The sequence below is a fragment of the Erithacus rubecula genome (genome assembly GCF_903797595.1).
Source record: "Erithacus rubecula genome assembly, chromosome: 4".
Lineage (NCBI taxonomy): Eukaryota > Metazoa > Chordata > Aves > Passeriformes > Muscicapidae > Erithacus > Erithacus rubecula.
In genome coordinates this window covers 39,345,256-39,489,434 of record NC_136686.1, presented here as the reverse complement: position 1 = coordinate 39,489,434, position 144,179 = coordinate 39,345,256, and positions in this window count along the sequence as shown.

Below are 144,179 nucleotides of genomic sequence, written 5' to 3'. Positions count from 1 at the left end.
TCAGGTGTGCATCAGCCAGTCTTGATCCACTGTCAGAACTGCTTGTGCAATTCTCCTTAACCAGTTCAGCCACAGGGACATCAGTTTCAACAGGTGAAGTGCCAAAATCCTTGATCTTTTTGACCAAACAGGTTAGAATTGAAGTTACATTAGCACTTTATCTTGGTGGATCTGATTGGTCTAATGGAATGAGAAGATGGAGCTTGGGGTAAAATGAGCAATAGGTGTCTATAAAATTACACCCAGTCTTTGTGTCCCAGCAAGGTCATTGCTGAGATGAGACTGAATCTCACTAATACTTTCAGAAGAAGGGATCATCCTGGACTAAATTCTAAGGGTGCATTTTTGGGTTTGTAATTTCCAGGTTAAAGACTTCTTGATAAAAAACTTTGAGTATGTTTACTGATATATGTGTCTTTTTCACAGATAAAACAACTTTTCCAGATTCCTAGGCATTTCAGTTTTCATATATTTTTTCTCTACTTTGTCCTGAGAGGGAAAACTTTACTGATATGAATTGTATAAAGGTCTGAGGGAGAGAGAAAAAAGAAAATTATTCACACAATTTTATTATGGATGCCAACAATAGGAAAGTAGAAGTGGAGTTTTTTATGTGGTCTTATAGAGTCACAAGTTGTGATTTTCCCAGATAGTAAAATTAGCATCTATATTGCTAGGACAAAGCTCCAGATTATCTCTGTTAAGAAGACAAAGGGAGAAGTAAATAGGAGCTTTAAATATGGGTTTGCATATTTCCTTTCAGACTTGAGTCATCAAAAGAAAGGTAAATTTAATTTCATTTGGGAGGTTAGACCAATTACTGTGTGTCAGAAGAGAGTGCTAATGCCTGCCTTAGACTTGGGTTTCATTTGACTGGAAAGTCACTACACAATGATGTGAACAGAGTTTTAAGTCATTTAATGTCTTTTGTATGCTGAATAAGCAGAAGTTGGCAAAAAGACAGCTTCCCTCTTCATAGCAGCAGCAGAAATAAAAATATATTTATCACATCAATGGGGTTAATTTCTTAAAAGATTTAAACAAGGCAGTTCTGGTAAGGTACAGATAGCATTAATTCCCAAATTAAAGAAATAATCTTACTGGTAAATCCATGACATTTTTTTTTTAACTTGATAATTTTTAAACATTAGTTGGATGAAGTTTGTTTAAATTGAGTGCAAGTTTTATAGTATTATACATCAAATATATTGTAGCTTAAAATATATATTACTTATGAATATCACAGTGTGGTTCAATTTGGGTTTTGCCTTGCATTTGTGTAAGAAACAATTGAAATATCTTGTATTTTTATCTGTAACTTTATACTTAATACTCCAGTAAGGATCAAGCAGGCTACAAATAGTCTTTTATTCCAATGGTTTACAATATTATTTTTGCAGAGACAAATTTGTATTCCAATAATCATCATCATCATTAAATCATAAGCCTCTGACATGCAATATTGCTAATCTGCTGTATCCCTTAGTTTGCCACAGTTCATTGGCACTAATTATTGATATTGATGACTTTATTTTTTCTAGGCATTAAGTGAGCAATTAATCAAGAGAACAACAAAGACTAGAATAGAAAGATAGAACATCCAGGTCAGTAACTCATTTTGTGTCTCACACCTAAAAATGTTCTGGAGCACACAAAAGCCATGAGCTGATTTGATACATGGACATGCCAGCATGGGTTACAGTGGGAGTGTCAGTGTGCACAAGGGTGCTGTGAACCCAAACTCTCACCTTATTATGTATTCTAGTAATAAAAGACTTGATGGCAAAGACATAAGGAATTTAAAAAGAAAAAAAAATGACCTTTTAATCAATAATAGATTGTTTCCAAATACATTTTTATCTAATACATTTCCAAATACATTTACAGATTTTCAAACCAGTATGCAGAGACTAAGAAATACTCCACCCTCTAAAGTGCAGACAAGTACTAGGAGGGACTTTCAGAACTAACTTGGGCCCAGACTTCCCAGCATTTTTACATCAGACAATGCTCTTGAAATTAGTTCAGGCCCTTTTTAAAAGTAGGAGCCAAGATTGTGTGAGGTGTCCAGGCTCATGATAGGGTCAGTGGAGAGTATTAGCCTGACCACAGAAATCTCTCTTTCCATTGGCTGTAAAATGCTCCATATGCATTTTTAGTATCCAATTACTGGAGCAAACTGATGGGAAAAGGGTTTAGCACTGAAAATCCAGTTATGTATGCTCACCCCATACTTTTCAATTGCTAAATCCAAATCTAAGTCCACGTCTAAAAAAGTGCTGCTGGTTTTATAACTGAAAAGTTTGTGACTAAAAATGCTGTTCTTCTAATAAGACCACCAAGAATAAGAATTAAATTGGAATTCTTTCAACAGCTTCTTTGCACAAAAAAACAACCACACTTTGCCTTAGTTTACATAACTGGCAATCAGATGAAACAATCCTGAAATGAAGGAATCATATTTTGTTGATATTTGAGATAAAAGGATGAATACCTGGCATGGTATTTTGATCCTGATTATTATTAATCTGCCTTGCTGGTATACTGGACTAGCCAGTAGCCAAGTCACTTCACAAAATCATAAAATCCAACCCCTGATCTAATTTTTAGCCTATATTTTATGTTTTTGCCATTTTATATCTATAAACATTCATAAAACCCAAAGCCTAAAGTTATCAGTATTCCCCATTATGAGCTAAAGTAAAACTTTTAACAGCTCAGTGAGAGCATTAGTGAAATTTAGGCTTGAGCTCACTTTCTGCTTTTTCAGTTCTTTCTTTCATGGTTTTTGATCATCTTCTATTACTGTGACATCAGTTTGAGTTTTTAAAAAGTAAATGCAGACCACTAGGTAAGACAGGGGATGTCCTTTTTTGGCATTTTGCCACATTAACAATGCCTTTCTTAATGTAATTGCATATCCAGTTTACTGCATGTCATGATTTCTTCAATGTGCTTTTACTTTTCTAAATTCTCTGTGCTAAAGAACACAAGCAATGCTTGAGATGGGTTTTATTCCTTTTCAGGTCATGCCAGCATAGCAGTAGCCAGGCCAAGGATGGTGAATTGCAATTATTCTCTAATCAGATTTTCCCCACTAGTAAGTTGTCACTTAGGAATTTGGCTGCTTTATTGTTTTTTATCTTTTCAGAAGAAATTAGAGTTACTGAAAACATATCGCTTCCCAAAGGATGTGTTCTGCCCTTGGATGAATGTGAATGTGTGTAGCTATCAGTAGATTTTTTTTCTGCAAGAAGCTTTAAATTTTGCCTAATCATTTTAACAAAAGCAGAATGTCTTGTTTTGCTTTCTGTAGTATTATCAGGGCTGTGCAAAAAAAAAAAAAAAAAAAAATTCAAACAAAAAAAACCAAAACACCAAAAAAAAAAAAGAAGCCCAAACCCAAGAAACCCCAACACCAATTCTGAAAATCCTTATTTCATTTGAACCTAAAAGCATTACTTTCTCTAGCTCTGTGTCTGACTTGAGACCCTTTAGCTTGGATCATTTCAGAAAGCCTAATTCTCCTTGGAGAAAAAAAGAAAAAGGTGAGCTGTTCCACCTACTAAATGGATTGCTTTTGGAAAAACAAAAACCAAAACAAACAAACAAACAAAAACCTTAAGTAAATATGTACGAGTTAGGAGATTAAAAAACCCAGAGATTTTAGTATTCTTATTAATTTGATTCCAGGTTTCAGATAGCTCCCAAGGCCTGTGTGATGTAAAAACAGTGGTGGGGCAGTATTTCAAAAGCAGAATGTGACATTCTGTAGTCATGAGTATCATTTATATTTTTAGTTATGTATCTGTAACTCAACTGCTTGCTACTTTAATCTCTGTTGTTATTTCTTTTTTTTAACATACTCTGACTTTTATTTTTTTTTTTTAATTTTAGTTTCCTTGCTGTAAGGAATGACTACACTCATACCTTTTTTCCCTTCTTTGCCTTCTCTGTGTATTTATAATTAGGGAGCTCATTGAAGAGCCTGTCTTTCCTTATAAAAGTAATGGGTTAAATTCAGCTTTTGGAACTCTAGGGCAGCACCTCACAGGGACAGCACTGGTTATATCTGGACCACATGTGCTTTTCCACAGTTTGCTGTTCCCAGTGCCCACCATGTCCTCTGTAAAATGATCCCTGTTGTCTAAAAGTCCCTTTATAACCTGCTGAAACTAACCTAGCTCTTCCTGATTGACGTGGGGTGAAAATCAGGGATAGGTTTGACAAATACTCCATTTCTGCATTTGGAGAATAAGATAAATTATATGTGATTTCCAAATAATTATTACTATATTTTTAATTTCCAACTGTGTCTGGGTACATTATTAAATAGGTTCTATTATAGCCTTTTGTCTGTAAACTAAGAGTCTTTCACCTAATATGGATCCTTTTGATCATTTAAAGTCATACTTACAATCTGCTTGTGCTGCTTTCTGATAATCCAGAGAAACCATAAACATTTTCAGAAATTGCAATAAAATTATTCTTTCTAATGATAGTTTCCTAAAAAAAAGAGAGTGAAGACCATTTTATTCTAGGTATGTTTTCTTAATTCTGAAATAAGCAGTTAGACATCTGGCATGGTAAATAATACACTCAATGCTAGATAATTTTCAAGCAATCAAAATGTTTAGAGGATCATTTAATGTGATCTTGTCAAAATAACCACTTGTTTTATTGAGATTGTAAGTTTGGTGGAAATGAGTGTTACACTGTACTAGACTTCTGTAATACATTGCTTGATATCACATAGTGCTATCAGTCAAAAACTTAAATGATGAAAGATAAATGCAAGGTATAAGGAATGGATTAAAACATTATGTGCAATATGAATCTGTTCTTTGTCAGTCAGTCCTGAGGAAAGATCCTTCAGGAGCCACAGCTTAGTCTTAGGTGAGTAATTTCCTACTATGTGCTTACCTGGGTGTTTATTCATCTGTGCACTGTGAGCTCAGGCAAAATGTTATGGTGTAGTCCAGTGGATGCAAGCTAAAGCCAAGAAAAATCAATGGACACAATAGTTAGGAATAAAGACAAATAGTCACTGGAACCAGTTTCCTAAGTCCTCTGTGGACATCTCTTCAACCAGTGTTTTAAAATAAACACTTGCTATATTTCTAAAATAATGTAGCATTTCAGCTGAATCATGTAACTGGAACCATTAGTTCAAAGTCCAAAGAGCAGAAACAAAGACACATCCTATTAATCTTCTGGTCACAGTTTTTCCACCAGTGGTATTAGACTGCATTCTGTGCTTGTGTCAGTTTCCCAGTTTGTTTGAAACATCTACTATTTTTAAATAACACCTTCTATATATACCTTTTTATTTTCCGTAAAGCATTCTTTATTTTGTTTAATTTTAAAATATTTAGCCATTCTCAAGAGAAGGCATTGGAAAAGTAATATTTTCTGGAGTATAAATGTTTCTGGAATTATTAATTATCATAGATGCTGAAAAAAGTTGAGTACAGAAAATACATTGATGACAAAGACTGAGTGCTGGGTTCAACTTTGCTATGTATTGAATGTTGCCAATATTACTTTGTAAGGCAGCATTTCCCCCCCTGTTGGCACCTGGAAGCAAAATAGATTTTGTTGCACTTTGCTGCTTTTTATAGTAGAGGATGGCTGTTGATACTTGCTTTAAAAAGTAAATACTGCTGAAATTAATGGCAAGATTTCCAAGACCAAGAGAGACATGGAACAAAGGCTGCCACAAAATCATTTCTCTATGAAAATGCCCATTGAACCACTGACCACAATAATGAACAATATATTAGTAGATTCACATTGAGTTCACATTGAATTCGTGTCTGCTTAGAAATAAAAGTGACAGTCCTCAGGAAAGTCCATCAATTTCCTGCAAAAACATTTTAAATATAATAATGTTGAAAAATAATATTGTAGTCATTTATGAAATGTGCAAACTTTTGCTGATGGATTACACAATTCAAAAGCAGGAATTTGCTTTCTTTAGAAAATTCAAACCCAGAAATTATTTCAAACAATCAGAGACAAACCATAATAACAGAACATGAAAAACATGCTAAGGTTTCAAAAATCAAGACACAGATAGTCAAGTATATCTATTAATGATGGCTCCTTGTGAATATTCATTATTAAATAGTTTTAAATGTTTTTACAGTGTACTGTACTGTGCATAGAAATTTGTGTTTTCTAGAAGTAATTTAAAATGAGTAAAATAAAGCCCTGAAAAGCTGTTTACTGAGTAATGCCATGCTAATTTTAAAATTGGATATCTTAACAATGCCATTAGAGTATACACATGTAGTTAGGGCATTTGGCATATGGGCATTTGTGTTATCATGTGCAATTATGAATTGAATAGTCTTGGGAAATTGTGCTAATGTCTCAACCCTGCTCATGCACTGCGCAAACAGTGGTGTGCAATGGGCAACTTGGGGACACACTGTGGCTTCTTCTCATACAGTATATAGCAATCATTCACAATCCAGAGTTAAATTTGCATTACTTAGGGTTACTTGACTTGTCCAGACAGCACTTAAGTTATTGTACACATTTCTATACAGTAATCTTGTTATCATTCATGTTACCTGTCTTCAGCTTTGTACATAAGCCCCTCTTAAAAATAGTCTAATCAGTGGCAATATAAATATCAAGGCATTTATCAGCATTTGCTGAAAAATTAGCACCCACACTAACTCTGAAAATATAATAAATGAAGATATCTTTAGACCTACCTGAGAACCAAAATATTATCCTGCTCGACTAGATCACATAAAATTAGAGAAGGCTGGTGGCTGTCCAACAGTGGCTGAAGCACCAGGTTTAGACAGTGCAGTAGCTTCAAAAGAGCAGATCAAGGCTGACCTGTGGCTGTGGCACCAGGAGGCATCTGTGCACATGATGACTTGCCTAGGAATGAGCTGGCCTCTGAATGAACTGTCTCCTGCCTGAATACACAGGGCACGTAAGTGCTCTCTGCTTTCTTCTGCAACATTTGATGCCTATTACTGTTCAGCACAAAAAAAAGACATTTTTTGATGCATGCATAAGGCATTAGTCTAAATGATTATCAGCATATTTGCTTAATGCATCCCTTAACTTTTGACCAGGAAAAGAAGTGGTATCAGCACCTGTGGTTCATTGACCAAAGACTGGGAAGAACTGTACTTGGCTCTCAAGAGACCATATTGCATTTTTTATTGATTGCAGGAAAAGCAGTTCTCCTGAAAGTAATTTAATACCATACAATTGTTTCTACTCACTGCTCACTCTTTATCAATTTTGCTGTTAATTAGAAGATCACATTTTTTAAAAGATATAATATCACTTCCAGTTACAGTTATGAACTTCACCCAGGGGCTGTCATTTCCTGTGTTCATCTCAAACCAGGCATGGACAGTTAAGCTAATGTCATTTTCTATGCTCATAAGAGCAGAAAAAAAAAAAAAAATTCTGTTGGTGTAGCATGCTCCTCTTTTAAGTGTCCCATTCTTCAGTTTGGGGATCCCGAATGAAATACTTTAGTATATATGTCAAAAGAGGAGAGTGAATATTTGCTCCAGAAGAGTTGTCATTCAGGATGGCAGCACAGCACAGAACTCTGCCTGACATTGAACTGTTCTTTCTGAGATAATCCTCACATGCTGTAAGCAACCACCCTGAATGTAGAGTGTTTCCACAGTCTCTCATGAATTTCTAATTGGTAACTAATGATGGATTGTTACCTGCACATAATGAAGTTATTTTCCACAGGGTTATGGTCTGAACAGACATCTGGTAATGTGCATAAGTGAAAGAGAGTCATCAAAATTAGAGTGTTAGGTTATAGGACTCTTTGAGGTAAACAAATTTCTTTTCCTAAAGATAGTTTTGTTTGAATTAAATTTTGAACAAACAACAAAATCATTCCATTGGTAACAAGCGTTTTGGGACATGGCTCTTGTTTACACTATGTGTAAGCAATGCAAATTTTCTATAAAGGAAATGAATATTCTATTTCCATCCACTTTACATCAGCTTTATACTGCCAGACTGGTATAAAGGGAACTTTGGAAATTCTTGAAGAAATTTCTGAAGATCTTAAGGGAAAATACACTATATTCATATTATTTTTCATAAGATAGGAAGCCAAATTTAACAGGCATTATCTTTAATAATTTCTTCCTCAAGGTAAAATATAGGAAATACAACAGAAACAAATATCAAATCAAGATAAATTTGGAATCAAAATGTCACCCAAGCAGTTAGTCAAGAAAGTTGTTTTAAACCTCAACGTGAAAGTGTGTTTTTTTTTGTTTTAAATGGCTATCTAAAAAGAACAGGCAACTAAATGTAGAAGGTATGTGTCACATCTCTGGGGTGATGTGGTAATATGTTTGAATGATCACAGGTCATGCACCTGAAGGCATTTTATCTTAGTGTATGATTTCATTCTTCTATTTCTACTGGATTGAGGCATATAATTTCTTTTAGAAGGGCGTCACTAGTAAATTAAAATGTGTTAAAACACATTTCTCCTTTCTCTTCCAATGAAAATGAGAATAGAATAAGTTTACCCTCTAAAAAAACAATATAACTACTGAATCAGTCAAATATGGTTTATATGGTAAGCTAAACAAAAAAAACCCCAAAAAACCGGAATGTTTTTTGAAACTTGTTGGATTGTTTTAAAAGAAAATTTAAAGACATCTTTAGAAACCAAACATTTTATTTTATTTCAAATGTCATTGCTGCAAAGTTTAGGTGCATTAATATAACATCCCCATGCCCATTAGAATGTGTCTGTTGTTTCTTCCCTGAAAAATCTGTAAATCATCAAATATAGCACAATACCACAAATTCAGAATTAGGAAGTACAGTATGGGAGATAACATACTTTGAGGTGCAAGATAAAACCAAGATGCTTTCCACAGACGAAAATTTAAAAAATTTTTATCTTTTTTGAGGTATCTGTCAGGCAAAAGATAAATTCCAATTTTGGTTACTACATTGCACTTAGCTAACATGTACTAGGGGGTTTTTAAATTAATTATCTATCTTTCTCTTATTGGTATGTGCTATTTTAAACAATTATTTAATATTTTATGGGTTTTTATGCCCACCTGGGGTGACAGCATTTTATCAATATATGAAGTGTTTTATATGTGAGCTGTGAATTGGTTATTTTACAGTCCTTGAGGACAAAATGTGTACAAGTATAGGTTACACATAAGCTATTGTATGAAAATAAGGTAATACTTACCGTGGTTAAAAGAAATGTAGAACCTAGGATCCTGTAACAATTTGCATAGATTACTAGTAGGTCTTCTAGCACCAACATTTTTGAAGTATTTGCATGTTTAAAACACTTCCTCCTATTCCCATAACCTCCCATTATTTTGTTGCTGTAACTGTGCAATGCTGGATAAAACCCAACCCCAAACAACCAGCTTCTGAATTATGGAACTTAATTTTCAACTACAATCATGTCAGGTCATGTCAGATGGTGTAGAGATAACTCTTTTTCTGTTTTATGTTAGGTGTTAGGTTAATATATACATATATATGTGTATACATATATATATATATATATATATGAAGCATGTAGCTATATATCTATATTCTCCACAGTTTAATGAATTTGTAATCATCTTGTAGTACCCAGCAACATATGTGGATAGCCTGTGAATGCACAGTATCAAATAATTAGAGAAGTCCAGTGAAACTGAAAAACTTGGAAATTATCCCACCAAAACTAAGTGCTCCAGTTCTAGCCCGGTTTAAAATAAAACAAAAATCTCTTTGTATATATGATTCTTAATCAGAAAAGAGTGAAATGAGATATCTGAACATGAGATTAAAATTAATGCCTCACCTTGTATACCCATACACAGCTAACATGACCTAACATGTTAGAAAATAATTAATGTGGTTTGGTAAGTAATTTTGCAAGAGCACATATCTGGATTTTCAGATGCTCACTTTGTGCTTTACTTGGCTCAAACTACTCTACTTTAAAGTCTTGTGCCATGATGGAATGATAATTGGGTGTTGATGAAAAACATCTATCATCATTGTATTGTGATTTGAATTATATTTGTTCTAAAGTTGAGCAGTAAGATGTGAAATAAACCGTATGGGTTTGGTGATTGCACTTTAAAAGCTCCTTCCTTTCCAGTCCAACTGTGAATTATCCTTTAAATCAATAGAGTTTACTGAAACTCTAGGATTACCTGAAGAGTTTTGAAGAGTTTGTCAGTAAGAAAAAAGTATCCTGACTATTTTCTATTACATATATCTTTGTATTCCATATTCTCCCTAATATTTCTGAGCTCTTAACGTGGACAATTTTTCACCATTCCTGCTGGGATAAGCCAGGCTGATTTTTAAGTTTTGTTTAACAAGTCATTCAGTGGAATAATTTTCTAATCAGTCATTTAAATGATTCATGTGCAAAGAAATTAAAAATAACACTGCACTAAGTTTCATTTATCTTAGCTTTATTTACACCAGTTACTTTAGATCATTGGAAGGAAATTAATATTTGCCCATGGTTGAAGACAAGTATATAATTACAAAAATTACTTTATATGTGAAGCTGTTTTGATTGTTACTTCCATAATAATGAACCATTAGCAACACAAGTGGTTTGTTAATCACAAGGACAGAGCTGAGGTTTGTCAGAATTATTCTGATGACTCAAAAAGTCCAGAAAAAACATGAGTCTTACAAACAATGGCTACCAATAATGTAATTAATATTCCTTGCAGCTCTCAGGACATTGTATGCCTTCAGAAAGGAATACAGACAATGCTATAGCATACTCAATCCTTGAAGATGCATTTCAGCTGACTGGCCCTTCTGCTTTTTGTATCATCTGATGCTGAGACTACAAGGAAAACAGACTAGAAAATCATTAAAAAAATGTGTTCTCTGCTTAATATTTGTAGGTATCAAAGAAGGAAACTAATATGAAGGACTTTTTTTCACCCCAGTGCACAGAGACAGAACAGTGGCATTTTCTGTTACTGCTTTTTCACATCCAGCATGTCAAATCTTCTGAGGCTCTTAGTGCTAAATAGCAAGTGATCAATTTCTGACATTAGGGTGGGATTTCATAGTTCAATAAGGTCATATATGTATATATATATATGATTATTTCACACACACGTTTGTGTGTGTCAGAGGGCACACGAAGGTTCAGAGCTGAAGGAATTTGTTTCGCGGAGGAGTTAAGTGTGAAGAGGAGGGATTATCACCTTAGGCTTTTGTTCCTTTTGATTCTACACCGTAGAAACTAGGCTGCTGTGTGAGAATGAGTCAGAAGATTTATGACTAGTGAGCTTGGTTAATCAAGACCAAATGCAGGAGAGCTCAGTAATGCAGCAAATGAGCTGGAGAAGTGTGTTGCGACTGATACAACACAAATATATTTGAAGATATCAAGGGAGGAATGAACAGTAACAGTTACACAAGGGGAATCTTCCGCATTTCACTCTTTGCTGCAAAATATGTGGGATCTTCATTTCCCCTTTTTCTTGCCCTTGTCATCCATCTTCCCTTGTTCTCAGTAAAACACTTCTCTTTAACTTCCTTCTCTTTGATGAGAGCGTCCTTGTTTTTCCACTCTGGAAGTATGATCAACATGCCTGGGAATGCGTGGTGCAGACTGTTGGCTTCAGACCTTCACTTATTTTGGCTACAGAAACTACTGTTAATTGTTACATTCCTCTGCCTCTTTCCTCATGAACACAAACTGCTTTGAGAATTATGAAATTAATTAATAATGCCACAAGATTTCTGCCTAATTTTGTATTATTAAGGGTTTAGACTAATTTCAGCTTCGGCCAGAAGCTGGAGTTATATGTCTTTTAATTCAGAGCTTTTAGCTTTCAGCTTTTAAAAAGCAAGAATTACCTGCTTTTTTTTTTTGGGGGGGGGGGAACACACCTCAAACAACAATAAACAAACAAACAAAACCCCTACAAAAATCCCAAGCAACAAACCATCAAAAGAACCCCCACATTTCACCCTTGTAGAATGTTGTCAAGTTTTGCTTTCCTGGACAAGTAGATTAAAATGCTCAGCTTCTAGTTTGTGTGTTACTTCAGTTTTCTGCAATAGTCTCCATCCTTTGCTGCATGCACGAGGCTGTGCACAGTGCCATGTTCTCAGTCCTGTAGAAATTCATCAAATGTTGAATGTGCAGCAAAGTTCTGTCCACTGCCAACAAGAAGTGCCTAAGACCCTCAGAATGATTTAGGCTAACAGGCAGTTCTCAATTGCTTCAGACCAGCTCTTCAGAAGAGCTAATTTTTTTGCATAACTTTAACTAAAAACAAGATTTTGAACAGTCATGAGAAACAACAGACTCTGATTGACCAGACATTCAAAGATACCAGCCAAGAGCTAAACTTTTCATATAATGGTCATTTAATCTGAATCTAAGACTCAGAGATTTAAGACTCTAAGCATATGAGTATCTGCCTTGAGGTTTCTAAGTAAGAATATATCTAAGTAACAATATATGACTCTAATTTTCTTAAATAAGTCAATCTCCAAGTTTTTTTCTGGCTAGATAAGGAAATCTTTTTGTTAAGACTAAGGCTTAGCCTGAGTTTGAATACTAGGCTTTCTTCCATGTATTGGCATGAACTTGAAGTTTTAACTTGAAAATAATTTATTAACCATTCTCTAGAGGCATAAGTGTATAGTTCCTATGCCTAGGCATGCTAAACCCTGGCAATTCTGGTTTTATTTATCTGGACTGGGTTTTACTGTATTCCTTTAGGTCATATTATCCTGCTTGGATATTGCATGTAGTTTGTTTTTTCAAGTGATATATTAAACTGAGCTAGCAGAGACATGCTGTTATTTCCTTCATATGGAAGAGGAATGTAGGGAGACCCAACCAAACTCACCCACTGTGGTTTGCTGCAGTGACATTACAGATCAAGGTAGTGACCTCTAGAAGAGTTGGTTCTGTTTTAAACAGTAATCATTATGCCATTATTTTATATAATTTCAATGCTATAAATAGTAAGAGATTAATCACCTTATATTATTCCAAAGCATAATTAAAAAAGGATTTGAGGATAGAAATTCAGTCCAAAAAAAATGGTTCTGAAATACCATTCAGGTTTTTAATAAATTCTGCTGTTTTTGCAAAGTCTGAGCAAATGACATCTCTGTATTTTTCAAAATATAATAAACCAAATTAAGATATACACAAATTTTCCCCATATCGTCTCAACCAATCTTCATTTTCTCAAAAAATGAAAAAATAACATCAGAGTGAAAAGCTGAAAAAGCAAGAGGATGGGGGCAAGGGAAAGAAGACTGTTCAAGAAACATTTGTTTCTGTGTATTCAAGCCTGCATTAAGTGCTTGGTCTGTCTACCTATCTGTAAAAACAGTCAAAATGCCCCAAGGTATTAAACCCAATGTGTCAGCAAATACTAGGAGTCAGGTGTTTAGAGCTCTGGGTGTGTGGATGCCTGAGATTTTGCCAGGCACCAATGAATACTTTCATCAGTGCATGTTTCATAATGTGATAAAATATACTGTAAAAGAACAATGGTGGAAGCAACAAAATAAATAGACTCAGCTTCAATCTGATGTAATTCTTATTAGCAGCAAAGTGATCTCAAGGTGTGTTTCTTTTCACCCTGAATGCTTCAGTCTGCATAAGCTTTGGGCATGTATCTCATAGTTGGGTTTTGAGAATTTAATCAGAGGGTGGCCATAAGCAGTTTTCATATTTCCATTTTAAGTATGCAAGAAAATCTTTCCATCCAGCCAGCACTTCTGCTCATAGTTATTCATTATCTCCAGCCTCCAAATTAGTCTTTACTACCTCAGATTCTTTGGAGTTTATTGCTCTTGCTCTCCATACACATATTATTTGCAAGGGTTCTGAGATCATCTTTCTCAGCTTCCTCTCTCATCTGTAGAGACCAGCTGCCTGCAATCAACTGACAATGCCTGGGGCTACTGTGAGCACCGTGGAAGGAATGGGGGAGCTTTCAGAGCAAGTGTCAAGAAAACTTTCAACAGCTAATGTGTGAATGAAGTTTTAGAGAAGTTAGGTGTAAACCACTGTCATTGTAAAGGGATTTTTACCCTCTCTGAGATAAAAATCACTGTATGTTTCCCTTCATGTTGTAGTCTTTCCTTTGTGTCTCCTACTAACTGACATCATAAAAAGGAAATAAAAAAATACACCTATCTCAATAAACTATACATTTTCCCAAATATCAGGATAAAGGCTATTGAACAGAAAATGAAAATGGATATAACAGCTAAACAAAAGGTAGGCTGAAAGAGAGAATCATTGAGAAGCAACATTAATCAGATTATTTATATTAGACTATGTAAGGCCAACTGAACTTTTTAGGATTGCAGCATTGCAGGTTAAATGGTACTAGAGTATGAATCAGTATGTCCAGTCTGCTGAAAAGATTGATTCTAAAACTTTGCACAGATTTTTTTGTGAAACAATTTTTGTAGTGTAGGGAGCTTTTGTGCATGGACACTCTCTTGCTCATTTAAAAGTAAAATGTTGGTTCAGTTTATGTGTTCAAAGGGTAGTTGACACAGACATATCCTCACCTGCCAAATATGCTACATCAGTGTTCCTGCTGGAAAAGGTGTGGAATTGGCAACCAAGAGCAGTAAAACCTTAAACCACAGAAAGCAGATTGACCCATGATTGCCTCTCAAAGCCCTAACACATCTGAAGAATTGCAGTGGAAATAACTATAGCCCAGCACAGATAGCACACAGAGCTCAATTCCTGTGTGTGGTCTTTGGCCAAAATTGTGTCAGCTCGAGGCTGGAAGCAACTGTGAGTACCTTAGTGGGCAAGGGAAGAGCTAAGGATGCCACCTGTCTAGGCTACTGTAAGGTCTGTGACATGATCCCCAATAATATAGTTCTCTCTAAATTGGAGAGATATGGATTTGATGGACTCTTTGGTGGGTAAGGAATGGGCTGAATGGTCATGACTCAATATCCAGATGGAAATCAGTGCTGAGTCCCTGGGGGTCTTTACTGGGACCATTACTGTTCAATTAATCTTCATCACTGGAGCTCTTTGAAGACAGACTGCCTTTCACTTCCTGCTCAGGATGTTTTAGGGCTAGTACATCCCAAAGGCTGGATCAATACATAAATGTTGAGAAAGGTGTAAATATTCTATGTGTCTTTGTTACATGATGGTTAATTATTTAATGTTTTTATCCTTTTTTTTTTTTTTTTCCTTGGTGTCTGTAATTGTCCTTTGACAGTGATAACACAAGCAGGAAAAATAAAATAAAAATAATTAGCACAGCCAGTGCATATGCAATTTTCCTAAAGTTTATTTTAAGGGCTTTGCTAAAGTCCAAAAAAAACCCAGACTTAAATAATTCTGGGTTCCCATGGAAAACTCAATCTCTTCCCACTAGTGGGTGAAAAGTTTTGAGGACACAACTATTCAGAAATCAGAATCAGATAATAACATGATGCTTATGTAATACAATGTTTACATTTGGAGTCATTCACAGAATAAGGGGAAACCATTCACACTATCACATGTACTGTTTCTTTGATCCAACATTGCATTTACCTGTAGTATAGTGGGTAGATTTGCAGTCCTACATGATTTTGACATCCTGTACTTTCAAATGAAAGAGGACCATTGTGTCCTTTAGTTTTAGCTTCTGTATAACACAGAACAGAATCTCCCACCATATAATTTACTTCATATTGCAGATAATCTTTTTTGATGCCCACTATTTGAGAATATCATTGAAACCAGATTTTAGGGATTGATATGACAGACAGGATAATACCCCATACTGCACTGTATTTTACTGGTGATCTATCAACCTTGTTTTTAAATATGTTCAGTAATGAGTAAGGCTTCACAGTTACAACACTTTCTCTTAATGTGTTGTCATTGCTTTGTGTAAATACAAGCCAGGCTAGCATCTTCCTCAATTACAGACCATGCACATTCCATGTCATCATTCGTACATAATCCCGTGTGCTTCTTGTTATTTTTTTCCTAGTTCAATAATCTTTAGGGAGAAATATTTTCAACCACTTAAATATCTTAAAAATAATAATGATGAGTCATGCCTAAGTAAACTAACAGATGCTCCAGTATACCTTGGGGTGAGTACATCAGTCAGAATATTCATTATCACATAATATGCTACCACATTATTTTCATCTGCTCCTGTGGTGCATTCCCAGGAAACCTAGGCAACATTACATTCTACCAGAAGATCACTGGGTTCAAAGCCCATTCATCAAATCTTCACAATCCATTTTTGAAGAGATGAAACATACATAAACATTTCTAAAATAAGCAAAGCCAAACAGCATAGGCTGTGTATGAAATACACTTTAGCACAATTTTACAATAATTTTCTCTATTAGCACAAAAAGGATCTTACTATGGCAAATCCAGAGGATAATTTTTGAAAAATAACCTATGAAAAAATGTGAAGATATTCAGGATGAGTGTGTATTCAAAATATTTGAGATAATAATTCTTTCTGTGAAATTCAAGTAAAATATGGCACTAAATAAACTTCATGGTTTTACCTTCTTTTCCCTCATTGCAGTTCTCTTTCTATTTCTGAATCTCAAGACTAAAATACCTGTTTAATAGGTATTTATGTAGTTTCTGTGTGGTCAAGCATGAAGTTCAGCAAAGAGGAGTGCAAGGTCCTGCACTTGGGATGTGACAATCCTAGACACACCTACAGGGCTGTGTGAGAGCAGCCCTGTGGAGAAGGACCTGGGAATGATGAAAAACTCAGCATGAGCTGGCAGTGTGTGCTGGCAGCCCAGAAGGCAAACCAAATCCTGGGCTGCATCAAAAGGACCGTGGCCAGCAGGTGGAAGGTGCAATTCTCCCCCTCTCTTCTGCTCTCCTGGCACCCCACCTGTAGCTCTGCATCCAGCTCTGGTACCCCCAGCATTAGAAAACATGGAACTGTGGGGGTGATCCAGAGCAGGGCCCAGGTTGGTGACGGGGCTGGAGCAGCTCCCCTGCAGAAACAGGCTGAGAAAGTTGGGACTGCTCAGCCTGGAGAAGAGAAGGCTGCATGGAAACCTCAGCAACATTCCAGTGTCTGAAGGGCCTACATGGAAGCCAGACAGAGACTCCTCATTGGGAATTGCAGTGATAGGACAAGGAGAAATGGGTTCAAACTGCAACAGGGCAAATTTAGGCTAGATATGCAGAAGAAATATTTTACTGTGAGGGTGGTGAGGCACTGGGACAGTTGCCCAGAGGAATTGCAGATGCCCCATCTCTGGAAATGTTCCAAGACCAAGTTTTACACAGCCTTGAGCAGCCTAGGCTAGTGGAGGTGTCCCATAGAGGTCAGTGGGACTAAACATTCTTTAAGGCCCATTAATCTATGATTTTATGATTCTATGTACAAATAGGCTCTTGTACATACTCGGTGGCAAATTCTGCTTCCATACTGATATCTTTGAAGTTATGCTAGATTTATACAAATATGATCAAGAATCAGTAGTTATACATCACTCTATACTACGAATGGTAATATTCATTTGTATTCAAATTATTTTGCTGCAAAGGTCATGCAGGACTTTTTTGGTTATCAAAAAGGTGATAATATTTTTCATGGAAAGCTTTGTAGGTGCAAAAGTGGAAAGAGAAATAATGAGGAGGGAGATAAAATTATGATTACAGATAATTATGCATAATTTAAGTGGGTGTCCTTCGGCCAAAAGCTTTTCTTAGTATCCAAATGCAAGACAGTGTAGCTGGAAACCAAGAGTAAAGGTGAGCATAAGAGAACAGAAAACTCTATCTTGGAAAGCAATGAAGCATATAAGATTTGAACATTCAGATTAATAACTTTTAAAATTAATAACTTTTGGTATGAGAAAATTATGAATGAAAGACTATGGCAAAAAGAATCCATGTGAATCTTAGTTATTTAAGAGATAACCAAGAGACAAGATGGAAAAATACAAGCAATATTACTTCTATAAATAGAACTGTTATACTAGATTAGCACATCAGTGCTATCATCTACACTTGAAAAGAATGTAGATATATTAAAAATTTCAATCAATCCTGAACTTAAGAGTATAAAGCTTATAATATAAGCTAAAAGGAGCTCAGTTTCTGTGAATTTCTTTCTTCATAGAAGACAGCCCCTGTGCTCAGGTGATACTGAGGAAAACATTGATACTGAATGGGAAGAAAAATGTTAAAAATTCTAGTGAATGTATCTCAAATCAAGCAAACTGAACAATAAAGGAAGGTGCTTTCATAATAACAGTTAAATGCAGAAACACCTGCAGAAAGGCAGCATATGCAGGATCACTTAGAACTGTCAGAACCAGATTTTAGTTCTTTCTTAAGGAAAAGAAGTCAAACTCCTGGAAGAAAATCTATGAGTGAGGAAATCATAAATGGCAGATGAGTCATATGGTCACAACTGTTTCCTTGATGTTGACATTTTATTCTTCATTTTGGCGAGGTCTTCTCTATTTTCCATTCCTCTAGGAAAAAGAGAACATACTTTACAATATTTGCATACAATACATTTTGCATTGGACTCAGAAAATACATGGCAATGACTAGAATCAAACACAACATGCCTGATTATTTCAGGCATTTATATGCAAGAGCAAATTAGTCACTTTTAACTTCACTTTACAAGTGGCAGATGTATTTTTCAATTTCTTTGCTTGGCTAGATCTTGGTTTGTAGCTGCAGTAAAAGGAGAATTCACACTGTAAATGGACAGTTCAATACAGGTCAGGTTAAAATTCAAAAAAGGTACAAAAAGTCTTAATTGTATGACCAGGGCTGGTCATCCATATGCCAGGGTTCAAACTGCTTAGATCAAAAATACATTCCCTTTTCTGCAGACCAGACTGGACTAGGTTTTTTATCATTGTTTCATTGGTTTGTGTTTGATGGGTTTCCTCATCATGGGTTATGATTCATCTCTTTCAGGTTGGAATATGTGATCTAAATGTCTTAACTGCTTTTAAATCTTACAGCCTAGGAAAGCCTTTAGCAGTTATTTGTGTAGTTTTTCTTATAAAGTCCTCTCTTGTCTGTACTTATGTCATACTTGATCTTTCTGGTACAAGAAAAGAAAAATATAATACACTGCATGTAAAACCTCAGAAAATATAGGTAACGTAGAGAATTTCAAAGAATTTGTTTCACTTAATCTTTAGAACACAGACTGAAACTTACTAGCCATCCTGCTTTCACATTATGTTGTCCCCATACAGCATATGCATTATAAAATTTCTACAATGCAACAGTAAAATAAAATATTTTTACATTTGTCTCATTTGTTACTTAGACTTAGTTTCATATTTATATTAAATTTAGATGACAAATATGCTTTATTGTAATTTATTATAATTAATATCTGTTACTGTAATTTCTTCTACAGCATGAAATTACAATAACACATCTTAAATAAATAATCAAAAATATTCAAAAGAAGACACTTTAAGGGTCTAAACCACTTCCTATTCCAAGGCCAAAGGAACAGGATTCATCCTCTTACAAGTAGGAGTTTCTACACTGTGTTATGTTTGCTCATATTTACTGAACACTTTCCCCAATACCAAACACTTTATGTAAATAAGATTGGACAATGTGAGAAAAATAGAAGTGAAATATAAAATATAGTGAATAGAAGTCTTGGTGATGTTTCATATAATTTAAATAATAATAAAAAGCACTGATTAAAATATACATGGTGTTTCTTGAGTTTTTGGGGGGTCTACAGAAAGTATTATGTAGTTCCCACCTCAATGACACATAAAATACTGGTTAAAAATGTATTAATTGTATGCGTCTCTCTAAGCAAAATGTGGAACTATCCACTCAACAGATATTAAAATAAAATTAATTTATTTCCTTTTATTGCTGCAAGGGTGTAAGTATCTATATTGGATAGAGAGAATATTAATATATTTTCCAAACCACATATAAATATAAATCATGCCAGTTACATATTTTCCCATTGAGTTTATAACTTCTTTTAGTGCTGTAGGCACCTCTTTTAAGAAAGCAGATGTGTTACAACCGCACATGGCCATAAAGGGTCCTAGTTAAATGTGCTTCCTTGAGTGATTATTTTATTTTTAACAATTTTTGTAACCAAAACTTATCAAAAAGTAAAAAAAAAAAAAGTCAAATATTTTTCTTTCATATCATTTTAGAGCTACATAAAAGAAATATTTTATTTTAAAGTTGAAATATTTGCATAATTACAGCAAAAACATTATTTTTCAATCTTGGTGTTTTCTGAAATGTCCAAGTCATTAAAACCTGTCATGTGAGTGATTGCAGAACATGTAACAGCCAAGATGAGACTTACAGCACTATTCTATAACACTCAGGTACTTTATTTTGAATGCACTTTATTATTTTCAATTCTTTCCACAGCAGCAAGGAATGGAAGATATCAGCATGGGAGACTTTGTGTAGCATGAAATACTGGCAATATATTGATGAGTCCAAACGTTCAATTTGCTGTAGCCAGGGTGAATTTAATTTGGTGGACTACATTCAATTTATGCATTATTACATTGTTCCTTTCCTTATAGATAATAAAGCTGTCTTTATTTGTTTTTTAAGAAATACTTCAGATCCATAAAAACATAACAGTTTCTTCTGTTCTTTATTTGCATTGAGATCCCTTTACAGTTCCCTGGCTATAAATGTCACCTTTAGCCCACACTGCCAAAATTCTTTAATGGAATTTTGGAGGTAAGTGAGGATAGGCCCCACTTTGCTAAACACAGAGAAAGAACATAAAATGATGGTGAACCATTGACTTTGTTTCTCCACTTACTGACATGTACAGTCTAAATGAGCATGCAGACTATCAAAAGTGGTGGGATTTACAACCTAGGAAAAAAGAAGAATGTATAATGAGATAGAAATTAAAGGCAATTTGCACCTTTCCTACCCCTCACTCTAGTTTTTTTCCTCTTACCATCTTTTTTTTTTTAGCCTGCAGACTGCACCGTCAAATGCAAAGATTTATACATTTTTATTCTGATACCCACTTGCATATTAACCTTTTGATGGAGACCACACTTTTAAAGCTTTTTTTCCCTTCCTTCCTTCCTTCCTTCCCCCTCTTCTGAACAACACTGGCAGCAGCAGTATCACAGGACACGTCTTCCCTCACTGCCCTGTCTCAATGCCATTCAGGGATTACTTAATCTCCTAGTAGAGATGGGACCATATGAGGCTCTTACTCTAATCAGGAAGAGTTAATGGTTCCCTGCAGGACTATATAACTCTTCTTTACTTATATCAGACATAGTTTGATTCTAGTTATACCCTGGCATTGCAGCTTTGGACAAGACATTCATTATTGTCTTTTTGCTTATTGTTTGTTGAGCGGGATTATGCAAAAATGGAGTGTGGAGTGGAAAGGGGATTTGAAATGCACTTTTTAACTTGTACTTTACAGAAATTCTGAGAAATCACAGAGGACTATTCTGAATTAGCTTTCTTATTGAAATCTGCAGTTTGTTATACTGAGAAGGGGTTCTGAAGAGCAAATAAAGTCTGGGTGTAATGACTTAGTGTTTACAGAGTATAACTGCTACAAGACTGATTGCTTGATACATTACTTCTTTCATTGTGAGCCGCAAAACAGGTAGAGGCATGGCAGACTAATTTGGTTTATATATTCAGCTGTAAGGCTAGACACTGCATCATTCTTTTCATAAAGCAGGGGCTGGAGGCATGTGGGGCCTGTAGCCATGACGACAATAAAACAGCTCCAAGCCTGAGTGTAAGTAAGAAACTCAGCCTTGTCTCCAGCCCTTCCTGCTCAGGACTCTGGAGAGGGGGCTGGGTGCTCATGAATGATCTATTGAGCAGAGCTACAGTGCTGGAAAGCATGCCTACAACGAGCCTTTTAGCAGAATTTCCCACTGTTAGACTAGCACGAGCTAGTGGTGACATCAGCTTGAGCATGCAAAAAGTCTTGGCAGCTGCTCTGCTTCACCACATGGATTTATTGCTGTATAGTAAACACTGGCCATAAAAAGACAAACAGCTTGTCTGCATTAGAACTCCCATTGTTGCCAGCACTGATGGAGCTGCAGGAAGAGTGGTGAACACCTAGGACTCCAGCTGGAAGCAATATAGTTTGCAAATACCCAAAAGTTCCTGAAGATGAGACACAAAGTGCCTAAGCTGAAATTTTATTGGCATGAATGGGCAATATGAAAGCAATATAGGAACTTCTGATGTGTTACATGTTAAAAATGGATTATCTGCACACCTTCCATGAAATAAGCACTGGTGATAAAAGAAAATATCAATTTCAGATGGATCTGTTTTCAGATCATAGCTCTTTGATGCTGGTGGCATGTAGTGCATCTTGTTGCAGTCCATGAAGACCTTGCTAATCCCATGGTGCTAACAGGACCTGCTCTTTTCATATACTGCTTAGCATCAAAAAACAGTTGGAAATGCATGAAACAGTATAGGATTGACAAGTGACAGTAATTGACAAGTGAATGGGCAGAAACTCAGGGCAGCTAATACAACAATTTTACCCATCATACTTTATTTCAAATGAGAATTTCTACAAATCTTACATGAAATCACTCCAATTCTTTCTACTTTCCTTCTTCCACAAAGATGACAACCATCTTGATATTTTATACATCTGGTTTTCTGTCTGTCTCTTTTGAATCACAAGAGGTCTTACACCATTAAGTTTGCACTGTGCAAACTGGTCTTGCTGGTAAGTATGATTACACCAGAGCCTCTTTTCAAGACGGTCTCAAGGCTATAAAAATCAAATGAGCAAGGTTTATTATATTCCTGATGACAACTGAAGATTAATTTAGCAATGGAGTTAGTTAATGAGACCTGTGATCACCTTCATCTGGACTGGTGTCTGTAATGACTGGGAAGAATACTGAAAAGGAAGAACTGTAATTAGAGGCTCTCATTGCAGTGTTTTAACTCTGAGTCTGTTAATTAGTTTTGTTTTCATCTGATTTTGCAGCAACAGTCCTTTCTGATTTTAGATATGAGAAATTGCAACACTTTAATTTTGATTTTGCCAGTGTTGGAGTCGTCACTGGATAAACTGGATATTGAGCAAGAAACAATTTTGAGTAACTGTAGATGTCAGTGGCTCATCCTTCGTGTCTCCCTCATTTAGATGATGGGGTCCCAGCAGATTGCAAAGGTCAGGCCTGGTTTCCAGTAGGAATTCTTGGGCTCTCATGAAGATAGGAAATATAGTACAGTACATATATTTTACATATAGTAAAATTCAAAGCACTAAGAAAGCAATAATGGAAAAATATGTTATTTCTGTTCATTCACTGGTAGTATCTTAATTAAATTTAGATTAACATGCTAGCAAATACAGGAAAATATTATTCAGGAATTTATCTGGTTCATTAAGAAAGAATTTTAAATACATTGATGCTGGTTTTCTTACAAAATTTTGTAAGAAAAAAATTCCTTTGTATTAAATCAACATTTTGCATGTTTTTATTAGATGTCTTATGAAAGAATTTTTCAATACATGCAGAAGGAGGTGTGTGTGTGTGTGTGTGTGTGTGTGTGTACATTTCCATGTGTATCCATCTATTTATTACAGGTTGAGAATGTTACAATCTGTAAAAAGATTAATGTATTTTGGTACTCTTCACAGACTTCTAGAATAAAGAATAATGCAAAGAAAATTTAGTGATAGCACAGCAAAACTAGTACTCAATTTGCAGATTAAAAATTACTTTAATCATTATTTGCATATCATGAATGTGTTATAATATATGTATTTTACCAAAAATACTGAATTTGAAATTGATCCTTTTTTCTTTCTTAGCAGAAGATAAAATAAAAGGATATTTTTTCTACAGTGTCATCCTTCAGGGACTTTAGAATGGTTTGCAATCATTAATTTGGTTTCAGAACAATACTCTGATGTAATGTTTTTGGTGGGTAAAATGAGGATCAGAGTAAGTGTTTTGTCATAGTCACAAGACTTGATTTTCAATTTTTCTACTGACAAAAAAGAATATTTTTACCACAGGATAACTACAGGCAGGAGAAGCAGAGTAAACACCTGTAGGCTTCAAATGCAAAATTTGCCTCGGGCAAAGCAGAATATGTATAAACTTTCTTAGGTATCTGACAGTGGAAACTACAATGTCTTTACTTATGCTAAGACTTTTAAAAGCCATCAAGTGCCATGGACATTTTTGTAGTAGTCCTGTCTTCCTTCTAACTCAAGGCACCGAGGGCTTGTTTTCACATAAGTCTGGCAGAAGGAGGAAAATTTAGGTGTATGCCCAGAATGCCTTGCTTTCAAGCTGTATCCATTTTCATTTAGCTCTGCAGAAATTTATGACCTTACATACAAATACTGGTCTTTTTACTGGTCCATGACTATCAAGGGCAGTAAAGGAAAATAAAATATACACTGATCTTTGCAAAGTGCCAACTCAAATTATTATGTGGTTATTGTGCATTTAACAATGGAGCTCCCTGGTGATGTTGCCTAGAGTGAGAACTTTGATCAGATATGGATAGTTCCTATGAAATCTTTCTTTCAAAGGACTGGTCATAATGCAACACAGGATTTTGTAATTAATGGACACATGCTCCTCAGATATGCTCCACAAGTGGCATTTACTTGTGAATATTTATTTAGTCACTTTCAAAAGGCTTTGCAGTTTATTATTTGCCTTCCTTTATGTCCCCTTAAAGACTTTATGTAACTCACCATCCTTCTTGCTTCTTTTTATTACTCTGCTGTGTTCCTATTATTATTGCTGTTGTAAAATACTTTAGCTTTCTACATTGACTACCTTTATTCACATTCTTATTCAGTCACGATCTGGTTGTGGAGGGGTAGGTGAAAAAGTGATGAGAGTTTGGTTTACCCTTAGTCTTTATTATTGGAAAGCCACAAGGAAATAAAGCTTTGATGTACTTAGAGAGCTAATCCTGGTGATTATGTGGAGATATGTGCAGTGGGAACTAGAGGGATATACTTCTTTAATCTCTTGGTGTTGAATGCTTAATCCAGTGAAGATTCTTGGCAAGAAGATTTAAGAAAGAACAAGTTAATTAAACTATTCACAGGTATTGTTTTCTGGAAAGCAAATTTGATAGCTTTCTAATGAAGCATCTGAGATTTTTGTTTTTGTAAAAGGGCACTTAAATAATATAATTGAATCAGTGTATTATGAAACATTGTTTTTATGTTTTCAACACCCAAAGATCCAGATTCACGTTGCAGAAAGTGTACTTTGATATGGGTGGATGGTTTTAGCATATAAGGTGGTTATAGCAGTGCAGTGATTTCATTTCACTTTATTCAGTTTTAGCCCAAATTTGTTATTTTTAATGCAACTGAATATGATGAGCTATACAAACAGCATATAAGTAACTTCAGATTTGTCCAAGTAATTAACACTGAAACCTCAGTGCTGATCACTGGCAGTGTATCTGCATATTTTCATAAACAACTCTTCAGTTATTATCTCAGGGAGGTAAAATTGTGCCATGCATATCTTAGGAAAGAGCATCATCCTGATTATCTGTGTCTGATTTTTTTCAGAGAGATTGGTCTTAGGGTCAGCACATGCTAACCTGCTATGTACAGCAGCTGTGAATATTGCATGCTTTGATACCTGGGACAGAAATCACCCCCTGGGTGTGTGCACACACTGAGGATCCTGGGGTACCCACTTGGAGCAGACAATGCTAACACCAGCTTCTCCCTGGTATAAAACAGGCTTTGAGATCTCTATTATCAGTGTGGCTTTTCTTCACAGCAACACTTGTATATAAGATTAAATAATTTAGTCAAACTTCTTAACATTACATACCTTCCTTTAATACATGATGATCCACTTAGTTTGAACAAAGAGAATGTAAGAATATAGGTTTCTCCTTCTCAGTGACATTTTAAAAGTATTCAGTGTTTCATTAAAGATGCACCAAATATAAAAAGACATTTCTTACAAGTTGAATTTATTCAGCTTAGTCAGAAGTGGCAGCTGTTAGGAGTATATATGCTCTTTATCAAAAGGGGAGAACAAAATCTGTATCTGGTAAAGGGATAGTAGTGAAATTCTGTCTCAAACCCAGAATTAATATGTAGTTTTGCTCTTTGATAATTTACAGCGATGACATGTTGATTCTACACTGAATCAACTACTTGAATCAACACTGTATATTTTAAGTTGACAAATATGTTAGATGAAGTTCCTATACATGCACAGAACTGGATGAAGTGAACAAACATTATAGACCAGAAGAAGGCTCAGGCTTGCAGACACCATGTTTTGTTTTTTGTTTGGTTAGATTTTTTCATTTGATAGGGTTCTGTCGTAGGCAGGTCATACATTAAGACTTATAAATTGTGCCTAAGCAATTATCTACCCATATATATATTTTTTATCCATCTAATGAAGTATTTTGGGTTTTATTCTTCCAAAATTAAATTTATTATTTTAAAGAGGTCATAAATTACAGAAAAAGACATTACACAATCTTGTATATAGCTGTGCCAAACTCCTGTCTATCATCTTCCCTAGCATTTATGAGGGCGAGAAGCATGTATTTTTGATATAGTAGATCCTGGGCTTCTGTGTTGTTGAGGTGTTTATGAAAATGAACTGTTTACAGCCAGTCCAACTTTTAAGATTAACAATCATAAGAGTTCCTGAAGCTGTAGTAGCCGAAGAACATATATATGGACATATATATTTATAGCAAAAATATGAAGATGATAGATTTGTACAACATAATGTGAACATTTTAGTGTAAAATTAGCATTCTATTTAGCAATTTCAAGGAGTTATATTAATCATAAAAGACATTAATATAAAATTAAATATTATTTATCAATTGAGGGATATTATATTCCAGTTATATTCCTATTTAAACTTAAATCCAGGAACAGATTCACAGCTTTGGTGAATATAAAAAAACCCCTTTGTTCTGTTTCATTTCTTATTGTTATCAAGTCTTGTGCTTGAAGAACACAAGGAATAATTAACTGATGGAAGTCATTGTCACAGATTACTATTTAAGAGTTTCACTTGAACATGAGTTCAATGAGTTAGACAAACATTCAGGATGGATTTGCAAGCTTACAAAGAAGTTTGATTCAGATATTGACTGTAGTTCAGTCAGTCTCAAAACTGCTAATTGCCAGATGCTGATAGGAAGGGATCACAGTATAAGCAGAATGTGCCTCTTTATGTACTGATTCTCAAGCTCATTTGCTATCTGCTTCTGGAGGCAAGACATGCACCTAGGCTACTATTAAATGTTTAGTACAAAATAACCAACAAAACTTTTCCTTGGAAGAGAGACTTGAAAAAGAAGAAGAAACTACCAAAGCTATTTTGCTCTTCTCATTTTAACATAAAAAATATGAGATTATGAGAAGGCCATTCCTCTACTAACTATTAAAGAAGACTGAATAACTTATACTGAGACTGCAACCTGATCTAAATGATTCTCCATTTGTCTATTCAAATTGAAACTTAAATTCCACAAAGCAAAAACATAGCAAATTTCTTATGGTAAGTAGATGGTTATATAATAAAGATACGAATGAAGACTTTTAGGGAGTGTGTGAATGATCGAAGTGCAGGATAGCCTCCCATAATGACAAGGAGGACTGTGTTAAATAGACTCCTTCCAAGTAAATGAACCTCTATATCCTATTACAGATTTGCTTGCCTGTTCCAGTGAAATGCTTGGCAGTTTTGGCTGTCACAGTCCTGGCTGCCTGCTGCTGGGGCTGCACTCTGCTTCAGCCTCTCCCCTGTTATTTGGCTCTGAAGTGGAAGAGCAGTGTTTTGGGAGAGCTTAGCTCCACCTGCCTCCTCCTTCCTTCACAGACCAAATTCTTCCCAGGTGTTGTGCAGACAGAACTTCTTCAGCTTGTTTGTTTTGTCAAAGATTAAAACAAGAAACTGAGAAAAGTTGAATGATTAGGTATCAATCTAAAGCTATTTTTTCCCTCACTCAAGTCTAGGCAATAGACTTTCTCTTATGTTTTTATTTGTTTGCCTTTCAAAAATTCAATTTAATCCCATAACCTCATATGGAAATGAAAGTTCTAAATGCAGTATATTTTCTTCCTCAAAGTACTGATTGCTTTGGCTTGCATGTTGCACTTTGGGTTCATACCTTGGTCTGGTATCAATATTTTCAAAAGCTTATTTGTAGCAACTTAGACTTTGTTTTCTTTCCTGCAGCTAATATTCCCTGTGTGACCTTGGTGTGTCACTTAAGATCCAATTTTTGGCTTTGAAATTAGGGGTGACACCTTCTGTGATCCTTTTGTTTTCATTTTCTTCACTACACTACACAGAGAGGTTCCCTTGTGCATCCTCATCCTTAGTCACTCATCTTCCAGACAGAAAAGATTATTAATCTTGTCCAGGCTGGAAAGAAGGAAGTGAGAGACTGTGAGTGTAATGTCACTTCAAATGTTGGTAGATGCTCAGATAGAACTGTTATGTTTAGGCCATGGGAGTATGTAAAGAATACTTTAGTAGCAGATTAAAGGAAGGGCATTTTCTGTTTTCTGTCCTTGTAGGTTAAGCAGGTATCTTTATGAAAGGTAGAGTCAAAACCAATATTATTAAGCTATTAAAAACCATAATTTTTGACTGATGAAGTTCCTTCACTCAAATTTCAGGTTATGTTCATCAGAAGAATGACATAGCAATGAAGTAAAACCAAGAAATTGAAAATGTTTCCAAAGAACTTTGCTGTAATAGTCAGCTTTATCTGAATGGAAAGGATATTGCACACCTCTAATGCATCTTACAAATATGATTCATGGCACTGTCCTCCTCTAGTTTATACCAGTCCTGCACCTTTCAATCCAGTGGAAGTTACTCCATTTGAACAGGAATGTGATCTAATTCTAATGAGGAATGTGCTTACTAATTTTCTTGGAGAATAAAAATATATTTGGAGAAGGTCCTCAAAACTCAACTTGAAAATTTGGACAGGAGACTCTGCCAAGTAGTTTGCATTGTATGTAGTATAGAGGTCAGTTTCTGGATATTACAGAGGATGTTTTCTACCAAGTTTAAAGTCTCAATTTAAGAAAACACACTGCATCACTGAGGAAGGAAATGAATAATAAGAATACATTAAGAATACACCTGGCAAAAAAAAAAAAAAAAATCAACATTTTCTATCAATTCCCCCCTTTTTTTTTTCTAAAGAATAATAATAATAATAAAAAAAAAGTAAGGATATTTCCAGAATTTTTGCAGGAAAGCAGTACATAGAAATATTGGCCACTCACTGGCACTGCAGTAAATGTGCATGCTAATTTATATCAGACTCCCCTTCTCAAGAAGTCTTCAGATCAGGCCATGGTTTACCATGATTCTCTTCCCACATACATGATTAATTTTTCTTTTCTGGAGAATAGAAGGAAAAGACCGTGTGGATAAAGGTCTTCCCCTGACACAAATCATGTATTTGACTGGACCTGAGAACCAAGAAGGCTTCACAGTTTTTCTCATCTTAGGTCTTGTAGGTGTGTGTCTCACAGGCCATAGGATCAGCTGTTCCTGTTTGCTGCTCTTTGATTGAATTCCACTTTTATCTCTGACACATTTATTGCTGAGACTGGCAGTAAAATATAATTACCTTCACTCAGGTTGTGAAAGTGAGCTCTTCATCTGAATTACAACAAACTCTACAGCAAATTTCTAGCTTTGAAGTCTGTTGAATCCAAATGCATTCTTACTCTTTGAGTCATTTGTATTTGTGTTCCATCTATACCAACAGATTTTTTTAACATAGGTACAAAAAATACACCTTTAATGATATAAAAATTCTTCTTCTGCCTTGAAGGAACCCCCATTTTGAAAATAGATACAGAAGTTTACTTCCTTGCTTTGCTTTCTCCCTGTTTTTTCCATGCTATATTGAAAAGAGATTTCAGTTAATCCACCATTTACATGAAATGCTCACGTCTAAATGTCAGTGTGTGTCACATACAAAATATCTGTGTGAAATGATACCTTGATTTATGCTAAGACAAACCCATGGTTTCATGTTTTCTTAAATCTGTGAGTGTATTCCACTCTAAATTCTGGAGCCAAAATTTCAGGTAGAGATGTTGCTGTGGAGAATAAGGTCATGGAACAAAGCCAGAGAAGATCCTCTCGTTCTTTTCAGGGCTTTTAGTCTAGATGTCCTTTATAAGGTCCCTTCCAACTCAGATAATGCTATGATTCTATGAATGTACAAATCAGCCAAAATCAGGTTTTTTTGGGCTATCAGAGAATAACTCCCATTGAGGACTTTGCCATCTGGCAAAAATGTAGAATGTACTTATTTTTTTTTCTTGTTTGTTTTGTTTTGTTTGTTTTTTTTTTATTTACTGCTGATTTACAATAATTTTGCCATAGGACAAATGTAATTTTCTCCTTTACTACCTAAAGTATATAAAGGATGAGATTAGTAACTATAGTAACTATGTGATGACCAGAAACAGTCTCTTTCTCTTGCATTGCCATGTATACCTGTGTCAAAGGGTAGCTGCTAAAAGTTCAAAGTCAAAGTGTCCACTGGTTACAAGTGGCATTGCTCAGTAGTTGATCTGATACCATAGGATCTCCTTAGGAACCTCACAACTTCTGTGATTCTATGGTTCTAAACCTGGGCAATGTTGCCACCTGAAAAGCCAGTCCCACCTGCTCCTTTATGTGCACAGTAGAAACTGTTAACCTCAGTTCTGAGATTAGAGTGCTTACACAGCTTCCCAGTCACAATTCAGATTGAAGGAGGACAAGAAAGGGTCAGCATAGTCAGCTACAGGGACAAGACTTCCCTTCATGTCATCAGAATGGATTTAAGTTTGACTACACTGTCTTGGCTACAAGCACACTTGCTAGAGCACCTAGACTAAGGCTAGACTTAACACTTATGGTGGTTAGAGTCTACTGTACTGAGCTGCCTCCATTCACGGGATGAATGAACACCTCTCCAAGATCATGGTGCAGTTGTCAAATAACTGGTGTCCCTTTTCTTCCCTCTGCTATTTTGGTAGTAACCTCCAAGAAGTAAGTAATGAGTTTTCTTGGATTGCCATTTCTAAAATTCCATTCAGTAAAGTTAAACAAATGTGTCTCTGTAAACAGATGACTAAACCAAAACACATTTTCTAAAGATAATTTAGACTTGAAGTGTAACCAAGGAATAAAGAGCAGAGATTTCTCTCCATACTCCGGACTGGAGACAGACAGGGAAAAAAACTTGCCATCAGAGACCTATCACTCAATAAACCAGGAAAAGATCTGACTTCAGGCCTGACAAGTAGGGTATTACAAATGGAATTGTTCTGTACTGATGGCTGCAGTGAGGACTGGCAGACACTGACAGCAGTAAATGCCAGGCGTTCATATTATTACTTGTGGGATGAAACACTGACTGCTTAACAAAATTAGCAGGACTGTTCCAAAACTACTTCCAAGAGCTCAATATCTGACCATACACTGAATGCTGGGACCACACATGAACATGTTGCTCTGCTGTCTCAAAGTGACAAGACAAAATTACATTGGAATCATCACCCAACTAATAAATCTTACTGTCAGCCGGGTCTTGTTGGTGGCTATTTTTGGTTTTTGTTTGTTTTACTCCTAGCATGCTGTCTTGGATAACTGCATTAAGATGACAATATTATTTTTGTCTTTAAAAAGTGTTTTTGTTCTCCCATGTGACTGTGAACAGTGGGCATATGTGGAGACTGGAGGAAGGAATAAAGTATATTGGTTTTGTCACACTGGTCATTTATCATTGATGACTTAAGCATATTTGCTCCCTCTATACTATGTGTACATCCACTGCCTTGAAATCTCTTAAATATAGGAGGGAAGCTCTGTTTATGAAATGAGGAGAAGAAAAGAGAAACATTGTCAGGATCTTTGGCATTGTTTATTATCTCTGATAAACCACATTTGGTATTTTAGTTATGAGATTTTGTCCATCCGGCAAATTCACCATGAGTGCAGCTGCATCTGGAGAATATTGAAGAAATTTTGTTTATTATAAGAAATTTTTGTGGAGCTGGAATAAGCTGTAGTGGTGCAAAACATAACTCAGAGCAGCTTTGTCTAACTCTGCTAGAGGCTGGCAGTGATACAGCTGTTCTGGTGGAGAGCAAGCAAAGGCTGAAGTCACAGGAAATCCACAAGGCAGTTCAAGTCCTTGCCTGAGACACTGTAAATGACAAGTGTTTTGCAAAGACTGGTCCAGTAGACAGAGAAAACAGCTACACAATGGTAACATGATGTTGTGTTTCTTGATCTATTTTTCATATAAATTTTTCATAAGACAGAAAAAGAGCCTTCAGATTAACACACATTCGTAAGGTGTGTTTGTTTTAAATGAACCTTTCTCGAGAGAATTCTCCATACTGCCTCCTTAAAAAAAAAAAAAAAAAACAAACCCAAAAAAAACCAAAAAAAAAAAAAAAACCAAAAACTTGGAAAGAAAGGGAAACATCTCTGTGTGTCTCAGAGTAAACATTCCCTGCTGGGCTCCTGGCAGGCACTGAGCCCACCCCCTCAGAAAGAAATAAGATCCTGAAGCAAACTAGGTAAAGGGAAAAAAAAAAACCAAAACAGCAAAACTAAAAAGTCCAACCTAAAAAGCAGCTGTTAAAATATTTGGGCTTTTTCCCTCATCCTAGTGATACACATGTGATCATTTCAGTTGTTTGGCTCATGTCCTGGAAGGTTCAGACCCTCTGTGAGGGAATGTTAAAGAGAATAACATGGAGCATTCCCATCTTGTTCTTCTCACCACTGTCCTCTTCATCACTGCCTTCCTCTCCACATTCTTGGAGGACAGTCATAAGATTTATTGCATAATTTTTTGTGGCTGTTAACCAAGTGTGCAGTTACAGCTTGGTTTAATTAAGAAATCAGAGTGATTCTTTTATGTAAGTCACATCAGTTTTTGATTCTGAATCTCGTAAAGTTCTAACCTTTCTGAAAAGTCAGCATTGTATCTATGGGTTTAAAAAAATCACTTTCTTAAATGTTTCTGCGTGCCTGAAAATGCCATGGCTCCTTTACTAGGTAAATTGTCAGAAAAACCTTTGTTTGAATATAGCCTTTGGTGAAATCCATTGTTTTGCAGCAGTGTTTTCAAATAGGATTCATAAATACAGTCTGAGCTCTCAATTGTTTGAAGCATAGCCATGCTGGAAAAGGAACAATGAGTGATTTGACATTCCTTTCTTTGCCTGTCATCATTATTAATATGAATAGGAATTACATGAAAATCATGTATTTGCAGAGAACATCAGAGGACAAGGATATGCTGGCTCAGAATTGTGAATTTTTATAAAATTATCTGAATTACTGACTTTACTAAAGGGGAGGAGCCTTATAATGCTTATCAATTTATTTCTTTTTCTTGGTAATTGGACTGCCTTCAAGTCTGTATTATTAGCTACAGCTCTCAGAACACCACATCTCTGTGACCACAGCACAGCTGCTCAGTGCCTCACTCTCTTATTACTTTAGACTGTCAATCTCCAGGTTTACTCCAGGTCCAGCCACCCTTCTCCTTTTCTCTAAAGGGATCCTCATCCCTACATGGAATATTTTAAATCTATTTGTATTATTTTATAACGATTCCTGATCTTTCTTTGACTCAATATCAACAGAAATAATGCAAAATTTGACTAATATTCTTCAAAGAACATTTTTAGATATTAAATTAAAAAATCAGTTATTCCTAAGTAGTACAGCATTTCATCCCTGATCAAGGTTTTCATACCCTTGAATACACAAATTGTTCAAAGAATTCTTTAACCTATGGAGAAGGTTAAAATCTTCAAAAATCTGTCAAAATCTATATTTCTCAAGTAAAATAAGGAATATACAATGGGCAGGGGGCAAAGTCTTCATTGGTCAAGGACAGGAGATCCCTCTGCCAAAGAACAATGCTAAAGTGTGCAGGAACTGTATTTTTTCCAGGATTGGCCCAAAGCTCAGAAATTAATTCCTGCAGGGACTTAGGATCATCACAGGCTGCATTGCCTTCTAGTGTGCAAAACCTAAATCTTTGGGTCCCCTAACTTATAAAAGCATAGCAACACAAAATGCTTTATATTAAAAGAAAACAATAAAAATCCCAATAATGCCAGACACAAACATATAAAAACCCTACTGAAACAAAGTCTTTACTGTGGTCTGCTTTTCTTCTTTTGAGACTGGTGAAAGGTCAAATAGTGTGGCAAAAACTGGCAGTCACACAAATTACTTCTAATAAAAAAATAAAATTGGCCAATTGTCTGTCCCTTAATATGAGTGCCATGTCTGTCATGCTTGCTGTTAAATATCTCTCCTCTCCTGTCTTAGCTCCTACTAACTTTTGAAGAGGGCCCTGTCCTCTGTGATCCCTTAAACTATGTCTGGGATAATGCCCAAAGGCTGAGAATATGCAAGGAAGCATGTCAACACATATAAAATGGGCATTCATAGGCCAATGCCCCACCTCTATGTAATTTTTTGGTGTAGATGTAGTGTAGAGCAAGAGCCAATGTAGTCTATTAGAAAACAAGGTGCAGCAGAAATGAGAAAAAATGGCAGACTTGGATAAAAAGAGCAAGATCAGCAGAGTTAAAGCATATTACTGAGGTAGAAATTCAGATCTAGGTGTTTAATATCACACTGCAGGCAAAACAGCATTATCTGCATCACCTGGAGGTGGGATGCCAGCATAATGAAGCACTGCTTATTAAACCTTTTTGAAGGAGAGTTGGAAAGAATGCTATCCCTCTACATCTGTCCAGGGAAATACTCCAAAAAGTTACAGGCTGCATGAAGAGTCCTACTTTTCTCCCTAGCACAATGCAGAATCATACTTTTCTTCACCCTGGACACTCTATTCACTCCTCACTGCCTACACAGCCTTTCCATGTACACCTGCTTTTGAGGTTGTTCTAGCAGTAAGTGCCTGTGAGACCAGGATTGCAGAAGGCAGCAGCTCCTAAGACCAGGAATGTAGCAGGACTGTTATTGTTTCAAAAGCAAGTTTCTCAAAACTGTGAAGCTGGCCTTTTACTGGGTGTAGGATTTGCAATGATACCTTCCATTATTTTCTTGGGATCACTAGAACTGAATTATGGGGAACCAGCATTGTAGAAATGAAAAATGGTAGTGAATCACTAGGAAATATTCATAAAGCAGCATTATCTCCTGAGTTCTGGCAAAAATCTTGCCCTAACATAGCTGTTAGAGTAGTCTGGAAAGCAAGAACCACCTTCTATAATTGAAGTTCCATCAGCTTCGGAATTGAAGTACTCCTTCAATCTCTGATAGCCAAATGTCAATCCAAAAATTGCATTAACCAAACTCCCTATCATTGCATTTCTTCCTTCTGCAATGTTTGCATGCAAATGTAACATTTTTGCTGAACACGAATTTACTGAGCAAGATAAGGAGGCACAAATGTTTTTTTATTACTGGAATTGCAGGATGGGTATAGGTACCTTCTAGTCATGAGGCAGTGTTGATTTAAAGCAGCTGTGCTGTTCCATCCCTCCCACTTGAAGATCTGGTTTGTCCCTGCTCCTCAGCCTCAGCTGCATTTTGCAGAGGCAGCCACAAAGCTTTTCATCACTTCTAAACAATTATTTGTTATCTTTCTTTCCTTAACTGAACTTCTGTGTGAGTTGGGTCCATGTGATTTCATTATTTTGTAGTGAAACACGAAAATTTGTCCTTACAGGTGGCAACAATAAAATAACCTCATCATTGTTTCTTTTGTGTCAGAAAAACTAAACAGTTTTGACTGGGACGTTTTTTACACAATTTGTTAATGTCTGGTTGCAAACCAGTTGGTTTATAATTTTATTCTAGAATGTTTCCTTCCCTTCCCCCTCATTTTTGCTAAAGTAATCTGTATTTTCCAGCAGCAACAGGGAAACTGTGCCCTGAAGCAATCCTATAAACACTTGCAAAAAGCATAATTTTTCACAGTCATATATTCATAAGGCAGAAACTGGGTAGCTTCATGCAGCAATAGGGAAGGCTGCAGACAGGCTGTCTGGTGGATTGTGCACTAGGCTGGGCTCCAGGAATGCTTGAATCCCAGTGCTGGCTGAATCCACCAGCTTGCTGTGTGGTCTAGGGCCTGAGCAAGCCACAGCTCTGTCTCACAAGTTGCCCGTGTAAAAGGAGGATAATAATATTTGCCTGTTTCACAGGAGTCAACACCCCTGTGGTAATGTTTTTGCAGGACTCTGAAAAGCTAAAGAATTGCCAAAGTGTTAAAGCCTCTACCAAGCAAGGCATTTGTCCCTGCATTTAGAATTAAACTTACTTTAGTGAGCAAAACCATTTCAAACATTTGCAGAGCTTTACATTGTTGGATATTCAGTGATGCTTTCAATTTATATGAGTCAAATTAGAAATAATTTTTAAAAAGAGGACCAAAGCAGTGGTTTTGCACTTTCTGTGCACTTCAGTGGACTTGCTTATCCCTTTGTCATATGCTCTCTACTTTAGATTGTACACTCTAGATTCCCAGATCCACTAGTGATTTTAGACAAGTGAAATCTACTGAACTCATACTGTTTATGTTTGCTCATCTGACATTTATGCAGTAAATCTTTTTAGTAAAGCTAAACTAGCTGACATTACAAGATAGCAGAATAAAATCAGGATAATCTAGGATAAAATTGTTGTAGTCAAGGGCAATATTAATTCTGTCCTCTTGAGCTATCAAAGCACTAAACCTTCGAGAGGAGAGGAGAGGAGAGGAGAGGAGAGGAGAGGAGAGGAGAGGAGAGGAGAGGAGAGGAGAGGAGAGGAGAGGAGAGGAGAGGAGAGGAGAGGAGAGGAGAGGAGAGGAGAGGAGAGGAGAGGAGAGGAGAGGAGAGGAGAGGAGAGGAGAGGAGAGGAGAGGAGAGGAGAGGAGAGGAGAGGAGAGGAGAGGAGAGGAGAGGAGAGGAGAGGAGAGGAGAGGAGAGGAGAGGAGAGGAGAGGAGAGGAGAGGAGAGGAGAGGAGAGGAGAGGAGAGGAGAGGAGAGGAGAGGAGAGGAGAGGAGAGGAGAGGAGAGGAGAGGAGAGGAGAGGAGAGGAGAGGAGAGGAGAGGAGCTAATTTTAATTCTTTTAAATAGAAAATCCCCCTCCCCTCCTCTCCACGGTGCAGCTCCATGAGTGGATGAATCCATTTGTGAGTTGCCATTGAATTTCAAGAGCCATTTTGGTTAACATGACAAATGTTTCAAAAATCATGAAGCATTCTGTTTAAATGTTTCCGTTATGCCATTTTAAAGCACTTTCTGTGATTCAAGAGCAGTAATTAGTGCTAAGAAGAAATGCCCAACATCTTTAATATAAAAGCAGCATCTGCCTCTGTGAGTCCTTTCACTGTTTCAATCCAATGGAACCTTTATTCTTAGGACTTTTCTCTAGTGCAAATAATCTTAGTAATGCAAAAGAAAAATAAATTTAGCTTAATTCAGATTAAGCTTGGCCAGCCTGTCAGTTCAACTGCCTTACAGAACAGTCTGGTGAACACATTGCACTGGCTCTGGCATGCCATGGCAGTACACATTGGGAGCACAGGAGAGATGAATGACTGAAAAATAAGAGAAAGAGAAATATTGCCTTTTTTTAGGGATCAGTAAGTATGTACTTAGATTCATTTAGATACTTAAGATATTTAGAGTCTTAATAGGGCTACGACCAGCTATGTAGGCATTTTCCAAGTTGCAGGCTGAGTAGCAAGCAGGTCATAACTCCTTTAGCCTGGATAAAGGTGCAGTTATGTGTGTTGAGATCAGTCAGTTGAGGGAGCCCCTCTTCTGACTGCACACATACTGAGTCCAGTGTGAGGGAGGGGCAGAAACTCACTGTCCTGGGTGAGAAAGGATGAAAGCTCCATATTTTTTTCACAAATATCAGTCAGCTCTGATTCAGCATAACCTGAAGTCATCCTCTAAGAAGCACCTCAGTGGGGAAGAAGAAAAAAGTCTTTAATTGAACACATCCCAAAGAGAGGCCTAAGATTCAGAAAACTAAGGAATCACTAGTGTTTTTATATGAGGATGTAAATATCTTGTGACAATCAAGATTCTCAGTCATTCAGGCTGAAGAAGCGAGCTACTGAGGGCAAAAGAAAGTTTGAAACCTAATCTAAATGCTAATTGAAACTAGTTTGTTTGTTTCCTTTTTGCACACCTGTATCTTTTGATGCTTTGCTTTCTCTAGCATATTTCATCTTAGCAAATAGACACTTTTGTCTTTATGGTGGTTGAGTTCAGAATGGTTTCAAGGTAACTGCATAATGTCGAGATCTCCCATTTCTTGGAAAGAGCCAGTCCCTAAACTTCACTGTGTTTTACAGTGTTTTTTCTCCCTATTCCACCAACTCTATTTTGTTGTGAAACAGTGCAATACAGCACCAGGCTGTGCAGCAGCACCAGCCAAGAATGCTCTCTTTGCTTGCAATGATGTGCCATGCAATATGTCTGAACCCCAAAGATTCCTGAAAATTACTATCACAGCTCTTTCACTGCCATGTCCATGGGCAGGGGAGCTGCTTTTCCCAAAGCTCTGGTACACAATTGTTTATGTCATATTGCCTTAGAATCATAGAATCTTTTAGGTTGGCAAAGACACTTAAGGGTATCCAATCTATGGACACCCAGGGAGACATACTGCAATTACCATATTAGAGTATTATCTACAGGAAGGGAGTTAGAACACATAACTTTTGTTATTTGATATTTAATAATATTGCATACATATACAAGATTATATTTAATATAATGATATATTAATGTATATCATTTAACTGCAACTCATATAAGACATATTGAATTATTAGAATAATACAATCATGTGTTGGAAGAGACATTAAATATCATCTACTTCCAATGCTCCTGCCATGAGCAAGGATACTCTCCACTAGACCAGGTTGCTTAAAAGCCCATCCAACCTTGAAAACTTCCAAGTGCCAAGTGTAGACAATGTGAAGCTGAATTTTTGATCACAATTTTTTTACCTTTTATGACCAGTGGTGATGCTGAACAAGAGCACAGAGCTATAGAAAAGAGATTCTCATGAATATGTAAATATCCACCTTCTTCAGGGAAAGGATATTTTAAAATTTAAAACCTAATATCTTTATTTCTTTTTGAACATATCTTACAAAATAATATAAACTGTATTATATTCTTAAACTTCTGACATCACAAATCAGTTTCTCTATTTTTATGTCCAGATTTATTATATGTTATTGGTATAGCAAACATAAGGAAGCAATCCAAATTTGTCATCCTTAAATTATGGGAATGAGGACATCACTTTTTGAGCACCTTCCTAAAACATCCTTTAAAAATTCCAGAAGTCTCACTCTAATCTGCTTGACAGAATAGAACACACAGAGGTAGAAGAAGGGGATTAAATGAAAATTGTTTGAGAATAATGAGGGAGTGATGAATATGATTTCTAGGTACCATTTCCACCCATGATTTGTTAGTCCTGCAATTTTGTTTGAATTGCAAAATTTGCATTTTGCATTGAAATTTATTCAAAGTCTCACATTTTTACAAGGAGATACTGATTAGCTGAATGACTTGGTACCACAAATCTTACACTATGTCTGGCATAGGCTCTTTCACTAGCTTCTAGTTCTATAATTTTCTCATTGGTAAAAATTGTGTTGCTTTTCTTTGGACGAGATTGTGGAGCCTGGAGATGGAAAAATTATATCAGCTGCAAAACCACCCCATTTAGACCCATCTGTTTTTCCTGTTCACAGCGCAGAAATCTTAGACATTCTTTCCCATATGTTGTCCTTTTGCACTGTAATAGCTCCACAACAAGATTTGCTATTGCTTTCGTCAGAAAAAAAAAAAAAAAAATTCTAAAAGGTCCTTAAGATCAAGAAGTAGTTTCAAATATGTGGCCTGTATTTGACATTTCTGCATTTTTTCTAGATATATTTTCCCTGTTTATATTCTAAGAAATGGCTTGCCTCACTGCTATTTAGAGCAAGCAGAGATTTGCAGACTATTCTTGAAATAGACAGACAGGAAATTGGGCTAGATTTACAGTATGCTGAACTCTGTGAACCACCAAACCTGCAATAACATGAGCTAATTTCTGCTAACTCTGCTCCTGCCCTTTAATGTTCTAGCTGCACTTGGAGGACTGGAGTGGCAGAAAACCCATCATGTACACCTACACAATCATTATTGCTTTCTCTCTCTTAGACAATAATCTTGCAAGGAATAAATTCACAGGAATTTTTTTGTGCCATCAAATAGTCATGTTATATCCTACATACATTGTGTGCTCTCAGCTGAGGGCCTGTATAGAGCACTATGTCCTGCTGCTAAAGCACTTTCAAAATAATGCAGTAATTAGCAAGACAGCTGGACACATGCAGAAGGTTTACAAAGGTTTTACACCATTAAAAATAATTTAAAGGCTGTAATATGATTTTGACTTGGTTAGATTAGAACCTTTTTACTTTACCTAATTTTGTTACTCCCAAGTTGAAAAGAATACTTTGAATTGTTCTACCTGTTCTTTCCTGAGTAACTGAAGTAGGGCTTTTCAAAGGAGAGGAAGTGAAATACACTGAATCTTTGCCATCATATTTGACTGGCTACTGGGCTGGAAAAAGAACACCACCCCACTAATGCAGATTAGCCATGAGATACATCTGTCTTCTGTTTGTGCAATTCTTCTTATATGTAGTAGAACAATATTGCACTTATTTGCTCTTTATTCTTGAACCATCTTTGGAGCAAGGCAGATTTTGAGTTTCTTTTATTTTCTTCTACTTCCTTGTACTACAAGTACAGTCTGTCACTAAAACTCACTTTCTTCTCTGCAAACCACTAAAATCAATTGCCCTTCTGCTGTGGAAACAGGCTGCTTATTTAATGCTGCCTGACTTTATTGTTTTATAAAACTTTGATTTGCCCATCTTCAGTTCTCTGAGTGTCTGCAGGAAATGTAAGGATCAGCAGTATTGCAACTAGCCAGTAACAGTGGGCACAGGTAATGCCAGCAGGTCTGCAAGGAACTGCAAGCAAGAGCACTCACCTCTGATAATTACCATGGAGAAAGGAGGAGCCCTGACTTTACAATGATGAGAATCTTGTAAATTACTTTACAAGAGAGTTGCCTGTGTCTCATGAATGATGTTTTCTTCTGATAACTGAGAAATTATAATTATTTCTAAAGCAGGAGTTTATGTCAACAAACTCACTTTAAGTGAATAAATAATGGTAGTAATAAATAAATAAATTTCCCAATCACACTGTGATCTCACATTGTTTGTTACTTCCTTAGCTAAATTGGATACTATCGTTGTCTATAAAAAATAATTTCAATAGCAGTGATTCATTTAATGAAGAAATGAAAATTGAAATTGGGCTAAATTGCTTTTTCTGTATCAAAAAGAAAAGGATTTTCTGTATGCAAATTAAAAAATCAACATTGAGTAGCAATGTCATGACATAGAACATCAGTAAGAGAAAAATCAGTTGAAAATTTTATGAGTAGATTACAGATAAATCATGAGTTGAGGATTGTTTAAACAGATGGTTTGCAAGTTAGCTTCCAATAAGGCACATAGCATTCACAGAAAGTCTAATCAAATAAATTATTACATTATACCAAAGGTGGATTCACTGGTAGATCTATCTACTAAAGTTACTCAAGAATTTTTGCCATTAAAAGATGAAGCAATGTGTTGAAAGAAGACAAAATGATTAAAGTAACAGAGAGCTGATTTATTTCAATTTAAAAGGACAAAAAATCTGTCAGGACTGATAAAATATTTTCTTCTTTAGTGAGAAATTGAAAGCTGTGGCTTAGATTCTGCTCAGTATAAGTGCTCTGTGGGTGTTTATTTTTCTAATTATGATTCATTATCAATAAAGGAATGAGTAGAAAAACAAGTGAAAGACTTTCTGATTTAAGATACGGACAGGAATTACATGCTCTTTGAAAATCCTTCAGGAGAGGATTAGGACTAGAGTAGAAGATGACTGGAAATCCACCCATTTACCATGAGTGTTTGCTCAAAAACCCCTAAACCTCCCACCATTTTTAGGAATAGTTTAACATTTTTAAATTATTATTATTAGCTCAACAGATAAGAAAACCAAATTTTGGCCATATTATTTCAGAAATAGGAGCAATTGCACTGACAGGGTCAGCAAACATGTCCTGCATTTTGCACATGGCTTTGTTTTCTCTCATGTCCTGATGTCTTTCAGCAGTTATTCAGTTTTCATGAGAACCAGTGTCTCCTAGGTCTGTCACCCAGAGCGGTGCTCACAGCACACGGTTGCCTGTTACACACCAGGCTGACAGAGCTGCTGCAGTGCAGAAAGCCAGAGCTGCGCCTTGTCTTGCCCTGCCCTGCCTTGCCTTGCCTTGCTTTTCTTTGCCTTGCTTTGTTTTGCCTTGCCTTGCCTTGCCCTGCTTAGCTTTGTTTTGCCTTGCCTTGCCCCACCTTGCTTTGTTTTGCCTTGCCTTGCCTTGCCTTGCCCCGCCTTGCCTTGCCCTGCTTTGCCTTGCCCCGCCTTGCCTTGCCTTGCCCCACCTTGCCTTGCCTTGCCCCACCTTGCCTTGCCTTGCCCCGCCTTGCCTTGCCTTGCCCCACCTTGCCTTGCCTTGCCCGCCTTGCCTTGCCTTGCCCTGCCTTGCCTTGCCTCGCCTTGCCTCGCCTTGCCTTGCCTCGCCTTGCCTTGCCTTGCCTTGCCTTTTCCTTCTCTTCCTTCCTTTTATGTGTAGGTATGTATCAGAGCAGACTCAAGTGGAACTGTTCTGTCAAAGGAAGTGTGGAATTTTGTTCTTACTCAGTTAAGTATTTACCAAAGAAGTCAGTGAGCATTCTCACTGTCTGGGCAGGATGATGAGATGGTTATAATGGTTTCTGAAATTCCTGTTCAAGATGCCAATCTTAATGACCTGCCATAGTCTTTTATATTCTTAAAATTTTCCCTCTTTTCTCAAAGTCCTGAGAAAAATGCACAGTTTTAATTTTACAAGCAATTTTGCTAGATCTCATAGAAGTTTGTTTATTATGTTTATTTTTATGCTATATTTTTGTGTTTATTATTATGTTTATTATGTTATATTTATAATATGCTACTCTGTTATTTAAATACTGTTTTGTTCTCATTTCTGTATGGCTGCTGCACAATGAAATTTTAATTCCTTTGACAGTTTAGTCTTTATTATTGCAAACACAGCTGACTTTTTAAATTTTATCCCAGTTTGCCCTTTAAATGTATTTAACACATATTTTAATGTCATACAGAAATGTGCTTAGATTGCCTGTGGTTTTCCTCGTCTATCAATGAAATGCTATTTAAATATATTTAAATTAGTTTAAATGCACACACATGTTCCCTGGATGGGTAGTTTCAGAACTCTCTTGTTTAACAATACTGATATATTTTATAGCTACATGTTCTTAATTTTTGTTGCAAAAAGGTGTGCTTCTTAATTAAAATACGTGAAATACAGACATCATATATTTATGATAAATTCAGAAGAAACAAGTCAGGAAAAAATCTTTAATAGAACATCTCAGTGAACAGAGTTAAAAAAGTTTAATATTTAGAGTCCATTCTCAATAACAATTTAAATCTAGACTGTATAAGATGAGTCAGAATAACACAGAAAAAATCCTTGAGTCTGATCTCTGCATTAGTCAAGATCTGTGATTATGTTGGAGTTTTAACCCCTGATGTTACAGTTTTGCTATAGGGAATCTATTCTGCTATATGCTTGATACAATAGTGTTGGAAGCTCCTCTACTAATGGATGTGAGAAGAAAGGGCAAAGAAAACAATAATAGTAATACTACTAACAACAACAGACACAATAATCATAATAATAATAGCAGATAAAGATTCTTCTTGAGGAAGTCCTGATGCAATTGGAGAACATCAGTACAAGATATTCTTCCTGAATGTTTGCTGTCTTTACAGAGAGAGCAAGGTTCAGAACTCTTTTATTTCTCACTGGTGATGCATTATTTTCTTGCATGCTGTGTTTTGCAACCTTTGAAGCCAGAAGACAAATCTCTGAATCATGAATAATGTATACAGATTTTTATAATGTTTAAGAGCAACTTACCTCCACTGACAACTGGGCATGTTGCAGGTGGATGATAATTTTAAAGCCATAAAATTTACATAATTACCAGTTATAGGGCTGTAGTAGTAAATATTGCAGTTTTTGCTTCTGCAATTAGAAGTGTAAAAAACCCTGTTTAAAAAAAAAAAATCTGTGATTATCACAGTTAATTAATTTATGTGAAAGACAGAAAAATAACCAAAGCTGATTTGTGTCTCAGAGAATTTGCAAATCTATTCTATATGCACTGCAAAATTACAGTGGCAATGATACACAAAAGCTTGACAGATGCAACCACAATACGGTTCTTATTTTGAGGTAGAGCAATACACCTCAGACTGAAGGAGTGACATCAATGAGAATATAACAAATATTTACTGTGAGTAGTATTTTAACATCACTTCTTTGTCAGAAAATGAAAAGGCTGTAATTATTTGTGTATATGAGTGTGTGCTTAACCATTCTTTTGCTCTATTTAATATTTCCCCTTCATTATTTTGACTGTCCAAAGAGTAAAAATATCTATTAATAAGAACGCATTCAGCAATTATTTTTTTTCTAAGCCAAAACTCCATAACTTGAACAGTATCTTGTCTCCTCAGAGAAAGGTTTGGAAGTTTTCAAAGAAAGCACCTGTGTCCTAGAAAAGGTTCATTCATTAGTGCCAAGAGGAAAACAACCCTGCTTTCTCATACCCTGCAATCTTAGTAGGTATCTAGCTGCCAAAAAACAGCATGTAGAAGATATAATGAAATGTGGATGATCTAGGGCAAAAAAAGTTGTAATTAGGAGAAATTATGGTGTTTGCAAATTGCAAAGCTTAGGAAAGTTGTAGCTTCAACTACAACTCTGCCTGCTTTATTATTTAAACAGTATCCAGCCAAAATCCATTTTTTGACATATACCATCTGCAGGTAGGACAGGATAGCATAAGAAGAACCCTGTGAAAGGCTCCCTGTTGACTTTGATTTCTTTCTCTTCTCAGATCTTTGTCTCTGTGTAGCTCCAATTGAAGCAGGAAGTCCTTCTTTCATTGCCCTGACATAGAGAGAGCAGAGGAACTATATGAAGTTTAACTGTGCAGAGAGGAGAGTCAACTGAAGTTTACAATGTGTTTTATTTAATTTTAAACCAATCAATTATCTATTAGAAAACACTCTATATTCACAAACAAGATAGCAGTCTCTCAGGTTGAGTTTCTATTGTACCCAGGGCAGCTTACAGAATTTCAGAATTTTCACCACACTTTTAGAACACCTTTAATTTTCACAGTGGTTTTTAAAATCTCACAAACTTTACAAAAGATTTGCAACTTTTGCAACTAATCTCAAAGTTCTTTGGTGATAAATCCTGCAAGGTCAGTTCATCTGCTCCTCGAGGTGCTCAGTGCCTTGTCTGTTACAGTTGACTGATACTGTCCACCACAGTCCCATTGCTCTCACAAAGTCTGCTGCAGGCATCACTACCCAGGAACACCTACTCTGGGATGTCTGGAGAGTGAAAATTTTATATATAAGGAAGAAAGAATGATTTATAGTAAGTCATGCTCTAAAAGGCAGTAAATATACAAATACATATATTATATATATATATATATAATATAGGGGAATACAATCTGGGGAAACACACTAAGTAGGAAGGAATCAAAGGAAAATGATTAAAATAATATATGCATCAAATATTTACCCCTTACAGAGGTAAAATATTACATTTTATTTCATTACATTTTCAGAGTCCTAGGCTTTTTTGGATCTATAACTATTTCCAAATATCTAGAGGTTTTGAAATTTATCAAAATATTGTATTAAATATTAGTTAGGATAAGACTTCAATAAGGTCCACTAGGTAAAAAAATTAACATCACTTATTTTTATTACTTACATTAATCTCTAAGATTTACTACTGCTTTGTTCATTTCTAGTGTGAAATTGATAAGTCTGATTCAATTTGATAAAGGAGCAGGAGGATCAGAGATAATGAAAATGAAATAAAGGATACACGAGCCTCTTTTATTGTATTAAATAATAATTATTTCAACCACATTAAATTGAATATGTCATTAACCTTGCATGTTTTTTGGTACATCAATTAAAAGCTAAATGACATGCTTTATGGAAAAGAAAAGCAAAACAGAGATCAAAGGAAGAAAGGTATATGTTCAGTGAAAAACTAAGTGTAAATTTCTTGCCAGAAGACTGAGAGGAAAAAATCTGTCCTCACTCCCATTAAGAGAAAATGGAACTTCTTTAGCATAAACTGCCTTGCAAATCTTCATAATCTGTTGATCTCAGATTTTGAAGATGCCTATGTATTCTCATGCTGGTTTGATGAGAGGGATTGTTCTTATTCTTTGGTGAAAAGCTCATTTATGCAGTGATAAAAGTGTACTATTTTATTTCTGTCAGTAGGGGTTAAAACATGGCTAAGCAAATAGATTGCAATCTGTGGGACATGTCCTGGTTTCAGCTACCATAGAGTTAATTTCTGCTCTGTAGCTGTTACAGTGCTGTTCTTTTGGATTTGGAATGAGGATGGTGTTGGTAACTTATTGTAGCTCTGATTTTTTTGGTAAGTCATGTTCATCTTAATTCAACAAATTTTTTTTTGTTGTCTCATGTTCTTCCAGTGAGGAGGTACATGAAGGAAACTGGGAGAGAGCATAGCTGGGGCAGGTGACCTCAACTGGAAATTCCACATCATAGAATGCCATGCCCAGTATATAAACTGAGGAGTTACCTGGCTTTGGGAAGGGGGTTTTGGCATTGGTCAGTGGGTAGTGAGCAGTTGCATGGGGCATCACTTGGGTTTTTTTTTCATTTTTATTACAATTATATAATTATATTTTGCCATAATTACTGCACTGTTCTTAGCATACAAGTTTTACTTTGATTCCCTTCCCCATTCCACTGTGGTGGGGACTGGGAGGAGAGAGGGGGATTGAGTGAGTGGCTGTGTGGTGCTTAGTTTCCAATTGGATTTAAACCATATTCTTAATGAAGGACAGGAGCAAAGTTAAACAGGGTATTGTCAAACTACAAAACTTTATTTGTTTATTTATTTGTTTGTTTGTTTGTTTATGTGTTTCCTCCTGCTTGAAACTATATTTTCTTTTCTCTCTACAGATTTCTTCATTTTTGACAAGCATTGGGGTACTTTGAACCATTGTGTAACACAAACCAGAAGTGACTGAAGGGGATCATAACCATCAGCTCTGAGTTTACACAAACTTTACATTCATTCTTTTATGAAATCTGATGACTGAAACAAGAACAGCCTCCACCCCAAACACAGATACTTATCAAGAGGTGAGATAATTCATAATCCAAAATTTTATTGGTAGTTTGTAAGTACTTGGAAAAGAAACATCAGATATTTGAGTAAAGCCACAAGAGGAGCAGCAAAGATGAAAACAAAGATCCAGTGGGTGTATATGACAGAGAAAGGTCTGAACAGAGACCTTTGCAGTTGCTTTGTTTTGAGAGAAATTATAACATAAATAAAGAGTGAGAGTAAAACATTTAGAATATACCAAGAGCATACTGCTAGAAAGGATGGCTTTTTTCCAACTGTTAGCCCTTGGTGATAAATATACTCCTATTTGATTTTCATCTCTATTAAGAAGACATGACTTTTATGGGAAAAAAAATAGTTCCTTTTATAGTGTAAAACCTCTCAAGTGTCTAATTTGCTTGAAGAGCAAATAGGTTTACAACCTAACAGATGGTGAGATTTGAGGAGAATCTGCATACCAAAAATGTACCGATCTAAGTGGCCATATAGTAACATTGTACAAATACACCACTCCAAGGTGGTCTATTTGGTTTTCATGGTTTTCATGGATGGTTTGACTACAGCAACAACTAGTTACTTCAACTACTTCAACTAGTAATCTTAAATTGGTCTGAGTGGTTCATACAGGTATTTTTAATAAAGTTAAAAATTATTAAAGCTAAATTGATATAGAGTCTGATCTGATTGCTAGCCAGTATCAGCTGCACCCTTTGACTGTAGAAGACAATAGAGCAATGAACACAGACATAGCTGTCTAGGCTGAATCATATGAATGAGATACATGAATGAAGTCACTCAGTGACTTGTCTGGAAGGAATGCTGTTTCCTTCTACTGAAAATGAAGTCCCTTTCTGCTTAGATACTGAGGAAGTGTTACATATATGCTTAAGGTGATAAGGTGTAGTGTCTAAGGCACCCAGTGAACACATGTGCTGTGCAAGGGAATAGAGTCATCAGCCTGACCAATATGGCTTTGGAAAAGACACAGGATCCTTGTGGTACTACATTACAACCTTCTGAGTTAATCGATTAGAGCTTTTCTTTGTTTACATGTATATATGTACGTATTTATAAACGAGCACAGGCAAGAGGAACCTTCTTAATATTCCCTCTCCTTTCCTTTGCACCATGCTGCAGCAGTGAAGCTGAAGTGAAAGTATGAGGTTATTTAATGTTTTTGTAGAATGAAAATACTTCACCTGTCCTGCTTCTCTTCTTAGCCTGCCTCTTTCCATTCTCTGATGGGCCATGTTTATGGAATGTACTCATGAGAGTGTGCATTTAACTGCAATACTTTTGTTCTAGGATTGCACCAAGTAAGGAATAAAGCTTTATGAGTCCACAATATTAAATCTCAAATTATGAACTAAAGTTGAAAGTACAATGCAGGGCAATTTGGAAGAGAAGGAAGGGGAGAAGAGGGACTGTCTTTAAGGTCAGCTCTAACCCAAACCATTCTGTGATTCCATGAAAGCAAACATGAAGACATGCAGAAGAGAAGCTTCTTTCCTTCCTTTCTGCATGGGTGGTGGCTCTGCACTGAATTATGTGTTGGTGCCACATCCTTATGCCAAGATGCATGATACAGGTATGCTCATGTCAATAACAGAAGAGCAGAGATACACCCTGACACACCTATAATTCTGTTCCCTTTTCCAGTTTTGGTATTTTTCAATGGTAGAGGAGCAAGTGAGAAGCTGGGGCACCATTTACCACTGAGGAGTGTGTGACTGGCAACTGTACAGGAGTTGTGCAGAGATTGAAGGTGGGGTGGTGATGGAAGATCAGGCCCTGCTAGCTTGATCTTTTTTCCTCCCTGGTAACACTTGTGACAAAAGGACTGATTGGCATACTTAGCTGGTATGTGGGAATTCTGTCTTTACATTTAATATGAAAGTTAAAAAGCAAATCCCCAAGCCAATGCTCCTCCTCAGTATTCTGAGTGCTGGTATTCTGAGCTCATTTGCTTTTTGTCCATGCTCTCCTATTCTGCATCATGTACTGCATTTGCTAGCTGTTTAAAACACACAGGGGAGATAACAAACATTCTTTAAAATCCATGCTCTGGATTTGACCTCTGTTTCAGGTGGATCTGAGTGCTGATCTCCCACCCTCTAGGTGGTTATTCTAACCACTGCACTCTGTGGTATAGGACTAGCAGCAGTATTGTGAATCTATTTCCTTCATTCTTATCAAATATCTTGCCCAAACCAAGATATTTCTGCAGTGCTGAAGAATAATTTCAAAATTAAACCATTGCTTTGAAAATTACTATTTTCCACCACTTCAGTATAATTTCTAGTCCCTCAAAACCCTTCTCATTTCTTCTTTTGTTTCACAAATAGATAATTTTGTAAAGACATTTCACTCAGCTGTACTAATGCGGGATCTAATGCTAGCCCATTTTTGGAGTCAAAATGAGTTAAGCTATTGCTTTGATAAATCTAATAAAGATCTAATAAAGTTAGAATTTGCACAGCACATTTTTGCTGAAATCAAGCACTCCATGCTGATTCTCCAATGTCTGAATAAAAAAATTCCAGCCACAAAGATTATCACAAAGCACTGATCTCATTTATGGAACTTTGACACCAGGTAGTTTGCTTTGGGACAAACAAGATCAATGTCTTAACCTGGACTGAACTTAGCTTATTCTTTTCTAGAGGAAGATAAAATATATATCACAGATATCCTTCTCTGTAGAAATATATTTGGAGATTGCTTTTCCTATTGCTAGGATCAGGAAATGTAATTTTTTCTTTGTTTGTTTATTTGTTTGTTTGCTTTTGTTGTTTGTTTTTTTTGTTTTGTTTTCCCAAAGCTATTAGGTTCTAAAAATATATTTATTTTGGTAAAATAAAGCAAAGATTTAAATGAAGTTTTAAATTTATTTGGCTTTTTTATTTGAAATCTTAAGTATCAACAAGGTTGGAAAACTGCTTTATGTGCCTTGCTGAGTTAATCTGAACCAAAATTGATTTGTGAAGAGATCGATGATTTTGAATTATATTAACATAAATCATCATGGAGCATATTTAAATTCAAAACCTAGGGAACATAACCACTGCTGCCTAATTTTCACTACTTCTTAAATCTAACACTCAAAAGTAAAAGCACAAAAATAGAAGTCAGAGAAAACTAAAAGGAAAAAAGGAGAAAAATGATGCAGTTAAGCATACAGACCAAAACCAATCACTTTGTTGATTTTTTTTGAGCAAACAAAGGTGTCTGTAACTTATCTCCTTAAAATAAAACATCACTCTCTGACTGATATGGATGAAAAAAGGAATTCCAGACAATTACCAATGTTGTACTAAACCTTTTTCCCTATTTCAAAGTACACCTCATGAAATAGAATTGTATCATCAGAATGGGGGATAATAATTATCAAGTTTTTCCATTTGCCATGGACAGGGACACATTCCACCAGACCAGGTTGGTCAAAGTCTCATCCAACCTGGTCTTGAACATTCCTGGGGTGAAGCATCCATGGGCAACTTGTTCTGGTCCATCATTGTCTTCACCATAAAACATTTCTTCCTTAAATCCAATCTAACCCTACCATCTTTCAGCTGAAAATTATTATCCCTTGTCTTGTCCCTATAGTCTTGGTAAAAAGTCTCTCAAAAGTATTGACTTAACATAGTTGTTAATATGGACTTCAGCCCAAATAAATCAGATTAAACTGCAACACATTTGAAATAATGTATTAGGAAGCTGCAAAGAACAGTTGTAAGAATAGTTTCTCCTTCTTGTAGAACACATATATCCCAACTCAGAAGTATTTCTGTATCAGCCTAGACTTCTTAGTCCTCTGAGCAGCAGAAAACAATCCCAGGATGCAGATTTCACAAATGATGTATTTTTTAGGTAAATTTGATCTTTAGAAGGATCAGTAATTTATGCCTTTATCAAGGCATAAATCACTAGTGGTAAGTTTCATTTACCACAACAATAACAAAAGTTGTGACTATACTTCAAGTCTTTCTAATTTTTTCCTCCAAGATGCTTTCTACTGTGACAAGAATCATTCAGCTGGTGTTGTTTCATTTGAAAAGGACTTGTCATACACCACAGATGAAAGTTCAACTTTTGTACCATGGACCTGCCATTTATATAAAATCAGTATCTAGATGCTGTCAGTTGCTTTTCTCTGTTATTAGCTGAGACTTAACCAGTTGCTTAAAGGTGAATAAAATACTGATATATGGGAGCTTTGTGCTGGTACATGCAGTAGTGTAAATCTAACTGTATTTAATATCAGGTAGAAAGTCTCCAAATTCAAGTCACTGAGGTCTTTTCTGTATTCTGTGCTAAAAATGAAAAAAGGAATAGCTGAGATAAGGCCTAAAGTCAGAGAAGCAGGATACATTTCTTCCAGAAAGGCAAGATATTGTAATTCAGCTCGCCTTGACAAAGCCATTCAGTGGCATTCCCCTTCATTGAGACAGGAAAACATCAAAAATTACCCAATTGAATTTAAAATTATATTCAATGTAGCTATTTGTGCAGCCAAAGTAAACTAGTGAAATGATGTTCAAAATGGAAGGGTAACTGGAAATATTTAACTCCTTGAGAGAATCTATATCACAAATTTCAAGCAATTCTCTGAACTCACTCTAGTTGCTGAAGAGCACACTGCATGCTGAGTGTTACTGCATTGATCAGTGCTTAAAATCCTGACCTTAGCAAGGTTTAGATTAGCTTAGTAGAAACAGAAGTCAATACAAATGTCTTTGTCTCCACTTGAAAGCCCATATATATTCAAAAGGAAAATAATAGTACTGATTCTACTCGATATTAGATTAATTTTCTTGTCTAAACGAAAAGTATTAGGACTCTGCATCACTGAGATGAAAAAGAAGATGAATTAGAGATGAGCTGCATGTTGGTAAGCTTCTGGAGTGTGAATTTCCAGGATCAGTAGAAGTGAAATGGATGTGACAGGAGGACAGGTGCAAAAAGTATCTCCAATTGCAGGAACAAGCCTGCATGTTCAGGTACACGACAACGAGATAAAAACTGACTAAATATACCAATTAAATGTTTTGGAAACGCAAATTTCCTTTGTATAATACATACATACATACATACATATATATATACACACACACACTAGAAATATCAATACAGATGTAGAATAAAATGTAAGGAAGACCAATTTTACAATGCCTTTTTCAACCATGAACATTAAAATGTGTTAAGACATGGGTTATGCATGCACATCACAGTAAAACAAAGTGTCAGCAGCTATATGGACATATTATAAGCACACAACCACTTGGAAGCTTTGTAATAAAAATTAACTTCATGTTTTTGAAGGGTTTGCTTAATTCCCATAATGGTGTCCTGGTTTCAGCCAAGGACAGGGTTATTTTTTTGCAGTAACCATAAGGGGTTGGAGCCTGGAACCATGTGAGAGTGTCTATCCTACACTGTGTTATTCTACACCATAACTACTTAAGAGGAGGAATTTCAGAAGTATTGTAGGATGGAGATTTTAAAAGTATCAGGCTTTCAAGGACCACAGCAGAGGTCACTGCAGACAAATGAATAAGTGCTGTTGGAATCTGGAGCTGAGTTTGAATTTACAGGAGGTGAGTATTGTAATATACACAGGATATGGCTGGTCTCACTTTGTTGAGTATCAGAATGGTTCAGCACAACTGTTCCTTAAACTGGCATAAGCATTCTTATTACAGCCTAACACTACTTCTTTGGTAATTAAAAATATTTTCATTATAAAAGAAAACTAGACTGATGAACTGATCTGGCAAAAGAAGGGAAAGGAATGATGTAAATGAAGGAAAAGAAATAAAAGGAAGAGAAGGAGACAGAGGGGTGGAAAGAAGGTTCAAAAAAAGAAATAAATAAGAAAAAAAAAAAAGGAAAGAGAAAAGCAAGGGAAAGGAAAAAAGAGAAATGCAAGATTGCTGAAAAGATTAATTTTCAGCAGGTTTCCAGGTTCAGTTCAGCACTCCCACAGCTGTGCCAGCACACTTCAAGGAGCAATTCAAGGGCAGAAATAACTAACTGGAGTGTGAAAAGAGGAGTGTGCTAACACCATACTGCTGCTGAGAGATGCAAATGAGATCCAGTGTCAGGCTCAGCAATTTCCAACAAGGAGCAGTGCTGCCTTGCTTTACTTGGGCCTGCAGAGTGACCCCAGCAAACAACTGGCACTGACAGCTTCCCTGGCAGCTGGCTGATCATTTTGAAAACATTGCTGCACTTGAACAGAGGCACTTAAAGAAGGAGATGAGCTCTGAAGTACTTCTGAAGATCCACGTCTCTGTGATTTTGGTGTGCCCAAGCATAGAGGTGACAACTTTCAGTGCTGCACACAGAGCTGCAGAGCTGCACTGCTCTGAGCAGACCAGTGTCACAGCACAGCAAGGCTCCTGGCACCAGCTGGAGCTAGAAATATTTCAGCACACTGTTCATGGTTTGTTTACTGATAAAACACCTCTGTATGCAATGCAATATGCAATGATATAGGCAAATCTTGAATTTATAAATTCACACCATTCCCCCAATAAATCAGCTATCACTGCAAAAATGCAGCTTTGCTGATGCAGAGATGTCTGTGTTGGGGCTTTTCTCAGCAAAGCTTTTGGCCAGGAGTGGGCACATCTCTGCTTGCTTTGCATCTTAGCCAAAGCAGCAGCAGTCTAAGCACACAGCTTAGGCACAGTTATATTGTAGTGTAATTGATTTTCACTTGTATTGAAGGTCCTAAAAATGCATTTCCCCAACTGATTTTGGGCAGTGCTTAGCCCAGGGTTGTGAGAAAAATATGTTATTTGGGATTTACATTGCCAGAAATGTTAACTGTCCTCAAGTAAACTCACTGGAGACGGAACAAGTCTGGATTTCACCAGGGGAGAAGAGGGAAGAGGCACTTGAGAAAAGTTGCTGTTAGAGATGAAGAATATTTCATCAGTATACCTTTTATCAGTATAACAGCACAGGAATTATAACATTCTAACAGTGGGAAACAAGACATCAGATAATTTACCAGTATTGCAACAGCAGCACACATTTTACATGCAAACTGGGTTTAAGCCACTCAAATGCTTGCATTTAAATACGTGTGGGTACACAAAATGTGATTTTTCTTCAGTTTCTAGATGAGCAGGAAGAGATCATGAGTGGTAATTATGATCTTTTAAGTACTTTTTTCTAATTGAATCTGTGAAACTATGTACATATGCATATGTGCTTGTGTGAAGAGGTGTGGTATATTCCAGTAGGCACCCAAAGGAAACCAGGGGGCTTTTGCTGGGACTTTTTGCTGTGCTAGTGACCAGGGAGCCACAGCCACAGCATGCATGACAGGTCAAAATGAGGCTGCTCTTTCCCAAATGTATCTGGTGCAAAGCAAAACCAGACTAAATCCCTCAAAAAACATGGCCACTGAGGTGAGCATGTCTGCCACAGCATGAGTAGAGGCAGCTTCCCTGGAATAAACTTTGCTTTCTTAAAATTTTCTTTTTCTATCCTGACTCTAGGTTTGCCTCCAGGCATCTTTTGGCTTCCTGATGGAGAGACATTAAAAAAGCCTTGGAATCTGCTGAGGTTTCTGCTGGCTCTCCAGATGTGTCTCCTCAGGAGGCCTTTTGTCTGCACAGGTACTGCATTGTTGAGCTTCTGAGCCTCTTTGCTCTTCCTCAACACTCAGAAAAATCTCCTTCCCATGCCAAAGACTTGCATAGCTTGTCAGCCAAAGCTACATCATCAAATGGTTCCCCCTCCAAGTAGCTTTTCTTACAGCACAGGACTGTGTATGGAGTGGTGGGTCCAATGTTAGGACTTCATTTTTTTTTTTTTTTTTTTTTTTTTTTTTGTTCAGTTTAGTATGGTAACATGAGCATTGTTCAGATGTCTATTAAGGTATTGCAGAATCCTGCTGCCATGTGGTGCCACATTTATTTAGAAACACATTCATTTAAGCTCTTTGGAATGTTTGTCTGTTTTTAAATACCTTCAGAGAAATCAATCAATCAATTAATTTTTTATCCAATATATAAATTTAATGTGTTGGTCCTTACCTTTGTAGCCCAATTTTGATTTTGATTTTTGATTTTATGTCTATAAGATAAAATTAAGAAAAAAAATTAATACATATATCTTCAACTTTGTATTTATCCATAAATTTCCAAAACATTTGACATAGCACATGGCAGGAAGAAGCCACAATTTTTTTATTGCTCAGGACATAAAGGAGTGCAGGAGTTAAACTTAGGTACTCAGCTCAGAATCTGCAATATTCCTGTCATTCTCAAAAACACAGAAATACCTTACAGACTTCCACAGTCTCTTTCAGTTCTTCAAATAGTTTCTACCATGAGGTTTTTCTTAATATCTGATCTGTCACATAAACCTCTCTACTGTATTTTTTATCTGTGAATTCTGTTACTCTTTGCTGATTCTTTCATTCCTTCTTCCAGTTCAGAACTGAGTAATGGATGTAATATTTCTTCCCAGCTCTCTACAGCCTTTCACTCAGAAGAAAGACAAGCCTATAGGCAACTGCAATCATAGTTATGTGATTAAAGAATTTGCCCAAGGGGAAGAAAATAGGACTCAGCTTCTTGCATTATCACCAGTCCTGCAGTGCTGATGGTGAGCTATGCAGGCCTACAGCCAAAGAGGGTTTAGGGTCTCATTAAAAGCTTCTTGTTCTACTCAGCTACAAGTCTAACCTCTCTCCTGCATTCCCCCTTTCATGCTGGCAAGTTTGCTGAGAGAATGCCTTTGAAGTTGAGGTACATAGTGGAAATGAGCAGGGGAACCAAGCTTGCTGCAGTTGATGAGACTTAAAATTTTGAGACAGAAGCCAAGCTGTTGTCAGTCATGTCAACAGTGATTTTCTCTTAAGGCTTTGCAGACCTAAAATTCAGGCATCTGAGGAAATGCAGGAATGAGAAATGAGGTGCTGATAGAGTCTGGGCACCTCCAAAGATTAAGCAGGAGCTTTCAAGAACTCAGTTTTAGGTTCTTAAATTCCAAGTCTCACTTAAGAATATCATCGCCTTTCTTGACCCAGGCCTTGTGATAGCTGTGTTTATGTGGCTGCCTGTTTGGAAAGGGATTTGTGAATATCTACACTCCCAAGTATCTGTTAAGTGAGATAATAGCACTTGAATATTTCATGTGGTCTGAAGCTGAATATTATCACAGAAGCTGAGGAAAGCTGGGATATTCCTTTTTTTCTGAAATGCATGTTGAAATGAAAAAAATGCTTCAGACTTCATTCATAATAGTTTTATTTCATTATTTGATTAAACAGTGTAAACTGTAGACTTACCATACAAGCAGAGGAAATAAGGCTAAAGTACAGAATCCATAGCTCTGTGGACATAAGGTTCTCAGTTGGAAAAACAGGTTGTATGTAGAGGTTAGAATTTCGGGAACAGACATCATTTGAAGAAAATTGTTTCAAGATTGTATTTCTAGATGTAGTCTCTTTAATGTTGCCATGACTCATTCTGCAAACATTTGGCATGCATTTTGCATTACATATGCTGAAATATATGACTTTTAAAAATGAGGAGCTCAGGTATTGCAAAAGGATAAGTTCCAATAAAACACTGAGGAACATGAGTTTTTATGAAAAAAAAAGGTATTTTTTTTTATTGCTAATCTGTAAAACTGAGTTCAAAATTTTTTAACATGCCTTTATTAAATGTCTGGCTCTTCCATCCTGGAAATACTACAATCTCCATCATGCTGACCTCTTCACAATCCTGTGTGTGGTCCTAACTAAAAACCCATCAGAAAAAAAACCCCAAACAGCTGGGGAGAAAGAGCAACTCATGCAGTTTCCATTCTCAGAAACTGGTTAGACTGTTACCTAGAAAAGACAGTACTCAGATCTCATTAAATATTTTTATATGTTATACAAAAATAGTATTTCCTGAAATTCTCTAAAATATTTCTTGAAGGATGTACATATATCCTCTTAAATATAATAAAAAAGGGTTTTTATACACCAAACTATTTGTGTTCCTAAACTGCTGTTTACAACTTTTATGAACCTTCAAGTGACTTTTTGGCTTTTAGACAGATTTTCTGTAGTTTGTTCTAAAAAAAAAAAAAAAAATCTAGTTTTGTAGGTAGAAATGTCTTAAAAATACTGTGACATTCTAGGAAGGAGCAAATAAGCAAAAGTTACCAGTGGACTTCAATTATTTAACCATTGTTTTGCATCAAACTCTCTGTTGGTTTTATAATTTAGTTTTTGTTGCCTATTGATGGGGTGATGATAATGATTTCTTTTTATGGGAATACTCAACTGGTTAAAATGCAAGCAAGGATAAGACTGGTTCAAGTCTCCATCTCATTAGAAATTTTGGTTTAGTCCTTTTACTTCTAAAGGATCACCAAAAAAAGAGCCAGCATGGCCAAGCAGAAGAGGAAATAAAGAAAATTGAAGTTACAGAAAAATGTGTAGGATATTTTCCACAATTATTGTAAAAGAAAACTAGACCTTATAAGTCTCTCTTTTAAAATATACCAGAGAAATAAATAGAGAACATCCACTTTGTAGCTGTATTTTCACAAATGCTTATTTCTAGGTACATTATCATATTCTCTTTAAAACCTTAGAGTGCAAAGTCATTCAAAGGTCTCAAATTCTGATAAAATAGTAGATAATGCAGACACATTATAGTCCACTATAATGCAAAAAGAAAAATTATTCCTATCAGTATAATAAAGAAGCACAAAGTTGAATTATTTAAGAGCAAGATCTGAAAATCATGGTGGATCATAAGTCTCTGAAATACATCAACTCAATTGTGATTCAGAAAAGCAAGCAAATTATTGAAAAACAGTGAGATAATATGGGAAATTACTGTATTGCTAAACATTTTGATCTGAAATCTTCAAGCTGAGATTAGATGTGAGTAGCTAATATTTTTAGAAATGCTTTTGTTTATTAAATAATAAATTCAATAATAAATCCAAGTTTTAGAACAAGGTAATGTTTTCAAAACTGCAGTTACACACATTGAAGTAAAAAAATGAAACAAAAAGGAAAGCAAAAGATTTTGGCAGGTTTCTCAGACTGTAGGTTGATAAAAGCTGTAAATGAGCCTGGTGCAGTGCTGAATGAGGAGTGCTTTGTGCTGGCTGTTCTGGACTAGACACTCCCTCCCCTTCTCTGGGCACCCCTGAGCCCCTGTACAGCAGAGGGCAGGATTAAATAGCATCTTCTGCAATGGTGGTTCAACTCAGGTTATTTTAAATTTAAGCCCAACTTAGGCATTTCTTCAGATACTTTCTGTACTTTGTTTTTTGCTTTTAAATTGGTACCATTTTAAGAAGAAGTCTAATTTCTCTTTTAGGAGCAGCACTCTGCATAGAAAATATTAAATTTCTTAATCTTACAGGGTGTTTTTGCACACTACAAGATTAGCAAAAGGGTAGGGGTAAGGCTCCTGTAGACAGTAATTCTGAGTAGGAACTGCTGTCACAAAAAATTCTCTAAAATTCTCTCTGGTGTCTCTAATAGCAAGTGAGAATTTTAATAACATTTACCATATGTGGCCCTGTCTGACAAGACAGTTTTTTGTAGGCTCTGCTGCCTGTCTGAGGTATTGCCTGGTGATTGTCTGCTGGAGAGTTTTCATCCACTGAAATCCTACTTGATCTCCCTAGAATCACACTTAATGGGAAAGACACTGAGCAACAAATCAAAAAGTGATTTCTACATCCAGAGAGGATGTACAGGTGAGTAGATTCATTATGGGTATAACGGTTCAAAGACAAGCTCATAAATTTGTCCAAAATGTCATTGTTCCAAAGGTAACAGAAAAGGAAATGCCAGAACAAACATAATCCTATTCTTATTTCCTTTTGCAGTGTACCCCTGGAAACAAAACAAAAAGAAAGTAAAGAACAATAACTTAAATTTTCTTTTGCCATTTCTTTGCTATATATCCTTAGTAAGAACCAGAGCAGCAAGAGCAAAACTATAAGATTCACCCAGACCTGGGCTCTCCACATGTTATATTCTTATGCTACAACAAATACAATAAAAGGAAAGGAAAATAATTCCTTCTGTTCTTTGACCAAAGCATGACACAGGCCTTCCATTTATGAAGCACTGGGCAAGCCACCCTGTGTGTCATTCCTTTGAAAGGTCATAGGTAATATTCTCCTGCAGATAAATACTGGACATCTTCAAGAACATCTTTCATAGCTTCAAAGTCTGACTAGAAAAATTATGAGATGATTCATCTTCACAGGGATTGCATAGCTTCAACAAAAGTCCTGACTTGGATTGACTGTAATCCTCAAAATTAACAAAATAGGGGTTTTTTTAGCCTTATACCATTTTCCTATTTCCATATTATTTTTTGCTATCCAGTTACACCCTTTCTTTTTTCAGCAAAAAATCCAGGCGGCATTCTGTTGCTTAGCCTGGGCTGAAACACGCTTGCATGTTGCCAGGGCTTTGGAAAGAGCCACACAGTTAGAATGTTGAGTATTTAATAACCCAAAGAAATAAATCCCAAATCATCAATGAGGAGATTTTTTAGGGTTTCTTAGTTTTTTACCTACTCACTCCAGTAGCATGCTATTGCAGCATGACTGCTGAAAACCTCTGGGAAGCAGAGATTTGTAAAATGACACTGAGAATATAGAGCTCCTAGCAGGTATGAAACCCTCTAAGGATAAGTCAAGAGCTTCTTATAGGAGAGAGCCAAGCAACACAATAGGAAGGCATTACCCTTTTCTATTTCAAGGCAGAGGAAAACACTCTTTAACCCAATGATAGAATGAACAAAGAGTGTTTAGATTTAAACAACTGATAATCCTGTTGAGCACTCTTTTTCTGGAGGAGGGTGTGGTAACTTGGTGAAAGCATAATTCAATTGCTATAAGTAATGGAAAATAACTTCTATAAATATGTTTTTTTATTATTTGAGTAAAGTAATTGTTGTGACTAGGGTAAAGTTAAATTTTCATTTATTTCTCTTTTTTTTCCTGTTTAATATTGTTTATTCAGTCACTGTCACAGCTCCACAACTATTTGCTTCATGGTGAAAAATTTTGCCATTTGAAAAAGGAAACTACTTAACATGACGCCAAAATAAGGAAAAGAGAGGATATTCCCACGTAAATTACTGAGCTTAATTTTAGCTGATTAAAATCTTACACGTCTGACTGGCCCCACAGCAGATTTTTTTTTTTCCAAAACATGTTTTTGGAAACAGTGAAACACTGTATTTTGTTGGCAAATAGTTATGAGAATTCAAGCCTTTAATCAAGCTATGCTAAATGCTTCAGTTTATAAATTGTTTATGAGTTAACCAGGACTTTCCACACAAATCTGTTTCACTTCAATAATAGTCTGGAACTTTTCTACACAGTATCCTGTCCAGTACAGTCTTCTACTGTTCAGATCTGGCTACTGTTACAGTCCAGTCAAAATTAGTCTCCCTTACAGAAAAGCTTAAATAATATTACTGAATAATCCAGTGCAGCCAATACATAATAATAATAATAATAATAAAAATAATAATAATAATAATAGTAGTCTCTAAAGCTCTAAAGATCTTCCTTCTTGCTCCTGTTACATACCCTAAGGAAGAAAGGCAGGCACTGACTCACATCTCCCTACCATCCAGCCTGCCTTGGCAAGTCTGGTGGATGCCCTGGTGCAGCTGTTTCCTTCTGCCACCCCAGAGTGAGAAGCTCTAGTTCTGCTCTGAGCCTTGCACAGCTGCAGTTCAGCCATGCCCCTGAGCCCCACCACCATCCAGGGGGATTAATCAGCTGCACTAATGACAGGTCAATCTGTGAGGTCAAAGCGTTTTGTCATGTTGTTAAGTGCGTGGGGTGCACGCTCAGATACTAAATGCCAGCAGAGAGAAAGCACATTGGGTCACCCTCCTGGCAGAAAAGTGGTGAAACAACTAGTGGCAAACCTGTTTGATGAACATTCCTGCCCTCTCGTGGTAAAACTGTGCTAAATTTACTTATTACACTAAGCCACCCTTGCTTGTCAAGCACCAAAAAAACCCCAACCCCCCCCCCCCCAAAGAAAGAAAAAAAACCACAACAAACTAGTAGAAGAAAATTATGAAGTATTTATTCCATCATATTTATTCACATATCTTTCAGTGTCTGAATTTTGGGAGTTCTTTGTATTCCTTCAGCTTTTTCCTGCACCAGATGAGATTCTCAGATATGCTTTAATCTCTAGTTAAAAAAGTTCTTTTATCCAGTTTAGCCAGATATATTTCACGTGGACATAAAAGTGGAGATTATTCCAGTTTTATTGCTATTCAGAGCTCTTATGGTTTTGAGGTTTTTTTTATATTTAAACAATATAGGAAGCCTATCACTAGTGAAAAGAAAGTAAAATCAGGGGAGAAATGTGTTAGGGTTGTAATCATACCATTTTCAAGTTTCTTCCCTTATTGCTTCAAGTAGCAACATAAACTTCATTATGCTGAAACACGATGCACAGTTGTCCTTTATTTCCAAAATAATTTGGTGTCTGTCTGAAAACCAAGGTTACAAGGAATTATTGTGCTTAATAATGTTTTGAAAAAGGCTATTTAGATAGAGAAAATATTGTCTTTTTTGACAGCTCCAAAAATGGATTCTGAAAAAAACCCACTCTTTTTTTATTTGTGAATCTAGATAGTGCCACATCTGCTCTTCAGATGTAGAGCTTACATTGTGTTAGCTCACCTGCAGTCTTGACAAAGGCTGAATCATACCAGTGCTCCATCCCTACTGGCTTGTGTTGTGTGATGCTGTAAAGTAAAATTCAGGTTTAGACAGGGCATAGGAAAACCAAAAATATCAGCTAGATGAATTTACTTGCTATGAAGGTTCTTCTTTCATCTCTTCATAATAAAGGGTTATTTGGAAAAACTTTGCACCTGTATATATTCAAGGGGATATGCAGAAATACAAGAATTAACAAATCAAATGGTAGCACCAGATATAAAGAAAAAAAATACAAAAGTGGATAAGAAGAGCCAACTAGCAACATGTCTATCTTCATTTCACAAAAATCTTTTATTACCTTTTTTCTTTTCTTTTTATGAAAAAGGTAGCAGACTATATAAAACAGAATAATGAGAGCTTTCCTGTTGCAGCCAAGAAAGAAAGGTCTTCAGCTGCCTCGTTGAAAAGGATTGTAAACTTTTCCAAGAAAAAAAAAAAGGTTACAAAAATACTCTGTTTAGCAGAGAATATATGAAAAGAAACACATCAAAGAAAATGAATGCAGAGACAGATGTCATACACATTGCAATGAAGAAGGCAATTTCTTCCAGATTTGTTGCTGTGACTAGTCATACATCTGTAACATGCAAATTTGGCTTCTTTTTTGGAGTGGGATATATTTATACATTTATATCCAAATGCTGATTCATTAATGAAAAATCCAGGGCCAAGGTTTTCAAAACGGACCAATGATTTTGAGATCCCAAGTCCAAGCACTTCAAATGAATTTTATGTTCATTCACTTAAAATTTCCAGGTGGGGACACTGGAAATGAGTGCATGCAAAAGGTATGAGACACTTGACCTATGCACTGGGTTTATGGAAGACAACTCATATCAGCATTACTGATCCTTGAAGTATAAAAATTACTTTGTGAAACATCAATCCCTATGAGACTAATTATTGATGGAAATAATACTTTCTAAATAATACTTTACTGAAATAATATTTTCTTTAACAAGAGCTTAAGTTTCAAGAAGCTTATTTTGATTTGCTATTTCCTGTAACTGGCTTTCATTTAGGATTTTCAGAGTTTGTTTACTACTCAGTATACTAATGTGGGTAATTGTTTTAAAGAAAGACAAAGATTTAAACAGCCTATTACAGGCATAATTTCCTTAAAAGTCATTAAGGTAGTGTGGTGTTCTTAATTTGTTTTATGGTATTGTGCTTTAAAGTATTGCCTGCATCAAACAAATTAAACCTATTAAAAATTGATATTATTACAGTAATGTTATTAATTAATTTAGGTAGTAAATATGTCCTAAAATGATAGATAGAAATCCTTAAATGCTTCTCAGTGCTGGAAATAACATCTGCCATATATTGGTGTAATCTACATTCCTTACTCTTGGGCTGCATCACGATCCACTGCAGGAAAGAATGAACGAGACCTTTGCACTACTGCTTATGAAAATATCTCCCAAAGCAAATTGATTCTGGAAAAAAGGGTTGAAATGAACTGTTTTCCCCTCCTCCCTGTAATGCAAATAGGAGAATCAAGATATTAGTAGATTTCAGATATATTGTACATGTCTCTTGTTTACCTGTAAATAGTATGACAAAAATTTAATGCAAAGTCCTTTTTAGTTGTGGAAAGTATTTTGAGAGGCTGTGGGTTATTTTCTGAGTTAGTTATGGAGTGCCACAAAGTCCCCATAGAAGTTCAGAACATTATTCAGCCCACCTGACTTAAGATGCTAAGTTAAGATGTGCATCAGAAGCCTGCTCACACAAATTTCCCTTAATCTTTGATGGAAAGTAACAGATGCCTCCAGATAGTGATTCAGATGGTGGGCTGAGTTGCCTTTTTTATCTACCCCCCCGACTGAAGGTGAAACCTTTTCTTGTTCTTCACCCACCAGTTTTTCCACTTATTATCATGGTTCCTCTAATACAGATGTTTACTGAGTTTCATTTTATTTAACCTTTCAGACTGTAAATGTATTTTTCGTAGTTGCCAGACCTTTCAAGAGCTGACCATGGATGTGGGGGTTCCTTGGATCACAAGTTGAAAATCATTTCCATATAGGCAGTAGTTACCACAGCAGCAGGGCTTCAACAATGCTAAGCAATTAGCTGTGTATGGGGTGAATCTTGGCTTTTATAAGACTCTATACCCCACAGAATGAAAATATATTTCCAGGCATTTAATGCTTCTATTGAAGAAGAAGATGTAAAATGACAATTTGTTCCCTCCCACAGAATAAGGAAAGATTAACTTGAATTACTTAAAATAAATATATTTATCTTAAAACAGAAGTCATTGAAATGAATCAAGGCTGTCTAATATTTCAGGAATTACAGTCTAACTGCCAGGTCTCAAGAACCAGCAGTGTGCCAAAAATAGACTCTATATAGACACAACAAGGCAAAGAAGACATCACAATTAAGTGGCAAATGTTTGAGCCTTAGGGTCTAAATACTCATTAGAGCAAACAGGCTTGTTAGCTTGCAAATGTGGGAAATGCACACGTTTTGTTCCAGGTGGTGGCTCCTGTGAAGCTCCAGGAGAGCAAGGGAGTATTGCAGTTTCCCCAGCTGCAGTGCTGCTCTGCATTCTCTTGGTAGTGGGGAGGCTGGGAGGAAGGTTTTGTCACAGAAGCTAACAGAAAGTTCAGGGACTTTGATCAAAATTAATACCAAACAAAAATATTTTAGCCATTGGACTATTAAGTGTTCAAGGTGATTCTCTGAAGTTTCTTATCCTGTATTCAAAAGTTCTTGAATAACCTTTTTACAAAATTTTGTATGCTCTAAGGGGAAAACCTCCAAAATTTTAATGAAGGAAACCACTTTACAACAAAATTTTTAGCCAGCTAGCATTGCACGACTCTAGCCCTGCACCTCCCAGCTGCTGCAATCAGAAATTGATGGTTACACTTGCACACGTGAGAAGAGGGCGTGTGTGGGTATTGATGTTAGCCAGCACAGGAGTATAAGAGTCTTCTACAAACACTTAGAAATAATGCTTTAATTTTATTACCTTTGCCTGCATAACTTCCAGCCAATAAAACAGGCTTTTAATAGCTAAGTCTTTCTCTTCAGTTCCTCAGTTAAAACCATACTGACGTCATGGAGACTTATTCTTTGTGGGGAGCTATAGAATACTGCATACTTGGGAGTGGTTTATTAGATTTTATGTAACAAATTCTGCTCAGCTCTGTCACAATGACGTTTGCACTGCTGCACAGATTGCTTTTGTGCCATTTTTTGACCAGAGAACATTGGCCAATATTAAGATTCATACACTGCAGATGCACTTTATTGTACAGACTATTATTTTCAATTTCATTCTAACTTATGCCGTGTCCTCTGTGATCTGCATTTTGATGGGTAGATCAACAAAAATTGAACAACCAAACTAATACATGTTTCTTGTGTCTGTATTTTGCCTGTATCTCTTAGTCTTATTCACAGGGTGCACTTTATCAATAAAATTGAATGGGCACCACACTGCTTGCACAATGGAACTTAACTTTGGAGGCCTCAGGATGGCTGAGACTTTACTGGTCATTGTGATTTCTAGAGCAAAAATATGGGTTTAAGTATAGGTCTAATTGCCTATTCTCTAGATATATATTTTTTTCAGAATAGTTTATAAATTGTTTAGATTTTTTGCTTTTAATAACTTCATTTCCTTTTTGGTTAAAACAATTTTAGTTTAAAACAATAGGTGCTGTTCATGGTCTATGTGAGTAAAACTTGGATGAAGGAACTACTTTCATTAATCTGAATCTGCATTTAGTCAGTATCTTCCTACAAAGTACCACAGTCTCCCCTCCTGATGACTTTTGGCTGTAACAACTATACTAATGTTTTGACTGGGAGTCCAGCCCCTAGCAGAGAAAACAAAGAATCCCAGTTGGGCTTTTATGTGCCTTTACAGGAACACAGCCAAATCAAAATATTTGGTTTTCAGGCCTCTGGTCTTTAAGGAAAATGAAATAAAACAAAAGCAGTTTTCTATGGAATGTACATAGTTTTTGCTAAGCAGAGAAAATTGGTTGGTTCAAAATCCCAATTTTACATTGAAACACTTGCAATATGAATTTTTTAAACAGCTATAAAATATTGTTATAAATATGAATTAACAGAATTTAATCTTTCAGGTTATCTCCGTATGCTTGCACACACACACACAAACACACAGACAGTATGGAAGGACAGTTCCATAGCAGGACTGCAGTATTCATTTTACTTGTTATTTAAAGAAGCAGGAATGAAACAGTGAAGCTATGTTTTCTAATATATAAGCCTCAAACAAATAAAAAAAGTTATTCTCCTGCAAGGTATATTGAGAGCAACATCATTAACATGATAATCCACTGAGAAACTACTTCTTTGGCTTTAATGCAGACACCTGTAAAAGATAACGGAGCTTAGATAAATTTTTAGAGTATTAATTCACCAAATAAATGGGGGTTTTCCAATTGCATAATTTTAAAAGGAAAGACAAGTGTGAGATGGTTATAATATTCCCTATACTGCTTAATGAGACGGAGAATTAGCTTGACTTTGGATGTATCATATCTGGTAGGTGAATGGATTATTAACTTTAATGCAGTAAATGCAATGTTAGTCTCACATTTAATCATGTAAAATCCGAGATAATGGTTGGGAAACTCATGAAATAAAAATCTGTACTTTACAAGTCCATAATAGAAATAGCAGCCTGTGTGTAGTGGATAACGTGGATGGTGAGTAACAGAAGAAGCAACAGATGAGAGGAGAGTGAAGAAATAAAGATGCAATTAAGTAACCATTTCTAATGATATAATCCAGAAAGCAGCTTAAGCAAAGCCATAGGCCACGTGGTTTCTAGTCTTGTCACTGGCTAAGGTTTAAAAACTAAGTGTTTATATTGTGCTGAGTGCAGGGATCATGGCACCAGCCACTGGGTAGGGCACATGTATGCTTGCCTCTACCTGATCCATCAGGCTTGCACAGAGGAGACATCAGTTAGGCCTTTGATTAAAGTAATAGACATAATAAGGGTTTTGCTTTCCAGGCTGAAATAATGTCTCAAGTGCAGCATAGATACAGTCAGATAAACTCCACTCCCACCATGCCATACAGTGCTCCTAAAACTGCACAGGAGATCCATTAGCTGACATGGGCATTGGTCTGGATGGGTCAGCTGTGGGGCTTTTTGGGTGAGAGATCCCTGAGCTTCATCTACACACCTCAGGATCAGATCTCATGCATTTTTCTGTGGAGTCCTTTCAGAATATATGCAGTTTTTGGGGGTGGAAAAAGATGATACTATGGCAGCTTTGCAGAAAAACAGTGAAAATATTTGTCAGTGTGGTAAAAATAATACTGGATTATAATAGTACTTTGTAGTGATCCTCAACAAGCTGAAGAAAAAAAACCCTGCTCTTCTGAGAAGACAATAAGAGAGATTATAAGTATGCAGATCATGTGTTTATTTTCAAATATCCTAGAACAGTAGTCCTGAAAGTCTTCAGGAATCAAAGGTATTGACTTCTACTCATTTTCATGTGGAGACATCTTTAACATCATAAAAAACAGCAGGAGCTGTATGCTGCAGTGAGGGATGGGACTCCTCCTTTCCAGGCAGATGTTTGCTGTTCTCTGCTTTTATATTAATAAATAAAACCTTTCAGAAATTAGTGAAGTAATGGAAAGTCTCAAGATAATGAAGTAACAGCCTACAGATGCATGTACCTGTGATAGACAGAAAACAGGGAGTGAAATAAAGCCAGGTTAGCTCATTACATTTTATGTACTTGGGATCAACAGAGATGATTCAGTGATTCCTTAGATTGCTTTTGTGCTAAGTTAAGGATGGTTTGTTTTGTAAATACTTGCTAAATATCAGATATTTTGTTCTGTGAAAAGGATTTCAAAACAATATTTTTTCTTTGTAAAAGGATGTTTGAAAAATTTAGAGAAACGTGGGTTTTGAGTAGAGTGTTTTGATTAAAATTTCTTTTTATCAGTCTGAAAATGTCAATGCAAATGGTCAACTTCAATTAAGTTTGACACATTTAGGTTTCTAAGCACTATAGGAACTTATGCAGTTACATGCTGAAGTGAGTGGTTTATTTTCATCTAGGTATTTCAAATATCACTCTGTTCTTTTGATGACTTTTTTTTTTCCTAGGCATAATTACAGCTGCATACTGTACATTTCCAAATATGCTAGAGAAGGTTGAATCAACCTAAAAGTTGAATAAATTTTAAGGAGAAGAGTCTAGGGTGAGGTTTTAGCTGAAATGGAAGAGACTGATTCAGGAAGAAAAAGGCTAACCCCAAATCTTTACTGGAAGGTCATATTAATTATAAAGCAAAATATTTTCAAATTTTTTGTGGGTTGTTTGTTTGGGTTTTTTCCCCATTTTAAAATTAAATAAGAGGGTGAGGGGTTTGGTTTGGTTTGGTTTTTGCTATTCTGAGTGTAAAAAACATTCTCAAGAATTTCCCAAGTGGCCAAAATTCATGGGCACATTGCAAGCTACCGTAATAGTTTCCTCTCTGCAAGGGAACATACCAAGCAACAACAGAAATGCAGAAATTTGATGGATCAAATAAATGACACCAGAAAAATCTTAAGAATCTCATGAAAAATATTTTGAAGTATCATTTGAAATAAGAATCAGAGTATCATGACTGTAGGGATCACTCCTAAACAAGGTCATCTATAGCTGACTTATATACTTCTTTTCTGTAGATGCCTCTGATGAGAAAGTCATAGCATTTTATTACCTCTCTCCAAGGTTACAAAGTTCTCATTTGTAGCAATTTTTCTTGTTGACATCTGCCCCTGTTCTACCATGTCAGAAGAAAAACTATTGTGATTACAGAATATTAGAACAAAAGACCATAAAGCATAGCTCTGTTTTGAACCCTTCCTTCCTCCAAATAACACTGTTTTATTCAGCAAATCTCCTTCCTCCATGCATTCTGTAATAGTTGTCTGTGCCAGTAATATAAATAAGCTTTCTCTCCTGCAGAGCCAGCACAGCTAGGAAATACCAAGCTGCAAATTTTGTTTCATCTTGTATGTCATCAACAGACCTATTTAATAGCTTTCATCTGCACACACCTCTGCAATTCTGCTGGGGGAAATAGGTTGATGGTGCCATCCACAGACAGCTTGATGTGGAAGTTAGTGCTGCACAGATGTAGCTAGGACCTCCTTTGCTTTCACAACATTGATAACAAGCACTGATAAGTGATGCAAAAACCACCCTAAAAAAAATCTTGCTGGCTTCTAGGGAATGCAGAGAAAGCAGTCAGGGAAAAAAACAAACAGAACAAAACCAAAAATAAACCAAACATGGACACCCCATTTTATTTCTAAGCTAAGCACATCTGATACAGAAATTCTTGAGAGGTAATGATGGGGTATCCACAATACCAGTAGCACAGCTATTTTTCAGGACAGGACCATTCATATTAAAAAATTAAAAGCTACAGACTAAAGTATTGATTAGTATATATTAGCCTTTTTTTTTTTTTTTTTTTTTTTTTTTTTTTACCACTTGGGAAACACATTTTGTACAAAATTAGAAAATCTAAATTCATATTTATGGAAGATTTGACAACTATATCCAATATGTTAAATGTGACAAAAAATTATAGTTACCTTAATATTATAATAAGAACAGTTTTTTTTCAAAGGCCTTGAAACATTTCATAAGACATCTAAGTGAGAGGCTTGTTTTAGGGTGAATTTTGCTTGAAAATGAGCTATATCATGATTTGTGTGTTCATGGGGGTAACCCGTCTAGAGCCATATAGTAGAGGAAACCAGTTCTTCTAAAATCCTTATGAAAATGTGTTCATTAATTGTCTTAGACACTGTGATCTGGCACTGTCTTACATCTATGCATGTTATAAAATGTGGCCAGAGGATTTGACTTGTCTGAACCTGCCTGTATATGTAGCCTGATCACAAGCTGTGTAGAGTCTGCTCTGCTGCTAATCAATAATTCAAATCTACAAAGACAAATATTTGTTAGAATTCTTAATTGTTACAATTATAGACATTTATATATTAAATGTTAGTAACTTCATTCAGGAAGCAAGTAAATTTTTCTGATAATGAGCACACATGGGTTTGTAAGTAAATTTTAAAGTTAAATTGAAAATATTTTTGTGCATATATAATGAAAGAAAATCTTGATTTTTATTATTGTAGATTTTAATATAATTCAATTTATCAATATGTTCTCACTGTTGCTCAATATTTCAATCTATAGGATGGTTCCTCTATGACTTTTTCATGTATGATACCAGTTCTGCAAGTCAGACTGAATTCATCACGTTATGTATAAACTCAGATCAGATTTGCAGATGTCAGAATTCCCAAAGTATTTCACATAATATGTAATATTCTGCTGCTTTGGTGGAAGCAATATTAAGGTCTTCAATAGATAAAAAAATCTCACTTCCAAATAATTATTATTTTCATTAATTATGTATATCCAGCTATATTCTAGCTCTTGATCGAAAAGTATGATATAAATAGGCTGAAGTTAAAAATTTAGTTGAAATACACTTTTCAATGTTCTTTTACTTATCTCTTTTCCCCTGCCTTCTCTGAAAGAAAGATCTTGTCTGATCTTTCCTTGCCTGCTTTGATTTGTATTACTGTGATCTTTTTATATACTCTGACCTTTTTATTAAGACTTCCTTCAGACTGGATAGCCAGCATGATGTATTATCACTTGTTTCATGTGATATAAGCATTTGTCTCATACCCAGCAAAAGCTGACTTGATGTTTGCACAGGCAGAATTTACAATACCTGCTTCTAAATTCAAAAGTGTTAATTTGGTCTCTCACCAGGTGAGGTAGAACAGTTAAAGTAACTGTACTGGAAGAGCAGAGGTACCAGTGTCCTTGTCTCTCTCTCTGATATCCAAGCCTGGGGAAATCTTCCCTGAAGTCCCAGCTTCTTAAATTCTTTACAGAATTTTCAGAGATTTTAGAGGCTTCCTATGATCCTAGAACCAAGCAAAATACATGAAAACTATGGGTTTTAATTCCGCAGTTTTAAAGAATTTGGTGATCTGAGTCATTATTTTGGGACATTGGTTGGTAGTGATTAATAGAATCCTTCTAGCAACAGTTACAACAGAGATAGAAGTCCAGCAGTACACTCAGGTTTAAAATGAGTCTATATTGAAATAGACATGAAGAAGAACTGGGGCATGAGCGGACAGAAACAACAGCTCTTCCAGACAAAACCAAATGAGTATAAATTAGAAATGTTGCTTAATGTTAGGTATGCCTTCAGCTCCTCAATGTATTTCCAGTGTTGAAACCTGTAACTGCCATCAAAATTCTAGCAGTTCTTAGACACAAATATATCCCACCTTACTGGCAATTATAATCCATACTGCTCAGTTAAGAAAGTGAGTTCATTATATTCCTATGTTTGCTAAAAGTAAGAGATATCTGCAGAAAGAACACATGAAGAAAAGTTGTTGAAGTCAGAGCAGGCCAGTTGAGGCATCCGTTCTGCAGAGCCCTGCATAGCACAGAGTCCTGAGCTCATTGGTTGCCCAAAGTGAAGTCAAAACTGAAGGTCAAAATCCCCCATTTACTGTAGGAAAGTAATGAGAGAGAATATCTAGGATGTAAAACAGTCCTGATACTCAGGGATGATCCCATGAAGCAGAATGTTTTCCAGATGGTGAGGAAGAGACCTAAACAGCTGAGTCGTCATCTCTCATTGATTACAGAAGTCATTAACTTGCAACTTTATGTGTCAGGATAAACAACATGGGATAAACCCAGAATCTCATAGTTGGGTATAGATCATACTCTCACAACATGACTTTTATGTAAACAATCTGCACTTGTAAATATATTTCTATATATCAATTTTATATATCAAAACATTTAAAAGTTACACAGTTGAACATCTCAGTTATGAAATGCAAGTATATAGTAAATATGTGTGTTCAGGATGTGTCTACTTAGAAAAAAAATTGAAGACAGAAGTATCCTATCTCACTTAGCATCTGGCAGTTCAAATATCCATTGGAAAAGACTGTTCTACAAGAATTATTTATTTATATGCATTCTTGCAATATCTCAATCTTCAGTCTGAATCTAGCAAAAGATATTTTTTGCCATTCAAAGACATGTTAAAAATCAGGTTTCCTAGATAAATGATTGTTATAATGTAGTAAAAATGGTGATTTAAAATTATTAAATCAATGTCTTCTCAAAAGGACTTGAATGTGGAATAGCATATCACAGGCAACCAAAAAGAACATCACAGTTAAAATAATTTCTCAAGCCACAAAGTGGAAACAAATGGGGAAATGCTTTTGTTGTCTCTGAATAAAACTGAAGGCAAAGTAAAAGAGTTTGGCAGAGATATTTTATATGATAATGTGAACATGTGTGAGAAACTTCAAGTTCTGAGTTACTAATAATTAGTTTTTATTAAATTGCTTAAACTTCCTTACAATGAAGTTGATTCAAACTTTCTGCATTAAGCCTATTGCTGAGTACAGTCACAATAAAATAGTCATTGAATATTCTACTGTTAGCTTTTGCCTAGTCCTCCTCTTCTCCTAAAAGGAAGCCTGTCTGGAAAAAACTATCAGTGAAATGGTAGGCTATAAAGAGTAACATTAGTAAATTCCATGTAAAGAAAATATTTTAACAGTGAGTGACTGCCAAGAAATTCAGAAAGTGATTCTTAGCAGATGTATTTTTAATTCCTGATTTTGCAAATATATCCAGATGTGATTAAAATAAGTCTATTTATATGAAAAAATAAGCATGTAAACTTATTTTTGTGAGCTAAAGACATTTTTTTGTAAATATTTATATATGCTTGGAAGAACCCAATCCTGCACACAGACTGATTATGAAAAGCAGAACGTTTTAAAACAGCAGTCTAAAATTTACTCTATTGTATCAGTGAGTCTGTGTGAAGTAAAATGTTCCTTACCCAGGAATGCATTGAAGCAGAACCTGAACCTTACCTTTATTATATCTTTATTAGATACACTCACCAGAATGCTCACTAGGAGACCATAGCACCTACATCCCACTGGCCCAGCTGGTTCCTGAGAGAGCTTCTGTTCCTTTCTTCTCCATCTACAGACATTATTCTTGCAGTCCTAAACCACTCTTGTCTTTACTGCACAACATAGTTTCTACTTTTATAAAATCAAGCTTGGGAGCAGCCAGCTCAGTGAAGATAATCTCTCAAACCTGTCTAAGGTGTATCTTTTCTGTTCCTACTAAAATGCTGTTAAAGTACAGTAATTTGCAGTAGTTTGATATATATTTCAAAGCCATAACTTGTGGCCAACATTGTCTCACAATTCAAGATATAATAGACAATCCAGACTTTAGTAGAATGGATTTTTATTACAAATCTTGCTCCTGTGATTTTTTAGGGCTTTTTCCATTTTGGTACTAAATCTATTTTATTCTGTTTGTTATTTTCACAGCACGAGGGGCTGAAGTACCTAGTGAAAACAAAACAATGTTGTGTGTTCATGCAGTCAGGGAAGTTTTGTTTCATACAGACCTGCTACTCTGATGGCCACCTCAATCTAAGTGTAGGCATTTTTCTAAATACTTTAAGAAATAGTACTGCAAGAAACTATAGTGAAAAAATATTGTAGCTAAGGTATTCCAATGCTCTTTCCATGTTGTGTTTTTATGCCAAGAAATTTCCCAAACTTTTAGCTGCCATGGTTATTTCCCACTGTCCCTGACAGAAGATACTATGCACCTAAGATTCCAGAGGCTTTTTGCACCTCTATTTTAAAGACTATAGCATTGTTGAGGTTTTGTTGCAGTCTGATTTTGGTGTGAAACACAAATGGCTGGAAAGTTTTGAGGAAAGTTTGTGTAGAGAAGGACTGAAATGATTCTGCTACATGGGAACAACATCTGTGTTACATGCCGTGTCCATGTTACTATTCTGTGATTCAAACAAGAAGTTTGCTTCCCAGCAGCTGTTGCACCTGCTGTCCCACACTGACACCTAGCTGACTGAGATGCCTGGCTGGGGAGTTTTCCTCCTTTTCTGGCAGACAGGTATTGGAAGGTTACACCTGACCAGAAAAGAAATAACAGAAATAAGTATATCCTATTATAACTAGTTTCATTAAGGAAAAAAAAAATCAGATTAATGCTTTTTCTCATTGGCATGTAATTCTGCCTTAAAAATAGCAAATCCTAGAATCCCTGGGAAGTAGCCTCCATCAGAGCAGCCATTTCTGTGCAGTCCAATAAAAGACAGAAGAGGGGAGCTGGTAATTACTGTTACTCATCACTGCAGAGCTATGGCTTCTGATTCCCACTGCTCTGATAGTCAGAAATATTGTCCTAATTTTTATCCTTATTTTACTCCTGACAATTTTGCATGTTCATTCTTCATTCAAGAATGACCTTTATATTTTAAAGACAATTACATTGCTTATTCATAGAGGAAGTAATCTGTCATAGTTTTCAGTCAACACTCCCCAGAATTCAAGCCTTCCAAACATGCCAAGTTTTCCACTTGATATCTTTCAGGAAATAAAGCTTGTGTTGATGCCAGAGATGCACACAGAGTAGACTCCTCCATGACTGCTGTCCCACATGGCTGAATTCAGTAGCACATTACACTGGTGTGTAGAGCAAGTGGCTGAGAGCAGCAGTGAGCAGCTGAGAGCTTTGCTCAGAAGCTATAGTAGGATCCATGCACGTGGCTGTGCTGCTTCTGGATGCAAGATAGCTTGCGTGAAACTTGCTTGTGTATCTTTCTGCCAAATTTTCTTGTGCTTCAAGTTTCAGAACTACTTTGTGTGAACAGATGAAGACACCTCTTCAGTATCCTCGAATTGTTTTTCATTTCTTGAGTACAGTGAAGGCATATCTTCCCTTGCCCTTATTCTATTAAGCCAAGTGGAAAAAAATGCAACTGTCCAGTTACAGGATAATTAAATTTGTCTTTTCTCTCAGGTAGAAAGTGTCCCCCATACTGTGAAAGCACTGTATTTTTCTGCTTTGTGAGTACATTAGTCCTTCTTGCTTGATGTTGATACCTAAAGCAGTATAAGCAGTGCTCCCATTACTTTTTATTTTAGACATATTGATTAAAGAAGAGATTACTAAATGTCTCTAGATCCTGTAATATTATATATACAGTCTTGTGGATATTGCAGTCTTCCAAGAAAAAGCCATCATAGCAAGCTCATGGCATCATTCCACAAACAAAGGGATTTCTGTTTGGTTTTGTCTTAATGATGCATTTATCTTTAAGGGCTTTCTTTGCCTTTTCACTCTCTGATATTCCAAAGGCAGTATAAACTGTATCTTAACAAGAAAATACATGGATTTATATAACAAAAAAAAAAAAAATTGAAATAATGAATTATATAGATTTTCTATATTCCTGAGATATATGAGGAGAATTATTCTATACATACAATTCAAAATGCTCCATCTATTTTCAGAATGAAGTTAAACATAATGACTTGCAATTCTATAATGGGTTTCAGTTAACTGCAATTGTGCCAGCAGATTAAGTGGCACTCAGTGCTGTTGTTGCACATGAAAAAAAAAAAAAACAAAGATGTAATCAAAGCATCCTTATAAAGATCAACACTGCTCTTCATTGATACCCATTGTTAGGCTGCAAATGATTATTAGACACACTAGTGCTTTCAGAGGTTAAATAATTGAGGGAGTATTAAATCTGGGTCATAGCTAAATTAGTTTTTGGTTAGTGGCTTGCTTTGTGTTGAGGTCTTCTGACTGTAAGCCTAGATATGGATTAACAGGGACCACAAGTCCTTGGCCAAAGAAGAGAAGCTTCTCCTTCCTTCTCCTTCCCCCAAGGCAAAAGAGTGATTAGCTGGAAGCCTTAAGTATCTTCACAACTGCTCATGGGCAGCTGAGGACTTCCACCCCCTTTGCTGCACAGCAGAACAAGTTAAAGTTCCCATCTTTTATGTCAGTTTATGGTCACAGATGTGCTGCTTCAGCTGTCTGTCTCAGTTGGATCACTCACCTCCATGCTTTGCCTCTGCTATCCAAAAAGAAGAACAGTGCAGGGCTGCAATACTTTTAAGTCAGTTTTTTCAAATCTCTCAACTAGGGTCATGATTCTAAAATCAACAACACAATTTTAAACAGGCAAAAAAAGTAATGTTCTAATCTATTTTTATTAATTTAGGGCTAATGTATATTCCATCAGTCTGAGTAGTATCTATGTTTCCATGAATAAATGTGTAATATCTTCAGTTGAATAAATGTTTCCATCTGCTGCCAGTTCTTAACCAATAATTATTTTTTCAACATATATTCATGTATTTTATTTTTAACATTTTCTTGATAAGGCACTACATTCTCTCACAGCTCCATATATAAAACTTAATTTTTAAACATTTAATCCTATTCCAAAATGTTATTTGACTTTTCAAGATTGTTTAAATTATTATCTGCTCCACTCAATTTACTTCACAGATACAGCGAAAAGGAACTCACACTAAAATGTCGAAATAACATGGTTTTGATTTTTTCATTATCATTCTGGATTGGCAGCTATCCATTATAAAGTAGAAATTAATCTTATGTTCTCTTTTGTTATGCAATACTATTGTTATTAGTCCAATTAAACTGAAAAGAGCTCTATAAGAAACCAGAAAACTGCAACTCGATGTGAAACAATACAGAAAACAATTTTCACTTTTTTACCCATTGGTGAGAGCACTCAGGTGGGAGTGAGAGACCTGACATACACAGGTCTCTCAGGAAACATTTCTGTTGTGATCTAACCCCAGGCAGCAACTAAGCACCACACAACCACTTGGTCACTCTCCTCCTTAACCCCCCAGTGAGGAGGAGAATCAAAAAAATACAGTAAATCTTGTGGGTTAAGAACAGTTCAATAATTCTTGAAACAAAATAAAATACAAAAACAATAATAAAGGTAATAGAAATAATAGTTGTAATGAAAATGAGGAAGAGAATAAAACACAAAAGATACAGTGGATGGGTGCACAATCCAGCTGCTCACCACTGGCCATGCCCAGCCTGGCTTTCAGCAGTGATCACCCCTCCCCACCAATTCCTCTCATTTTATATCCTGATCTTGATGTTCTGTGGTATGGAATATCCCTTCTGCCAATCCTGTCTTGTTCATGCTCCCTTGTGGCTTCTTGTGCACAGTCTCACTGGCAGAGCATGGCAAATGAAAAAATCCTTACTTAGGGTAAATGTTACTTAGAAACAACTAAAACATCAATGGTTTATCAACATTATTCTCATAAGAGATCCTAAACACAGAATTGTACCAGTTACTAAAATAAAAATTAATTCTGTCCTGGGAGAGATGGGAACAAGTGCCCTGGAGATTTTTGCCAAGTCTTTCCCATGCCCAGTTTTGCAAGACACCATTGAGTTTTGTGCATTCCTGGGCAAGTTAATATGCAGGATATGTACTACTCATGTAGGTGTGCAGTTCCAGAGATAGGACCAAGAATTCATCCCACTGTTGGTTAGATCATGGTGTCAGAGGAAGGAGGTCTTTGGGCTGAGATTATACCCAGGCAGATAAACACTTCAAATCCATCTCTAATCTAAACCCAGGATAATTGGATAAAATTATGATGAAAAAATTCAGTTTTGTTCTGTAACCTCCTTCCTGACACCTTAACAGCATGTCTATGAAAATTGCCTCCAGGAGTACCTCCTGTAAGAGCCAGAGGACAAAATTCTGTAGAGCATTTCCATGGTCTGAGTTTTCCCTCATTAAGGATTCAGGATTGTATAAAGAAAAAAACCTGATATGTTGATATATAAAATTAGCTCTGGACACCTTAGCAGCACTCATGATTTCCTGTCTTTCCTGAGAGCGGATCCTAAGGCCAGAGAAGCAGCTCTGATTTGTCCAATTTGACTAAACTTTGTGAATTACCCAGAAGATGTAAAATGCTTAATGTGATCATCTGGAAGGGACATTACTGCAGGCATGGACATTGGAGCCTGCAATTAATGGCACCATTGGTGAACAATCGCTTTTCCCCATTCAACTCTGAGTCTCAGACAAAATTAAAAACAAGGCTAGGTTATAGTACTAAAAAACCCAGACGCCAAATGACAGTACATGGCTAACTTCATCCCACCAAGACAATATTTTTATGGAAAGACTGTGGCTGAAGTCATAATGCCCTTTTGGGAACAGTTCTTATCATAAAATCCTGTTGAACTGTGCCTGGCACTGTTTTAAATATGCTGTAACAATACTAAACAGCTAAACCATGACAGCAGGTGTGCTGGTAATTAAGCAATATATCATGTCATTTCTTAGGGCTGTGCTTTGTTTTTTTTATTAGTTTAGTCTGTGAAAACATTGATTTCGTTTTCAGTGTGTGGTTATGTTATAGTTAGCTGTATGTAGCTTTTTGAGATTTTATATATACATTTATATGTAAGTAGTCAATTTTATCAAAATAACCTCTGTGTCATAAGGGTTTTATTTTTCTCATTTGAGTTACTGCATTAGGTCATCTAATCTGACCTCACATGTATCAGAAAGTTCCATTTTACCTGTATTGAACTCCATTAACTACCACTTAACCAAAGTAACTCTTTTCAAAAGGCATTTAGTCTTGATCTGAATATGTGTAAAAATTGTACTTGTCTTCGTATTTTGGTTCAGTAGAAAAATTGTTTTCTGTTAAGAAATAATGCTTTGTTTCTCATTTAAATGTCTTGATTCAGTTTCAACACAGCACTTGTTCTTATACATCGTCCACCATATTAGAAGTTATTTTGGCAATGCATAGTTTCTTTTGATTTATTAATTATGCATGACAGCGAAAAGATTACTTTCTTTAATAATCATATATATATATGAATAGGTGCCTGTGTTTCTAAATATTCCTTTAATAAATATAAATACAATATCTCTTATGGAATGCATTGAGTGTTTTAATGTTGGTCTAAGCAATATTGTGTTGAAGAGATATTGTGCTTTCCTATATGGAAAACATATATCATGGATCATATATAATATGTTTGTAATTTTCTTTTTCTCATTTATCCCCTATTTATTCCTCCTTACCTGTGTTCTTTATTGTCTGTGATTTCATGTTTGAGTCAATTTCATTAATAAAGATGTTGAATTCAATTTGTAGGACAAAGTTAGTGCCAGAAATACCTACAATGAAGCCTTCATATAAAGCTGATGTACTACTGACAATTTCTCTCTGCCAGTTGTTCATTCATTTATGCATGACTGTGATTGTATAGTGTACTCTTTTACAGAGTGTCACACTAGAGGCATACAAAATCTTCCGCCACTTCTCAACTATGTTTATTAGCCATTGTTATTGAAAAAATTATATCTCATCAAAGAATGAAAGCAATTTTCTTTGATAATATCTCTCCTCTTTAAAATTCTATTTATAAGCATTATTAAAATATTTGTTGAGCAGTTATATATAATGTAAAAGGTTGTGTCGATTTTCCTATCATCTCTCCATGGATTCATGAAAAAGCAGATATAACCTGTGGTAAATCTGAACTCACCCCACTGGCAACTCTGTTGTAATTTTAATAGATTTACAATCTTTGGAATTGCCAAGTATTTTTAGGTAATTAAAAATTATCAATGAGTTAAATATTTCTTCAGACAACTGTTTGGGCTTCAAGTAGAAGTACAAGTTATCCGAACTTGATATATAGAGAGTACACACCATTTTCCTGATGATGTCTTAAAATTAAGAAAGTCCATCATTATGTGGTAAGAATATATCATCTTTCTTTTCCAGGTTTAGAAATATATATACATGCATACAATGGATTTTTAAAAACCCTTCCTTAATGGCTAGACTTACATTTTTTTCTCCAGAGCATTATTTCCCTTCATAGACTCATTCAATTTCTAAAGTATAGTACTAGATTTTGTTTGTGTTTTGTGCTTTTGGTGATCACAAGCATGTTTACTGAAAATCATCCTCTATAATTATCAATTATAGTAGAAGAAACTAATTATTTAATAGATGCTTCTCAAACTCCTCCAGCTTTATTTCTTCTCACGCAGAGAGTTTCTGATTCTAAATTGCAAACTACCTGCAAAATGATTTTTATTTTCAGTTTTAGCAGTTAGCTTTGTTGTATAAACAGAAGACAAGTAGTAAATAAAAAGAGCAGAGGTGGAGGAGCAGCCAAGCCAGTCTGTCTCTGGAGGGGCATAAAGGGATGGAGGAGCAGGCTCAGTGTCCCCTGGTCACTGAGTCTGATGGGACCCTGCCACTTTGATGGGTTGTTGGCATCTCAGTCTTTAAGGAGCTTGCCTGGAATAGAAAAAGAGCAGTTTTCTTTCTCACACAGTGAAACTCTTCTAGGATCTTACTCCATGTAAATACATTCACTTGATAGCAAAACATCTTGGCTCTTGCAAATACATCTTGCATATACAAACCTCTCTGTGTTCCTTAGTGGTTAGATTAGTACCTACAGCAAGAAATAATTTCACCTGAGATTTTGTATCTCTTCTGCAAGTCCATTTTATTTCTGTCTATTATGAACTATAATTTTAACTTTAGTTTATATGGTTCCTCAGCCAAACAATTGGATTTTATAGTACACCAGGAATCTGACTACTGAAATGCAAGCTGAAATTTCAACAAAATTCTGTGATTTAAAAAGGGAATATTACTTCTATTCTAATTTTTCACCTGAGATGATTCCTTACTCAAAAAATATTTTCAAACACAGAAAAAAAAACAACTTTAAAATGAAATTATTAGAGACAAAATAGAATACTGCATGCCTCATTTCTGAGTAGTGTGATAGGAAAATGGAAAAATGAGATTTATTTTCTTCACCTTTAATGAGACAAGTAATAGTAGGACAAATGGCAAAATATGAGTAATATTTTCCCAGACCCCACTTCCTTCTGATGAATTATGCTCTATTTTCCTTTAGCAGGCATTGAGTAACTTTTATGTGGAAAATTCAAAGAACTGACAGTAAGGCCTAAGTTATAGCTCAACAAATCATGATGTTTTAAGAAAACTAGCCCTTAAGCACCATTTATTCTGGTGCTAAAGAATTGAGTTAATAATTTAAAAATCAAAATGTGACATTTAAAAACATAAAAAAACCATTGAAAATATTTTTTCTTGTACATTCATTCTCATCAACATCATTATTATCAGCTCCTAGGGAAAAAAAAGAAGTGTGGAAAAAAATGGGTCAGTGAATTTAAAATAACCTCTTGGTTTATAGGCTAACAGGTTAAAAATATGTTGATGGAACTACCACAGCAATGTTATGCAATTGTTAAAAATTTAATTTTTGAGTATTTTTACAGAAATGGTCAAATTTTTCAAAAGGTCTCAATTGCCTTTCCATATTGAATTGGCTATCATTAACACTTATATCTTCTTAACCCAACCTCAGTATAATTTCTATATGGTAACTATTTTTTCTTCCTTACACAGGTAATGTGGATTCCAAAACTGATTTTCCCCTGATCCTGTGAATAGTTATAGCAATACAATATGGAATTACATCAGCAGAGGAAAATGAATGATAGTATTTCCATCTGGACACAAACCTTCTGTATTTCAGCACTTTCCTGCATTAAGACATGCAATATTCTGAACTTGGGTGTTCTTTACCATGTGTGAGACAAGAGCCTCAGACTTTGCTGGTGGCCTGAGACCTACTTTTGTGTAAAACTTGCAGAAATTACCATCAGTGTTTTCAGACACAAAGTTGCTCTCTGGAAAATTTCTAACAGCTGAATGGGCTTCAGCTGCTTCTCACACAATCCACTGGTTCTAACTTTCATTTGAAGTGTCCAAGACATAAGCTTAACAAAATAGAATGTTCCTTTCTTTGACAATGCCATGCTTTGACAGTGAGGCCTAGAGAATAGGAATAAAGAAGTTTACGTAAGATGAACACTGACAATCTGTTTTATTCACCCTTTTTTTTTTTTTTAACTCCCAGATCTCAAGAGAAGAAGTTCACAAATGGCAAAAAAAGACACAATTCCCATTAGATCAATGGTTCAGTGAGTTTCATGGTGTTCATGTCACTGCTACGGTACAGACCACAGACAGCAAGGGCAGAAATTCAGCTTTCCCTGCAGTCTATCTAAATCTGCTTGAATACCTGAACTGTGTATAGAAAATATTAATTTTTATGAAATAGAAGTAGGTATCCTTTTGCTATTCCCCCCCACAATAAGCATTAAATTTAAAGAATAGAAGAGAGAATTCTTCAAGCAAGCTACAATGAACACATTGGGAATTTTTCATGTAAGCTGTCAGTTTCAAATGCTTTAATGTTGTCCACTAGCAGACGGCTGAAATCCCAGTCAGAACTGAATTCCTGAACACATGATGTTGATTATGAAGCATATATATTTGGCCAGATGATTTTAAGCAAGTATAGTCTTGATTTTTTTTGTTTGTTTGTTTTTGTTTTTTGTTTTAAATGAATTACACACGGGATTAAATTCTTTTCAGTTTAATTTTTTTTTTTAAGTCAAAGAGCTCTAGAAGAATTAAGCCATGGGCTTCAAAGGATCACTGCTCAATTTTCATTCAGAACAGAGATCCCAAAAATAAGTAATTCATTTATTAGACCAAGAGAAAATTTCTTTCCATTGCTTTTTGGTTGCCTTTACTAACTAGAAAAGGAAAATTCACAGAGTAGCCTTAAAATCCTATCACCAAGTAAGAATCACCAAGAAAAATACACTGAGGAAAATATCTGCTCTCTTTTCCTTCCTCTCCTGTGTGACTGATTACAGTTTTAATCTTGCTGCCTGGCTGCCACATAGGTTTCAAGTAGCTCTTACAGGGCTGCAATCCAGATTCCTATTTGTGCTGTTGCTATGCTTATCTAATGTAAGGACCAACTTTTTTACACTCCTCCTGCTGTTTCTATTTACCCTGTAATAGGTTAAATGCATCTAAACTCACATGGACCAGACCTACACTGACTTGAAAATTGTGTAAAGCTACAGGAGATATCTATATGTTGCAATTTGTAGTATTTCACTTACTTGCAAGGACTTCTTTGGTTAATAACATGGGATGTCACCTAAAAAATCTGACCAAGAAAACCAATTTTATGGTAGGCTATGAATGATGCCCAGTTCAGACTATGAGCAGTGATTTTCTAAATTGTACTATGTTCCCAAGGGTAATCTAAATTTCCTTTTCTATTTTTATTTTTTTGGTTGGTTTTGTTGTTTACTTTGTTATGTTGGCTCCAAAGTTAAATGCTGTGTCTACATACTCATTTCTACAAAATGGCAGGCTTTGGTACAACTTCCCTTCAGGGATCAATTCACCTGGGGAATATACTTTCTGGAAAAGGGAAAACTCACCCATTTCAGAGCGCAGGGAAATTAAACACAAGAAGCAAATTAGAAGAGCATGGATCAATAATGACACAGGACTTTTGCCTGCCTATAAATATGTGCTAAAGTAATTGAGCTTCACTTCACAATTCTTATGTTTATTTGGATCAATTTTATTTCATAGCTTTTATTCCTTACCTTTTTTGGTACAGAATATAACTCTTTTGTGTTTTCCTCTCATAGTTGGACAGAATTTGTGACATTTCTTCAGAAGCACCACTGGAAAGGCAAGTAATGTATAAGTGTACACAGAAGAGGCTCAGTCAGCCAGGGTACACAACTGTGGACTACAATCTGAATTTTTTTTGTACTGGAATCCATTTTTCAAATTGTTTCATTAGTAGAAGAGAGTCTTTGGCATAAACAATTCTGACTTTTAGATAAGTCTCTATAAAACTAGGTTTATTGACAAAGTAATATCCATCTGAAACTTTCTGGCTGCTAAAAATGATTTATCAGTCAGATCCCCATGTTTTCTTGTTTTCCATTATGTGCTCTCACAATTGCTGTTGATTTTGTTGAGAGAAGTTGAAGTTCCTCTAGGCCTTGCAATATGTTCTATTACCTCTTTGTAACTTTCATTATCTATTAAGAACAACTGTTATAAAAAGGCAAGCATGTAGAAATTATTAGCAAATAGGAATCTCAAGGCATATGTTGCCAATTTAATAATGGCAATACAATATATTAGAGCTCATTTGGGAGCTGTCACAAACAGCTTCACCAGCCCCAAAATAATTCCTAGCAACCTCTACATTTTTCTTACAGAGATATTATTTTGTGACTCAACAAGCATTCAATGTATCAATTATTTCGTGACTCAACAAGGATTCAATATATTAAGATATATTGCTGTAATTAGGGAGGCTATTAAAAAGTAATGGCAGGATAATTTCATACAAGGATAATTTTACCTGGGGGACTGATCATTACTTGATTACATTATGCTGTTGTCTATTCCTTGTGTAACTTATTTACAGCTGATAGTGAAAACAAAGAGCCAATGAATAATTATCTCCCATGAATAGGGGCAGCATAGGGACAATGTCACCCAGAATTATTAACAGCTGTGATGGACAGACAGACATACTTGACTTTCCCAGTACACACAACACTTCTCCTTCCTCTATACTGACCTCTCCATCCTTTCATCTGCTGTACTGGATGGGTGATTAACAAACACCCAGCTGTTCAAAACTTCATCTAGGATTAAATTTACACACAGATAGGACAGTCACAATTCCAGTGGCAACCAGCATATTTTTATTGCAGTTGGAAGGAAGTGAAGAAACTAGGAATGTGGGACAGAATGGTAGCCACCTCTGGATGAAGTTAGTCTGCATCAGCCACTGGGAACTGTAAGGAATAGGAATATCTCTTTTTGGAATATTCATGCTAATGAAAATGGCATTGTCCAGATTTGCTATTTGAACACATTGTCTCCATTTTCTTGGGATCTGATCTTCAAATCAAGATTTTTGTCAATATTTCTAGAGATGATAAATCATACTGAGCCACTTCCAGAAGTAATCAGACAGTTACTTCACAGCAACCCTTCAAATCTGATTTTAATACATAACATAATGAGAGGTGGCCATCTTTCCTAATTTCTTCAATTAGGTTTATTCATTTAGATGTTTGAGAAAATGAAACTGTATGAAGAGTTTAAAACTATGCTAATTAAACTACTAAACTGATACAATCATATAGGTGAACATTTAATAGCTCAAAAGTGTTTATTTTTTTAAACCTCTGCAATGGAGATTGCTCTGAGCTGTAGAGGGTAGGTTGTTCCTGTTTAATTTTATGGATTGCACTGGCTAAGGCTCGATTTATTTGCTGAACTTAATATTGTAAAAAACTTTCACTGCATGTTTGATAACATGGAGTGTCATTTCACTGGCTTGTGTTAATTGCTGTCTAGATTTCAGAAAAAATCTTTCAGCATGGATATGGTTTCCTCATGGGCTATGTATAAAAAACCAGAGGATCCTATTGAATGTAGTTAAGTGGAATTCTAATCATTGCCTTCAGAACTGCTGCCTGTTAATAACAATGGACTCTGCAGCCTTGGTTTTCTTTTTACTTTTGAAATTAACTGTGAAACTGCAGTACTAAACTCCTCCATATCCCAGGAGCTGCAATGGGAGAGGCATCTGCTGTCTAAATTTGCCTTTGGTTTTCTATTTCCCTCCTGCTGCCCTTGTATGTGCAGAGATGATCTAGGGTTGGTTTAGCTATTCCTTGTGAAAATAAACTTGGAAATGTTAAAAAACTATTAAATGGCATGGAGTGAAATAGGTACTTTTAGAGCATAAATTCTCTGGCTCTTTAGGCAAACATTATGGATTGAGATGAATTGCCCTATTAATTGTCCTCTCTAGAGTCTTACTTCTCTTCATGGGATGGGATGGGATGGGATGGGATGGGATGGGATGGGATGGGATGGGATGGGATGGGATGGGATGGGATGGAATTGTAGATCATAATGACTAAATTAAATTTAAAGATATAATCATGGCTCCAATCCAATGTATTTTTTAATACATTTTAACTTCTAAACACCCACACCAGACTCTTTCTTCTTAGTATATGCACACTGTATCTTTCTTTCATCCTCACTGGAATGCTCACATCTCTTGGGATAATCTATTTGTGTTTCTGTATGCTTAAATTCAGACAGTATTTCACCTTAAGTGAAAACCCAACACTGTTGCAAGCTCTCATTAGGACTTTGACTTGATGGGTCTGGAAACAAGACAAAGTTGCAAATGTATGTATTTTAATATTATGGCCTCATTTTATTTTTGTGCCTTGAAATAAATCAAGGACATTGGACATTCTGTCTTACAGAAAAACTATAAGCTATTTCAAATTACTCTTTAGTGAAAAACTTATCACTGAAGAGCTATCTGACTAAGAAGCACTGTCAAGAAATCTGTGGAAAGGAAAATTTCATTATATTATAATCTGGGGAAAAGAGTAATACCTTTTTTGCAGATGATGTGCAAATTTTTTCTCTGACAGATGGTATGCACATTCAGTCTATAATTACATGGTCACTTAGATGCAACACAAGTTTCTGATCCCACCTGTTCCCTCTTTATTCCTTTTCCCTTGTACTAGGTTTTGTGCTGGCTAAGGACGGAACTGTATCTAGATGAAAACTAACTCTAAAAAATACATTTTCTTTTCAGATGGATCAGTACACTAGCTTATTGTTCAGAGGTCTGAGCTGGCTAAAAGAGGACAGAACAATGAGTGTTGAGAGCAAGGCCATAGTGACATTTCCAAGCTGTTTTCCAGCTGTTTGTCCCTGGGCCTGTACTATGCCTGGAGTTATTTCTCACAGATTCAGGACTTGTGTCTCTTGTTGAACTTCATAAAATTCCTGATACTCAATTCTCCAACCTGTCCAGGTCCCTCTGAATGACAGCACACCCATCTGGTGCAGCAATCTCTCTTTCCAGTTTTGTATCATCTGCAAGCTGCCTGAGGGTCTACACTGTCCCACCATCCTCATAGTTAATGAACAGGTTATAATATTGGCCACCTGTAGCAACCTCTAGGATGCCTCACTAGTGCCTTGTCTGCATCTGGACTTAGTGCTACTGATCTGTTCTGTTTGGGACCAGCTGCTCAGGTGTGTCCAATCCACCCCACTGTCCACTCACCTAACCCATATCAGCATCTACAAGAGAAGTTCAAGCCTTCCATCTACATGTGGTATAACTGGATGCCCTGCAATTCCCTTCAGCCTGCAAAGAGGTTATTAATATTATTAACACATTTAACTTTATAAAAATTTTAAAAAATTATTTTTATTTTTAAAAATTTACCTCCAAGTGAGACCATGCCTAGCTGGTAATATAGATTCCAGAAGCAGCAGGTTTTTAATGGTCCTTTTTGCTTTTCTTTCACTGCAGTGCACATGGCATCTGATTCATTTCCTGTTGGTAACATTGAAGGGATCTCTGCTGGCTGAGAGGGTTCAAGGCTGCTCTTTGGTGCTGCATTGCCTGCAAATATTCAGCTATATCCACAGGCTCCACTGTTTCTGGAAACCGAGTAAAATATTAAAGCAAAGAAATACAAACAATCCTTGTCTTGTATTATCCCTTGCCAATCTATCTTAGGGCAGAAAAAGTATTTTTAGAAGAATGTATCAAACAAAATAATTTGTGAACTTTTTTTTTCTTTTTACCCTTTAGAGAATGCAGACTGCATTACAAACAGCAAGAGATTTTATAAGCTTCAGCTTTGCTCATGGTAGAAGAATACAAAATGTTGACAGTTAGAAAGTGGCTCTTGTTATCAAAGCTGTTCCTGCTTACTGGATTTATAAATGACTGAATCCAGATGGATTTTTATCTTGGCTTTCATCCTGATTCTATTTCATTTGGACATCACAAAAGTAACAGCAAGCTAAAGAGACTTACATGGTTACCAGAGGAAAAGGTTGTATTTTACTGTATTGACTAAAAATAGATATTATTGTCTGAACTGTATACATCAGTGAGTCTTATCCCTATGTTTCAGAAAAAAACCATAACTGTCAGTAATAGTAACAAGACTTGTCCTTGGCTGCAATGTGATTTTTTATTTCCTTTCTCCAAATAGCTCTTCTCAAAGTAATGTAGGCAACTTGTTTTCTAATTTTCATTAAATGATGTTTTGTATATAATATTATAGAATAGCACCAGTCTGTATTTAATGTTACAGAAAATGTAATTATCACTGTCCTGAATTTTCAGTCTAAAGTTCTAGAAAAAATGTTGACCTGGATAATCTTCTCCAGCAGAACTCTCCTTAGCAAGAGATCTCACCAACAAACCAACAATAATCACTTTTAGAACTGAAAACATTTGGACAGTTCATCAGGGCAGGCTAAACAAAAAAGTATGCTAAGAGCAAATCTTCTAACCTGGATAAGATACAGACAAATGAGCCCTTTGTTTAAAAGGAATCTCTGAATCTGTATTTGCAGAGGAATAATGAGCCATTATTTTCCTATAGTTGTTGACATTAATAAAATTTTTGTCTAGAAGGAGGGGATAGACAAGTGACAGTAAATGTTGTTCACAGATATTTATTATGTATTAATTGAGCTATGTGTGGGCTAAGTTATTCATGCTTGCATAACCATAAAGTGATCATTAGGAACATAATCCCATTATCTCCACTACATATTACGTTTTGTTTCATTTGAATCTGGTTTGCATGTTTACAACTCCAGTGTAAGCACTTTAATTTCAATTCCATTATCCTTATTTTCAGATGAAAGATGTGTGGTGACTTTCATTTGAAATATTATGGTCTCAGCTTTATCTTTTTTCAGTCACAGATCCTAGGAATAAAAACCAAAGAATCTTTTAGGTTGGAAAAGACCTCTTTAGTCATCGAGTTCTACCTTTGACTGATCACCACCCTGCCAATTAAACCATAGCACTAAGTGTCACATCCAGCTGTTTCTTGACTTCCTTGAGGAACTGTGGCTGCACCACTTCTGAGCTGTCCATTCCAATGGTTTCCTTGCAGGAGCACAGACACATTTTGGCATTTAACAGGGAGTGTCACATTTGAATTAAACTTTATAATTTTAAGTTTGGCACCATAAGAACCAGGCATGCCAAAAAACTGTACCCCCAAGTCAGATGACCAGAGGCACTTGGCATTCCAACTTCCTGATAAGTATCCACAGGCTTCAAAAACAGTTTAAATTAGGAAAGATAGATTTTCTAGAAACAAAAGAAATTAAACTATTTTCTTAGTGAGTTTTCATTTGTAAAAATATCTTAATTTATTCTCATATGCTTTTAGATTTCATTATTCTTGTGCAGATTATACTGATGTTTACAAATGCCATTCAGATGAATAACTATTAGCACAAAAAGAATAGTCATGGGATGTTGGTGTTATTTATTATGAATTAAAATAGAAATTAAATTGGTTATTTGTTAATTCACATTTGCTCCCCTGGTGCACATCATACCAAACAGCAACTGTTTCTCACACAGTTTTTCTACTTGGGAAAAATCTATGGCAGAAAATACCTAGTCTTTTCTAAAAAAGTCCTGTCACAAATTATCTAGCACTTCTACCGAGCACAGCTGACACTTCTATAGTTTGATAAACCTTTAATCATATTTATGAATTATTTTTATGTCATCAATGATACTCTCATTATGTCATCTCAGCAATGAAATATTTGTGCATTTTAAAATTACACAAAAATAACTTGGCAAGTGAAAAATTAAAATACTCCAAAATCTTTAGATCTGAGGCAATGAAATATATAGAACTAACTGTTCTGCATAAAGTCATGAGACATGCAAGATCAGCATGCAGAGATCTTTTATCAAGTACCTGGTCATTTATAAAGCACCTTTCTTTTGTGTGCAATCATAGGTCTTTCACTGAGCAGTCATTTCTCCTTCCGAAAATGACTTGAAGCTTAAGAGCACACTCACTCCCCTAAACTCATCAGAGATATTTACAATGCTGGTGATGCTTTTCACTCCAAGAAATCTCCCTGTACAGGAATTCCTGGTAACATAGCCAGGCTTTCCACCTTCTCTGTTTCCGAGTGAGGATGGATTTTTAGTGTGTGGGTACGGACATTGATTTACATGGATACTGATTCATATGGTATTTATTTTTATAGACATCCCACAATCACACTCATGGCAGCCTACAGTCATGACAGTATGCACTCCCAGGAAAAAAATCTAAAAATTGTCAAAAGTAATTTTTCTTCCTATCATGTGAAAATAAAAAGTAATTGTACAAAATTTCTTGCAATTTATATTAATTATGAATTACTACTTTTGTTCCTTCAGGAATTCAGTAACTTACATGAAAACTGGATATCCCACCATTAACTAAGAAATGCACTGAAAGAACTTTAAAAAATATTGATTGTCTGATGTTGTGCTTAGGGAAGCCCAACTGGAAGAAAGGTTGTCAGCACAGTAACTACTGAACTAAAGCATGTCTATGGAATCTACTGGACAGTCTCACCTAGAGCTCAGAAAATATTAATATTAAATTATTTTCTATAGAAAGATCCATAATACAAAATTTTTTCTTGGAAGATTTACATCTAAAAGACATTCAACCTTTTTCCCAAAACCAAGTTCACTGGGCTGTACTGGAAATAGATATCAGAAATATTTATGTCTGTGTACAAAAATTTCCCAACCCCCATCTTGTGAACCAAAATAAACTTTCCAGCAAAAACAAACAAAAGAAGACACCTTTTTCTGGGTGCCAAGTTGCATCACTTGCTTCTCTGGATATAGGGAATTATTTAAACAACCACACAGGTCTTCCAGAATTTTTTTATCTTCTCCATTGGCTAATATACCTTGGGGACTGATTTCTTCTGTTGAAGCTACGTGATGAATTTTGGCAATGCAGTGTTTTTCCTGTGATTCTCTCCATACAAGCACATTCCAGCCACAAAGATTTTTGTACAAAGATTGCTGTTGGCACTGTTGCTCAAAGCAGGGAAGAGGGGAGACTGCCACTCTCCATAAATTACACCATGAAAAAAGACTTTCAGCCCAGCTATAAACAGGCAATTACAGGAGGTTATGCATTGCCATCCTCAGGCAACCAGTGACACTAGGAGAATGAGTCTGTAATGAGTAACACATACTGAAAAGTGTTTTGGTTTTTATAAAATATTTTAACCATAAATTGTCTTCTGATTAAAAAAAAAAAGTGTACAGAATTTAATGTTGAGCAAGTATGTGCATGACGCTTGTTATTATCAAGTGTTCTTATCAGGAGAAAAGTTCTTTAACTGAGTAGCAAGATATCATTGTTCCTATTTAGCAAAATATTCAGCATAAAAAAAATACATGGGATCCTGCCTTTCCCAGAAGGTAGGGATAAACTCTTTTAGTTTAGAGTTCTCAACACATTGAGAGTCTTCTCCTTCACTTTGCTCCTCAATGTTTATTCTCACATAGGCACTCTGCCACAAATACGTAAATCATAAACTCCCCCTTATACAGTCTTGCATTCATTATTCCTGGAAAAATGTATAATTCTTCTCTCTTTCCCCCCCCAAATTCTTCATTAAAAGGACATTTCTGAGGGATGTTCACTGGCACAGGAATTTGAAGCTCAATCTTCATTTTTTTCTTTTGAGATATATGGTGCAGCATAGACAACCTTACTTAAATTCTCTTAAAGAGGGTACTTGCATGTCCCACCATCAAGGATAAATAAGACACTGGCTATCCAGAGATCCCAGAGATCAAAATCAATCTTAAAATGGATGGGATGTAACTTGAGTGTTAAATGAATATAGCCCTGGGTATGCTATACAGGAAGATTGTTAAACCTTTATCTTTCCTTACTTTTATTACTAAGTTCTATTAAGAAGTTACTTCTGAAGCCAAAGACAGGAATGGATGGCTGATCCTTTCCTTGTTTTTATAAACATAGACTCATAGAATCACTGAATGGCTTGGGTTGGAGGAAACCTTAAAGATCACTGAGTTCCAATCCTGCTGTGGACAGAGATGTCATTCCCTAGGTCAGGTTACTCCAGGCCCCATCTAACATGGGGCTGCCAGAGGAATCCACAGCTTCCCTAGTCAGCCTGTTCCAGGGCTTCATCACCCACTGAGTAAAAATTTCCTTTCTGAACATCTAATCTGAATCTATCTTCTTTCAGTTTAAAACCATTTGCCCTTTGTCCTGTCATTATCTGCCCACATGAAAAGTACCTTTCACTTCTTAAAAAGAGAGGGAGAGAGAGATGAAGTGATTATCATAGTTCTGTGCTTTAATTACAGAGCAACCTTTGCCTGATGATGCTACTATCCTAATTAAGTACCATTATGCTACCCTTGGGACCTTTCTGATTAAGCCCCAATTATGTGGAGTATTTATGACGATGGTAAAAGCCATCCCATTTTCTAACTGTTGCAGCACATGGTAATGATGTAAACATCTCTCCTGGGACCAAAGGATGCAAACAGTTAGATGGTGCTTTTAGAGACCCAGCAATAATTTCCAAAGCTGGAAAGATTTCTGAAACATCAAGAAACATTCTAAATTGTATTTAGGGTAATCTAAGGCTTTTTAAAAATACTGGAAGAGTGGATATGCAGTCAATAATGGATTTTGAAAACCTAAATCCCATATTTTCATTCACCTTTCTTAGACTTCAGTGGCAGATATCATTGTTCTTCAAACACCTTCTTCAATGCTGGAGTTTAGTCATGCACAATATATTTCTCTTATCAGTATATTTGTCAGATTTTTGCCTAGTCTTTTGACTCTGTCTTATATGACTGATCTGTTGCCTCAGAGTTCTTACTCTGAACAACATATATAACAATTCTTAGAGAAAGGCACATGAAGGCATAAATGTTGCATAATGCTGACTGGATCAGGGAAGAAATGTCTCTATTCTGATTAAAGAAGATGCATTTAGCCAACAGACACATACTGATTCTTCTAAACTTCATTTGAGTATAAGCAGCCACTAGTTTGAAACAATAAAAAGACCTTTAAAAGTTTCCTTCTTCAGAAAGTAGAACAATGGGACAATAACAGAAATTTTGGACAGATGTGAGTTCTCCTTTTTTGTGTCTTTGTCTATTTAAAAGGTTCAAGGTAGAACACTTGCCATGGTGATCTTCTTCACTGCCTTGGACTTTGACAAATGTAAAAATAAGCTTGTCAAGATAATATTAAAACCCATTGCCCATGGATATAAACATGCAATAAATTTTAAACCTGAAGAAAAATTAGAGTGTAATATTGTCAAAGGAGCAGCTAGATAATTTCCCCTTTGTTCAGTTCCCAAATGTAAAATTGAGTTGTTTTCTAAAGCAAAGGAGTAATATAAATTAAAATATGATGAAGGTCAGAAAGGCTAAATGACCATAATTGCAAAAGAACCATTTGCATGGAAAAAAGAAATGGGATCAATCCTTAATCTTTAAAATAGTGAGGGCAGGCATTAACATATTCTGAAAATCTAGCCAAACTGTAAAATAGGTTCTTTAAACTGCCCTGAATGAACTTGCTTTATACTTTATGAATTAAGTTTTTCAGTAGCCCAACACTTATAGAGAAACTAAAAGGCATTCCACATATTTGCCTAAATTATTCCTTTGATAGTGAGGCGTTTTTTTTCTCCAAATCACACCTGTTCATAATAAATAAATGTTCTTCATTGTCAGAATATGGGTTGTTCAGCAAGTTGTGTGGACCTGTGAGATGAATGCCTTACTCTACTGTTTATGGTATCCCTCTTTGCTTTACACAGATATGTGCATCTTAAGTGATACATATGTGTACATTAACATGATGTTGAAAATGTCGTCTCCTGATTCCCTCTATCTGCTGGAAGACCAATGTAGTACTATGATAATGCACAAGAGGATGAAGTTAAAGCTAAGATTTTTTAAAAATATAAACAAATGCCTTACCTTAGGAGGTAGTGGTTTTATTTCTAACTTGCTCTTCTTGACAGTGCCTCTCTGTTTCAATCACACATAGCAATTTAATTATGCAGGCCTTCAAAATAGCACTAATACCTCTAAGCATGGAGGCAAAAAATGTCAAATACTGGATTCAAGTTGGAAAGAAGCTATTTAGTCATTGAGAAATGCATCTTGAAATCAAACAAGGAATCAATAGCTATTTTTTTGGCTGAAACAGAAATGACAAACTATGAAAAAAATTTTCATGAAGTGTAAATAAACTTCAAACTCAGCACCGTCAGGAAAGTCTTTAGCATGGTGAAAACCTAGCTCAGTCTTCCAATGACTTAGCAGAGGAACCAGAAAATCACAAACTGGGGCTCAGCTCCAAAGTAGGGTGAGCAGTGGGACTGCATCATGAGAGAAGCACAGGCATGGTCCCCTCTGCCCACAGGGAGACTGAACAACATAGCCAGACACACAACTGGCTTTGAAGCTATTACATGGGGTTACCAAACACTGAAATATATCTTATGTATCTTATGTGTATGCCAAGTATAAAACATTCCATTTTCCCACTGTGTTTTCAGTCCTTTTTCTGCCCTTCACAAAGAGATCTGGAGATGCTGGCTGGCTTCAGGCTGAATGCAAGCCAGCACTGGCAGCCCCCTCCCATCCCTTCTCCTCTTATCCTAGGAACAGCTTGCAAATTAGACTGAGAACTATACTAGCAAGTATGTGCATTTTTTCCTGTGTCTACCTTTTCTGGGTCCTGAGATGCAATCAGCAAAATTAAAGCAAGTGTTTGAAAAGGCTAAGAAACACCAGTCTGCCCTACAAGTTGATTTGTTGCATCTTTTCCACCACAGTATGTGAAAATATGTCCTTTTTAAAAAAAGAAAAGTAATTATTTTTGTCATCAGTTTGGTACTGGCATCTGCCACCCCAACAGCTGTCACTCTTATCTAATTGGCCATCTTGGAACAGGAGAGGAAGTTCTATTAAAGAAAACTTGCAGAGCGATATTATGAAGTGAGTCCAATATTCCATTTAATTAGCCCAAAGTGATAGTTTTAAAAACATTTTGCATCTGTCTATTAGGGGCAAAAAAACTAGTTTCATAAGCAATCAGTTTCAGGATGAGTAATTCTGGCATAAAAACTGAAGTTCTACTGATGACTCAAAGAAATCATTCTCTTTGAAAACAATCCTGTTCATAATGAAAATAAGTTTATTTGGATTTTTCCTCCTTCATATTTATGGGTATAATCAGGAAAATAAGATATTAATTGGATGAGAAATTAAATATTGTATGATTTGTTGCTTAGTCCTATTAGGTCCAGAAGTTGAAGTTGCTTGTCATGTCGGCCAAGAGAAATGCAGATCTTACTAGCAAGTGTGCTACAGTTGTTTTTAAAAGCTGGAGTTAGTGATTTTAATTTCCTGCCTCCTTGCTCTTTGTGCCTGTGAACTACTTTCCTAATATATTTTATGGCACAGTGTTAAACTCTGTGTGGCTGTGGATTCAGGCAGTTAGGACAGAAACAGTGAAATAAAATCAGGCTGTTTGAATGGACACAGGATGAATATGAAATTTAGGTGAAAAGGGACAGGTTTGAATGTGTCCTATTAAGAAATGGCAATATCTCTGGTTAGCACAAGGTTGTGCTGTGACTAAGAGATAATTAATCACATAATTTAGGGCCTTTACTTTTGCATATACAAATCTACACCTGGTAATAACTGCATACAAGTACCTTTACACTTGCACATAAGTACTTTTATTTGATGATAGCGTGATAGATCAGGGTAAATATTTATTCAAATAAGTGCACCTCAAAATCAAACAACTTGAAGCTTTGTCACTTGAAATTTTTATTGAACTGGGTAATATTGCAATGCAGACACAAAAATGGTGCCTCATAGTTAGGATCACATTGAAGCCTCTTACAGAAAAAATGTTGGCATGTAGGAGCTCCAGTATTTTAACCCAGAATGGCAAACTTCAAGTGGCTGTATAAGTGTGAAAAAATTCTTTTTTCCAGCAGTAGCTTAGGGAAGGAAAATTACCCTCAGTATGAAACCCTGCATATGACAGCCAAGCAAAGTGAAGAGCATTCAGGGACTTTACCAGCCACCAGAATCTGAAAGTCTATTCAACTAACTGTGAGACTGATCCCTGACTTGCATTGGGCTCAGGCCAAGTAACATTCTTCCAGTCAAAACTGGGCAGGATTCAGCACTCATGAGGTCTCAGGTAACATTCTCAAAAGGAAATTTTGCCACCCCCACTTTGGAAACTCTGGCTTGCATTACATAGCTTTTATTATTTGAAATGCTCTTTGAGCTCACGATATTCCTAGACATGTTTCATATATTAAGATAAAAGCATGGAGAGAAAATTCAGAACATTTGAAAATTGATTTGCAGAAATAAGAGAAACAAAAAGAAGAAATGGCAGAAGCTATTGCAGCTTCCCTGTCTGGGGTGATCTGTAGCTTTTTCCAGGCTAGCTGATGCTGTATAGTCTGGTTAGTTTTGTCCAGAACTTAGGTTGAAACCTCTTATTCTTGATTCCATAATTTTCACTTCTGATGCTTCATCAGGTTGTGTACCTCAAAACCATTCAAAAATTACACCTAAATAAATGCTGCTTTCTCCTAAAATATGTACTTTGTAACCCTGTTATTTCATCCACAAGGTTTAGCAGTCAGCTTCAAGGGTAGATTTATAGATTTGGCTTTAATATTTTCCAAAACATTTTGAATACTGCTCTTTTAGAACTAATTTCTCTGCCAATGACAGGTCACAGGAGAGACCTAGTTGCCAGAGAAGGCCTGGATTAAATGAAGGGCACTGACCAAAGGTAAAATTTTTGCTCTGAACTCACCTCTCCTCTTAGTTTTTCAACATTTGTTGCTGGTTACATGCAAAAAATATTTTGTTTTTCCAGGGTCTTGCTTTTAGGTTATGATGTTGATTGGTTGATTGATTGATGTGTATTTTAGGAGAAAGAGATTGCTTCATACTGGTGAGACAGGAGCAGACTTTCATATATGCATACTGTGTGTACTTTGGTACTACTGATAATGTTGCAACCTCCCAAGGAATTAACCTATGTTTATTTACAACAGTGTAAAAGAGTTCTATTTGTGTTGTTGGATTTTCACAGCGTATTTTGCTGTGGTTTAGGTAGGATTAGTACTGTTACTGTTAATATTGCTATTTTAGTGGTTCTTGTCATTGTTATTATAGGATTGTTCTCCTTTTTATTTCTAAATTAAGTACTCTTTGGAGGAAAAGTGTGAATTTTTTGTTCTTTATTTGTATTAATTGAAGTCCTGAATACCATTTCTTTGAAGTTTGAAGGAAAAGTCAGGCCACCTTTCTATCTATAGTTTAGGTCAGAAGAGTTGTATTTGAAATTTTTTTAAAAACCACATTTTTTTTTGGTGTTAACACAGGGACATGATCACTAAACATGAAGTAGAACTCAATTTGCATATTTATTAATATGCACTATGTTGCATGAGCCTGAGTGAGGCTGTTCTGTAATCTTTTAAGGGCAATACTTCCAGATTTCCTTCAGCACAAACTGTCTCTTACTGTAGTGATGAAAATACACAAATCTATTTCTGTACAGAGGCATTTTCTTTCATAAACTACATAATCATATGAAGAATTACTTGGGGAAAAAAAGGGAAAGGAAGAATATGTATTTCTACATGGAGTACAAAATTTACGTAAGTTATCTTGCTAACAAAGGCAAAGAAAATAATACAGATTTGAAGAGAAAAAAGAGAAGTAGTAATGTAGCCCTATGTTTACTGCCAACTGTACTGACCGTGGAAGTTCATGTTACAGAGTCTGTTCTGCAGATCTTCAATCTTTAGACAAGCACAGAGTTCCACACCCAAGGTGCTGTAGTCTTTTGAGCCATAAAAATATTACCCTTTTAAAAAATGCAGAAGGGAAACTGAGCACAAATTATATTATTTTTCTTTTTCTGCTTTTAAATAAGATGCTTTTACAAGATGATGAGTGCCTCAAATATTTAGCAAGGGAAATATCAATGTACTTTTCCACTAAGCCGGAATAAACAGGTTTATAAACTTATATCATGTACCAGGCTGGAATTCTTCTGTCTCAAGGATGTTGCAACTTGCATACTTAGACTTCATTTCACTGGCAAATTCCTTTTTTAATATCAAGTAAATTTGGAGTCACCACCCAAAATCCTGCCTGGGGAAAATGAATTAAAATTATCTGAATCAGTTTGTGCAATTCCAATAGTCAATAACAAAGGGGAATTAAATGTTTTCTTGGGACTATGTTTCTTTCTGCTTATAGTTTCCCTGACAGTCAAGAGAAGAAATTCAAATAACCTTATGAGGTACCATCCACATTCTGGAATGCTTTTTCATTTCACATAGCAAAACATGACAACAGAAGCTTTTAAGTGACGACATTACTTTGAGGTTCAAGTCACAGAGTTTCCTCTTTTTTCCATTCTCTGTCTTGCTGTCTTACTAAAAATTAAGGCAAAAAAATGTTGAAAAACTATTTTAATTGATTTAGCCATATCAACTTCTTCTTTAAAGGAACCTTGGACTGGGTGGAAGGCCTGTTTGTATGATTTCAATTTTTTTATCCTTGAATAAATTGAAAGATAAATTACATGACAACATGATCTAAGTAAACCAAGTAGGTAGATGTGAATTCTACCTAAATTACCACAGACACAGAACAATGGGAAACTTCATGAGAAACACAAACCTTGTGTCTATCCAGTGTCTGTGTTATCTGTATCACATATGACTCATGCCAGAATCAGATCACAGCATGATTGTTTCACGCTAAAGTTTTGTGAAAGATACTTAATCTGTGTGAAGGCAGAAGCTGTAAAGCAGGAAGTAATTCACCACATTAAGAAAATATTCCTGTACTCCACCCCATGATATTAAATTCTTACCAAAGTTCAAAACACCTTACAAAAGTTAATGACATAGCTAATAGTTATATTCAATTATTTCCCCCAAAACACAAATATTCTCCTCTTTCAATGTCTCAGTATGACTAGGACTGTGTCACTGACCCAATGAAAATTTTCTTATCAGAAGGCTTTGAAACTTGCTCAGAAAAAAAAAAGAAAAAAGACTTAAGCAAGAAAGTTTTGTAACAGAAAGAGTTTTGTAACAAGCCCTAATGTTTTACAAGGTCAAGTTCTATCACACTGATAATGAAAACACTCTTGTAGAGCATGTGTTCCCAAAAACCAACTGAAAACCTGTCTAGTCTATGGAATATGGATCTAGTGCATATTATAATTGAAGCAACCATCTGCATCTTTGCTCAGCTGTGTTTTCCTCTTTGTTTTTCATGTATTGGTTAATAAAAATCATGTATCAATAAACTAAAGCTGATATTCAAAAGATTCAGCACTCCAGTTCACAATGTAAAGGAGGAATGCTTACCCTCTATGTCCTGGTTAATTCAGATCAGCCTATGCAACAGAAATACTGGCATGACTTGGACCTCATCTAAATACCCATTAATAGTCCTCAAAGATGTACACAGGTTTTTCAGGAGAAATAGGACAAATAATTCCTAGTCAACCATAAGAAAAAGGGTGTTACCTCTCTCTTGTCTAAAGTGAGTTTTACAGAACTCATTCAAATGCTGTATAACTCCTCTAGCACTTTGCTTTCTCTTGATCCACCTTCTCAGTTTCATTTAAGTTAGAGGCGGTAGTGAATCAAATTGGAACAAATTAGGACTGACAAACATGTATTTTTTTTTTCCAACAGTAACTGAAATGAAACTCAGTAAGAGTAACAAAAAGTCTCCTAGCACCAAATTAAAAAGTTAGCTACATCTCTGGAAAAAAGAGAATCTCACAGACCTACACTTAGGAATGGCTTGTGTTCTGACATTACTACTAACTGTCCAATGTGTTTCTGGATCACACTTAAAAATAGAAAAATTCAGAATCAAAACTAAATTATTTTCTGATGATGATTAAAAGTAGGCTTAAATATCTCTAGCAGTTTCCCAACCAGTAAAAATATTAAGAAATAATTTGATTAGATTTGAATAAATTCTGAGAAGTCTAGAAGAATTGCCTTGATGCACATATCTACTGTCCCTCTAAACAGAAAAGATGAATGAAAAATAAAATATCTGTCCATATACTATCCACATGAAAAGTCAGGTTTTTTTGCTCTGAGAAGTTTCCCTGCTTATGACACCATTATCCAGGCTGTCTGAATAAATTCAGCAAAGCATTATTTCTGCTGTTATTCAGCAAGGAGGTGCAGAGTTGCCTTTTATTAATCATGTGATTGTTTTAGAAAAACACTTTTAGAAATCTGTTGGTGTTTACCATCTGAAGGTCAAGCACAACAAAAGTTTGGTACCATAAAGGACAGTAGGGCTCTCTGTGGTTGAGCTTTTGCTAAAATGTCTGCATTGTTTAACTGTGAGTACAGAACACACACACAAAAAAATCAGTCTAGTGATTTTTATTGTTTTAAAAACAGCTAGAGAAGAAATATAAATAAAAACAGAGCAACCAGCTTTTCACTAATTACATGATTTGAGAAATCTTCAAGTCCATTAGTTCATTGTCTCTTCTGCCATATAACACCTGTGGAAGATAATTACAGGCAGGACCACAAAGGAAGACTTCCAAACAAAGGAATACTTTATTTTCATTGGTTTGCTGAAGGAAGATCATGTCAGAACAAGCATTTGTCTGATGGATCTACAATGCTGTACTGAACATGAGAAATGTGTGCTTTTAGTCTGCATATTTTAGCTGTCTGTTTGGGATGAAAAGAAGTTTATGTAATCCCAGTTTGCTCTATTGCCTAGGAAGAAAACCCAGGGTGCCTAGGTTAGTCTTGCAGTTAAACTGCAAACAGTACACCAAGATCAAGGACCCATTGATTAAACAAGCAATATACAAAATATGATTTCAAGAACCACGTGCTTAAAGTCTTAAAATGTTCCTTTCCAGTCTCTTACTGCAGTACTCTAAGATACCGTTCTACTAATTAGAGATGAAAACCATCTAAAGATGATGGAAATTTATTCTGCTTGTTCACCTGAAAACTGATATTTTAAACTTTAAATTTAGCAATTTTTCACATTTCCATTTCTTCTGTATTGAATATCAATTTTTTTTTTTAAAACTAAAAAGATTTGGGTGTCAAGGTTTAGCACTGAAGAATCTGTGTTTTTCTATCATATTTCATAATCTACTTCATCAAAATCCCATCGTTGTATTCCACCTTACTGTCAAAATTAGGAATCATAAGGTTACTCCTTATCTGAAATTTAGTCATGATTATTGGAAACAAGAAAAATTCAAAACTGGAAAATGTGTAATAACAGACCCATACAAAATTGATATATCATGTTGAAATGTACATGCTACTAGCATTTGTATCTCCACAAAATAAAAATATGACAGATTTGTATTTTATTCAAAGGATTTTGTGTTTAGTATTCAAAATGAGTTGTTTTTTACAAAGTAAAATATTTCACTTTGCGTCTTAATTAGCTTTCCCTAAAAATTAGCATTTTAGCATTTTAAATCTTTGAAATTATGCACATTTTCTTATGTTTCATATCTCAGAGTTAAATTCTGCTTAGCAAACTTTACTTTTATATGCTGTGGAAATGCAAGAAAAGGAGGGAAATTCTAAATGCTTTCTTTGCTATTTGTTGACAATAAAATATTAATTTTAATGCCATTAAAATCATGATTGTCTGTCAAAGGTGTATTTCTCAGTGACAACGGGAATTAGTCAAGTGATTAGTACTTTGTGCTTCTGCCCCTGTTGTTCTTTTCCTAAAATGTTGTTCTCATCCCAGGTGGTTATTACTTGTTAGGTGCATGAAATACTCTTTTATTCCATAAACTTTCAACACACAGTTTGAGACCTGAAGGAACCCGTGATTAATCATTGGATCATTCCATTACTGACAGTAAGTTATAAACTACATAAAAGGCACTCACCTCCATTGTTTGTGAGACCCAGATTCCTCTAGGGAAGCAGCACATTTCACAATAAGACAACCATCATATACAGCAAAAATACTACTCCCTATTCAAATGCAAAATTCACTCAATTGCATCATACTACCTTACATAACAGTTCTGCTTGCTAGCAAGAAGAAAGAAAGATAAGGGAAATAAAAGATATAGAAACCTTTCTGATCAAGTTCATTCATTAAAACTCTAATTCTTCTTTTGGACTAACTTACACAGTTTCCACTGACTCTATTGAAAGTGAAATATCCTAGTTAGAGGATTGGTTGGGATTTAGCCCAAACATACACAATTCTATTCTCAGCATAATGAGAATGACATCCATAGAAATACTTTGACATTATACAAAGATGAGATCAGATCTTGCATCTTTGATCTTTGAATCTAAGGATGAATATTTCCACCAAGCTAGGTAGAAAGAAATGTTTGGTTATGATACTTCATTTAACTATAAATGTGTGTATTGATTAAAGGTGAGCCAATTCTGAAACATCTCCAAAGACTGTAACAGAATAGTTTAGATAAGAGTGTTCTTTCTTTAATTCACTTCAATATCTTAATATCTTTTTCTGCCGTAGAAGCAGGTTTGTGCACTATGCATGTAGCCTCCCAATAACTGAGTTCAATGTTCCATTACTTTAAGGTTTAATTTATTTCCTAATTAGAGGTAACTGCCTTGAATTAAACCTTGGTAACATCTTACTGAACAGTTGCAGAAGAAGAGTGGATTTAATTTGTATTTGCATTGGGCCACAGCTCAAATTATTTGATATGATTAAAAGTGTAAAAGTACTAAATTAATGTGGAAGAAAACAAGTAATAATTTTAAAGCACTTACTAACCAATACATACTCCACTGGAGAAGAGAACAGCATAGAGTGTTTCTTACTTTTTATTTCACTTGAATTTTCATGCAAATTTAGTTTTGATTGTTACATGGGTAACAATTAAAAATAAAATAACTGGGTGGGAAAAATTCACTTAGTGTGCTTAGCTGTTTCAGGTCACACCAGAGATGCACACACACACACACACACACACGCACAAATGTTGGTACCAAATGTATGAGTAGAAGACAACTAGAAAGGACTGTACATTGTTTTTAAGGCCTCTGAATTCACTCCCTCATGAGCTCATCAGTCCAGGAAACAGCACACCCCTACTGACAACAAGGGGGAAAAAAATCAAAAAGCTGACTAATTCACTAATCTTTTGGGATTTCTATGTTATTACACATCCCTACAAACACAGCTGAAAATTTAATTTGGAACAGAGGGACATGGCAGGGTATTTCTGACTAAAATTTCTGCTTAAGCTACCAGCCTAGTCTCACTGTGCTGAGGTCACTGAGCTATTGCCATCCTGCAGTATTGCTTTGCTGGAGGTTTTGAAGTATTGGCAAAAGGAGTGAACTGAGGCAGGCAGGAGATTGGTGCTGGCTCAATTAATTGAAGCATCCAGAATTGATGAGTGCTGTCAAGATCTCACTATGAGCATGGCTACCAGAGGAGCCTAACGAAGTAACTGGAAGAGATCAAGGTTATTACAGGAGCTGAGGGAAATGGCTGAAAGCAACAAAAAGCAAAGGGACAGCACAGTGTAAGAAAGTAGAACAATACTTGTAAATCAAATTATACATTCAGGAGTCAGTAAGATGATGGTGGAACTGAAACACTGCACAATAAATATCAGTTTCTACTTATCAATTGTCCTGGTTTGAAAGGACAGGTGTCTGCCAGTAGGGGCAGAAGTTTCCCCTTTTGGAATAGAGACTTTGGTTCCACTCCCCTCCCCCAAGTATTACGATTGTTTGAATCAAGGACTCTGAGGCAGAGATAAGGGGGGGGGAGGGAATAACAGCTCTTTTACTAATATATCTAACTATACAAACAGAAAACAATAACAGTTAAAATTGCTAACAGAACGAAATAGGTAACTCGGTGTCAGTCCCTTTAGATGCAAGCACGCTGTCTCTGTGCTTAGTCCAGAGCCCGGATTTGCCAGAGGGCAGACGGGAACGAAGGCAGGAGGGAGGGGGGAGGGGCAGCAGCGGCCACGCCGGTCTCGGGCGGGAACGGGCTCACCCTCACCGAGGGCGGCGGCTCCTCGCTCACCGTGTGTGTCCGGGGGATCAGCTGTGTCCGCAGAGGCAGGAGGCTGGAACGGGGCAGATGCAGGGCAGGTGATCGCAGAGGGTCTGGCTCTGCTGTGCTCGGCCGCGTGGCTGAACGATCCCAGGCGTCCTCCTCCCGGCTCGCCAGAAACGCGAGTGCCCTCCCGGAAGCCTCAGAGGCCCCTCCGGGGCCGTCCCCACCCACCCCCTTTGTCTGGACCCATCAGGGACCCTGGGTGTAACCCGGCCAGCTCCATTGGCATGATAATGGGAAAAATTCTTACAATTGACACAGTAACAGAAAAACACTCAACCCCGAACATCAATGAACAAGGTTTCACATGAGAAGCTAATATTAACTTGTTTAGTACTATGATATGATGATCCTTACCTTTCACATATACTTGATGACAGATCCTGGATGAATTTCCAAAACAGAAAAAACAAAACCTAAACCAAAACAGAACAAAAAAAAACCAAAACAACAACAACAACAACAAATTATTACATTTTGGTTTCCTTTTTCCAAATATACCATGCTGAATGTATTTTTCAAGTGTTATAAGTAGCTGTAATCTCACTGCAGAATGTGCTTGGCTGAATGAAAACATAGTAATGGATATTTTACAAAAATAATTAAAAAGAAAATATTGGCAACATGTAGCAATACACCAGAGGGAGGGGAAAGGGCTAAAGCACACAGAATGAAAGGGAGAGAGAGAGACTGAAGATGTTTTACCAAGCAGTCTAATCCTTTGGATAACTACAGAAATAAAAACCTGTTAGCAGGTTCCATGGAAGTCTGAAGATTGATTATGTGTCCTGCTTCCTCTGTGCTTCCTGTGCTGAGAATGTCTTTTTAAACTGCTGATTTCACAATCCACGAAAGGGCTGACGAAAGAGGTATTGGCTGTAATCTAGATATAAGATTGAAAGGTTCAGAAACCACCTTGAGGACATGATAAATATTTCTGTTTCTCCCAGCACTTCAAAGAAATGTAGTCACTGAAGATGTGAACTCCTTGATTGATAACAGGTAGTTCACATTGCTTAAGCCTTCACTTTACAGTTGAAACAAAGAGACATAAAACTAGAAGTCCTGGAATAAGAATGATCAAGTCAACCAAGCCAATGAATTTTCTAAAAATACATGTATTTGCCCATTTCAGTAGACATCTCACTCAGTGGAACTTAGTGTAGTACCCATATGAACAATCCTTCCCAAATTTTTGTGAAGGAAACACAACCATGACATCTACTAGATAAGGACCTGGCATTAAATTTTTTCTTGAGTTGCTTGACTCAAGTTTTTAATGAAATAGCTTCCTTCCATTACTCTTTCCAGATACTGCTTAAACTCATAATAACATTTAGATTTGTATGTTGCTTCTGTTTGTTGGCTTGGTTGGTTTGGGGTATTTTCTTATTTTGTTTTGTATTTCCTGGATTGAGATTATTTGTCACTTTACCAAAATATTTGCTGAATCAATCTCCTTCTTTTATTAGACCCTGTGGTCATTGTTTAGATATTATTGGAATTATCCTTTATATCAACTCTTTGATCTCTCTGGCTAGATTGTGTAATGTGTCAAGGAAGAGAAAAAAAATGTTCAGTATTGGCCAAAGAATTGTAAAGAAAACTAGAGTCTTTCAAAAGTATAATAATATAACACTCTGTAACACAGTACCAAAACACAATTCTCTGCTATCCAATATATTACTGTTATGTTGCTAAATTCTTATCTAACTTAGAAAAAAGTTGTCTAGTATCCTGAAATTTATTGTGGGTGGACATCTACATTTTACATGTTTTAAAATCTTCTCAAAAAACCCTTAATATCAGGAAATAAGGATTTTCTTCCTCCAAAATGTGGTCATATTTAACTTTCAAATTGAAAGATTTAACAGGACTGCTGATTTTTTAACCCTAAGGAAAAGTGACATAAGATATTCATTGTAAGCATCACGTCCTCAAAAAATTTGCATATTCAGTATGCAATTAAAAAAATCTGGAAATGTATAGCTGCAAGGAATATTATGAATTGCAACTTTTCTGCTAGAAACTTGTATGCAGCCATTCCTGAAAAACTAAGCATGACTTCTTACATGAAACATGCATAGCACTTCCATTGCTTGAATCTGTTTACACAAGAATTGAGGCCATCCTCCTTCTTTTATGGCCACTCTTAAGCAATTTCAATGATAACGCCACAGTTTTTAACTTTGGTCTAAAGATTCACTGTGACCTGTTACAAGTTTTCTACTGACTTCCCCAGGAAAACAGCAGGGGGAAAAAATATTACAAATTCAGTAGATATCAATAATATTAATAAGCACTGTTCAAATAGTTTCAAAGAACTATATGGACTTGTAATTGCATAAAAAATATTGATCCCACATGACTGTGATCTTTAATCTGAGAATTCTGAAATACTTGAGGCAAAAGGAAGGAATTTAAAATGCCATGAATAACATTTAAGCTATACTGTTGTATGTGATACACACTGAGCAGCTATAGATGTTGTGAGGATATATGAGGGCTTGGAGGAAAAGAGCAAACTCATAAACAGTGCATTACAACAGACCTTCTGTGACTTTATAAAGACAGATTACTAGTAAAGCACCAGTTTTGCAAACTGAGCACTTCAAGAGAACTGAACCTGAAAAATAGATGAAGGTGTCTATAGCTTAAGCAAGAAATTAACAGTTTCTATGCAGTGTGATGAGTAGTGTGTGAAATCATTTCCCTCTGAGTTATGAGGAAGGTGAATTAGGAATGCAAAATATGTAGGAGAATAATATTTTAAAAAAACAAACAAACCCGAGAGTTTTATAATGGTGCAGTGTTAGCCTTTAAATGATTCATTAGTTGCATAGGAAAATGTTCTGACTTTATTCCTATATGCTGCTTATAAGCATATTTCTATATGCCCTATGTAAGGAGCCAGAGCAGCAGCACTCAGGAGAGATTACAGCTTGGCTTTTGTCACTCTGGGTGATTTTCTTTCTGTAGGACCACAAGAATAGGAACAGAACCAATATACTGGAAGAATTTTGCCATTGACTGGAACAGCTAAGACCAGCTACTTGGTCAAGGTCTAGTTGCTGTTCACTGCTTCTGTGGGGAAAAAAAAAGATGAAGAAGAGGGTATGAAATGGAGGAGATGGTATTTGTACAAATAATTTACGTGGGAGTAGGTGAAAGCTGGAAGTAGGCATGTGCTGTAGGCAGGAGGGAGGAGCAGGGAGCTGTCGCCTCGAGCTGAGACAGCACAAGGTCTCTGAAGGGTAATCAGAGAGTGTGGGTGAGTCTGGCAAGCAGCAGCAGTCACAGAGGCAGAACGCTTTGCAATGCTTTACCAGGCCAGAGACTTCACTAGAAACATTCAGCTTTGTTCAGTGTTGGCAACTTGTCTGTCCTCATGTTTTATGAGGCCAGAATGAGAACAGCAGCATTGGCCACTGCAAGCAACTTAGGGGATCAGACTAGTGACACAGAAGCACAGAATTCCTAGAATTGTCCCAGGTCTATGACCACAATTAATTCTTAATGGTGAAAGCCCTGAAAAGATAGAAAATACGGGTTGCTTGAGAAGGTTGCAATTTGCAGGGAAGTGACTGTAAGTTGATGCCAAGTGCCCACAAACAACATCTATCAACATTACATTTAAAACAGTTCTGTGATATGCAGGTTTGTTATTTGGACAGGCAACCTGACAGCAGAGATTGATGCACCTATCAGAGAAGAATAAGAATATAAATCTCTGTCTTATCGAAAGGAGAATGTAGGGAGCAGATAGGGCTGATGTGGTAGACGTAATCTATTTAGGTTTCTAAGAGACAGTTGACATTGCATGGGAGAATAGAATAATATATCTTCAGGTTAGCATGTAAAGCACAGAAGACTTTTCCTTCCAGGCTTCTCAAGCTGCAAAGTAGCACACTGATTCCCAAGTGCAGAACATAGTTTTTCACTCATTTTCCTCTCAGCCTTTTTTTGTTTTTCTACTCCTTGTATTATCTAGAAAGCTCTTCTAGAAAACCTCTTTCTATACATATTCCACTTTTTCCCCCTTTGTACTATGTTTATCTTTTCTGTTTCCTTTTATTTATCCTTAAAATAACAGTGCATCTTGACTCAGCTAGACCGATTGGTGTCTTAGCATCCTGAGAGTACCAAGTAAAGAATGGGGATGAGCCACCATCACTTGAGGCCTTGGGAACTACAAAATTCCCACAGAATATTCCCAAATGAAAGATGACTTCTCTAGGGACTTTCTTGAGACTTATCAATGATCAGCAATAGAGATTTTATACAAGTACTGAATAAGCTACTTAAGAGAAAATTGGATTCTAGAACTCTTACAAATAACAGTTCATAAAATATGCAGACACAATGAGAACATGAAAACATTAGTATCACTAACAAAGGTTCAGTCCTCTAAACTGTCCCTAAGTAGGGCCCTTTCCTGGACTTAGTCCAGTTCTCAAAGTCCTCTTTGCACAAGTGATTCCAAAATGGGATGCAGAATAGATGTGATATCACAAATGCTGAGCAGAGGGGAACAGTAATTTTGACTGACATTCTGGTAGGCTGTGACTAGTGCAGTTCAATGCATAGTAGCTTTCTTCTGCATTACAAACTGAATGAGTAAGAATATTTTTAGATTTTATGTTTACAGTATATTTTGATTTCAGGTTAGGAATATCAATATATAAAATTTGCAATATTTACTGCCTGTAATACCCAGAGTTCCTACTTAGAAAAAAATTTCACTAGAAAATGCATAAGCCAGCATTGTTTTGAAAAAAATGTAATAAAAAAAAATACCCAGATGTGATTGTATATTATTTTTTCTATCAGATAACACTTTTAAGCAATTAACGCAAGTATGAAATATATCTTAAGAATTTTCTCAGTGCATCAAACCTGCCCTTTAAAAAAATGGTAACAGTTGCATGAGATAAAATTCATATGTTTGGCCTTTCTTCTGGTCTCTGCCAAATGTAGTCAGGAATTTTAGATAACAAATTGATCTTTGGGGTCTTCTGACACAATATAACAATGGCACAATAAATAACCATCAGCATCAACAGGTGTATTGCTAATTATAGCCACAGTGACCTATTCACACCTACACAGCAGGGCTGTTCAGGCTGCATTTGTGTCCTGATTTATGGAACTGCAAATTTACATGTGCATGGCATGGGAAATCAATTATCAAATAAAAGGATATGTTTACACAGGTGAGAAGAAAGGAAGAAATTCCATTTGAGACTGAAAAATATGATCTAATTGTGCTGTCCTTCAGAATTAATGCAATTTTATAATCTAAAGACAAGATTCAACTTTGGTCAGTACTGTTGTGTAGAAATTTTTCCTACCATGTGTATTACATGGAAATGAAAACAGAAATGTTGCTATAAGTGAATAATGTAAACAAAAGCAGCACACAAATTATATTGAGCCAGAACCACGGGTGTTGACTTCACTGATCATAGCACTTGACAAAGATGAATTTAGAATTTGAACCTAAGTCTACCCTGTTAAACAAAACAAGACCAAGGCACAGATGGATTTAGTGACAGGAAACAATCTATGGTATTAATTGTAAGGAAGCTCACAGACATTGTTTTACCCTAGCTTCCTCATATTTTTCCAGAACAATACTCCATACATTTGGGGAAAATGTGCCAGTGGCTGTTCTTAATATTGTTCCTAATAATACTTTCTCCTCCCAATATTGCAATTAAATGAAAGTGATCTGATTGCAAATATACCTCTGTGTTGTGACTTTATTATTACTTTCTTAATAATAATTAATTATTAATTATTAATTTCTTAACAATAAGAATAAAGTAAACTGCAAACAGAGTTTACTGCCCATCAGCCTTAGATGGGACTATGGATTTAATGTCACTCTCCTGGTTTTTGGCTGGCTTTTGGCCTCAGTTAAAGTCACAGAATTGAAGAAAAGTACACCTTTTTCCATTTTTCCCCCATAATCTCTCTACCACTGGAATTCAGTACATTTTATTTTATCCCCATGAGAATGACACGAAAAATCTTTCTTATCTGTATGGTTCATCTAGGCTGAGAGGAATAAATGGTCCTAAATTTCTGGATGCAACAGAATGCAATATTTGCAACACTCACCTCAGTAAACTGAAGAGGTCTGAGTCTGGATTGCCACACCTGAAATGCTCAGTTCTAATGTATGAGCATTGTAACTATTACCTACATGACAGTCTTTGACCACTGTTCATGCAGTTATGCATGTTTGCTGACAATAAAGGCCTTAGTTTTGTTATATAGAGGGAAGTATAAAATTAATACAGTAAAATCCCACTCTATTTTTTTGATTGTATATAAAAAAAATCAGATTATATTTCCTGACTGAAGCCAGCCATTCTGTATTGGTAAGGAGTGTTTTTATCTTTGGAAAATTTGATCTCCCATCCTAAACCTCAGGAACTCCTTTGGACAAAGTACTGGGGTTTGTCACCTAATCTTCAGTAAGTGGAAAAAATCATCCCTAAAGCAACAGCAAAACAACTTTGACTGCTGCCCAATAATTAAAAAAAAAAAAAAAAAAAAAAAAAAAGAGACAATTTCTGCATATATAAAAAAAAGAAAAAACCCAGCTTATTTTTCCTCGCTGATTAATTATATCCTTAGTCCTGAGAAAAACAGAAAAAAATGGTCTTCTATTCACAAGGTGGAAAATCATTCAACAGAGCAGTGAAAATAAAAGATTTGAACCCTACAGCTACTGCTATCATGAACTTCACGTGCAGCCTTGACTAAGTCAGTTATTGTCCTCACATCTTCAGTTACTCAGCTGACAAATGAGCAAATCCTAATGCACTGAGTGCTGCAAAAAATAGTTATTACCTTTTGAAAAGCACTCTCTAAGGGTCTGGTGTAGTATAAATGACAGATAGTTATTTTAGACAAGAAAGCAACAGATATGATCATTTTGTTTCAAGGATTTTCTGAAGGAAAACAGAATTGTTGTCAGTGTAAGCTATTTTCTAAAATAGCAGCAGTACAGAGGTGGAAGCCTCTCTATTGTAGGTGAATACAGTAGATGTAAGGCAGCTACTTTTAACTTGACACATTAAGAAGCTGAAGTGGTTCTATGAGATAGCTGAGGGAATGTGCTGACATTCATAGTGCACCTCAGGTTTATACTATCATTATTCTACGTGCCATGAAACATACACACAGACACCCTACTATGTGACAGCACATATAAATTCTTACCAAAAGCTTTGTGGAAAAATTTATAAAAGTTTATTCTTAACATTAATATACTAGCATGCACTTCCCTGTGGTGTGATGAAAGGTATTTCCCAGTGAATACATCTCAACACAGATCACATGGACTGAAAAGAGATTTTGGAATTCTCTGTAATGGTCTCACAGTGAAAGGATCAATTTCTTCCAAGCCTGGCATAATCAACCTTAGATGCATTAGAAACTGCTAATTAAATCAATCTTCACTTCTGAATGCCACTCAGAAAAAAAAAGAATGAAAAAATGAGATTAATTTCTGGTGTGTATATTTTCAATAAAAAGGTATGAGTAGAATGAACGATAGAGTTATGTGATATGCTGCTTTTTATTATTTTATACAAAATTTTAAGCTGTTCAGAATTCCCCTTCTCTCTCCAAAACTGTGGTAGAGAATTTGATTTGGATCCAGAGCTGGACGAGGGAACTGACAATTAGTGGAGAACATAACAGTGACACGGTTCCCCTCTCTTGCTCATTGCTCTCCTTGCAGTGCTAAGGACGCAGAACTCATGGCTGTATAGCAGGCTGGAGACCACAGTTTCACATTTCAACCAAATCTCATATTCTAAAGGGGAAGTCTAGCATTTCAGATTCTTTTTCCTAATTATCACAAAAGCATGATTTTTTTTAATTATCAGTGAAAAAAGCACTTCCCTCTCTCCCCCAAAGAATGAACTTGGACTTGTGAAAATCTCGCATGTCAACAAAAGCAATTTTCTAATGTTAAATGTCAGGTAAATGAAATATAATTTCATTTATATACTATGAAACAAAATAATTTAAATATCAAATAAAATTCAGAACCACCTAAATGTGAAAAAGGACTAGAAAAAATATGTTTAAAATATTACCACTGTAGGAAAATTGAGGTAATCAGGTAATTTCTTTTCCCCCAGATAAATCTTATCCTATTACATTAATGTTTTATTCCAGGTGTGATGAAACTGTAATTTCCAACAGGATATCATTGTGTAACTTCTTGCTACAATCACAACCTTTCCCATGACAATTCATCAATGAAGTATCTGCTGGTGTTGTTATACATGCCTGAGAATACTAAATGAGAGTGATTTATGAAGTGTACAAATCTTTCCCTATTTTCTGGGTTTGGATAAACTGAGAAGTGTCCAGAGTTCTTAGCAACAATTTCAAAGGCTTAGAACCTTACTAACACAGAACAGCAACTTAACAGCAAAATAAACATTGTTTTCTCAAAATATTTCCTGTGTTAAAGGCAAGTGGACATTTCTGTCTCTAGTTGGTCAATTGATCAATTCTGAATAAATCTGGAATCACTGAAAAGGTAATTGTGTTTGACTCAAATGTAGTGATTTTTGAAATACGATCATCTAGTGTCATAAAGATGTAAATTATCAAACAAAACAATTGTCCGTCTTATTTTTAAAGATAATTTAATTAGCACTTGATTTTTTTTGATGTCTGTTATTCATGTGAACTATATTTATACTCATCTGTATTTGTCTTGTCTGGAAGTACCACCAGTAACAGCTGTTATAGAAGCTGATCACAAAAATAATGAGAGATCTTCATCAATATAATTCTGAGAATTTTTAATATCTTTTCTGATTTAATAAATTTGGAAGTTAATAACCTTTTTTTCCTTTTATTTATTTTTCTTTCTTTACTTTTTCCTGCTTCATTTTTGTTCTATTTTTCTATTGAAATAGAGACTATACAAACTATCTTCAGTAGTTTGTAGCTCTGAAGGATTCACATTATAAAGTACCACTGCCTGGAATTAATTCATCTAACATCAGGCTGCAATTGGAGTATCTAAATTACCCAGACAAGTCTTTGAGGTTTTACATATGAGTCTCTGCTAGGGAAAGACAGGTATTTCTGTCTTTCTGAGATTTCTGAGCCAACCCTTACATGCAGTGAGTCATCTTATGCATACTTGTGCTGCATTGATTCCACAATGAACCAAAGACAAGTGTGTTCTTATTTCAGGCACCTCAGGTAGTTCTCTGAAGTTAAATGAGGTAAATCTAGATTCAAGTCACTGCAAGAAATACCTGTGAAAATATAATTCTTCATTCTTAAGAGAGAGTATCATCTTTGGAAGTCAAAACTGATGGCAGATACACTGGGAAGACCCATATGTTTCATCATATAGTAGAGAAAAGCAGATGGCATTTATTAACATGCTATAATAAGTTTGAGAAGCCCCAGGCAAATTGACAAAGCAAAAAACAAGACACGAAGTTACAAGCGATACACCAGTTCAGCTCAGAGGGAGAAAGGTGCTACAGGGATAAATACTGTTAAAAAATGAGAGGGTTAAAATTTGTCTGTGATGGGGAGCAAACAAAAAATCCAGTAGATTTAGGAATAAGAGACATAAGTGCATTTTTAGCATCTTAGGACAGTGTTGCAATCAAAGTCAGTGAATCTGCTGGTCAGGTGTAGGAGGGAAATAAGCATGGGAGCTATATAATGAATAAAATAATATTAATAGAATATTTAATTTCTCTGAGGGAAATGTGAAGAAATAATATATTTCTTCAATAGTATGCCTGCTCATACACTCTGATGGACACCAAACTTGGTCCTGGTTTTTTAGAGAGGAGATTTTGGAATCATTGTGGATCGTTTATCTTCTCATCATTAAACAGAGTTTACCAACACACATCTGGTGCTGAAATGAGGGTTAGAGATATAGAAAATTAGACAAAATTTACAATTCATTTTTAAGAAAATCCACATCTTGAATGCTTTATGGATTATTTTGATCACATCTGTATCAAGGAAATATACCAGAACCAAGAACAACACAGAGAAGGAAGAAAAGGATGACCAAAGGTATGAAACCACTTCTGTACAATAATTGAATAGATTAGGACTTAAGAGCTGGAGAACTGATAAAACAGGAGTGTTTTGAAAGATATAAAAAAAATCATTAATGCCTTTCCAAGAGAGGAAGAACTGAGAAATTCTCAATATTAAATTCAGTATTATTAAATTCAAAGAATATAGTGATGTCCAATTGTAAAAGGCTCTTTAAAAGTGAAATGCATTAAAAATTATTGGATTGTAAGTACTTAGAGTAGACCTGAAGATGACTGTAGCCCTTATCACTATCTAACACTCAAATTATCACTGAATGTGCAGAGAGAAGTGCACTTTTCTTACTCTTGCTCTGTTTTCAAGCACCCACTACTGGATGCTCTCATGTGATATCCAAGAGTAGTGAGAGCTGCAGTCTGACTAAAGAGGAGTGTGGAGAGAGAGAAAGAAGCTCTGCAGTCAGGTAGACACACATAGTGTGTCTATCACATACATGGTATGTGATGTCCTAATTCCAAGCTTTAAGCAACACAAGAGTTACATAAACTCACCTTTTTAATTTCTGTGAGTACAAATTCTGTGATGCAAATCAAAGAAACAAAATTCAACCTTGTCCTTACTCCTGAAAAATGCTTTCTAAAAATCACTTAACAAATCTTTGTGATAAAACTGGTGGCTCCTCCAATGCATCCTGAAATCCACACATTTGAGCCAAGTACTTAAAGGCAGTATTTAAAAAAATGGAGACCAATATAAACTTGAACATAGATGCCAGTGAGCACATAGGAGCAACCAACAGTAACCAAAGAGAAAAGCTCGAAAACCTCATGAGATTTTTCAAATCATAGCACTGCATTGGTCTATATCTAGTTGGGAGTAAAGTAGTTGACTGTAAATAAGTGGTCATGGTCCTATCACTGTTTCCCCTGAGAAATTTTATTTGTATAAGAAAGACATAAAAGGAGACTGTAGTGAGATATAGGTCAGTCTCTCCTGTGGTGTGAAGTGAAAGGACGAGAGGAAATGTCCTTAAATTACACCAGGGGAGGTTCAGATTAGATAGTATAAAACTTTATTTTCATTGAGAGTTTAGGCATTGGAAAAAGTTACTCAGGGAGGTAGTGGAGTCACCATCTCTGGCAATGTTCAGTAGGCATCTGGAGGTGAATATGGTTTAGGGGTGATTGTGGTGGTGCTGGGTTTATGACTGGGCTAAGATGATCTCTTCCACTGTTGATAATTCTGTGATATTGTGATCCTGTGAATAAAAAAGACCAAGAAAGGCAGGCAAATAATATGAAGAGAAGATATATGAAATCTCTTGTCATAATACATAAAAAGTAAGATCCAGTCTTGCAGCAGGTCACACGCAGACTGACCACACCAATGCAGCCAAACTACCTTCCCCTATTTGCAAAATCAAACTTTAACATTTTATCATCTCCATCACACACCACACCTAACTGTGGAAAGGCTTGTTTGCCCTAAAGACAACAATGAAATATGAGTATTGTATTCTCAGTTCAGCTGATGTTCTCTTTAATGATAAAACAATTAAATATGGCACCTTGTTTTTATTATAATAGCAATAGAAATCTATAGAGATTTAAAGCACTATGATAAACACTGATTTATTTTGAACCTATGGTTTGGGGTCTCTTTCCAGCAAAACAATACCAAGCAAGCCAGGACACAATTTCTTGAAATTGTTTGAAGAATATATTTCCAATATACTGCATGCATGCTTCTCTATGCATGCAGTACATTTTTATCTCATGAACTATCTAAATGAAGAAAAAATCAAAATGAGGGCAGCTTTCCTTTTAAAATGCTAGCAAGAAACCCATTTAATAACAGTTCTTCCTTTAGGTAGTGTCCTTTGGGCAGAGCCTCAGACAAAGCTTTCAAAGGCATTGTTTTCTGAAACTGAGTTAGTTGTGAAATATGATCCAATTCAAACTTACTTTTGACCAAAGGAAAACAACTAATAGATTACTTTTTTAAAACTCTACATTTCATGTAAAACATAATTTGAAATAGGTAGAGGGGTCAAATCACTACAATAAAGGATGGACAGAATTATGAGGCATTTTAGCACCCTCCTACATCTGAACAGTTTTATTACTTTTCTCTTAAAACTTATGTTAAATTATATTAATAATCTGCTAGGTACAATTCCCTCAGGAAAAATGAATACAAATTAAAAAATGCAAGTAATGAATACAAATTCTAACAGTTCTGAATTATTAGGATTGTTCTGTCAAATCTAAAATTCTAATAATCTTTTCAGTAAAAGAATCAAAACAATTTCAGCTATTTAGAAGATTAATCATAATAATAAAGATATATTTTATAAAATGCTGCCATTCCAGTTAACAAATCAAAGCTTTCTGGATTTAGTCAAAGACCTCTTTTTGTACTTTTAAAGTACCCATTTTTGCAATTCATGTCACTGCATAGTGAACATCATTGCTGAAGAGCAGATTTTTTTAATTCCTATGGAATCAGTAAATTGTTTGTTAACACAGCAATATTTCCATAAAATAAAAGCAGATACAGATGCTTAGTTATCCATATAGCACCAAAAAGCAATCTGAATTCATATCCACTCACAGAATCAAAGTTGCAGAGTGAACTAGAGCTAGGACACTAATTTATTTCAACTTGTATGGGCTGCACTGGGTGGGGGAGCTTTGCCTGCATATAAGTGAGGTTGTTAAGTCACAAGGTCTCCACGTTTTCGACCTTTGTGGATTGCCATTCCCCTCTTTCAGGATACCCCAGAGAAACCAATATTAAGTAGCATACTAATTTTGTATGGTTCCTGCAGAAGACAAATTGTGGCAGGACTGAAATGCCTGCAGCTCTCATGTTTGAAGGAAGGAGATAAGGGACACCTGGTTACCAGTGCTTTGTTTCTGTCTTGCTTCTGGATTCAAATCACCCATGGAGGAATAATCCTTGCTCCTCTAACAATGACTTCTCTGTAATCATACCAGTTTCAAAGCTCCAGAAATTGTCTGTCCTGCGACCATTTGAAAATGCAGCTCTAAATTCTGCCTGTATCTTTTTCTCTATGCAATCTGTACAATCAGAAAAAAGCCTTTATTTTTGAATCACAAATTAACTATGAAGGCAGGGAGTTATGAAGAAACCTGCACTATATTACCATATATCCCCTGAAGGGCAATTAAAAAAATAAATCTTATTGCTGATACCTTTATAAGTGCTTTTTAAAATTAAAAGCATGTTTTATGAAGGTATTTTTAAAATTTATACATTATGAGTTTTAATTATTTTGAAAACATTCTCTACTGCTTGGCCGAACTCAAATGAAGATATGGTTGCACATAATTTGGTGTTAATTGAAATAATTTGTAAATACCAAATAAGGTTACCAAAGTATCAATCAGGCATGATTCCACTTCATGTAGAGACCTTGAAATAATCTATTTGATAGAAAAAATCCAAAAGTAGTGACATAAATTATTCACCCCAAGTAATACAGCCAGTAATTCAAAGAATACAGTAAAGAGAAGTTTGCATATTGCACAAAGGGATCATTTAAAATCCTTTATCACTTTGTTCACCTCTCCTGCCCTTCTTCATCTTCTTTGCAATTCCAATAAGGCTGCAACATCACTGCCACACAAAAAGCATTAGTGATTCTATTTAAAAGGTGCCAACCTTGTTGATTGTCTGCCTACCCCATTGTCAGTATAGAAACATGCTTTGTTAATATTCTGGAAGGGATATGGGAATTATTTTGGTAATTTAGTTCTTTTTCCCAAGTCTGTACTTCTAAACAAGACCAAACTATTGCAGAGGTCATACAGTATCATAATAATTTTCATTTTCTGAATAAGCAGACTATTATTAATTTGGACTTCTATGAAGGTTTCCAATTTTGAGTCATCATCACAACTTACTATGGAGCAGTAAAAAAAATCAATCAATCAGCCAAATTACCAAAGCAAAATAACCCCTAAACTTGCTTGGTTTGAAGCATAATGTTTCATTCCCTGTTCTTAGGATGACACTGAGATACACACACATCTTTCAGGCTACCTCCATTGCATTTTTTTTGTTTCATTTATGCACAGACAGCACCTCTATGCCATGGGCCCTACATCTGGTACCAGTGCTTCAGTCCAGCTCTTCCCTGCTCACCTCCTTTCTGTCAAGACAGGACCGGGTGTCTGCAAGGTTTCTGGGTTAAACTTAACTTCTAAGAAGAGGGAGTACTTGGAACTGCAACTGAGTCCCTATTGCTCATCCTGCCCCAGCCTGTTCTGTTCACTTACAGTGCAATTTCCCACACCAAATACCTTAATAGTTTATGTATTATCTTAAGGGAAAGGGCTTTAAGTTTTCAGAAATTATACTCAAATCCTTTCAGCTGAATGTAATTTGTGGAAATAAGAATGGGAAAGAGGGTGATAGATTACATGTATGCTCTTGCTTCTGTTTTACCACCCTGAAAAAAGTGGTTAGTCTCCATTTTGTCAACAGAAACACAATTTGTCAAGGGTTATATAACTCAGATCTCATAATTTCCAGTGCTGGGTAAGATCTGTGTCTTACCTTTCCAGATGATTAATGTCTTCAGTTTGCTGTACTTGGTCTCTTTAGTACATGAGAAGAAGAAACTACACAAGAGTGGTTATTTCTGTGCTTTTTCACAGCCCAATAAATCCTGGAAGGTATTAAAAATCAGGCAGAATTACACAGAATGATATCTGAAGAGTTTCTGAGATGTTCAAGTGGTCGAACCATATCATCAGGTTACAAAATGGTTCACAAAGTGTATGGTAGGTCACCATCTCATGAAGAACTTGGTATTACCTTTATTTATAAGAAAGTGAAAGGAGAGAACACCAGAAGATTTCCAGTGTGGACTGAATCTGAGAAAATTTATTGTGATCTCTATATCTATGCTCATAATTCAACAAAGATCTTCTTGGGTCTATCTTCCAGTTATAGAGCATACTAAATGAGGATTTTAAAAATGAAATGAAAATTCCCCCCAGTGACACATTCTTGCTCTTTTAGGAAACTCAGTTGTTATCTGAAAATGTAAAGACTCCACTGTTACAGAGCAGGGCTGCTTGTGCCTGGTGATTCACCACCTCTCTGCTGCAGAGCACAGCAATCAGTCTGTCTTTGGGCTTCACTGCACCTCTAACATTAGCAGCTGCACGTTTGCACATTTGCTCATAGTACCTCTTTGTGCTGCCAGCAACCCCTTGCTCTATTTTCTTTGCTTGACACTTGCAGTTGACTCTTGTGAGAGGGAAGGAACTGAAAGCCTTGGCATTTGGTGTGTGCAACAAGGCAATAGCTGATGAAGTACAATTACTCATACTGTGAGCAAATCCCAGTTATATTGTGTGGGTGGATGGTTTGCAAGGATAGTGTAGAAGGCAATTTTCCTCAATGAGTTACAGCTGTATTACAGAGGAGTGGAAACAGCCTTGCCTGTCCAGTGAGGATGGGTGTTATAAAAGAGTAGGTTGGCTGGTCATTGGTGAGTTGGGGTCTTCTGCAGTTTGAGATAGAGTTGGCTGGCTGTGACGTGGAAGAAGGAATGAGGGACAGACAAGGTAGGAAGATGCTGTGTGAGGGACAGTCAGGGTTAGGTGGCCAGGTAAGGGACAGCCTGGGGTTAGCCATCATGCAGAAGGAAGAAGGAAACTTACAGAGAAAAGGAGTCAGAGCTGTGCGGAACTGCCTGAGAGGAGGCATGGAAAGTTTTTAATAAAGGACTGGTGATGGTGCTAGTTGTGTGTGTCTTGATATAATTACTACAGCATTGGTGTGAGGAATGCTTTCAGGACTCTCACTCATAGTACTGTCTTAATGCTTTCTGAATGAAGCTGGATCCTGAGAAGATATCCATGTACAACCATGCTGTGAATGCTTACAGGACCTTACTGAGGAACAAGCCTAATAAAGTTACAGACTCACTGGCAAGCAATACAGACAACTCTGGTAATTAAAATAAATGACATTGTGTCTGAGATTAGAAAGCACATATACTAGCTTTTGCTTTCAGCTGCTATATTGAATTCTTGACAGACATAAGGAAATAGTTGTTATAGACTGCCATAACTTAAAAAAAAATCAGTAATGTTAATAATTTGATTTTCATTAAGTTATAATTAATTGTTATACATGCTATTTTGGAAGAAAAAGTTTTCATAATTATTTCCAAACCAACTTCATACAAAGTCCACTTTATCTCATTTTTGTCTGCCAATTAAAAATATATTAGTACAGTTTTGCTTGTTAGATTTCACACACTAGATGAAAGAGGATGAAGACAGCATTCAAGATGAGCTGGACATCTATGGGGTAAAACCCTGGCAAGGTGGAAAGCAAATCCATCTGTAAATGACATTCTCTTGGTCTTCTTATGTCATAGTTTAACTTGGGAAGAAAATTGACTGTACCCCAGCTGAAACCAGGCCATCATGAGCAAAGAAACACTTAATTTCTCTTTGTCTGCAAACCTATTGTGAAAACACACAGATTAAATGTCCAGGGTCTGCAATGCCATAGTTTGTGAGTGAATCTGCAACATCACAGTAGTTCAGTAAGGCTTCCATCAAACTCAAGGTCCACATGGCACCTTTTTGCCTGGGTGTCAGGCAGCTCTATGGCTATGTAATTCTGAGTTTACTCCTTAGCCAATGTTTTTCTCTGCTGAACAAGTGAGGATATTCTTTCAGGGAAGTAAAAAGGAGCTTTATTGTCCTACAACAAAATTTTGCTGTTCCAAATGTACCCTATAAAATCAGAATGCATGGAATATTTTGATACTTTTCTAATAAATAATATTTATTGCAATATTTTATTGAAAATAGTAGGAGGTTTTGTTTTCTCTGTAGTCAAGCATACATTTAGATCTCTGTGCTCACATTAAATGACATGTAAATGGAAATAACTGTGTGTGTTAATTCCCACCTTAACTCCATTTTTCACTTCTGTGCTAAGTAATCTGTATTTCCTATGACTGCAGAGTATAGAACTCACAGCAAGACCTTGAGAGGTCAATCTAGTTCAACTGCTTGCCAACAGGAGGAGCAAAAGTGTTCAAACCACTCTTGAAAGAACCTTGCTAACCTATTTTTAAGAAACAAGATGGGAAAGCCCTCCACAGATATGCTCCCCATGGATGTTAACTATGCTCCTCCCTGAGAACCCTATTCCAGTTTTTAATTATTGTCATAGCATAGGCTGTTCTTTTCCTGATATCTAGCACAAATCTAACCTATAATGATTTCTGATTATTAATTTTCTTTTTGAAACAACCTTTTGCATTTTGAAGACCTATTTCACCTCTTAGTTTTCTATTATTTGAATAAACATTGTGTATTTTTTTATTTTTTCAGGTTTGCAAGAGACATGAGGTGACACACACAACATGCAGAAGGCTGAACCTCGCAGAACTTCCAGCATCTTCAGTTTTTGTTTTCTTTTTCTTGCAAGCATTTTGGAAATAGACTTATGTCTATTATTCAGTAGTAAAGGCATGGTAAAAAAATTGTCACAGTGCACTGTTGTTCAATGATAAAATGTTACTTCCTTGTATTTCTGTCTTTCAGCTACTTTACTGAAAGGAACAATATTATTGTGTCTCAGTATTCATCATCCATCTGGAAATCGAGACACTAAGAATTCACTAAATTAGGTTAGACAACTGATAAAGAATTTTTAATATTCTAAACTAGATTTTAGTGTTATTTTTCATTAATTTTTTCTATTTCATGTACATCAATGCAAAATATATCAGTCACTACAAAATCCTACTTCTTTGCGTTTTTGAGTGAGCACCTGCTGACAGGTGAATCTTTACAATCAAAGAATAAATGCAAATAAATGCATAAGGAAGCACTAGGTATTATGTTATAGTTGTCTTGTGGGAAAAATATATCATGCTCTAAAAGTAACTCAGGAATCTTTTAGAATTAATTAATATTTTAAAATTTATTTATTTTTTCTCTGTGTAGTCTTTTATCCTGGTTACTTTCCCGCTGCTAGTAGATATTCTCCAGCTGTGCATGAGGAGTCTGGCTGCATTTAACCTACCAAGCAATGCATGATCTTATCCTAATGAAAAACTACCACTACCCATCTTCAAAATAGCAACTGACTACATATGCAGAGGGTGTAGTGCATGGCTCCTTTTTTGGAGTTTGAATTTTTTTTTAGCATTTGACATTTTGCAATTTAAAAATTATGTATTTTTTCAACCCCTTCATCTAGGGTCTCTTGTCCACATGATGTGCAGATGCAACAGTGCCTAAACCCCTCATACAAGCATTTAACATGGGTGGATTGAATTCACTCTTCAGAAGAGAATCTCTGTATTCAGCAGATATAAAGATGCTCTCATACCTCTGTTCTTCATTGTCTTTGCTCCTCTATTGTCTTTTCCCCCCATCTCTGAGATTTACCATACTCAGAAGAGGTACCTCCACCAATGAATGAAGCAGACTAGACTAGGATTAAGACTCCTTAAATGTATTTCAGTGGATATTTTTATTGTACTTTTGATTCTACAAAAAATCTCACATCATGCTATTTCTGCTTTATTTCAATGATACAAAAATTGAAACTCCATTTTAAAATTAATTACTTGTGCAATGAAAATGGATGATTCCACTTCATGGCTAAACATTGTAGATCCCCTTTTCACTCTTGAAACTCCTTAAACTTCTTATACTAAGCTCTGTAACATTAAATGCTCAATAAGGTAAATGTTGGTTGATAATTTCTATGTCACTCATAATTCAATAATGTTCCTGTTCAGATTATAACACAAAATGAAAATGTTTCTGGCAGAATATTCAACTGCAAAGAAGGCAGAGGACATAAATAAGAAAGGAAGCTAAGTAAACAAAAGACTTCTTTCTTGTCACAAAAACTCAGGTAATTGTATTTTTACTGTGAGGCAAACTTCTGACTGAATCTGGATGTGAAGGTTAGTGTCTAAGGCAGCTTTAAGATCTACCATACCCCAAACCCTCTGTACTTTCCATCATGCTCTTCTGAAGAAAATGGTTGTTTCTTCTGCAGGGACACAGCCTATGGGTTTCCCTTGAGCAGCTCCAGGATTTTTTTTTTTAATTAGCTATTTAATTCCTTTTTTGTTCCCATCCCTTTTCTACCCTCTAAAAAGGTACAAACAAGAAATTTGAAGCAGAGTATGTTCCTTAACCATGTCTTAGATTCTTTACTACAATTTAAAGAACATGTCAATTATACAAACATAAATTATATCAAACTGGACATGTTTTCTAAGTATGTAGAAAAGATATTGGGTATAGACACTCAGCAGTTAAAGGTGAGTAGCTGGGGTTGATTGACTGAAGAATCTCAAGTATGGTGACTTTGCTTTGTTGCAAGGGAAGCATCCCGAATTTCTAAGCTAGGACCTGCAAAGCTAAACTTACTGCTTGACTTACCTTCCTCAGTCTTATAGCAGTTGAAAAAGAGTGGACAGAAATTTTTGCAGACTAAGTGAGAAAATTAACTTGCTCTCACAAGCAAATTCAATTGCAGACCACTAAAAATTAATATGGCAATGTTAAAATGTGCAGTTATGAGGCTTTTGGGAAGAAGCGTCTCTTATGAATTCTAACTGAGCATGGTAGGACTAGAAAGTGAGCCACCAAGCTCTGAGAAATACTAGACATGGCACAAACACTGCTCAGAGAACAAGAAAATTTCACAGTCAATCAATGAGACACATTGGGTGGGATCTTTGACTTTAGCACAGGTTGTTCTTGTCATTTTCTCCCCTATAAAGCACCTCAGTCTGCCAGCTGCTGTTCCAGAAGTCTTAAGGTGGATTATACTTATTATATCAGTTTCCTTTGTGCACACATCTTGGATATCACAAGTTGTATAAGATGACATAATAAATCTCTTCTGACTCATTTCTAGCAAATATAGCTCATCTTGCACTAGGGACTTGGATGATAGTTTTGACCATGGATGTTCACTGACAGACATGATATTCTATTAAGGCCTTACAAGCTATGTTTCCAGATGGCTTGTTTCTATCATAGTATCAGCCTCAGTGATTCTGCTCCTGAAATGAACACACAAATTATATAAAAATGAAACATTCACAACAGCACAACTCCCAGGATTAATCACTTTCGTCCTCTTCTAGGAGTTAGTTCTCCTTACAAAAACACCACCTGTGGAAGTGACTTTCCCTAATCTTTCTGAATATCCCAGTAAACCAACTTGATGCTTTCTCAACATTTAGCTAAATTTTTTGTCAGCTGGAACTGAACATTATCCAATTTTTTCCATAACTAAATAAGATTTCCTTTGCAGTTGCAGCAGTTTTTGCCTCAGGAAGAGCTCTGAAGTACCACAGGGATGGCAGCTGCCTCATATAACTAACTGGTTAGGTTTTAAGCAAGGGAATTATTATTCTGTTTCCAGAAGTTATGCCTGTTAATATGACTCTTGCTGACAATATTCTTTAAGTAAGGTGGTTAATGGCTGCTGACAATCTGTATGGACCAGATTAAAAACTATTACTATTTTTAATAAACAAACTAGCAGCAGGAAACCCACAGAGACCATCTAAATAGTATCTGTTGACTGGCAGAGACAATCAGTCCTAATCTCACTTTTATTTGTCAGCAATCACTTTGGCTTCTTTGGCACTTTTCTCTGTAGCCTCAAGTGCAAACTGAACTTTGAAAAGAACAAAATGCTAGATGAAGTTAGGAAGATTGCCCAGGACTCCTTTAGTTCTGTGAAACAATTTTCATGCAGCAGTCTGAAACTTGGCTTCTGTCTGACAACAGTTTTGAGTTATGTCAGGAGGGACAATGGAAATTTCCCCCTCCTTACCCCCCACAAGTCCAAGGTGACTTTGTGACTGTTACTATAATTTTAATCTGCAGATCAGGTGCTCCAAACATACAGAAAACCTGTAAAACATATATATATACATATACATACATATATATACATATATGTAACATAGAAAAATATATATGTAACCAAGAATAACAGATTAGGAAATTAAAACCTAGTCAGGTGGAGTTGAAGGAATTGAAAGGGAGTCTTTGCTGTTGCACTCTTTCTTGGCAAATAATTGCATAAAATAATGATGAAAAATGCATGAGATGCGTCAAGGAGTTTCTCACCACCCACTGCACTAGTTCATTTAAAATGTTTCCCCTCACTTGGGAAAAGCTGAAATTGCAGCCATGGTTATTAATAGCTCCAAATGGGATCTGAAGTAATTTGTCACTGGCAGGTGTTTGAAGTCCACAGCAACTTTTTTTCCTCCTCCTATGCTTTGAGTAAATGAGATGAAATTCACGTGTCATCCTCCATTTCAAGAACTGAAGAACTGCCACTCATCTACCTCTAAGGGCAGAAGACATAGAAGATAATTAAGCACAATAAAGCAGTATGGAATGCAAAGATCACAGTAAAATTCTTCCAAAAGCACAGCAGAAAAATGCATAGTGTCACTTGTGAAAGCATCTGCTCAGTGGATCACACAGCACCTGGGCTCTTGGTGGTGCAATACATTTTTGGTTTTATTTATTTTAATACAACTGCTCATATTATAACATTGTCATCATATCTATATTAAGTACCTTTGTGTCCAAAAAAAGGCTAACTGGTAAATCAAGAGAACAGTAAAGACCAGATTTAGCAGTTGGGTGTAAATCAGAACATAGGAGAATAGGTGGATAAGAATGATTATAATGATAATTGATATGAAGAGACAAACTGAACAGCAGAACTAGGAAGTCTGTCATCCTCTGCTGGCTTTTATGACCAGATTCCATGTATTTTCCTGCTGTGTTGTCCATAAGCAGTAACATTCATAACCATTATGTGCTATCAAAGCCACTCTTAGTATTAGAGTGAATGATTCCCTTCTGTACCATTTTCCTATTAAAAATGAGCTACAAACTACAACAAACCAAATGCAGTAAATTTCCTGCAAAACATATGCCACCTTCCAAGTCATGCAAAGATTTAGCTGTGTAATGTTGGTGGCTGCATACTGAATAAAGTTCCCCAGGAATTAGTTCATGAATATATGAGACATGACCCTGTATTTATTACTTTAATACATCCTTTGCCTTGTAGTAAGAGAATTTTCACTATTCAGAATCATATTATGAAATAGTGATGCTTTGTTTCATTGAAACATTTCTTAATGCTCATTCAGAGCTATCAAATAGCTATCAACATACTATGTATTAATTGGTACTCATGTAACAGCCTGTATTTTATGTCTGCAATTTTATAAGGTAACTTTCCAGATTCACTGCAATAAAATGAAATATAATTCTGGCTCAAGAATTCAGAGTTTATGAAACCTTTACTTCAATCTACAGATGTTTCATCTGCCTTTAAAACTACTTGGGTCATTATATTATTATTTATTTCTATTAATAATCATCTTGCCCAACAGACATTATTTTATGGGTATAAAAAAACTTTGGTAGGGGTTTGAGCCATTATAATAATGTTTTATCCTAAAATATTCTGATTGCATGCATGTTTTCTCTACTTTTTCTTGCTATTGGTGCTGTTGTATTGGTGTATTTTGTTTTGCTCTTGCAGACTAACCTTGTTTAAAATTTGCATTTATTATTTTAAAGTACTAATTTACTTAATGAGAGCAAGAGAGTGCCAAAAATACTATGGAAGAAATTAAGAAATGCTCATTAATTACTAAGACATGTTAGCAGTGACAAACAGCTTTTATTCAGTGAAGGCTTAGGTCAACAAACCTGAGAGGAAAGAACCCTGTGATCATACAATGCACAATAGACACTGCAGGAAATTTAGAAAGAGAAAATCATTTGAAGGCACTGGGTCTGTATATAAGCCTGGTTCCTACCACAGAGATGCATCTCTAGACATTAAAGATGAGAAGCCTAAGTTAATTGATATAGTTAAGTAGTGCAGTTGCATTTCTCAATTTTTCATTTGGTATTGACAGAAAAATCAAACCAGTAAATCTTCATACTACATCTTGTCAAACATCTAGATAGTAAATTTTTATGTCAATGTTTCTTCTTCCCTGGTACATTCTTTCTTAAAAACATACATGAAGGAAGAAAGTTCTGATGCTTTCAAAACCTTCTATTTTCCCATTTTTACTATAAAAAAATTATTTTTCTTTGTTTCACTGTTTCAGTGGATCCAAATTTTTTAAAATTTTTCTCACAAAAATATTTTTGTATTTTAGATTTTCTGCATATACCACACATACGCATACCCCCAATTAGATCTCATTCAGAATGAGAAAGACATAAAGCCCCAAAGTCTTTCTGAAATGCAACATTTTGTTCCCAGTTTTGTCTATATACCATATGACAGATGCAAATAATGTTTAATATATACCAGAATGGTTCTGTCACAAGATGGGATATTCAAGCCTCAAGCCTGTTCTGCTTACAGCTAATAGAATCACACTGTGTTCTAGAATAGTCAGAACAAGGTTACAGTGAAAAAAGGGATATATTAATTTAAATATTTTTTCCTAAAGTTATGTGATCGAGACGGGAACACTGTGCTTTCAGTTAGGTTTTATTTGTAAGGGATCTCAGACAGGTCTCTGTGGAGGGTCTCTGCTTGTGCACACTTGAGTGTTACTAAGCAGGTGCTCATAATTCAGAATACATGTGCTGCTAGACAGACCAGAGTGTCCCTTCAATGAAAAGAAAGCCATGGCCCCAGCACCGTCATGAGCTTTCCTTTTGCTGGCAGGAGAGACAACTCAACACTTTGTGAATTTAATTCCTACTAAGATTTAAAGGAATTGTCACATTTTCCTTTGAGAGTATACTCAGTTCCCATTAACCAAGTCATTGGAAATTGGCATTACTCATTTTTAAAGAGCTATTTATCTTCTGCAGCCAGGATTATTTGGTTGGATTCAAACTTCACAGTGTATCTATTTCAGACTTCACCTTGCTTGAGATCACTACTGTATGCATACTTCTGCTGTCCTGTTTCTAATGACTACCCAGTGACAAGGAAAGTTAAACTTCCTGGTGAAACTGAAGTGCTTTTAAGAACTTTTCATTTTGCATCAAACAGTCCTAATTCTACTATTAGAAGCTTTAACCTGCTCTCTTCCCAGGTTCTTGCTGAATTGTGAGGTGATTTACATTTTTATTTCTCGTGTTCATGCCTCTAAATGCATGAATATCTCTTTGTTTAGTCCAATGCTCTTTGCTTCACCATCACCTCCATAATGGCTGTATCACACGGAAAGAGGAGACCTCCTCAACCCTTAGGGTGGGGAATTTTACTCGATTCCTAGTGTTTAATTTGTCTGTAAGCATCCTAGGAAAGTCAGGACCCTTGTGCCCACTAAACTATCAACATCCTAATAGGAACATCCTTCACTAACCAGTCCTGCTGGATAGGTGTGTGGGTGTGTGGAGAATCATTGTGGACTAGGTTTCAAGCCATGCCAACAGCATTCCGTCTGGGGGCAGCATGTGTGATTTACCTGATCACTTCTGTACTGTTATAACTTCTGTTAAAATGCTAATATAGCTCTTCAGTCTTCTCGAATTATATCTCTAATTACTGTCCACAGGGTCCCCAGTCATTTTCCACAGACTGAGATAAAGACCCTGGCTCTCATCTAGTTCCATGGGCAGGTACACCTTCCACTATTCCAGGCTGCTCAAAAAGCCACCCAGCCCAGCCTTCAACCCTTCCAGGGATGGGGCATCCACAACTTTTCTGGGCAAACTGTACCCCCTGTCAGCCTCCTTTAGGTGCTGTAAGGTCCCCCTGAAGCCTCCTCTTCTCAAGGTTGAACAACCCAAGCTCTCTCAGCCTGTCTTCATAGAGAGGTGCTCCAGCCCTCTGATCATCTTTGTGGCTTTACTCTGGATTCCTTCCCACAAATCCGTGTCCTTCCTATAACAGGAGCATCTTCTCTCTCTTTTAAGTCAGGTTTATAGCAGCCAATCTGGATTTGCTGCAGCATGACCATCACTGTCTTATCTCCTGAAATTTAGGAGATGAAAAACAGAGGAGGCTTTACAGACTTTACCTCAGATCAATCTGCCAAGTATACACAGATAAATAAACAATAGGAAAGAATTTTCATTTCTGAAACAGGTCTTTTATGACAATCTAATGCATAAAGGGAACAGGGGACTAAAGAGGAATAAAATAAGAGATCCAGGAGACAAAACCGCAAAAAATATGGTGTTTGCCCACAAAACTATCCTTTCTTTATATTGTCCTTGTTTCTCCTTGAGAAGGCAGTTAAGGTTAGTCTATTAGAGTTTATAGACTCCCAGTTCAAAGCAGTTTCAGTATATTTTGTGGTGTGAAAATATTTCTTTTATATCTGTGAACACCCTAAGAAAACATGAAGCTTTACACATCATTTCTTAAATTTAAATTTACCACCTAAGCAGCACTCTATCATGTTTATAATTAAATAGACAGTATTGTTTGAAAAATTCTACAAATTAGTAATAAATTAATTCTATTAATTGTTCTTATTTTTAACCCTTCCCTCAATGAGACATTTAGGCTCCAAATCAAGCTAAAAATTCAGACATTAGAAACAATAGTACATCAGTTGTAGGATGAGTTAATCTAATCTAATCTAACCTAATTTAATCTAATCTAATCCAAATTCAAGGAAAATAATTCATGAATATGGATTTTAAACAGGTGAATCTTATAAATTCATAAAGACCTCTTCATTTTTCTCTTATAAAAATTTTCTAGCAATGAAGTTACTATATAACATGCTGTTGCTTAGCAATTTTTTACTTAAAGAGAATATATATACTTTTTTAGAGCTTAGACCAAATGAAAAGACTGACAATGTGATCAGATTGTAATTACTTAAATTTTATTATTTGGACACAGGATATACAGGTGTTCTTGGAGTCTACTGAGATGTTTTAAAAGATCCAAAAGAGTATTAATGTGCCAGGATGAGATTTCAGAAGTTTGGATTAGTGTATTGATGCTTGCAGCACTATTTGGCACCTTCCTTTGAATGAGGAAAAACTTCCACCGTGTGGTGGGACTATTAAAGGATGCCTAAAGAAAATATTTCTGCTTCCCAGAGTGATTCTGCTGATCATGATGGGACATTGTTGCCCATTCAGACATAACGAGGGAGAAAGAAAACAGCCTGTGGAGGAGGCTGACAGAATACATTTGCCTACTAACCAAAATTTCAATAAAAATGAAATCTGATAAATAAATGCATGAAGATTAACATTTTTTGTCTGTTTTCCCTCTATCTCTTTTAAAACCTGTATTGCTGCTATTCTGTTTAACACTGCCAATTTGCAGTTCCCCCAGTATAGGAAATTAGATTTTAGAAGGCTGTTCCTGGATCGAAACACTTGCTGCTTCATCTGCTTACTCATCCTCTTCCATTTTAAATTTTCTCCCTCCATACACACACTCTCACAACCCCCTGTCTAAGTTCAATAATGTTATCATTAGCAGGGAGGGGAAAAAGATGGGGAAAACGGAGTAATTGCCATCCTTTATTAAATTATGCAGCATTAATTAGTTGACTAGGTAGTTCAGGGATTGCATCTGCTCATATCAGAATGGTGATTTTCAGTTCAAGATAGCATCTGTTTCATAGCTTTGGAGCAACAACAACAAAAATTAAGAGTGTATGGATTATGCCACAAAAAGAGAGGTGCTGAATTCATCTGTCTCCTTGCCACTTGCATGTCAGAAATAAAGAGCAGACATCACCTGCCACAATTTCTGCAAGACCACAGAGGCTAAAATAAATTTTTCAATTGAGTTTGATAGCAAATGTAATATTTCTCATACATTTTAAAGGCAGGGGAAATTAATTTGTTTTCTAAAGACTGTTTGTTTCACATTTTGTGATGTACAAGCTTATTTTGCTTCTTCTAATAGAGATAAAGATGGCTTTGACTGATCCTAGTATCAATTTGCAATCCATCAAAACACAGACCACTTTTATTTCTGCTGGAAATAAATTGAAGTATATTCCTTCCTGACCTAGGAAGCATAGAATCCTTGTATAATAAAAAAAAACACCATGGATTTCCTTTTGGTCTTGTAGTTTCTAGGCCTGAATCTACAATTGGACATAATTGCTTCAAATGTGGCAAAGACCTGGAAATGAATCCTTTTGCTTTGGTTTTACAATTTCAACAATTAACTGGTACAACATTAGGTGTTTGAGTAGATGAGAGATCTCCTGATGTATTAAAAACACAAGGGTTTCTTTTCTTCTAAAATGCCAACATGGGAAAATGCCTTTAAGTCCCAAAGGGATTCTTAAATCCAGATTTTATTTAAATAAAAAAGGAAAACTGAAGTACTTTCAGCAATATTGTATCATTTTTTTCAGAATCTTGTTAACAGAATCTTGTTAACTAATACTACATAATTTGTAGTTCACAAAAACTCTAATGTATGCACTATAGCTATGCATATATATGGAACACGTATATATATTTAAAAGACAAGTTGAATAATAGAACATACTAATATATGCTTATTGTATAATAATATAATGGACAATTATGAGGAAGAGAGTGAAGAAACCAGAAGCAGAATGTGCATCTTCCCCACAGTTGACCTAAAGTACTGCCCTCTCAAGTCACCAAACTTTCCAGGAACGGCTCCTGCTCTCCAGGCATGAGAGGTGACAAGACTATCTGGTTACCTAAGGAAAACATTCTTTTTCCTGGTTTATTCTGATGCCTTTTAAAAGATAGGCTATGAGCTTGCAGCTGCTCGACATTCGTTCTTAGGTAGATAATTTTTAAAAATTGCAAAATACTCTCTCTTCAGATTTTGGTTTTCTAATGTCAGCAGAGGGATGCACAGTGGACAAAAGATTGAATACAGTCTCCCCTCTAAACAGTTGAGCAAGTTGAGAAATTGTTCTAGCAACTAAGATAGTAGAACATGTTTTGCTGTGCTTTGAAAAGTTTGTTCTTGTAAACAATTAAAAATTAACCCATAACTTCCTTTCTTTCTAAAGACTTTGAATATTTTAGATCCACAAGCTGCTTTAATGTTTTCTCAGCCTCCTCCCTGGCCATCCACTGCCTCTAAAGAGAAATTTTAAATATAGAATACACCTTATAGGTTTTGATAGTCCAGCTTGAGCTTCTTTCTTTCAGACAGTTTCTTTCACAGAAACAAAACCTCTAAGAAAATCTCCCAGCACTTCAGCTTCAAGGCACACACAAATCCTCATTATTGTTTGAGGCCCCATCACCCCTCACACAACCCCTATTAAGGAATTTGAATGCTGCCTCTGGCTTTTCCTTTTACATGCTAGTCAGCTTTCCATTTAGCCAGGAAAAATAAAAGGAGTGAGAAATATGCAGAAATTCTCTAAGTTGTTTGCATTCCCCTGAAATATTTCTTTAGCTGAAGGGGATCAAATCAATGAAATATAATGAAACCATATGCTCATTATTTCAAAATAGAGCAGCTGCTTCAGGGAGTATTGAGAAGATTTATTAATTCTACCAGCACTGCTCATTAAATCTAGGTATCTACATACCTGTCTTCCTCAACAAAACTCCTCAGTAGAAAAATCACCCCTGTGGAGTTCAAACTGATGTTCATCTTGGCATTCTTCCCTGTATCCTTCCAGGGCAGAGAAGACAATATGCTGAGCTGATGCTGCTGGAGAAGTAGAAAAATAACCTATGTGGAAAAAGCTTTCTAGCGTGGGTACAGTTTGGAAGTCCTGTAAGAGAGATGTGTGCTGGCAAAGACTGATTTTGCCTGCTATGGACCATATGTGCATTTAATTGAGTTTGCAAGTTTCCAGGCAGAATGCCAAATGGACATTCTACCATCTGATAAGAGTGATGAAGTCTTCCCCCTCTTGTTCTCTCACAAGCTTTGGGTTCATATAGACTTTGAAAAGTAGAAAAAAAAATCTGTCCTCTGAGACTGATGCTGGGATATGCACAAGTCATCAGAAAAAAATATGTTACAGAAGTCCAAAATATCTGATTTACTTAGAGGTTTTAACTTCAACTTTAATACTGAATCTTGAATAAAAAATATAAATTAGCATGTATACCCCTCCAGCAGTACTGTCTTAGTCAAAATTGCCCTCATGGTTTTCTCTTATAAGAACAGGGAAGTAAATGAAGTGGCTTACTTCCAGTTATAACTCCTGTCCAGGAGATGGAATAGACTTGGAGAAAGAGAATTAAGTAAGAGATACTGCAAAACCAAAGTTGGAGGGTCTGTGTTTGCACAGATGTTGCCAGCTGTTTTCTAAATCTTAATATGGCCCAGGAACACCTCTTTCCAGCAGCACATCATGTCTGCACTGTTGAACACAGAGGTCAGCAGCCAGCTGCAGAGCTGGATGCCTGGTTGTCTCTGTCTGCAGTTACTGCCTTGGTGCTTGGCTCCTTGTGGAGTTTGCCAGAGCCTGGCAGTGTGAATTACCCTCGTGGTGGATCCCCCTCTGGTCAGTGCAGACCTGCTGAACCTCCTGACAACATCTGAAGAGCTAATCAATCTCATGAAGACTATTTAAAATTCTTCATGACTAAAACAGCAAATTCCCCATAAGGGAAGTGGCATAATATCTTCCAGGAGACAAAACCATACAATTCTGCAACAAACTTGACTTGAGGGTTTAATTATTCACAATAAAGATAATACAAGTACTGATGTTTTTTGTGCAGTGATAGTCACATTCTCAACATTTAGGTGGTTGTTATAAAAACTTTTCCAGGCAGGGTAACTCAAGAATTCTCAGATGAAGTGGGAGGTGATCACCATGCTAGGAGTTTTCAGTTTCCATTCAGTCTTCCAGGAGAGGTCTTCATTCATAAGGTGCAAATTTGGCTATTTGGATGGCTATAAAGTCTGAAGTTTGCTGAAAATAATATATCTCATTGACAGATAGGATTTCAACAGTAATCAAAATTTCCTGACAATTCTAGAAATGAAACAGTAGTAAGAGATATTACACCCAGACTATAAGGCAGTCTGAAGAAACGAGTGAACAGCAAGCCATGAACATGACCAGAGCTTAGATTTTACAAAATACATATTTCAAATCTCAGGGAAAAGAGAAAATAAAGAGCTGATCAATACGCCATACCAAGCACCAAAGACAAACACAAAGCTGTATCATCCTGAAGTTTTTGCTGTCCTGAAGTTGTGTGTCCCTGCAAACCTCTTCTAATATTCTAGTTTGATTCTGTCACCCAACAAAAGAACTGTACAAGAGAGTATTGAAGTGGAGAATTTGCTCCTTGACTGCTTTCATATTTTCTCCAGTGCTTTCCCAAAGCATCTTTGCTGTCTCTATTATAACAATAATAAGCACCATTGCAATAAATGGCTTTGCAGCTACAAAGATAATTTCAGGAAAACAAAAATATCTAAAATAGTGCAAAAAATTTTACCTTGTCTTTTTATTAGGTCATCATTAGGTATTTTTTTTCCACCACATCACAAGGGAGTCATAACTTTAAAAAAAGGGACAGACCTGTGTTTGTAGTGAGCATGAGTAAAATTTAATGGGGTTATATAAAGAAAAATGCACTTCTGAGGAGAAACAGTAGTGGGACTACATTTCATTAAGCTCTTCTCACCAGGCATTAATTAGCCTCTGGCAGCTATATGGGGGACACAAATGCAGTTGTGCTTTCTTGCTTTTTAAATAAAACAAATTTGTTATCTTTTGCACAGGCATTTCTACTAAGTTCAGCTTCTATAGCACTGCCTGGGATGGTTGAAAAGCTTATGAACCTTTATATAGCTGTGATTAAATGTAATTTTCACTATAAGTGATGTTCAAATAGATTTCTGCTCTTAAAGAAGAAAAATGCATCTTGTTCTCCTCTAATTTTTATGACAGAAATAAACTGCAGTACAATTTCAATTGAGGTCAGTCTTTGACACAGGCTTGTGATAGTTTTTCCTATTAATTAGCACAGTAACTGGGAAATTGTAATGAATAGCCCAACTGGTATTTAAAGGGCAAAGGGAAAAAAATAAAAAAACCTGCAACATATTTTTCACATCATCTGCTCAAAAAAAAAACCAAAACAAAAAACCAGGAAATTCTGGTCTGAGTCAAATTATTTATAATTTCAATGGAATACAGAAAATGGTGTCTTTTGCTCCAAAAAGAGGACACAAAATGCTTCATGTGGCTGGATTGTTTACAGATAAACCCAAAATCTTAGTCTGGCATGAACCCTCTTAGCAATTGTCATTGGGAAAAAAAACAAAAAAAAAGCAAACGGATTTTTTAAAATATTTCTTTGTTATCTCTCCTGTGGACTGCACTTGTGCAGGTATTTCTCTGAAGTTTTTGATTGACAGTAGTAGCAGCTGTGAGCCAGAAGATGCATGAAGGAAAAAGGGTTTGAGAATGCATCAGGAGATTTCAAGAACCACAGCTATTTTTCATACTGATTATTCAACACAGTGAATATTTAGGTGCTTTTTGGTCACCATCAATACATATTTGAAATGCCTTCAATGAAGAAAAAATGTGCATTACTCAGTGGACGAGCAGATTTTATGCTGTTTAGCTCAGAAAAGTAAAGATATCACAGAAATATAAAGGTAACATTCTGCTATAAAAAACATACTGGATCTCATTTCAGCTCATGTTTAAGGAAATCATTGGCCATGTTGCCATTCCTTAGTTAATTTCAAACACATACTGTGAATACCTACATATCAAAAGTTTCTAATTAATTTTTCTAAGTAAATATCCTTTAATTTTTCATTCTTGGAGGGAGTTCATTTTTAGCAGGCTTCATTTCCTTAGTTGTTCTTTTATTTCTATAGAACATTTTTCCTGTGTTTTGAAGAAAAATACAAGTTTAAATCCCTACAAAATTTACCATTGCTAGAAAAGATTCAGCCATTGAGAGCAGGCAAAAATAACAATTATTAGGGATTGCAGTTTTAAAAAAAAGTCCTGCTGATAGAAATCTAATAACAAAACTTTATGACTTTATGCTGAAATTTGCTTTCTAGGGGAGACCCCTTTGGAGGTTTCCTCCCAAAATTTGCCCTAAAACAGGACACAGTTATAAATTAGGGTCTTTTGAGACCACATTGACTTTGCATATAAATGTTTAGAAGCACCACTGAAACCTTAGACTATTGAGAAAGAATAGGATACAAACAAGATCAGTGAAAACTTAGTGAGTGAGATTCGTAAATTGTTGAAAATACTTTAAGGTATTGTTATTTGTCCAAAATGTTTCCTTTTCTTCCTTCTACTTCATCATAACACAGAAGTGTTGTGATTAAATAGAAGGAGAAGAGGAAATATTTTGAACAAATAACATCACCTTGGATCATCCAATGTGAAAGTTAGCTAGTGTAATTTTTCTTGAGAATATTGAATGATTCTTGAAAATACCTATTCCCACCCCTCCCTCCTTCCCAGGCTCTGCCTTCTCCTTCCAGAGAAGGGGTTGGAGGTTGTCTCAGTCAACTGGTGTGAAAGACCTTTCCAACACTATACATCATTTCTAAAAGGGTTTCATTGAGAAAAATATACATTGAAAATAAATGGAGTCTCAGAAAATACAGATGATGTGAACTAGAATGTGTCCTGAAAAATTCTTTCATTATATATACATATTCACAAAACTACATTATCTTTCAAAGCTGTAAGTGTTTTGGACATTGAATTTATGAAATGAATGTGTCAGTGGTATAGAACAAGGAACGAATCAATAAAGAAGAAAAATAAGAAAGCTTCAATTATTATCAAACTTCTAACTGCTTTTAGATTTCAGCTGTTGACTCCCTTTGAAGACCTGATTGTGTTTTAGGCCATTTCTTTTGTGAAATATTATATAATCATAGTACATAATGATGTGAAAATTGGGAAAATAAGTGATGCAGAAGTGAAGGCATTCATTTCTGCTATTTCACTGGTCTTTCTCTATTGCAATGAAAATGTTAGACAGCTTTAACAATGTTTCCATGGCCTATTCATAACTTAGAAACAACATTTGTTTAGGAGTTTATAGATATTTTTAAAATGCATACTTCTAATTTTATACTAGAAGTTGAAGAGCAAAGGAACATATGGTCAGGAGTTTTATGAGTCTTTATGATGCTAACTCTTAAAATTGCATGCAGAATTAAATTGTGCATAGAAAAACTTACTAAACAGTTAAAATGCGCAGGCAAAGTGTATCTGTAATGTCCCTTGATATACAACAGAATGGCAAAAAAGAAACTATAAGCCAGCCTTTAAGTTGCTTATAGATTTTCAGAGGCAATCTTGATTCAAATGACATTGAAAAATCAACTAGCTACTAGTGGTCCTACCACCATTGCATTAACTTTGAGATTCTTTGGTTTTTGGTTGGTTTTTTTTTTGGTTTTTTTTTTTTTGGTTTTGTTTTGTTTTCTTTTATTTTTGTATTTTTGGTGGGTTTTTTTGGTTTTTTTTTTTTTTTTGGTTTTTTTTTTGACTAGGGAACTCAAATTGTCAGAGCAATGGATTACATCAAGATCCGAGAAGTCTGTGTACTGCTACAGACTGTCTGTGATCTTGGCCAAATAGTTTGAATTTTTTCCCTATTAAACAAGAAAACAGTACCTTCTTACTGCAGAATGATGCTGTGAGCTGATTTTACTGTACTGTAGTGAGGGATAACATTGATTCTTTACTGGCAAAAAATGTTTTATTGGAGAATGTTAATTCTGGAGGACATATTTCTTCAAGAATGTTACATAGAAAATATTTATAGATTTTTGCTCATACAGGCTGCATTTGCTACAACATTATCACCACTTTATTCTGATTATTATTTCTGTCAACTCAGTTTCTACTATGACCAGTTGTCAATTTTAAGAGAAAATCATCCCCTGTTGATTGGCTGCACAGTTTGGAATCAATACTTCTGTTTAAAAGGTGTTGTGACCTTTTATCTGTCTGCAGTGAATGCATTTTTTGTTTATGTGCTGTGATTTGTTGCTGAAGAAGACAATTGTTAACAGTAAGTATCATTTAAACAATACTTAATTGAATGAAAACCAAATTAATTTTCATCCTAAGGGCTAAAGTAGTTATAGTCTGGTTTCCTTTTGAGTCTTTTTATGGTGAGAAGGAGAATGAAGAGGGCTGAATTTTGGTAATGAATATTTACACAGCTAGAAAAATGGTCTGTATTGAAGGGAACCAGAAGCTGTAAAGCAACAATACTGTTGCTATATAGTAACAAATGCTATTAGAACTAATAAGTTAGAATAGCTGCAGTCATTTTGAAGCAGTAAAACTACTTATAAACAGGGCATCTAGCCTTCAAATCCACATTTTATTTCAGCTCATAAGTGTTTCTTCTTAGACCAGTTATTTCCTTTTGTAAAACTGACACAAGCAGTGCCATAACCTAATTCCTTCCCTTGATTGTTTTTCTGTTTTTTCATGATCTCTTCTTCCTTCCATATCTTTGCATCATCATCACTCACATCAGCTGGCTGCTTCCCTGGCACAACTCCTGGAACACATCCTTTGGATGTCAGCATCTCTCAGCAGCTTTATGAAAAAATAAACTGACTGGGGTTTTTTTTTCACCTTTTTTTTCTAATTTCACTACAGTATGCAATAGAGCAAAAAGATAAACAGCCATTTATATATACCTTTCAGATATAGAATTTTAACCATGATCTTTTGCATTGAGAAAAATCTTATTAAGGCAAAAAAAATTGTGTGAATTTTATTAGAAAAATATTTCCAAAGCAAGGTTCAAGGCAGACCACAGCAGAGGATTTACTAGGGATTGATTACCTTTTACTGTTGTTTAAATGAATGTTACAGTTTACATAAAACAACTGTGACACAACTCACAATCATTGTCTTCTTATAGGATGGAATAATGAGATATGAAGTCATACTAAAAAATATTAAAAATGTAAAAATAGATTTTCCTAATGTGTTAATTTTTAAAGTATCACTGAATATAGCTGACTAAAACCTATTGCACTTAATTCATTGAATTGACAAACTTTTCTTGCATGGATTGAGGAACAGTGAATCAAACACTGCATGAATTGAACAGTCAGGCAATTTACCACAGGATGATCACAGAATAAAAGACCAAATAAAACCTTGCTTTAAAAAACTAATAACTTGAGAGAAAAATTCAAGAATATTTAAATTTCCATATTCTTCAAACTCAAGAATGATCTTGTCCAGGTGCAACAAACCAATCAGCCAAATTATTATTAGACTGATGAAGGCATGGATGTCATCACCATTTTCATGTCTATTTTCACATGGATTCTGCACCACAGGGAAGAAATCACAATGTGTGTACAGTATGGAGAACAGACAATGGGCAAGAGCAAAGGCTGTATTGAATGTATCTGATCAGTGAAAGGTGGTGACAACACTTGCACAGACAGCAGTGTCTCACAGAATATTGCCCTGTCCTGGTCTTCTGATTCCTTCAGTCAGGGAATATTTTGGCAGGCACAGAATCTGTCTTCCAGCCCATCTATCTAGAATTCCTTCCCAAGCAGAGAGTGAGGAAGAAGGGCAAGAGTGGAGAGCAGTTGTGAAGGTCGTGTTCAGTCCTGGACCAGAGCCACAGTTTAGGTATGTTCCTATATCTGACTGTGAGATATTGCTAGATCTAAAATAAAGGTAGAAGATGCTAAGGTGTTTTATGGAAAGGGAAAAAATAAACTATTCTGAGGAGAGAAAGTCAAACTACTTAGTTTCACTTTCTGTCATAAATAATTTGCATTAATTAATGCAGAAAATATACTTCTGATTTTATAAACAAAGCACCATTTCCTGTGGTTCAGTTAGCTTTGTATCGTGATAGGGAAAAGGGACTGTGCTGAATTTTATCTGTTTCTCTATCTGTTATGCATAAAGAAAAAAACGAAACAAACAACTGAGTTACCTGCAATTGCAAAAGTTGCCTGAGAGCTGGAGCTGTTGAGGGAGAGCCAAAGGATGGTAAAGTGAAAAACCAAAAGAGTTGAAGAGGAGATTGAAACAGGTTGTTTAGCGTGGTCCGTTCTTCTGTCTTTTTCAGGAAGAAAATTGTCAGCATAAATCACATTCTTGGGCTTCCTTGAGTTGTTTACATAATTCAAATGTATTGGAAAGATAGTAAATTAAAACATGAGAATATGTTCTAGCTTAATTTTATCCAGAAAAAGTTTAGGTTTTTAAAACAAAAAACAGCTTGGAAATTAAAGAAACACATGGTAAAGTCATCATCATCATAAATACAGAATTCAGAGATTAATTTAAAAGGTGTACTGGCTTTTGGTTCTGAAACAAAATTTTACTGGAGATCCAACACTGGACTCTTGCCAGGACCTTTCTAAAAGCAAGTGCTACATGGTCCATGTTGTGCTAACAATTAAAGCTTAGTCATAAATAAATAAATAAATAAATATTTTTTCACAGTAAGACAATAACATGAGCTTAAATTGATTAAGGACATTTCATTTCAAAATTCTGAAGATTGGAAAAGGCCTAGAAAAAGGAACTAGGATTTTTTTTTTTTTCACCAGTGACAATGACTAATAAATGAGATGGATCCTTGTGGCCCCTTAAGAATCCTTAAAAAAAAAGTTTAAATATTTTTTAAAAATTTCCTGTGCAATAAATTATGAACCCTGATATAAGTTTTCCATATTAAGCATAGTTCATCAAAGAAGGGCTTACACTGACTGGTAATATGGCTTACCCTAAAACTTCTAAAGGTCTTCTGTGAACTTTAGCCCTGAACCCATGGAATGGATTCATTCACAAAACTAGATATACAGACTGTTTGTCATCTATTTTGCGACTGATAAGGAGGTGAAACACACTCAGTATTTTCTGGGCTGGCAACAGGAAGTTGGAATAGGACAGAGTCTGATCATAATCAGACAGCAAAATATTAGCATTGAAGAAGTAGCATCTGCCTCTGTTTTAGTATGTTGAACGTTATTGTCTCGCCATTAGGCTTGATAAATTCTTGTTGGTTACTTTAGCTAGGAGGTGGATATATCCAGAAATCAGGAGAAAACAAATGGCCAATAGCTCAAATAAGGTGTCCAAAAACCAAATTATTATTGCATCAAAGGACCATATTTCCATGTATCTGGAGTGGAGCCCAGTTGAAAGCAAACAGAAGCAGAGTAATTCTGCAGTGAATGACTCATTGGCACAGAAAGAACCTACCAAACATTTGTCAAACTGATGCTGAGAAGAGGAAATTAAAAGAGAAAGGCAAGCAGAAGAGATACACTTGTAGAGACACTGAAATAATTTGTGAGAATATTCTACCTTAGTAACAGGAGCAATGAGACCTATATCTGATGAGTTAAATTACCTGTGCTTTGCTTTCTGAGTTGCTGCTTTTACACACCAGCTTGTTAGGGCCATGGATAGACTTGTCTGTGGATAGGGCCCATGATAGCACTAAGCTTGACTTGTATTCAAGGGCAAGAATTTGTGCCATATTTCCAGGTGGGAGCCAAGAGCCAAGGTGATGAAAAACGTGGCAGGTGTGCCTTTCTGCATTAATTGTTGCACAGCTGTTAAAGTTTGATGGAAAACAGGTTCTATAGTATTTGCCATTTTAAAATTGACCAGATGAAACAGGAGGAAATCCTAAACTTTTGCTTCACCACCCATACCATACCTACCACATCTACACCTTTCTTTCTCTATGAGAGAGAAATGCTCTTACAAACTTACTTGAAGGATGATGATTCCTTTGTAAAAATAAAGTTTGTATCTCTCAGAATCTATTAAATAGAAATTGTTTTGTTTTGTAGTATTAGTTTTTTAGGAGAACTTAAAAAATGTGGACTCCATTTTTACATGCATCGAGCCTATGTCAAAGATCATACAAGGAGATTAATAAAAGCTGCAGTCAAAGGCAGGGTGAGTACTCTCTGTGAGTATGGAGAATACTGCTGTCAGACCCTAGCTATCAAAAATAAATAAAGAAACACAGGCTTTGTTAGATCTAAAAAGTCTGAGTGGATATAATTCTGTAAATATGCTGTGGAATAGCTCTCTGTGGACACAATGATACAGTTAAAAATTCTGTTCCCTTTTTAGACTAAATGAGAGGGTGGTTTTCTTTTTTTTTTTCTCTTTTTTGAGAACTGGTTACAGCTGTTTTCACCATCATCCTGTCCTTGTGTGCCTGTTTGAAAGTTAATTAAGACTTTCATTCTGAAGTATTTACATTGCCAATATCCTTGAATATGATTGTACAGTCATCTTGCATAGTTTATCTCTTTTTTTATGCTAGAAATACTTAGAATAAATTAACTATTGTTAAGGATGACTACAATCATGACAAATGAGCCAGCCAAATGATCCTTCCTACTATACCTTGCAAATTAAATATAATATGTAGAATTATACTATAATAGAAACAAGAGCTATATTCACATGCAAAAGTAAAAATGGTATTATGATCTGGTTAATGTCTTTACAGTAGACATTCTAATAATAAATAACTTAATTTGAACAATTGGAATAATTGAGAGTATGAACACTGGGATGTAAAAAATGTGTTTGTAACAAACAAGTATTAGTTTCCAGTGAGATAAACTATATGAAATAGACATGAGTTAAGATCCAAGTCTGAGCAGTTTCAAATGCTTGCACTCACTTCCAACTATAAAGTCTTACACAGAAGACACTCAGCTAGCAAGTCAATACAGTTTTCAAGTGGAGAGCAATAAAAAGTAGAATGTGTTGCTATTTACTTCAGAAATCACCATTCTGTGACTTGATGTATGCATACATATGTATATTACACAAAGAGAGCCACATTCAGATGTCTAGCATTGTCATTATCCAAAATAAGAAAACAAGATACATGTTCCAAATCTGAATTTTTAATGCTTTTAAAAGATTCAAGATAAAGTATAGGTGTCTATTTTTTTTATTTGGACACTAATCAATTTTATATATATTTTAGCTGTCTTAAAGGTTCAGAATTAAGTATATGTATAATTTTATTCCTTTGGACACAAAGATACTTTATATTATTTTTTAGCTCTCTGGAAGAAGTCATACAATGAAGCCAATCCCTCAGCAAAGTGAAAGGTAGATATGAGTGCTTTTCAGCCATCAAAATTCATGCTATTGTCCAGGAGCTTAACTTGTAAAACAGTTCCTCGAAGAAAATAAATACTTTCATCACCAATAATTCCTATAGATTTTTTTCCTCTGTCTTCTTACTTGCAAGGGGAAATTCTACATCAGATTTTGCTACCCAAATTTGTCCTAGTATGAAGTAACTTCATACTGCAGGTCTAATAGCTGTCCCCCAGAGAAAACTTGTTTTCAAAATGCTACATATGTTTTCAAAGATGTCTTTGTTCTTGTGGCCAGAAAGATGAAAGTGGGGACCTAGCAGCATGCAATCATCTAGTAGCTGTCAGTGAGCACAGCTCGACAAGAAAGTCAAAGACAAGTCACTGACCCTCATTGTCTCCCTCAAATACATGGAAAAAATTCTCATTATTTTGCAGCACCCTCCTGGGGTAAAAGTGTAGCCTTTCATCAAGGGCAGTGGGGTCTCACATTTGCAGCCCAATTTTTAGTTGGTGAGAGTTAGACTTTGCCTTCCGCAGGTTTTACAGCAATGCTTGTTGTCTCTTGGTTGCTTGGTGGTGGTGTTCATTCCCTCCTCCATCTCCTGTCATGGTGTGCAGCCTTGGAAAGACTGGTACATAGGGAAAAGTGCAGAATGAGGAGAATTGTGATTTTTAGCCTCATGTGTTTCCTGTTTTGGGATATGGTAATATTTTTCAGTATTTTTTTTATACATGTAGCTCTG